Source organism: Telopea speciosissima, chromosome 9 (assembly GCF_018873765.1).
Source record: "Telopea speciosissima isolate NSW1024214 ecotype Mountain lineage chromosome 9, Tspe_v1, whole genome shotgun sequence".
Lineage (NCBI taxonomy): Eukaryota > Viridiplantae > Streptophyta > Magnoliopsida > Proteales > Proteaceae > Telopea > Telopea speciosissima.
In genome coordinates, this window is record NC_057924.1 from 10554760 (window position 1) to 10698938 (window position 144179).

Consider the following 144179-nt stretch of genomic DNA (forward strand, 5'->3'; position numbering starts at 1 on the left):
TGTCGGGCAAGATGTTCGGGCAGGGGTAAGGCGATCATTACAGCATGCCATGTTTGTGCACTACTCAGGTCGCTACGGGCAAGACACCGTAGAAGATCTGAATTGGTGAGATCCACCCTCACAAATTTCCCACATTTTTTTATCCTGCAAACAAACGGAGCCTCAGGGAGAGGAGAAAATTGTCCATTCTTAATTTTGGTTTTGATGTATAAATCCAAGTGGCAACCAATGATTTGCCGGCATTTAGATGAGTGGAATCAGGATTGTGGGACCATATCATCGGATCTTGTGACATTTTTATTATGCATTTACAAGAAACGCCGACTGGTCAACAAGATTCAGATTCCCAAAGTACAACATAATCATTGACAAATTCCACCGTGCCACGTGTTTCCTGAATAAGCTTCTCGATCGATACTGCTTAACAAACCAAACGAACCCTTCCCTAAACCTTTCTCTGTACAACTCAAAAGCGTAAAGCAAATCCTTTTACAGCAAATCTATCTGTTCTTACCTTTTCACTTTTTCAGGTTCCAAGTTTCAACAGTATAAAAACAAACCGGAACGCTTGGGCCCCTCCGCCCCTCAGTTCGTTCGTCTGTGTGTGTCCGTATGTGTGTGTGGGTGAGGGACAAAGAGTCAAAAATGGAGTTACGTGAGGGAGAAACCCTTACCATATTCGAGCAGGTGCGTGTCAACGGAAAGCTGACACCGGCGACGGAAAGCTTCGGTGGACGGAGAACATAGAACGCTGCTTGGACCTGGAGAAGGAGGTTTTAGGTTTTGTCACGCATGGTTCTAAGATCACAATCCGAGCTTCCATCGTGAATTGGCGTGAGCTTCATTGTGTCGGGACTGGTAGGGCGAGAGGTCATAGGAGGAAGGATATCGTTTTGGAGCCTTTGACGGAGGAGTCACGACGGTTTTGGTGCCAGAAGCTTCAGGAATTTTTTGATTCCCTCGGTTTGTTAATTCTCACTCTCTTTTATTGCATTTTACACGCATCTATGCTTGTTTTTTTTAGTTTCTTGAATTCTCTTCTCTGAAAATCTCTGGTGAATGAGATTGTTTTCTGCTCTAGAGCACTTGCATCTCTCTTTTCTTTCCCTCAAATAAATCGTTTTTAAATAATGGAAGTGGTCAGAAAAGCTGAAGAGATGGGAAAGGATCTTCTACCGCCATAACGGTCTTCCAGTTACTCTTAATCCTTCAAGAGTTACCGTGGAATTCGTCAGAGTTAGCAGCCCAAAAATAACAAGTCCCCTGCCCTACCAGCCCTTCCTTCTTCCTTTCTTTGCTTTAGCATTTGGGCTTAAACATCTCACTCTTCCAGTCCTCAACAGATCATAAACCCTTTAGGACTCAGAATACCTCCTTTTTAAGGATAGAAGACTAAACCTCATACGTGAATGGATGAGGTTTGAAGAAGATCAAACAGCTCTGGCTCATAGATGGCAGGCGGACTAGGACTATTGAAAGCAATTTCTTCTTCTTCTTCTTCTTTGATGTGTAACTAGAAGGCAACTGTTTCCAGACTTCTACTGTTCCTTAAATTTTAATATGTAATCTTACTTTAGACTTAATGAAATTTGCAATGGGTTGTGAAGTTTTATTTTTCATCTTTGCCTATGTGACAGACCGACCAAAGAGGTTATTCGTTATTGTGAACCCTTTCGGTGGAAAGAGATCTGCCACCAAAATTTTTCATGCTGAAGTTAAGCCACTTCTAGTTTCTGCGAATATTGAATATACAGTTCAAGGTCCATCTTCCTCAGACCTATTATTATTTTTTAAGGTGACTCATCTTCCTTTTGTGGGACTGATTCTAGTTTGTCCGTAATGTTTCAGAAACTCAACATCAGTTTCATGCAAAAGAAATGGCTCAAACATTGGATCTCTCCAAGTACGATGGGATTGTATGTGTGAGTGGAGATGGTGTATTAGTTGAGGTTTGTTGGCTATGCTTATTTGTTGAATAAATAACACTGTTTGTTCTTCGCTTCATCAACTATAGGATTAAAGTGCATCATTGAAAAATTGATCCCGGCATTCTTTGTCTATTACTTTGACAAGAGGGAGGCACATGCATATATCTTATGAACATGATACTTTAATCTATGATTAACAAGAATAAAAACTGAAATACTTGGTACAGAAAAGAATATCGAAATCAAAATGATGCAGACTGCCAAAAGGTGAATATTCTCTGCTTTCATCTGAGAGATCATAGCAGTGATTAGGAAACAATGTAAATGGTTGGGGTGTAAAGGAGGTAGATAGGGATGATGAGGGGGTTGGGAAATTGCATTTTTAAGGTCCAGAAAAGAAATAAAATATTGGCATTAAAGGAAAAACAAAGAAAAGATGAGTGTTCTTTCTAATTGACTAGCAGGTTAGAGGATAAAATAAATGAGTGCTTCATGAGGCTTTTCAAAAAATTTGAACATGGATGAGGTATATGGGTAATCTCTTAACAGTAGTTAAATTTTAGAGAAAGATTAAGAATTGAAATAGTTGAGAAGAGATAGATTTATGCAGAGTCACATTGAACCTTCATCTAATTCACACCTGTGGTTGGAGAGAGAAATGTCCTAGGGTTGGAGGGAAACATCTCAGTCCTGAACACAAATTCTTAGGAATTAAGCCAGTCATATCAAAAGTTGAAGTGAGGCAAGGCCTTAACCTGGGATGGCGTAGGCGCAACCTTCACAGACCAAACCAGGGGGGGGGGGTAAAAGGAAAGGGAAGAAAAAAGGGGGAAAAAAAGAAGAATTAAAAGAAAAGAGAGAGAAGGTCAAAAGGGGGAAGAAGAAGAAAACAGTCACATAAATAGAAGACATACCTGGAATCAGCATAGAATATGGGTAGTTAAGGCCTTGCCTTGGGGACTCTGGCTTCACCTAGGCCTTGAGGCTGCTAGTCACCACCTTGGCTAGACTTGATGCTCTGACTGCTATAGGGTATCGATACAGAGACTCTTGAACTCCTTACTCGAACATGAATATATTCATAAAATTTGCAAGTATAAATATGATCCTCAAAAGTACATTAAAGAAAAGAAAGAAAACTCTGAAGGGAATGGAGATCCCATAATAGACTTGTACCCTGCCATTATTTCTACCTACTTTCCCAAATCACATGGACTTGGGTTTTGCTATGACTTCTGAAAATCTCATTGAACTTGCTGAGTCTTGGGTTCATTGAGGTTAATGGAAAATCACTATAATGACACCGAAGGGAGGGGAACAAAAGAGGGAGAAAAACACCTTTTATTTTCTTATCAACCAGACCAGAAGAAATCTGTTAGAACATAAAGAGGAATACAAGAACAGGGACAGAAGAAAGAAGACAAGAAAAAGGAAACAACACCAAAAAATGGCAAATATGTCAAACTACCCACCCCCATCCTGACCAAACCAATACCACTACACTTCACTCCTCACAAAGACTGAACAAAATAACCCCATAAATCAGCCTCTTGAAAGGGGCAAGAACACCTTTAATCTTATGTTCCAAATCACAGAAAAACGCTTTTTAAAATCCTAGTTAATCTGTGTAAGTTGCAATAGATGTTAAACTCAGAAATATAAATAGAATGGAAAATTCCTCAACAGAATATGTTAAATCTAGAAAATAAGTTAATAAGTCAAACAGAATTCCTGGGAATGTGGCTATTTCAGGGTAACCTAATCTTATTAAGCATTTGAGTCGTTCAAGAGCTAACCTTTTGTATTTATCTACTTATATTTTTTCATCCCTAATTTAATTATTAAGGGTAGTTCATGGAAATTTGAGAAATGGATTTGACCTCTCCATGCATGGAATGGTAGGAAGGTAGGTTTTCTTATCTCAGATCATAAAAAGATCCTGCTAATGGCATATGGTTAATGTGAAACATATTCAGCATTGGCATGCTTGCCTCCTCCATCCAAGGGTTCCACTTCAGAGATCTCAAATTCCATAACTTGTCCAAGCTGGATGACCATACCATTTTTCTGAAATTTCATCATGGACTTGTCACCATTTATTATTCTCTACATTTAAAGGTTACGATAGATCAGATGGTCACATTCCCCAGATAAAATGACCTTTGGACTTTTGTATAGTAGATCTCTGTTTTTGTTATGTCTAGCCTGCCAATATCTCTACCTGTACTGCAATTTCGCGATTCTTATGCTAGAAGTTTGAACATATTTGTACAACACCTTAGCTTTTGTAATGATATTGGGTCTTCAGAACTTCTGCCATATGGGTATCTGAATCTTAATGGGAATCTAGACATAAATTTTGTGGTTTAACTTCTGGTTTCATATTTCCAAATTCCTAGTTTAATTTCTAGACTTTGGTAATTAGTTTTCTTCTCTTTCTGACAAACTGTTCACTGTATAGTAGGTAGTCAATGGGTTACTTCAACGAGGGGATTGGGAAGTTGCAATAAAAATGCCCCTTGGAATTATTCCAGCTGGTTAGTTCATTAAAAAAATTTAAGTATTCAAGTGTTTTGGTTGTCCTCCTTCCTTTCTTAATGTATGTTTGGCTGTGTGTGTGTTTGTGTGTGGTGTGTCTCTACCCAAAGAGGAGAAAAAAGTGCCTGAGTTTCAAGGCATATGTTATGTTCTTGTACTTGGAAGGGCCTCATGCCCAACATATGTTTGGCAAGCCAGGCCAAACCTGAGGAGCGATTCCTCAGTTATTCTATTGAATACCAGGCTTAATCCTATAACTTCTACGGTATACTCCTACTATCATCTGGAACAGAGTTTCGCTTTTAGATTTGATTTAAGTACATCTTTACTCATGTCTCATATTTATTTTTTTTTTCTTTTTGCCCTGAAGCAAAAATGATTTTTGGTACTTGGGAAGAAATTGGTTTTGAAATAGTTTCTGTTGGTGTATAAAAAGGTTCTTTTGGCTCAATGATATGGACTAGTGCGTTCTGATTTCTTCACAATAGTTTAACCATTGAATATTTTGTAGTAATTGTTGATGCTATTTTTTTCTGAATATCTTATGGAGCCCTTTCAGCCGTCTGGAGATCCTAGAGTCACCGATGTATTTCTTTTTCTTTATCTTTTTAGGTACTGCTGAACCTTTGGCTATGTGTTCACATTCTTTATCTCTAGTATGCTTTATTTTAAAAACTTCCTTTGGGCCTGGATGATGAGGGATGTTGTAACAAACATGGTCTAGGGTTGATAGCAATCAGAAATATGATGCAAAGAGAAAAGAAAAGAAACATCCAAACAGAGACACAAGCTATGTACGTGGCTTGGCTATAAGTGTACGTCCACAAGTGGTGAAGATGATCAGGGAGAGCTTCCACTTTGAAAGAGTTGAGAGTACAAAACAGAGTTTGCGAAAAGACGAGAAAATCCCAAAGTCTATTACCCCATAAGAATCTCTTTTATAGGATTCAAAACCCAAAAGGTTTAGAGTAAAAATTACATGATGAAAATACCCCTGTACCTATGCTTCAGGGGGCAGTATCCATGTTGGTCTCACACCACATAAACAGGATAGAATCTGGGACACAAACTCAACAAGCCAGATACAACTGCTAAAGACAAATGTGAGCTAGCTCCTCTGATTTCATCTTCCAGTCTAGGGGTTGGCACAAGGGAGAAGGGTATACGTTAGTTGGACTGAGTTATCTTCTGCTTACCCACTTTTTCATCGTCACTTTGGATTTACAAAAAAAATGATCTGCTGGAGATTCCACCGAATTGATGGTGGTTTAGTTGGTGCTTGGTATTGATATGGAGCCAGTGCCTTCTGATATGGAGAGTGTTACATTATGTCTTCGGGTGGTTGATAGAAGCCAGTCTTCAAGAGAGAAGGAAGAAGATGAAGAATGAAGAGGAGAAGAATCCTAGAACACGAAGGATTCAGTATCCCCTATCGTGGTCCTGCTATAGACTTTATATTAAACTTCAGCATTAGACCCCTAATATGAAACCCTACTAAGAGTCTAAATCAATTACTCAATTACAACTTAAATTCAAGAACTAAAGAAATAAACATAAACCAACCTACACTCCATTACTTGAACACACTCACACACACCACGATAGGAACACTCCCCCTATTGTGACTACACTTCAACACTCCCCCTCAAGCAGGAGTATATATATCCCCCATACCCAGCTTGGAACAACCGCAAGAAACACAGGACTAAACAACATCTTAGTGAACATACCGCCAAGTTATTCACTTGAGCTGACAAACGGAATAGAAATCAGTTTTTGCATAACAACATTTCTCAAAAAATGACAGTCGACCTCAATATGCTTAGTTCTCACAAAAGAAACATTTGGGTGTTTCTTTGCCCAGGTTTTTTAGTTCACTGGCCTGTTCAGTTTGGTATCACAATGAGCAGGGTTGACCATTGTGGCATTGCTCAACCAACCCAAGTTATATGCAAACTGACATATTGCCACCCCTTTCCATTGATAAGGATGATTGGGTTGATGACATGGGCTTGGAGTTGAAAGTAATGCAAGGATCAAGGTGGGAGAAGAGAAGAGGAGATAAAAAGAGAATGAGTGTGTACAATGTCTTTGGGAGAGAATCGATTTCTCTCCCCCTATATTCACTTACTTGATTATGTTATAGGAAATTACATACATACCCCCATGCTAACATAAGGTAGCCTAGGGAGGTAAAAGGGAAAAGATACAATACAAGATAATAACACAAAGTACCCTTATTACATAAATTTTAACACTCCCCCTCAAGCTGGATAACAAATGACATACATTCTTAGCTTGCACAGAAAGTACTGAACTGGTGAGAGATGAGCCCTTTGGTGAAGATATCAGTCAACTGTTCGCCTGCATCAATAAGGGACAGTCCACTGCCTTCTCCTAACTTGTGATTTTGCTTAATAGGAGAGTTTGCTGGTTTACAACCCTAGATTCCTTTTTCTTCTAACCAATTCAGCACAAACTTCCTTTGACAGATATTTATTCCCTTCTATGACCTTGACACTTCAATTTCCAAGAAATATTTTAAGGGTCCAAGGTCCTTGATCTCAAACCGTTAAGCTAAGTAAGACGTCAGTCTTTTTATCTCCTCCCTATCATTTCCCGTCACTACACTGTCATCCACAGAAAATTAAAGTTGTGATGGTAGTGTCATGGTTCTAAATCTTGGTTTCGCAGGAAACCAAGATGAAACCTTGAGTAGATACTAACTCGTACCAAGTTTCAACCATATTTCGCACATTTCGGTAGTTTTGACAAGTTTCAACCAGTTTTGACAACACATGAAATGTTGAGTTATGCCCAGAATAGGTTTCAGTTGAAACCTGGGAAATCTTGGTTTCGCCTAGGGTAGAAACTGACCTCGAAACCGAGATTTAGAACATTGGGTAGTATGGTACTATTAGCTCGCCGGGTAAATAGAGTATGATCAGCTTGACTCTGAGTATATCCATTCTTCAGAATAACCTGTCTAAACCTCTCAAACCAAGCCTTCGGGGATTGTTTGATGCCATATAGAGCTTTCTTAAGAAGAAACACTTTCCCTTCAGTTGAGTGGTGGAGTTTGCATATACACTTTCTCTTTCAAATCACTATTTAGGAATGCATTCTTCACATCCACCTGATACAGTGACCAGTCTCTATTGGCCGCCAATGATAAGAGAATTCTTATCAAATTGTGCTTAGCCACAAGAGCAAATGTCTCCTGATAGTCAATTCCATACACCTGACTGTATTCTTTGGCCATTGATCTGGCCTTATATCTCTCAATAGTGCCATCTGATCGGTACTTGATTGAGTAGACCCATCTACATCCAACCAGAACTCTTCCCTTGGGAAGATCAACCAGTTTCCATGTACAGTTCTTCTCTAGAGCCATCATTTCCTCACACATGGCTTCTTTTTTACTTTAGGTCAAATATGGCATCAGTGACATTCTTCGGAATAGGAGTAGAGGAAAGAACAACTGAGAAAGCAACACCTGTAGGAGAGATAGCATCATAGGCAACAAACTTGGCTATAGGATTAGTACAAGGTCTCGTTCCCTTTCGAATATCAATGGGAAGATCTAACTCAGAAGGAGGGGAAGGAGTATTATTTGACTCGGGAAGGTGGAGCTCAAGATGTAGATCCAAAGAGGAATCTTGGTAGGTCTTCTTTCTATTCTTTTGTAAACAAGTAACTCCTTCTCATTACCAGCTCCTCTTGAATGATCTAATACATCAACAACATCCACCTCCTTGTGTTCCCCAACATCAAGTAGAAATGGAGGGATAGGCAAAGTTGGAAGAAAGGGAGTGACAACAACAGCCTCTTTACTTCCACTATTCTCCCCTTGAAAAGTGTGCAGATAAGGACTAAAGAAAGGCACAGATTCAAAAAAGTTGACATCTTTGGAGAGAAGCCGCCTTCGGGAGAATGGATGGTAGCACTTATAGCCCTTAGCCAAGTCACCCACTCGGTCAAAAGTCTTAGAGATAGTACCCCAAATATCCTTGGCAGTCTCCTTTCTCATAAAACTCATACCAATCTCAGGTTTCAGAGAAAAAATCAACTAAGTCATAACGGTTAGGTTCTCGGTCTCCCACTTTTTATACATTGGATCACTTGAATTAGGAGCTTTAATGGTACTAGTGATGTACCCTAACTTCCCCCGACTTCTCAGGGACAAATTCATTGAGTGAGTCCAATTCAAATAGTTGATGTTGTCCAACTTTACAATGGATATCTGGGTGTTGAGGTTCTCAAAGGCAATCAAACTGGGGTTGGTACTACTCAAACCACCAGCCGAAGCTTCCATAGGTCCACTAACCTCCGACATGATGGATGAACATACTTAGAAAAGTTGGTTGGATACCCAAACCAAATGGGGAGTACACACTCTATCCAGAAACTCCTTCCTAGTACTCAAAAAAAAAAAAAAAACTTCAGCAAGAAGACAAACCATAAAACTTGAAGAAACTTGAATCAAATACACCTTTCAATGTGTGGCTTCATCCCATTACAACTCATAAGACCCAAATGAGGTAACTCATAAAAAAAACAGCAACCCATAGCATCACACATAGCATTTCAGATTAAAAAAAGGAATAAAAACACCAATTTGACGATACTTGTCAGTCCATGGGAAAATGAGTTGTGCTCCAACAACTCAAACCTTCAGAAACCAAGGCCATGGGGAGTTGAAAGGGGGCCCTTGGGCGATTCTAACAAGCCCAGTCCCAAGTTCAACCAATGCTTGATGAGAGAGAGAAAAAACCAAAAAGCTGGCGGTAACTCTGTTTTTCCTCCCTTGTTCTTCAATCAGTCTTCACAGCCTCCAATCTTCTCCATTAGGTCTTCTAGATGATGAGGGAACCCCTTAAGAAGGTCTTCTTACATGTTACAGCCTCTATTGAGAGGCACAATAAATGTGCAAGTTAATGGTCGACTCTCAAACAGGATCTGATACCAAGTTGAAAGTAATGCAAGGATCAAGGTGAGAGAAGAAAAAAGGAGATAAGAAGAGAAAGAGTGTGTACAATGTCTTGGGGAGAGAATCGATCTCTCTCCCCCTATATTCACTTACTTGCTTATGTTATAGGAAATTACATACTTTCCCCCATGCTAACATAAGGTTGCCTAAGGCGGTAAAAAGGAAAAGACACAATACAAGATAATAACACAAAGTACCCAAAATAGCCTAATTACATAAAGTTTTAACACTTGCAAGTACGTCTTAATCATGTTTTGTATCTCTCTAGTCTCTACTCTACTGGTTTTAAACACAATGCTTTTGGATGCAGGTAGTGGAAATGGAATGGTAAAATCAGTTCTGGATTCAGTTGGTGATCCCTGTTCAGTGACCAATGCTGTTCTTTCGGTCATTCGAGGTTATCTTCTGTTTGTACTTGGTTCCCTTTGTTACTTTCCATTTCATAATGGTGAACATATTGCATTGTTCCTTCCAATCTTCCCCTTTGCATCGTTGGCTGAAGAATGAATAATTGATAACTTCCCCCTCTTGCTCCCTTTTTCTCTCATTCTTCTTTACCTGGACAGTTGTTTGCCACTTGTGGTTTTAACATTTCTGATATATTAATATACAGGTCATAGGATTTCACTGGATGTTGCTACAATCATACAAGGGGAGACCAAATTTTTTAGTGTTCTTATGCTTGCATGGGGTATGCCCAAAAATACCTTTGTATAATTGAATTTGGTGTACTAGTTCAATTTAAGTAATGTTTATGGTGCAATTTTTTGGTGATGCTGTTTTAAGAGGTTCTGTATCTGTATTTTATTGGAATCAATTTACAAAAGATTTGTTTGGTTTTGGCTCTGCTAATTGTTATGTTCACTAACTTATTTTTTCCCCTTGTCTGGATATTGGGGCGGGGTTGATGGGGGCTGGCGGGCAATTTCAGGTCTGGTGGCAGATATTGATATAGAGTCTGAGAAATACAGATGGATGGGGAGTCCTCGTCTTGACTTATATGTACGTGTACAATTTCATGTTTATGTTGATAAGCATTTATACTTTTCAGTTTTGTTGCTAGTGTAGCATACCCTCTCCTTTTCTTTTGGTATATGCTCATGTCTTTTAAAGAAATCAATAGTAACAAGCAGTTGACCCTGTGTTTCGGACAATGCAATAACTTATAATCTAAATTAGCTTTCTGAAGAGGGGAGGGGATCCTTTATTCTTAGAACATTTTATTTGAATCTTTACTTATAAATTCTGTTATTTATGTTTCTGTGAATTCTCAATATGCATTATCAAAAAGCTATTGAGTGTTACTTGTAAATTCGGTTGTTTATGGTTTTGTGGAATTATCAAAATCCAATATCAAAGCTGACCTCACTTCTTAAAAATGAACTTGTAAAATATGTCGAGACAACGTTAAGCATTTGAAAACACATTTAAAGGCCGAAACATTTGTGTTAAGGTTATCAAGGTATGATGCTGTGATGTGTTAGTACCTTGCATACTTTACTTCAGCGTCACTGTCTTAATTCTTCTACATGTGAAACCAGATCGACAACCAACTTAAAATAATGCCTGTTAGTATTTTGGGGCGATAAATTTTCTTCTAAAGGTTTTCATTGCATTTTATTTTAGGCTCTTCTGCGAATATTGAGCTTGCGAAAATATAATGGACGTATTTCCTTTGTGCCAGCACCTGGGTTTGAAGGTTATGGGATGCCATGCAACCAAAGTAAATGCAACAAACTTGATTTGAGCACTCAGAGGAAAGAGGAGGTTAAGGTTCAGCAGCATGGTTATCAGGGACCTAAGATTTCTTTGGATGACTTAGAGTGGAAGGCTATCGATGGTCCCTTTGTTGCTGTTTGGCTTCATAATGTACCTTGGGGGAGTGAGGATACAATGGCAGCACCTGATGCCAAGGTTTGTTTTTGATGATTTCATGAGATTTCCATTTTTTGTTGTTACTACTACTTTTTGTAACATTTCAATCAAGAACTGTCAAGCGATTGATCTGTATAAATTGTTATGGACCTGTGCACCAGCCTCAGAGTGTGAGTTAGGCAGAACCCTTATTTTTTTTCCTCTAGGAAGTTTTTTGTCTTTTTTTCCCCTTCCCAGTTTGTAAGCCCTTCCCAAATGGATGACATAAATAGAATGCTAATGTAAGAAAGTAAGACAAAAGGAAATGTAATAAATACAAAATAAAGACTAATGCACATGTATGGTATAAATAAGTCTGTGTGCATAATTTCCCTGTGTCCGAATCCAAGGGCCTATGTTGCTCCCATGTTCTTACCATCCACCCCCCAAAACATTTTTTAATGGACCTGTTTATTTAAAGCATGCTCTTTCTGAGAATATTTTCGTCTTTGTTTCCTTCACATTTTTTAAGTGGATCATAAGGTCCAGAAAATTTGGCCTGTGTTTTTCTTTGGCTTGGTGATTGTAAAACATGGGAAATGGGTCTGGCCTAGTTTTATTTTACATTTCTAGTACTTTGATGCCATGAATTGCAATGGGTGGACTGTCTTGTCAAAGGGTGTGTCACCTTGATCCTGGGGTTGCAAGGACAGTTTGATTGATTGAAGCTCACCTTAGCAAGAAAAAGCCATACTAGCCTGATCATTAATCATTTGGCTTTGTGTCTATGCTAACCAAATAAAAAATGGGCCCAGTGTGCAGGTCAGATCAGGTTAGCACCTATATCTGATTCATTTTTGAGGAAAAATGCACCATCTGCAAAGTGCAGATGCAAATCACAATTCTGGGGATGAATTTTATGCAAAAAGAATAAAATAAAACCAAACAAGAAAAATAACATGCTTCACCTGGGCTATCATCTTTCTGACCAATCAGAACCTTCTTTCTAATTAGCTGATAAATTTTGATCTTGTAGTTTTAAACCACATCTCTTGCTTTCAGAGTTTGAAAATGCTCAACTCTATCGAGATCCAAAGATTCTCTTTGCAAAGAACATTGAGAGGCAAACCTCTTTATGGTGGTAACCTTTATGACTCCATGCTCTTTTTTCTGGTTCTGCAGTTTGCAGATGGTTACTTGGACTTGATCGTTATCAGGGATTGCCCAAAGGCTTCGTTGCTGTCATTGATGACAGAAGTGAACACTGGAAGCCATGTCAAATCGCCACATGTCTTGTACTTGAAAGTGAGTTAAACTATTCAAGAGGATAGTAAATTATTTTGATTTCGTTTACACGTACAAAATAGTTAGTATTTCCAAATCTGTTATCTGCGTATTCATTTGACTACATTGATTGAGCTGCTCTACTATCAAAGTAGTCTGGCAAAGGCATGGTTGAATAGACTGAATTCCCTACATTGGATTAGAAATCAATTCAAGCGTGGTTTATCATTATTGTTTTTGACAAATTGTCCTGCAGAAATTCATTGACATTAAGTTCTAGACAGAGCAGCCCTTCCATCATCACTGCTGCTTCTTTTAGCCTTGGGCAACATATTTGTACTTCATGATATATGTCGCCTTGATGTTCCATCTGAAACCACATCTCGCTTATGTGATAGGATCTTTGAAGTTCCTGCTTATGTCATTAGAAAATCTCTTCGGTGATTTGATAGTCTAATTCCTTCACAGATAATGCGGTGGCCTTGAGAACTTAAATTCTATACATATTTTTTGTGTTTACCTTTCTCACTCCGAGAACTTGAACCTTGTACTGTGTTGAATTTTTGAATAAAAAACTGCAGGTGAAAGCATTATTACTAGAACCAGGCCAGAGGTTAGATAAGCCAACCAAAGGTGGGATCATAGATTCGGATGGGGAAGTCCTGGCAAGAGGCAAAGGAACATACAAATATGAGCTAGGGGGCTTGATGGCCTATGCTCCAATGCAAATCACAGTTGATAAAGGTTTAGCTACTTTGTATACTCCTAGATGATACTTTGTATAGTGGACTGGTGGAATCGGATTTGTGATCTGTGGTTTACCCCTGTAGTTGGGGTAGAGCTTTCTTTAGTTAAGTTGTACTTGTCACAGGGACAAAGTAATTGACTATTGGATTACCATGAAGCTAGTGATAATGGATTTTCACCTTAAATCCTATTATCTATTTAATTAGAAATTATTATTAGTATTCATAGTATTATAATAATTATTATTGTTATAATTTTGAAATGAGGTGTATCCCTCTTACTTTGTAAATAAATTTCCTACCTTTTGAATATTTTTGTAGCTGTATCATGCTTTTTTCTTAAGCATACAACACATTTCAGAAAGGGGAAAAAAAAGAAAGAGAAAAACCAAAGACATGGGCTTGACTTCAAGAGCAGCCAATTTATAATACCAAAGGTGAGGACTTGCCTCCAATCCACACCTCTCTGGACTTTGAGAAGCAGGATGTAACTGATTATAGTCCCTTTAATACACATTCTCAATGTAAGAAGGAAGACCACATAACTATGATTTTTATTTTTTTTAATATGAATACCTTCTTCAATCATTTTTTAATCAATTTGATGCCTTAAAGGCTAACAACAGAAGGTGGCCATGTATGGACTTCGCAACCATTTTCTTGTTCCTTGTGAGCCAATACAGGAGTGGTAATGCATGAATAAATAAGGCCCAGATATGCATTTCCACATAAGTTGAAAAAGAAGAGGGCAAAGTACAAAGGAACCTGTATTTTTTTATTTTTTTTCAATATTTAGGATCAGTTTGGATCTTGATTAATTGAAGGAAAATGTTAATCATCACCATGTATAGGAAGCCTTTTCCTTCATGGGATACCTTGAATTTGCAACATGTCAATGGCTCGGGCTTCGTTTCAACCATAAGTTCTACCATGTATTGAAATTTTACCCTTGTACTTTCATTTGTTCTCAGTTGTTAATCCTTAGAATCTGAAATTTTCTTCACCCATTTTTCAAAGCTTTATGTTACATATTTGGAATGCATTTGTTCCAACCTAACAAGAGGTTTTGAGTTCAAGACCTCCTCTCCCTCATCTAGTCTAAGGATCCCCGCTCCCCGCTCACCACTACCACTCCAAAAAAAAAAAATAAGAGCTTTGTTGGGAGTGTGGCCCCTATGCCCAGACACAAGATGGGCCGAATGACAAAAAAATCCTGCCTCCATTGATGCTTCTGCCCATGCTCCCATTGGCTTCCATGTTAGCCCAGGGGTCATGGTTCTGGACAGAAAACTCTTCCAAAAGAAATGTTTTTTTTTTCTTCTTATTTTCTTACTTGATTTATCTTGAAACTTGATTGATAAATTTCCGACTGCACCAGCAGATGCCATAGGGTTATTATATCTTGGAGATTAACTAACAAATTCTTGAAATTGTCGACTATACCAAAAGAGACGTCTATCGTTTCAAGGATAGTGTCGATTGGCACAACTCAGCCATCATACGTCATTGGAACTATGTTTGTTTCCAAAAAAAAAAACAAAGATTCAAGGAGAAGATTCAATCAAACTTTTTTCTCTCTCTCTCTCTCTCTCTCTGCGCTTTCTTTGATAGTTGGGGTAACATGGGTCGACCTTGACTTGGCAAGGAATGCATCTGTGTCGTAGACTCCAACGACTCCTCCAAATTCAGTTTCCCTACGTAAGCCACAGTAGTAGGATTCATTCATTCATCATTGTTTCTTCTTATTTTTCTTTCCTGATCTCTTTTCCTATTGTTTTCTTTCCCACTTGGCCACTTCCGATATCGAGTTGCTAATAACGTATTTTCAAAGGCAGGTTTCCGTATCTGGTGTAGTTGCGACTTTCACACTGCTCAACTCTATTCTATATATAATTTATAAAAGTCTCTTTTATGAAAATAAACACACATCAGGATGATATCAACTTCTCACCAAAACGAGTGCTTAAAACAGTTCAAACCACACCCTCCTACACCCTAGTGGAAATTTAAATGGCTTCTGTTTGGTTGGTGCATGTGATGCACGTGATGAAAAGCAATCCCAAAAGGCCAAAACTACGCACGACAGGGAGCGTAGCATATCACCCAACGGTCCACAATGTTTGAGCACGCAACCTAACACACAGATCAGATGTGTTAGGTTGCGTGTCCAAGCATTGTGAGCCGTCGAATGATGCGCTACACTCTTTGTCCCGCTACAGAGGACCCAAATCCCAAAACTACACTAACTTAACAACCCTAATTATTCTCTGCAATTTATTGCTAATAAACCTTATAAAACTCTTTGTTTAAGTCTTAAGAGGGTTAATTCTGTTCTACTCTAATTGGTATTGCAGACCTGATATGCCTACAAAAAGGCGGCAGCACTAAAGATATGTTTTATGATCAATACATGTTTGTACAGATGAACATATTTTTTGCTTATCTTCATTCTTCCTTTTTTTCCTATCTAATCATGTATGTGTAAGTTTTTCTTCACCCATGGTTGTGTAGAGAGAATCTCTTCATCATTGGTGATGTGACATTATGATTGAACCCTTTGAATTCATTATTAACTAACTTCTTCCATTATGACCATAAGGCCCGATTTTTTTAGAGGGAAGGTGGGGGTGGGATTATTGGGAAGATGGGACCCACATGTTGGTGGGGTTTTGTAGAATAGAAATGTTGAGGAAAAGTTATTTTTCTTATTAATCGTTACCCTTGTTCCACCAAATTGGTGGATTTTAAATTGGATAGGGGTGCTATTTTGAAGTCCCATATTAGCAGACAAAGCATTTAATGATGTTTCCTAAGCTTTTGTAAATTCTCCACTCCTGGATAACTAAACAAGGTTGGAGTGAGATTTTGAAGTGCCACATCAGCATTTTCTCACATCAATTTTCCCACCCCACCTAAGTCCCCTCTAAACAAACGGGGCGTAAGAGGTTGAAAATATCCTTCCCCGGCCGGTCTAATCAAAAGGTCAGATCTTATGGTTGAAAAGATTCTCTCTTCATCGATGGTAAAGAGACTCAATCACACAACATAATAGAAAATATTGATAAAAAAACATTTCTTAGACATCCTGATTGGATGGCTTAAATATTTGTTGGACAAGATTGAAATTTCGTAGGAAGGTAGTTCCTAAGATCTCTTCATATGTTAAAATTTTAGTTCAAATACAATCGACCAAATGATAAAATAAAATATTAAAAATATAAGTTTATTTCTTGTCACTATTTAGTGAAATATAACGTTTCACTAGATACCACACTGTAGTTCATGGGTTAGTTTATGTAGTAGAGGACCAGGCAAGCATCTCACTGTTACAATTTCAGCTTCAAAAGAATAGAGGAAGTAGCTAAAACTACATAAGATGTCATTTTGTATTCTATATTCATCTTCATTTGATGGTGTTTGGGTAATTTTACTAAAACTTTGAATTAGACCTTGAACATCTTTCCTTACTTTAGACTAAAATTTGGTCATTAATGAGATATAAATGAGGTCCTCTACTAGGATCAAGATCGTCTCCAGGGAGGCGTACGCCCAGGGTGCTGTCAAGGGGCATCCAGCTGCTGAGCTGTGTGACACACATCTCGGTGCATGCCTAGGGATGTGTGTGGCACAGCTCAATGACTGGCAATACCTTGGGGGTGCTAGGCTTCCTGGAGACGAGCTAAATTCCCTCTACTATCACATGGACAAACCTATATAGTGCCAAACGGCAAATAGTGAAGTGTTATGTGGGCCCATGAGTTGGTGGGTCCATCAGTATTGAATTATATTATTAATTTGTTTGCTGTGGCCATTAGTAGTACTGCCCATGTGTGCACTTTACAACAAAATTCCTACCTGTCTTCTACTGTCACTATTTATCCAAAAAATAAATAATAATAAATAAATATATTTGTTCTTTCTCTCATATATTAATTGATATTTGGATCTTAAGATATTAATTGTATTAAGTTATTACCTCTTAATTAATCATCAGGTTTAGTGAAGGAGAGAACCAATCATTGAGGTTGGTGCACATGTTGCAACCATGCTACTTCATTTCTTTTTTCCCACATGTCCTCCACTCCACTCTACTCCATTCCATCCAAATATAAAAAAAAATTAAAAAAAAAAATACAACACAAAAATAGAAAAAGATAACACTTTAATCATCTCTCTCTCTCTTATATATATACACAAACAAGGGACCTGTTTGTCTTCTCTTTGATGGAAAAAATATCTAATCATATTAGTGGTTTTAAGATTATTTGGTGGGGCATGTTACAACTTAACCATTTCATAATGTGTTGATGATGATAGTTCTTCTCTAAAAAAAAATATGAAAAAATAATTCTTACAAAAGATAAAATAAAAAAATATATTTAGCTAAATAATTACGAGACGGATATGAGAATAAGTTTTTTTTGGATATGAGAATAAGTTAGTACGGCGTTCCTGATAACTATCAATGTAACCTCATCAAATCTTAGCCGTTGAACATTTTCCTTGAAACGGACTATGATGGTGATCTCTCACCCCTTCCCCTCCACTTCTGTGCACCTCCCTCCTACCCTGCCCCATGCGCGTCTCTCTCTCTCTCTCTCTCCTTGGTCTGTCTATGTGTCCCTTTCCCCAAGCCTCCTCTCTAGCAGAAATTTAAATCCTAGTATCAATAACAGCCACAAATCTATATCAGTATTAACTTCTAATGGTATCGATATGTATCGGCTGATATATTTCTCAATATCGTCTTTTAATACCCAAAAAGGACTAGTTACACTGAAATCCCATAAAGGAAAGGAACCAACTTCTGCATCTCTAATTTTTATTTTTTTTAAATGTTTTTATCACTTTATAGCCAAATAATTCTGTGTAAATTTAATAAATAATTTGACAATCTTAAATATGAGAAAGCGTTAGCAGTTCGTACGTATTGCCACCCACCTCCCACCCCCCACCCCCCACCCCAGACCCTGGAAAATTATCACCTCCAGTTTGCTGATTGGCCCAGTTCCCCAGTTCCTCTAATAGGGGGATGGTGGACCCCACCCGGGCAAGGTGTTTGGGCATGGGTAGAGAGGTCATTTCAACCTCCCTTTGTTAGAAGTTAGATAAAGATCCCCCACCCCCATAAAACCTTACGCTTGAGATATTTACTCGCAACAATATCGTAGTCTTCTTGAGGGCACCTTTTAGGATTTTATAATAGACCTCACCCAACCATTAAGTATGTGGTCTTTCCTGGAGATGATAAAAATAAAACATTAAACCCTTACACTAGATGGCCCCATATACATTATCTAACACTCACCACCTAATAAACAAAATAATATCAGATTTTATAAACCCACAATAATATAATATCTTATATTACATCTCTAAGATTAGACTTAAAATATCAAAATATCAATAAAGTAGTCTCTAAACGATAAAATATCAATATAATAGTCTATTACATCTCATCAAACATAAAAAAGTAAGACATAATGTATTCTGGAACCATGAAAACCCCATAAAATAGTCTCTAATAGGAACAAGTCCCATAAAATAGTCTCTAACAATAACAAATCCTTCATGTCATAAAGAAGGAAACCAGCAATCATTGATATCTAATGGTTCTTGTGTCTCGAAGTTGAACCATGTGTGAAAGGAGTCTGTGAGAGATTGCGCAGCTGACTTAGAGTGCCACCATATGTTGGGGTTTGAATACTATTTGCATATTCTCCAATCCCAAGTTCTCTCAACTGCATCATCTTCCATTCTTTCATACGAAATAGAGAAAGGGATACTAACCACAGGAAGAAGTTCTTCCAAGAACAACAGTGGAAGAAGAAATAACCTTTCCCCGTGTGTCATGTGCGCGCATTACGGCCCCCCTTCCGCGACATATTGAGAGATGGAGGGGGCGAGTCCCTCTAGGTTGACTTGGAAAAAATCACAAAAGAAGGAAAGTGAAATGTGAAAATTCTTTAACGTTAGAAAATCTCATATCGTCAAAATAAATGGGTGCGCATTAACCTTTTTAACGTTAGAAAATCTCATAAAATTTTCCTGATTTTTAATTAATTCTTGTTAAGTAGGACCCACACTTAGAATGATATGGACCCCATGATACGGTGGGATTACGTTTCTCTGGCTTTACGACGCGCGCGTGGTGGGTTGTGATGTTTTGTGTAATAATTCGTTCATCGTATGAGGACAATTCTTTTTTCTTTTTCTTTTTTTTTTTTTTTTTGGCTTCTGCACCAAGATGATTACTTGCTGGATTCTTGGATTCTTCGATTGGGTGGTTAGTGGGTCCCACAATAACAACGTCAGAAGGATGCCGGCCAGTTTCGTTAATAATCCAACTAGTGATCGAAAATCTGACGTCATCCAGTATTGCACCCTTATACCTACCCACCAACATAAAAAATAAATAAATAAATAAAATTATCTACACCCAACTTTTTTCTAAAATAAATAAATAAACTTAGATATTTGATTTTTTGTTTTAAACCACAGCTACTCAAGGGTGGGGGAGAGAAGGGTGTCTTAATGGGTGATCATTTTGGATGTTCGTAAATAATTGAAAAAATATATAATAAGACAAAAAATTCGTAATGACTAATTTATATATCCTATCTCATTTCTCAAATTAAATTTTTTTTTAATTTGTTTTCTTTTCTTAACATCCAAACATAGCATCAAGATGGATGTACTCTCTTGGTAAAGCACCAACCAACTATGTTAGTAATTGTCTTTAATATTAAAAGTGGGCCAAATATTTTCGATCTGTTATGGGGAACGCAAAATGACCACTCACCCACCTAAATGGCAGGCCCATGCGTTTGGGCACAAACTACGCTGCGACATAGAAAACATCTATCCTTAAAGGTCATGTACGTGGTGTATAGACATTAATGTACAATAAATTTTCTTCAATATAGATTGGGCCTTGATTGTTTGGGCTAATTAGATGGTTGTCGGACGATCCAACCACCTAGCAAGCTAGCATTCCAATTAAAGTATTATTTAATTACAAAAAAAAAAAGTATTATCTCTAGTCTAACACTAAATTTGGCCACATGAAAGGTGATGTGGTGATTTTGATAATATAAATATGAGAAAAATAACATTGTATTGTTGTGTGGCTCTTGCGCTTAGGTACAAGAGCATGTGAACTTACTGTCTAGCCCTTCCTGAAATTAAAATTTTCATCTGTGTTGATGTCCCTGCACGCACTCTCAGTGGCCCCATGTTGGTGCAAGGGCTACACCACAATCTCTTGCCCTATAAATATATAAGAAATAGTTTGGATTGGATATATGTCAAATTTTATATTTAAATTCGATTATATATTTTATATATATTAATATATTCCCTTGTATTTATAGTTCATATTCTTTTATAGGTTTTGTTTTCCAAAAAAAAAAATATCCTTTAACATTAAATTTGAAACGTGAGTATGGGATCTTGGGGCTACTTGTCTATAAAATTAATCGTTCTATCCAATTTTCCATATGGAAAATATATGTGCTGATGTAGAGTGTCTCCGTTACACATACAATCAGCACTCAACATTAGTCCCTTTTGCTTCTAGAAATACCACTTTGTGTATGTGTGTTCTAAATGGCAATGGGTGGGATAGATGTTGAAAATTATACTTACACGCAACACTTCCCACTTATATTGACATCTTACATAGGGGTGTAAATGAATAGTCGAAATCCGTTTCTGTATCCGTATCCGTTTAGCACTATCCGAATCCGTCCGAAAGCTAAACGGATGCGGCTATGGATAGGCTATAACTATCCGAAAAGCTATATTTACATGTAAACGGATAAAATATCCGATCCGTATCCGTGTCCGTATCCGTTTAGCACTATCCGAATCCGTCTGATAGCTAATCAGATGCGGATGCAGATATAACACTATCCAAGCCGAATCCGATCTGTTTACAGCCCTAATCTTACATACTAAACTATTAATAGTAAATAACAAAATGATATATTTAATAAGAAGAGAAAAAAACCATATATAGAAGAAAGAGAAAAAATAGAAAAGATGGTAAAGAAAGTATAAATTGACTCCTATGAACCTTGATATGCATTATTTGATACATAAAATGTTTCAAACACGAGATCGGAGATGAAATCGGTCCCTACCAAGACCGGATTGGATTGGAATCAACCAGAATCAATCTCAAGAACCATACAATTGGCACTCATATTAAAAAACATAAGGATTCTAAGGTTTTTTTTGGCGTGAATTGATGCACCGGATCGGTTGATTCCAATCCAAGTTCACTTATTGGTTTCCCGTTTTCTTGACACCATGGATCAAGGATTGAGAAATCAGTATCAGTATTGGTCTTTGTCGATATCGATCCCAATTCAGATCGGTTGGTATCGGCTTTGATCGATCAATTTTACCACTACTTTTAAATTTCGAATTTGTTGGTAATTTTACCCTTAAATCGATACCAATTTTTTATCTAAGATTGGCCAGATTTCGATATCGACCTTAACTGATACCGTTACCGATACCGATACCTCAATCCATGCCATGGATACATGAGAAGGAATTACAGCCGTGTGTCTCCTCCCGAGAGAAACGGCGAGACAAAACAGAAAAGAGCACACAATCCTCCGGTAGGGCCCACATCCTACCCTTTTCCCTCCTCTCCGGTCACTGGAGAGAATCCTGATCCACTAACCAATAAAAACGAAAACGACAGGTAGAAATAAATATATCTGCCAATTCTCACGCCCCCCTTAAATATTACGTAATCAAGGAAATATTATATTACAAAAGTGGGCTCCACGCATAATTATATTACTGGAAAAGCGTAGTCTACACGGCGCGTGGAACATACTCTCCACGTAAAGATAACGGAGGGGGGTGTGTGGAAATATCAAATCCTTTTCGCCGCTTCTGTTGCCTTATAAGTTAAAATAACATTTTAAAATCAATCTTTAACAATCTATCCTTTGATCTTTAAAGATGTTCTGTGGGTCCCATATCGCCTTATCCGTAGGTTTGTACATGGTCCCACCAATAATGAAACAGCGAAGGCCCAAATGACGATTCAGTCCTTCTAGAGTCGAGGTATCCGAAACTGGATCAGGATCAGTCTTGGTCGATATCGATCTGATACCGATTCAGATGGCTTGAATCTGTCTTCCATCGGATGGAATTGCCCTTGTTTTGTCAATATAAATCGATTTTTGTTATTTTTTTAATCTTTGGATTGCACCAGTGGATCGATATTGGATCGATCAATATTTGGGATTGATCCGATTCGGACGAATCAGCCGATCCTTTCCCTAGAATATGATCCCATGGGTCAAGGCAAGGGAAATTCGTGTTATTTTCATAGGCAGTGGCACGAAGTATGCCAATTAAGTCCAAAAGTCAACGTACTTTATCCTTTAGGTGATTGGATTATTTTAAAAGTGTTCATGCCTAATGAAGTATAATGTTTTACTATTTATTAATAGTAAAAATATCAATTGCAAATCAAATAAAATCGAGAAATCATCAAAATTGGATCTAATAAATAATTTACAAATCAGTTTGATTTTTTGTCTTAAAAAATAAAATTATTTATTAAATGATTTGATTGGATTTGATTTGATTTGATATCAGTACATGAATTAAATCATGGGGAAAATAATCCTCTTCAATTCCCTGCGTGTGTGCACGGTGTCAGTTTGGGCTAGAGATGCTAACACCGGCAGTTTGGACATCCAATGGTGCCAGGCTCGAGAAGAAATAAGAAAAAAATATAAAAATCGAAGTCTTTGAGCTCAGACTGTTCGATGTCTGAGCTGCAAAGTGTCAATATCACCACCTTGAACTATTGCACTGCATATTTTAGGGAATTGGAGAGGATTAAAATCCCTGTTATGGACAGAGTGTTTTCCCTTGTCTAATTATCTTGGATTAAAATCCTCTCAAATTCCTTGATTGCAGAGTGTGGTGGATCATTATCACCTCCAGTTCCCTGTCCGGTCCAGTTCAGTTCCCCAATTCTTCTAACAAGGGGAGCTGGAATGACCACCCTACCCCTACCCAAACACTATGCCCAGGTGGGATCCATCACTCCCTATTAGAGGAATTGGGAAACTGGTTCAGGTAGGGAACTAAATGAGATAATTTTTCGAGTGTGGTGCAGTTCCGGTTGAGAGGTTGAGACACCTGGTAGACGTGACACACAATGATCCAACATTGATCTAGTTAGTTTATTTTTCTTTCTTCTCAAACTCGACACCGTTAGATGTCGCATCTGCCAAGTGTTGAGCTTTCAGCCCCAAAGTGCAGTTTTAGGGAATTAGAGAGAATTTTTTTCTTCCAATTATCTCCTTCTTCAACGGCTAGTGGAGGTCAATGCTTGTTACAATTTATACCTCACCACGTGTTGAGCAAATAAAAAGCACCATAAATATTAGGATCTGCGTGTGTTGTGGACGGTAATAATGGTTCCCACATTAACCACCGTGGTGATTGCGCGTGGTGATATTAGCGGACTAAAGAATCACGTGGCTTTCGGGATCGCACAACAAAACGGTTACATATTCCATTTCCTCTTTTGCCGTCCATTAAAAAGAAAGGAAACAAATGTGAGCAAAGAAGCCCCTTTTTATCTTCTATTGCTGCCCTAAAGTTGTCTATGGCTCCATAAATGCTTCTTAACATGGAGAATCTAAGTCTCGCATGGAAAAATGTCCATAAAAAAACTATAATCAAACTAGTCCACATTACACAAAAGTGCACATCTTGATCCATGCATGCCGGCCAAGACCTTTCTATTACATTACATCACATCATACTACATATATACATATATACATAGACTTCGTTATTTCTGTGTGATACACGACGATCATATAAAAAAAAAGGGGAGAAAGTTCTCTGTCCGGGAGTGTGGCCTATGCCAGCATTTCCATGAGTCTATCTCTCTCCTCCCCATTTGAAAAGATACCTCTGTCCCCTTGTTTTGAAGAGGAGAGAGTAGGCTACACTCCCGACAAAAAACTTCTTCCCAAAAAAAAAAATTACCAACATGGAATCAAAGTTGATTTTTTTTTTTTTTTTAGTTTGATTAATCCAACAAGTAGGATGATTAGGACAAGGAGTACGTAGTAAGGTGTGGGGGGAGAGGGAAATTTTTTTTTTTTTTGGGTAAGAGATCGTGGATGGAATCTTACATAACAAGTCAATGGAAGCATGGGAAGAGGCGTATTTGCATCCAGTTAGAAACCCACATGTCAGAGAGAGAGAGAGAGAGAGAGAGTATGAGAAGGCACATGATATCAACAGTGTGACCATCATTTTCCTATAATTTGTTGGGGGAAAGGCTCTCTAAGCCTAAGACGTACACTGCGTCTCCTCACATGAATTATTATTTTGTTTTTTAAGAAAAATAAAAAATAATTAAAATAATCAATGTGAGAAGGTGTAGAGTATCTTGCTTGCTTAGAGAACCTTCTCTCAATTTTTTTTTTCTTTTTTTCGAGCACATATATGGGTTTTATTACTAGTCTCAGCCGTTTCATAGTCCAAGTATTTTGTACATTCTTAATAGATGCAATTAAAAATGTTATTGTTTAACTAATATCTTTATTTTACCTATAGAATGATGCTTTCAAGTCTTCCCACAAGTTTTCTTATACTCCTCTTGAAGTACTTCGGATTTTTTAAAAATATTTTGGGGAAGTGTTCAAGGACTATATAAGAGTTTGCAAATTGGACCATTTTTGTTTGTTTTTGGCATTTCAATTTATGTTATTTCTAGTTATTAATGTATTTAAAAGGATCTATTTAGAAGAAAAAAAACTGTGATATTGTTTTCCACATAGCTAAAAATTTCTTTATTTAGATTCAAAAAAAAAATGAGATGCATAAACCAAAAGGCTTAGAAATGAAATAAATTTTTAAAAGAAAAATGGGGAAGAAAAGTTGACAATAATAGAGGGATAATGATCAAGAAAAAAAATAAAAAAAGAAAGAGAAACATATATAGGGCCACATATGTTTATCATTTTTTTCTTCGTCCACTATTTTTATTTTTTTTTTGAATTTTTTGTTAATATTCCCACATAAATCTTCTAATTGGTTTTAAATTTAGGGCAAAACAGAAGAAGTGAAAACTTGGAACCCTCTCCATGTAGATTAATTAATTGGCAAGCTAGTTGTAGCAAATCCACTAGCTTGCCAAATTTGATAGTCTATCTCAATCGTATGACTTATCATGTATAGATTGTTACTCTTGTTTTTTTTTTTTCAAAGTTTTTTATAAATTGCACTTCATAGACTTTGTGAAAATTTTAAGTATATGGCGACAAAAAAAAGAGGGTATTTGATTGATATGATTTTTTCATAATGGATAAATGATGATGCAGATAATATATCAACCAAATTATGGCCTCCACACCCATATTGCAAATTTTAAAAAGACGCGATTGAATCATGTCGGAAGCAAAATCCCATGAATTTAATAACTCGTTGTAAGAAGTGAGGTCAACCTACCCAGTTTTTTACTATCAAAGAAAGGGATGGAAATATAGCAAAAGCAATTGGATCATAGTTTAACTCTCCGTCAACATTCCAACTGAATGGTTTGTTTTCCCATTTGAACTGTTTATATGATTATTCTAATTGTTGGATAGATGAAGAAGTGATTTGCATATGCCACATGTCAAATTTGGAAGCCTGTCTCAATCATGTGGTTAATATGTATAATTTTTTTTATTTAATAATTTTAGTTTTTCTTCTAACTTTGAAAAGAAAACAACTTCTCTAAAACATTAAAACAATATGTAATAGCCTTCCAATTAGTCTACTAAATTTAGGACCCATCATTATTGCTATTTGGCTAAAATTTCCAATTATGGATCAATTTTTTTATGGAAAAAATACTTCAATTACAGAAGATCAAAAGGAGTACTTTGGTTCATGCACAAAGGCCCCAGCTAATCCATATGTGTTATCGTTCTAGCTAATTGGTTAGCCAACACAATATTAGTTCTATTGATATATGATAACTTACACCTGTTAAAACTTGTATACAAACAAGCGGAAAACAACTACTTGGACAGTTGGTTGGGGACCTAGATCCTCTCCAGTGCGCATCCAATAGTTGGAGGCACCTAGGCACACATATCGAGTTCCTCCAACCGTTGGATGTGTGTTGGAGAGGATCTCTTTCTATTGGTTGGAGCCTTACCAATAGAGCGAAGGCTCCCAAGAGATCACAGGTTCGACTTTCTTGTTTTGATTGTGATACTCCTTTTGAAAAAATGGAGCCTTAAAAAATTTAGACCAATCAAGTCTTGCATGTACATGTTGCACTCAACACATGTCTCACTCATTGCCATTTAAAAATATATATAAAGATATTTCTTAAAACAAAAGTGACACATGTCCTATTTATTGCCGATTAAAGTATATAGAAAAATATTTTTGAAAGCAAAAGAGACAGGTTTTGTACGCTAACAATACACTGTTAGCTACACGTACATGTAATGGACCCAAGCTTTAAAACATACATGGTGTATCTTACCAGCTGCTTTTGTATTTGATTGGCGAAGCTGAAAACTCTACTTTGACTACTCCCTTAATTAACCCAAGTTATCCAAACAAGTGAACCATTGACTGGAGAAAGAACTTTGTCCGGCTACGTAGTGAATAGTAACTCCTCCGTGTGTCTCTCACTTTCCTACTTCCTATGAAATGATGCCCACCTCCTCTTGTAATAGGAGAGAGAGAAAGACACGCACGGAGATGCTAACGTACATTACATAGCTGAAACAAGAAAATCACTCCCCCCATATGTAGGAAAAATCTTTTAATCACCAAGGTTGATTACGACAAGATTATAACATTGGATGATCCAACCATCTGAGGCTGATGATTCTATAAAAATTGTGGAACTACCCATGGGACCCACCAGTCTTAGTTTAGAGTATCAAACGTATCATATTCCAATGGTTATTATTTCTTGTCTCCAACCAGCCCAACAGTGTGGGCGCGTCTAGTTTTGTCTTTCTACCCCCAAAAATAAAAAAAAGAGTCTAGTTTTGTCTCCAGTTCAAACCATACTTTCAAGTCACTGGAGAGGATTATTGCAAAGCGAGTAAACGGCGAAAAGCGTGTGCTTCTATGTATGAATTTTACGACTTTTACGTGCCGGCATGATCGCTCGCGAGTCATGCATGGTTTTAGCATTAATTATTTTATATTATATATTTATTTATTATTAATATTAATATTGCCGTTTCATATTAATTAATAAATCGTAAGAAAAGATAGTGGGAAAGCGAGCGATAAAAACGGAATTTCATACATTTTTGATGAAAACGACGATGACGACGTGAGCGCTAGTGAAGAGAGAGAACGACAAAAAGCGAAGGATAGAAGTTCGAGAAACGAGAGCGAAAACCAAAGCAAAAAGCAATTTAACCAGAGAAAGTGAAAGAGAGAGACGACGAACGCCTAAAATAAGGCACGCCTCGTCATCGTGTGTCTTAAAAGACTTTTCCTTTTTTTTGATTTCTCATTTCCCCTCTCTCTCTCTCTCTCTCTCTCTTTACAAAACGGCAAAACCCTCTCTGTCCCCCTCTCTCTCGTTTTGCTCTCTCTGTGTTTGTGTCGAAACTCTAATCTCACTATGATTACTGATCACGGCACAACTATCTTCTCATCCCCTTCTTTTCAAGTACTTCTCTAGGGTTTTTGTTCTTCGCATTGTTCCTTTTTGTTCGCTTTTCTTTCTTGGTTCTTGTTAAAAAAGGTTTTTTTGTTAGCTTCGATGTCGTCTTCGTCTTCTGTGAATAGCGGTTGCTTTAATCCGGACTGTAAAGAAGTTAAACCAGAGAGGTTACGGAAAGGATGGCGTCTTCGAAATGGAGAGGTTGCTGAACTCTGCGATCGATGCGGGTAAGTAATATATATTGTTTTTATGTAGTTTTTACTCTCTCCTTGTTGGATGTTATGGAACAAGTTCTCATATTTTCTTCCGTTTCCGTTGTTGTACTTCTGTTCTGTTCTAATTTTCAGTGACTTGGAGTTGGTGGATCGGTTTCCATTGGTTTTTAATATGTTCGAGGTTTAATTTATGTGATTAGGAGGTTTCGTTGTTGTGCTAAGCTTCTGCTTTTGGTTGATTGAATTTTTTGGACGATAAAGCTTTGGTTTCTCTCTCTCTCTCTCTCCCTTAAGTTTCATTGAAAGACTACGAGCTTCGTTCTTGAATGGACTGGCTTCAAGTCTTTGTTTTATGTTCTGGTGGTTTCTAAGTTTTACACGAAGTTGACGTGTAGTACATCAACCCCCCCCCCAACCCCCTCCTTGAGGTGGGCCGCCCTGACGGGGGGAGGGAAGGGGAGGTGCTTGAATTTCGGGTGTTTGTTTTGATCTACAATGGTTATTTTCTGACTGTTGCATCCACTACAGGAACTTTTTTCACCTATTTTGTTTCTGTTACTTCCCTTGAGAAAGGATTGCTCTTTAGAACTATGCGACCAATCGTTCGATTACTCTGTTTGACCGCTAGACCCTTCTAAGATTAATGTTTGGCATAGATGGGTTTTGTTTTCTCTTGTGGTTTAGGTTCCCAAGGACTAAAACTATTTGAGGTTCTGGTTTATCTAGTGCGGCGGTTGTTTCTGGGATTGTATCCTTATATGCTTCTCCTTTACGTGTAGCTGAGCCTTTTAAAGCGTGTCTAACTTATCCAAATTGTGATCATCGATTTTATCAACTCCTTATGATTCATTTAATACTTTAACTGTCGATTTTTCCTGGTTCTCTATCTCTCACCTGGGTTTATCCAGTAATGAGAAACATTAGGTAATTATTTAGTCTGTATTCTTTTTTGCATTCTCTCATCTAAATCAGAACTGCCTCTTTATGCATATATGGCATTGATCACAGTCTTATTCTGAACAGGTTTCTAATTTGGTACAATATAATGTTTTGATCAAGCTTACTTCGGAGTTACTCTTAGGATTTTCTAGCCATCTCCTCTAGAAATGTTAATTCTTTTGCAATTGCTAGTCACCTATTCACAGAATTTCCTTGTAAATATTCCTTGTCAAAAAATGGAAGTATGTGTAGAAAAGCTGTTCTCTTTGGGTGAGGAGGTTTATTCTGTTGTTCTTGTTGCTAATCTGGACTTGACTTGGATCAATATGTAATCTGTGCTTTAATAGATGTAGATCTGTGTTACCCGTACAGCAAGAATGAGGCATGCATAGGGAATTTATTTGTTGAAATATCTCACATGGATACAAAACCAACTTTGAAGTGTCTTCGTAACTTAGATTTGCATCCATTATCCATCTTCTAGTGTGGTTCTGCAGTTCAGAAGGTTCAAGTTTTCTATCTTAAAGCATAGTTGAGACTGCATTTGTACCTCTCTCTCTCTCTCTCTCTCTCTCCCCCCCTCCCACAAAAAGAGAGAGAGAGAGAGAGAGAGAGAGAGAGAGAGAGAGAGATCTTACTTGTTGCCACTGTACATGTTGTGATGCTTAATTGATGGTGTCGGGAAAAACTATATACGTTGATTCTTTTTTATGTAAATTCTTCATATGTGATGTTAGTATTATGTGACTCTAGCTCTGCATATGAGGAGGGGAGATATTGTGAAACTTTTCACTCAGATGCTGCTGGTTGGAGGAACTGTGAATCTTGTGGGAAGGTGAGTTGAAAATTCAACATCTGGTTTTCACATTTTTCTGTCAGGCTTTTGGTATATGCATATGATTACTTTCAAAGATTAACACTAAATGCTTAGCACATCTCCCAACTTACATTATTTCCTTTCTTGAGGATATCATGATTATTTATGCTCTGAATCTTCTAATGGGAATGCTCTCCTGCAGCGGGTGCACTGTGGATGTATTGTTTCATTCCATGCAGTTGCACTATTGGATGCTGGAGGAGTTGAGTGCATGGCATGTGCTAATAAAAATTTCATTATGGTGAGAACTCTCTTTTTGTTTGTGTGTGTGTGTGTGTGACACCCCATGTTGTGAGAATTCATTATTTTGTTCCCCCCCCCCCCCCCCTGTTATATGTTATCCTCCTAGTAAATTTTAATTCAGTTACTATGAGAAGGTAGATTTGTTTCTTACTCTGCTTGATCGTTTAATATTTAATTTTTAATGATATTTTCATACAGAAGTATCATTATTAATGCATGGGCCGTTGCTTCCATTTTAGTGTTTTTGTGTGAAACTTATTACCATAAGAGCTTTTGCCTTGCAAATTCTAATTGCTCTCCTTGCTTTGGGGTTATAAATGATTGTTCCAAATTGAGTCTAGGAATATCTGGATCCACCTAAACTGGGCCCCTCAAATTCCAATTTTTGTATGCATGTTGTTGATGCAGGAGCAATTCCTTGGACTGCCGAACCCAGTTGGGAATCCAGATGGAGATGAAACGAGTCCAATTTGGGTCTTTGGTCTAGTAGGATATTTTAGGATTTTATTTATTTATATTTTGGGATTAACATGTAATCTTTTATTTGGGTAGGTTAAGTAGGAGACAGCGACTATGATTTAGTTTCCAAACTAGAAATAGGTTTATTTTCATGTTGGGTTTCTTCTTTTATTGCTATACATGTACCGTGCTATTAGAATTCAGATTTTGAGAATGAATTATAAGTTGAGTTTGTGAGGTGTGAAACCTGTGTGGCTTGTGTGATCCTTCCCTCTTCCCCCCTTGCTTCCCTGCGATTTGGTTTCGCTTCTCATTCTTTGTCCTTGTTCGTGCGATTAACAGATCAATATCCCTCACGAAGTTGATTTAGTTTCCAAACTAGAAATAGGTTTTTCTGTTGATTTGGTGGGCCCATAAATGATCCGAGCCAGGGTTTTCAAACCCATCCTGGAATGCATCGTTGGGTTTCATCTATATTCTATTTTATGATTTCCTAGATTCATACATAATCAGAAAGCCCATTATTACTCCAATACTCGACTGGAAAACTAGGGGCATCTGCGCTTTATTTTATGAAATATAGAAAATCTCCTATAACAGGTTAATTCTTATTCTATTGATTTCTGTGGATCTTAGAATTTTAAGTGTGGTTCCAGCAATTAATTTGCTTCAAGAATCCCTACTAGAATTTTGAGCCACATCACTATTTCTTTCTTATATGCAATATTGGAATTTTTTTTCCTTCATGAGGTGCTACATCCCCCCCACCCCAAAAAGAAAGACCGAAAAAGAAGAAGAAAAGAAAGCCTTCAGTGCCTTCAGTCTTGTAGATTTTGAAACAAAGAGGTTGAGAGGGAGTTGGCATTTGGATTGGTTGTGTTAACCTGGCATTTCATTCTCTTGTATAGAACTTGCCGGCTTGAATATAGCTTTACAAAACATAGCATTTGCTTTGAAATTTCACTGTTATGAGATTATCTTGTTAACAAAACAGACTTTGCCTCTTTTTCTTTGGTTGACTGATCAGGCACTTAGGCTTGCTGTTCTGTCTAATATTGAAGTCACTTTCATGTGATTGACAGGGATATGATGCCCTAGCACAATATACCCTTTCTAAGTGTTTGATGACAAATAGGAACTAGGTCATCATTGAACAGGTCTGATGTAAAAGTGAAAAGTTTTATATACAGTTTCTTACTATGTTTCCTTACCTTTTTGTAACTATGCCTTTGCTGAGAGCAGAATGGTATACCGGTTTCTTTTTACCATGCATCCTGCTTTCCCATAACCAGATACTGTTTTCATTTTTTAGGCTTTATAATTTTTACAATGTTAGTTTTCAGTATGTAATGCATTTTCTTTTGTATCAAAATTCTGTATGTGATCTAAGGTCCTCCACAATTACTAATATTTACTAATTTTGGATCATGCTTATTCTTTAATTAATCACCTGTTTTTATGTGTAATCAATCATCTATTGGCATGGTAGATCTCATAGCGAACATACACATCCGTTTCGATTCTTTGTTACTGTAAAATCATCCTTGAAAAGTGGTAGTTCTTTCATGTTGCTTCCGCTAGATGCTGAAATTCTTCAACCATCCCTTTCTTCATAAAAAGAACCCATTTTATGTTATAACGTTTGTTTATCCCTTTCTCAGGCACCAAACCCTGTATGGCCCTCGCCGTTATTTCTGCATCTACCTCTACCTGATAGACTTAAAGATCTCTCTGTTAAAAACTGGAATCCATTTGCTGGTCCAAGTGCAGTTGCTACTCAATGGCGTCAAGCACCCAATCTATGGAATGCTGCTACGGTTCAGACTGAATTACATCCAAGAATGCCTTACGAGATTGACAGATTAAATGGAATTGATAAATTGATTTCTGGTGAGCGTCCACCTGCCCCAGGCATGGAGAAGATGAAAAGTGTAGATCAATCTGAAAGAGTAACATCTAGCAACCACAAAACTTTGCCGCCAGAAAGATTTGCAAATGGGAATGCTGGTATCGACACTGCACCTGCATCAAATGCATTTCATAGGGAAGAAATGGCCGTGGATGGTTTGCAACACTCACGCCGCTTTGCAGGAGATAAAGAATCAATAGAGCCGAAAAAGGGAGTGATTGCTGAACCTGGCAGGAATACTCCTGCGGCAGGAATAAACTATGAGGCACATCCAAATGTGAATATGTCAGTGCAATCTATTCCAAAGGATGATAAATCTTCTTCACATGTCGGTTTTGGTTTACCTTATGCTTCACCTAATGAGACAAATGGTCCTACCAAGGTTTTTGGACCTCAAGCACAACGACAAACGCCTCCATCTGCTATTACAAAGCCATTCTTGGCTGGTCCACATAATGGAGTGGAATCAACTGCTGAAACTCTAGTACGCAATGGAAGACCTCGTGGGGATACTCGAGGAAGGCATCATTTGCTTCCACGATACTGGCCAAGGATAACTGATCAAGAGTTGCAACAAATCTCAGGAGAGTATCCTCTATTTTTATGTGGTCTTTTGACGTAAAAGGATTTCTGGGCTGACTTATATATATATATATTTATAATCATAATGATGAAATCGTTTCTGATTTTGATTTCAGATTCGCTATAGTGTCTGGTAGTGTTATGTTTTCGATTTGTGAGCTAAAAAGTAATTGCTTTATAGTGCCTTGGTATGATATCTCATCCCTACCTTTTGGGGTTGTGTGAAAATTCAGCTTATTTTACGCCTTGACCATATTGAAGCTCAAACTCTGTCATCACTCCTTTGTTTGAGAAGATGTTAAGTGCCAGTGATGCAGGGCGAATAGGGCGTTTGGTGCTCCCAAAAAAATGTGCAGAGGTGAGCATGTAGTTTTTTCAATTTGACTTTTAAATGTATTCAATTATATGTAAAAATAGAAGTGTGTTCAATATTGTGCTCTTTAAGTTCACCACATAAATTAAGAATGCAGCTTCTTCTGTAGTTTGGAACACATGCCACAACAAATGTTAAAATCAGTATTTGAAATGTGAATGGTTTCATCTCAACAATTCCCTGGACTCTTGTTTTGGAAATATTTAACTGGTTTTCTGATGCTCGGAAAAGAAGCTTGTTTGTTTGATTTTTTTTTGTTGTTGTTGCTATCTATCAAATGTATCCTGCTTTTACATTCATTGTGAATCTTGTACATTTGTGCAAGCTGTCAATGTGAATTGTCAAATTTTCTATTGCACCCATCAGCTCTGGTACTGATGTTGCAGTCCGTGCAATTTTTAGTTTTTTGCATTTCTTGTGAGCTCAGAGTTCCCCCCCCCCCCTTCTGAATACTTTATTTTGTCCAATGAGCTCCGTGGAATATCACGTGGATCGAAGATCAGGTCAGTTGTATGCTGGTAGTAGTCATGTCTGATTCTGGAAAAATATCCATTTTCCAGAAGGGAAGAGTTTATTTTGTTGTATGTGATCCTTGAACATGTAGCATTTATAAGAAACAAAGATGAAGAAATGAAAAGGACCGAAAAGGCAACGGTGAGGTTGCTCCATTGTGACCAAGTGGTCATGGGTTTGAGTCTGGAAACAGCCTCTCTGTGAAAGCAGGAGTAAGGTTGCGTACATTATGAACCTCCCCAGACCCCGCAGTAGCGAGAAGCCTCGTGCACTGGGTACACCCTTTTTTTATATCATATGAATTATGTATTACGTTTCTTTAGGATCTGGATCCAACAGCATTTATTGATAAGCAATTTCTATGGAACAGGCATACTTTCCTTCAATTTCACAACCAGAAGGGTTACCTTTAAAAGTCCAGGATGCAAGAGGCAAGGAATGGGTATTCCAGTTCCGTTTCTGGCCCAATAATAACAGCAGGATGTATGTTTTGGAAGGGGTTACACCATGTATTCAGTCAATGCAATTGCAAGCAGGTGACACAGGTATCTGCCAAATTCAATTGGAATTAGGCATAATTCTTGTTTCCTGTTTTATTTATTTTTTGTTGGGAAATGAGATTCATCTATCTTCAACCGGTATACTACTGGCGTTTTTTCAAGAGGCATGTGAGGGTGACACCTTAGAGGGCGGGCTTTGGTGCAAAGGTAAGGTTGCTCCATTGTGACCAAGTGGTCACGGGTTCGAGTCTGGAAACAACCTCTTTGTGAAAGCAGGGGTAAGGCTGTGTACATTATGACCCTCCCCAGACCCCACAGTGGCGGGAGCCTTGTGCACTGGGTAAGCCCTTTTTTTTTATGTGAGAGTGACACCTTGAGGACTTGAGACTAAAGGAGCTGCCTTAGGTATCACATTTCAGAGGATGAGGTGCACACCTTATTATTGGAGTGGCTGCCTCATTCATCAATCGAAAATAGGGTCCTCTTCACTATACTAAGGCTGAAAACGTAATCACTTTCCAATGTCCTTTTAGTTTCTTAAACAAATGCCTCATTTATTATTCATAATGGCATTCAACTTCCTTTGAGGTTTCAACAAAAAGATACTTCTAGATTATATTTCTTGTTTAATGGAGTCTCTGATAGTGCTGAGCTACCAGCTGACAGTGTGATGATTTCTTAAGTTCCTTGTTATCATATGTTTTTGTTAGAAGCTGTGATTCTATTACTGATGTAAACAGATGACTGAAAATGCTTTATATTTTCTCAATCTACAGGTTGTCATGCAATCTTACTAGAGGCTTTTTTCTTGTTTCATTTTAATCCCCCCCCCTTTCTATAGTTGAATCATTTTTATACTTTCCGCTTTCTCTTCTCTATAAATTTTTTTCTTCTAAAGAGATGAGGAATGTTAGGATTTAGCCTCGCATTTTGAGGTGTATGCCTTATGCATCTTTTGGTTCAACATTTCTTCACATCTTGGCCTTTGAAATATTGACGTATGGTCTACATTCATTGCTTCTGTTATTTGTAAGCGATAATGTTTGTTGTAGTCATGCAAAACTGTGGCTTCAAAGTTATTACCTGTTTAAACACCTCAGCTATTTTCTTCTATTTCGTTCTTATTTTATCTTCCGATTATTTGTGTGCATGAATCTGGTGCTACCGAGATTCAATCCATCTATTTTTTTCCCCTTTTCTTTTCAACTTTAAATTCCAAGTTTATTTCATGTATTTGTATAGCCATATTGAGCCTTGCTGTATGTGAGCATCGTGCTTGCTAATGATAATATTGGATCTGATAGCTGGCTCTGTTCTTCAGTAACGTTCAGTCGGATTGATCCAGAAGGAAAGCTGGTTATGGGATTCAGAAAGGCTTCAAATGCTCCACCATCTGACCAGGTCTGGCTCATAAGAGGGACATTCCGTCATTTTTTTTGACGACATAATAGTAGGAAGAGCGTAACTGATAGTTCACGTGTATCTTTTCTTTTTTTGGCAGGATGGTTTTACATGCTGCTAAGTAATATCTGTAGTTGTTACAATGTTGCTTATATTTCTCCTTATATTTAATTGAGTCAAGTTTACATCACTGGTGGCTCACGCTGATTTTTCATTGTAGCATTTTCTTTGATGGTTATAAATGCTTGGTAGTATCTGCAGTTAACAATGTTGTGGTTACTTATGTTACTTTTTAGTCAACAAAACCATGTCAGAACGGTCATATGTTCCAAAAGCAAAAGGATTGGTTAGAAGGGTTCTCACATGAGAAAGCAAATGATGCACTTTCTTCTTCGTTTTTACTACATAGTCTATTTCTTTGTTGTATGCAAATTTCCATTTCAGCAGCAGGTTTAGGTGACCATAATCAGATGAAGCATGAGTTTATCTTATTGCTATTGGATAAAATTTGAGACAATATCATGAATTTAATTGTACAGAAATTTTCATTCCACATGCGATTGGAGCCTAGGAGATTGCAGGGGGTGCTTTGCAAATATTAATGCTCCTAGCTTGGGATTGGTATCTTAATTGTAACTTTTGTGTCGCTTCATGCAATGTTCTTGACCAACCAGTCAATTTTGCAATTCTGTTGCAACAATTCTTTTCAGGAGTGCAAAATCATTTTTACCAAGAAAGGAAAATATTATATGATGCTCAAGTTTAGTGACTCATATCAATGTTTTGGGTGCCTTGTCTTTATGATGACACCCAGAAAAGAAAACTCTGTATTGTGTATGGAAAGACTATGTTTTGATTGGCATAAGATTGTCTGTTCAGTGTTCACCACGAGGGGTGGTGGCCTTTTTGTCAAAACTAGGTGGTACGTAAATCACTGATTTATACACACCAGATGTTACGGTTTTTGTATTTAGTTACCCTACTATTGGACTCTTATTTGAACCTATGGTTGTAACTTGGTGCAATAAAATTTCAGTTATATGCACTAAATAACTGTTGATTACAATATTTATTTTTTATTGACAGGAAATGCAAACACCCAAGTCTGGAAACGGCGTCCCAAAAAATGGAGAGGTTAATATTGAAAAACTCAGCCTACTAGAGTTCTATTGACTCAATCCTTTTTTTTCCCTCTAGAGGTAATGCTTTATAAACTAGTTACTCATTGTTCAACCAGGTTAATTCGGCTGATCCAAGTGTCTGGTCCAAAGTTGACAAGTCAGGATACATAGCAAAAGAAGTATCTGGAGCCAAGGCTTCCCTTCCCACTAAGAGGAAAAGCAGCACCCTAGGCTCAAAGAGTAAACGACTACGCATTGAAAATGAGGACTTAATAGAGCTCAAGATAACATGGGAAGAAGCTCAGGGCCTGCTTCGCCCACCTCCCAATCATTTTCCTAATATTGTGATGATTGAAGGCCATGAGTTTGAGGAGTATGGGGTATGCATTTTGAGTGGCTTATTTATGTACTAATTTTTCTCTCTGTTGTTTCTGTCTGCATAGTATGTTAGTCTTTCGATATTTATGGACCTGTAACTAATTAATGCCCAGGAAGTGAAAGGGGACAAATAAGAATTAATGAAGGTTTTTTCTCCTATAAAGATGAACCCAAGTAGTTAGGCTCTGCTTGGTGCTTAAATGATTTAAGGAGGAATTTGATGAAGAAATCATAGGTGGATCAAGATCTGAAAAATAAAGAAGCCATATTCATTACAAGACTAGAGTAGAAGGGGAAAGATGAAGGAAAAAATAGTAGGATCAGAAGACCTTCTACTTGGGAGTTTCATTGTGAAATACAACCTACACTGCAAATCAAGAGTTGTTTGGATGCTAAATTTATCCCCGTGTGATGGATTTTCATTTACTATTCAACGAATTTATTTTTTTTTGGGGGGGGGGTCATTGCATAAATAACTTTATTGATGTATGAGGAACCTGCACACTGGGCAGGAGAGTATACAAACAAAAGTATAGGCATGCCCTGGATGTGCAAAGAATTTGCACACCTTGTAAGATATTTCTGTCCTGCCCTGCACACCTCCTCCGCTGGGATTAGATTTTCCTGGATGCACAAAGGAATTGAAGTGCAATAACAACTGGTTAATTTTCGTATATAATATGTTTTATGTGGTTTTGTGTGTCATTTTATTGCTTATAACCTGTAATTTTCTGTTAGTAATACCAGTTGTAATCTTTACAATGAACTGGTACTCTCTTGATGCTAATCCTATTTTTCCATGTTAATAAGTGAAAGTATTGAACTGTGAAGGCTGCCTCTAATGAGGATGTCTGACTTATTGTCTCTAACAGGAAGCACCAGTACTTGGGAAGCCTACATTTTGTCCAACCAATCAAGTGGGGTAAATCTCATCTTCGCTTTCATAGATCTTGTTTATGAAATCCTTATTTATATCAATCCTCTTCAAGTTATGACTTGACATGTGCCAGACTTTCTTTACTTCCTCCTACTATATAACTACATGCCTACATCCTTTGTATTGTCTTTTCCAAATGTTCCATAACTTAAACACAATGGACATGTCCTATACTCTGCCATAAATGTTGTTCTACAATTGGATATCATTTGTATGAGAAATATTTCATCCTTTGTTTTATGTTAAGACTGCTGCTGCTGCTGATTGAACTTGCATTGGTATTGTAAAGCCTTGTGTTTATGTTATTTCTTAACTTTAAACACATATATAACTGGGGCTTTTGGAAGGAGAGGATATCTGGTTCTAGTTGATCCTGGCACAAATTGATAGTGTATAATACTGGATTCTAGATGGGACACTATTTGCCTTAATTTACATGGCTATATTTGGAAGATTCTTGAACATTTCATAAATCCGGGCATTTTGCATTCGCAGCTTCTTTTGATCAGTAACATAATACTTAGAGAAAGAGAAAGTACAAAAGAAAGGCTGAAACCCTTCCCTGACAAGGATGTCCATCTCATATAGCTGGCCTCAGGACAATGTAGTCTCTAAGGCCTTTGTTCAACTTTAATTGTTAAATGGTTCCTTTTCCTTTCACTTTTTTCTCTTCACAGAAAATTGGTGGTTATGTTTATATCTCCTCACCAAGTGATGCTAATGTTATATTTCATCTGTGACAGTGAAAAGTTTAAATGGGTTCAGTGTGAAGACTGTTCTAAGTGGCGCAAACTGCCATTTGATGAGCTGCTTCCGTCTAGGTGGACCTGTTCTAATAATTCATGGGATCCCAAAAGGTATACCATATTCGGCTTTTGGGACATGGCCATTTGCGCCTTCTACAATGTTGTATACGCTTCTTGGCTTCTGTTCGACAATTGCTTCAGCAGTGAAATTGCCCTTGTTTTTGGTATTTTTTTTTTAATCAATAACAATTTTATAGAGAAGAAAGGAACTGTCTTCCCCATATATTAACTTGGACGAACTACTCCCTGCCTTGCTAAGTTGGCAACATTGTTGGTAATGATTCACAACGATTTGCTCCCATTGGAATGAGGTAGTCATTTGGGAAGGTGGTGAATGTGTCCAATGAGGTTTTTTTATCAGTGCAGTTGATGAATCCTTACCAAACCCAGGAGACAAAAACTTAATATTGTTTAATGCCAAAAGCTTTTTTCCAGTGTACGCCATCTAGAAGGGGGGGGGTAATCTATTGTCTGCACTCTTAGTTGTGCCATGTGAAAGGGTGTTGTTGCAATTGTAACTGTTTGATGTCTAGGAAATGGTTTGGATTGGCAACATGTGAACTTTCAGACTCAAACTCCGAGTACTGGGTATTTCAACCTTTTGTTTTGCCACTTGGTAAACTTCTTTTGGGCTGAAACTTTACATGAGGGCAGGGGACCTTTGGGTCTACATGTCCACAAAATTTCAGCCCCGTCTGACCTGTTATGCTGTCAGAGTGTCAGTATTTATGTGCCAACCCTGAGACACCATCTAGACTGTGCAGACCAGAGAAACTGTTGCTTCGAAAGTTAAACAGACTATGTAGAGGTTATATTTCTTGTTGATTTCAGAGATATTTTTGTTAACAGTTCTAAGATGGTTGATAGTCTTACTAACAGCATTTGTTTCCCTCCCCCCCCCCCCCACCTCTTTTTTCCCCAAAGCGATGGATCTTTTGACAGTTTAATCTGGTTGATCTGTCTTATTGACTTCAATTATCAGTGTCCTAAACATGATTTGCAGAGCATTCTGTTAACATTTCTGTATCTCTTCATGTAAGCAGGTCTACATGTTCAGCAGCACAAGAATTAACTACAGAACAGCTTGAAGATCTTTTGTCCTCTAAGAGCACTGGTATGAATAACTTACAGTATAATTATGATGACATTCTTAAAATATGGCTATCATGGAGCATGGATGCTCTTTGTGGTACCCTTTAGGGTTTTTATTGTAGTTGTTGTATTATTGCTGTACTATTTGTAGTAGTGGTGTTGTGTTGAACTGTATGGTTCTCAAATTCCCAAAGTAACAGAGAATGGAATGTGAAAATTTCTTGTGGTTGTGACTGGGCAGCTGCTCCCAAGAAAACCAAGGCTGCCAAACAGGTGACCGAGACTGTTGAAGCTTCTGAGGGGCTCGACACGCTTGCAAACCTTGCCATTCTGGGAGAGGGGGAGGCCCTCCCTTCATCATCCCAAGCCACCACAAAGCACCCTCGCCATCGGCCTGGGTGCTCATGCATTGTCTGCATCCAGCCTCCAAGTGGGAAGGGCCCGAAGCACAAGCCGACATGCACATGCAATGTCTGCCTCACTGTGAAGAGGCGATTCCGCACACTCATGCTGAGGCGCGAGAAACGACAATCAGAGAAGGAAGCAGAAACTGCACGCAAGAAACAGCAGGTGCTCTCGCAGCCTCCGGAGCCAGAGCAAGAGGACGATCCACCACTGAGTAGTAACACAAGTAACAGCAGTTCAAACCCAAAACACCCACTGGTGACTGAGACTGTTGATGAGGACCCCTACAGGAAAAGACCCTTCTCTTCACCTCTTAAAGGCCAGATTGACCTGAACATCCAGCCTGAGAGGGAAGATGAGACGTCACCAGCATCAGATTCTTGTAGCATCATGAGGTTGTTCCATGATGCCACTGAGAGATATCTCAGGGAGCAGAGACTGTCAAGTTCGGCCAGTGACAGAGATCCAATCATTGATCAAATAGCACCAGGTGGAGGTGGAGGAGAAGCGATGGGGGAGGAGCTTGATGGTGTTCCTTGTGGCAGTGGTCATCTTGATGGTGACATGGACCATCCTGTGACTTTATCTATGTCCATGTCAGCATCAACATCAGCGACATGCTAGATCCTCAGACACCAACAAACTTTGCCCCCACCACAAAATTACACGGCAGTACCTTGTACATAAAAGGATAGAGGTAGGAGTTAGCTAACATGGTTAAGAATGTTGAATTGACTTGGTTTGAAATTCTTATCCTTCTCAACAGCAACAGAGTGGGCAGTTGGAGTAGGAGCTCTCTCTGTATGTTTTTTTTTGGGGTTGCTCTTCTCACTGCGCCCAGGAGAACTTACAGGTTCTCTGAATACCTACTTTTGTTTCAGTTATTTATTAGTAAAGGAAAAATGACTTGAAAGGTTTTAGATACATTGGTGGTGTGTACTCTGCTTGTGGTTGTGTATGATTCTGTTGCATTGTTAAACTTGATTGCAGTTTATCTTCTTGCATGGTTGTGAGAGAGTAATTGAAGGAAATTCGGTTTCCATTTCCTTGCCACTGGTTCTCACCGGCAGATTTTCTTGTATCTGAGAAAAGCAAATTTTACTGCTTTGCCAATGCATAGGATTATTCAAGTATTTATATATATATATATAAAACCGAATATAGGCCGGTCATCGAGAGGGCGGGCCTGGGTGCAACGCCGCAGGGGTAAACCATTCTTTGAACAAAATTAAGCATGTATATCTTATCCATGCTTTTACCAACTTGAGTCCCAGACGACTACCTGCTTCAAGCACCGGAAGGTTGTCTGTCGACAGGAACAAACTTGCTTGGGATCTATCTCAACAAAAAAAAGAAACAGACTCTTTTGCAAAACATTCTTAGACTTGGAATCGGGCTGGTTATGATTTCTTCTCCCCTCCAGGTTTTCGTCTCTTTTACTATCCAGATGAACTCGTTGTCTATCTCTGCAAGCTCTCAAAATATTTCAACAAACCAGGCTATTTGAACACCGGCAATTTCTCTGATGAAAAGCTACCCATTTTGTTTATCCTATTTTTGGTCATATGACCGAAACACTATTAATGTCCAACTTCGATCAACAGAGTGGAACCAAAAAATAATCAACCCATCAATCTACACCCAAAGGTGGTTATAACCGATGAAGAAGATAGGATCATGGGAAGTTACATAATCACCTAGTAACTACTAAGATTACCAGCAACAACCTATAAAAATAAAGCTGGCGATGAAGAACAGAACCTTGAATCAACACAACAAATTTATTTTTTATTTTTTTCTTTTTATTTTAAGAGTAGCAATAATGTAGACTTTCATCGAGCAATATGTCTTTTGGCTTGCTTCAAAAGACATCCATTATCATCTAGTTTTAAGCTTCAACGTTCGTGGCTAGTAAAGTTATGAAGACTGAAAACTTCAACAAATTCGTTTATAGGATGTAAGCAATTTGGTCATAAAGTAGTTGTGGTGTTAGTGTAATTTAAATACCAAGTTGTAAGCATCATCGGTTCGGATTTGGCGAGTTGTAAAAACTTCAACAGATGCGTTTCTGCAAGTAAGCAATTTGATTTCAAAGTCCTTATTGACATTGCAATTTTTACATTTAAAAGTCCTTGAAGCGATCGAGCCACTGGAAAGATCCTACTCTTTCGAGGTTAGAAGTCAATGCCGAAAAATAATGACAACAAATTTTAAAAAATAACTAAACTCGCCAAGTTTATCTCGACTCAAGTAAAAAAGGTGGACACGGTGTTGTTTTCATATATACTATAAAGATTCCCAACATTGCATGGTAGAGAAAGGGCTAAGTTCCATAGAAGCACTGTGCTTGTAGTGCTTGAGATAACTACTCTCCCCTTCCAGTGGTTAGAAATTATTCTTGTGAAGATTGATTCTAGGTCTAATGAGATTAGAGAACAAAATTAAATTTTCTGTTACGTTTCCCAATGAATCCTTTCAAGTTCTTTCATTCTTGCAATTCTAAATAATTTTTTCTTACATGATATCATCATGTGAGTTACTCTCCTCCCTAAAATCAAAATCCATTACATGATAGGATTTTCTTATGGATGTGAGTTCTATGCACTGAAACGTGCGCAAGTGGTAGAGGAGCTTTGCCAGTGTGGCCATTGGAACAGGGACAGACGTGGGTAACAACTAATGGATGCTTCTTAACAGTTTGATGCATGAGAGGATTCAGACTGGCAATATGAAAAGAAAGATACATGTTGTGAGGCTTCGAGAGTTTGGATCTAATCTGAGAGTTTATAATAATAATCCACCAACCTGGGCAGATTCTGTTAACCACTTTTTGTTTCAAATCTGGGGTTCATCTGGGTTTAATAACCCGGATTTGGGATCCGGATCGGTTCCAGCCTAGAAAACCCTAGAATCAACTTGTCGATGTTTGGGATTATCGATTCAATCGGGATCGATCTGATCCGAACCGAATCAATCAGAATTGGGAACAGCTTCAGCCAATTCCGATTTAGATCAGACCAAATCGACTGATCCAATCCAAAATTTTAATTCTTTGGGTCCATTACCATCCATAAGTCCATAACTCCAAACTTGGAGTAGTAAATAGGAGGAGAGGGTGGGCACGTTATGATCCTTCGCAGAACCCCGCAGTGGCGGGAGCCTTGTGCACAGGGTGCACCCTGTGTTTTTAAAGGGTGGGCACACCACCATGGTGTCCATCCTATGTTTCTCTCTCCCACCTATCATTGAAAGGACTACCCTACCCCTCCCACCCTGCCTAGTGCCTACTCAAAGCTGCCACATAACTGTAAAGAACCCCAAATCTTGCATCCCCATCTTCAAACTATACAATTTATAACAAAATTCTTTGAAGGTTTTTGTTTATATAGAGGTGTTGAAAATGAGACCGCGGTATCGATTGAACCAATGAAATTGATCAAACTGAACCCTTATTGATTCTGAATTGGTTTAGGTTCTTAGAACCTGGAAAAAGATTGAAACCAACCGGATTGACCGGAGCATTTGGAATGAAACCATAAAAACAAAAAAAAGGCGAAAAAAACCATTAGCAAGGCAAAACCAATTGGCCAAACCGATTGGGTTTTTTGCAAACCAAAACTCTTTATCAACCCGAAACCAAACCGAACTGAAATAAAATTAGACCAAACCAATCCATTGTTAAAAAATTACAGCAAATACCCCTGGTATCAAGTAAAGTAAAGTGGATGGTAGGGTAGGTATAAATCCGTTGACTAGGTCAGCCCAAATTTCTGGGAATTTGCTTTTCCTGAACAATGTTAGTTAAGGTGAGTGTTGGGTTGTGGTTGTTCCTTAGATCGTAATGTCATGTTGACCACAATCTGTCTTTCCTCCCTTAAACTCCAAATCAAGTCTTCACCAAAAAAAAACCTCCAAATCAAGTCCATTTCCACCTCAACAATAACGTGAACATACCCATTTAATTTTCTGCCTTTTAACTTTCTTTAACCTCCATTTTTATTGTTCATAGAAAGTTTAGAAACTCTCTCTTTCTTTCTCTCTCTCTCTCTCTTCTTCATTTTTTCCTCTTCTCTCATTTTCATCTTCATCCTCCTCCTCCAATACCCATTTCGCCGAGGAGGATGAAAACCTCATGAAAACCCCAGAAGACACAAGAAAGAAAAAAAAGAAAAGGAAATCACACAAAGTGTTTGTAAAAAAGATGAAATGAAAGATCCATTTCCATTTCAATTTCCAAGGAGAATGGATTAATCCAAATAGTTCTTCTCCTTCTCTATCTCTACTCCATATATGATCTATATATACAGGGGAAGTCAAAAAGAGAAAACCCAATTCAAATTGAAGAAGAAAAAGAGGATTTATCAAGATGAACGATCTGTTCTCAAGCTCCTTCAAGAAGTACACAGACCTGAAGCGTCAGGCCTACCTGGACGACATGGAATCAGGTGGAGAAGCTGGAAAGGAAAGCGTGAACCTTGACAGGTTCTTCGAAGATGTGGAGAAAGTTAAGACCGAGATGAGGGATGTGGAGAAACTTTACAAAAAGCTTCAAGATTCCAATGAAGATAGCAAAACTGTTCACAATGCTAAAACCATGAAAGAGGTCCGAGCCCGTATGGATTCTGATGTCCAACTAGTTTTGAAACGCGTCAAGATCATAAAGACCAATCTTGAAGCCCTGGAACGCTCCAATGCCGCTCATCGAAATCTCCCTGGCTGTGGCCCTGGCTCCTCTGCAGATCGTACTCGAACCTCTGTCGTTGCTGGGTTGGGGAAAAAACTCAAAGACATGATGGACGATTTTCAAGGGCTGAGAGCAAAGATGAATATCGAGTATAAGGAGACCGTGGAGCGCAGATATTTCACCATTACAGGTCAGAAAGCTGATGAAGAAACAATTGAGAACCTGATTTCAAGTGGGGAAAGCGAGAATTTCTTACAAAAAGCGATTCAAGAACAGGGTAGGGGCCAGATTTTGGATACTATTTCTGAAATTCAAGAACGACATGATGCTGTGAAGGAAATTGAGAAGAATTTGATTGAACTTCATCAGGTATTCTTAGATATGGCTGCTCTGGTTGAAGCACAGGGGCAACAACTTAACGATATCGAAAGCCATGTAATGCATGCCAATTCATTTGTACGGCGAGGAACAGAGCAGCTTCAAGTTGCGAAGGAGCAGCAAAAGAGTTCCAGGAAATGGACATGTATCGCTATTATTCTTGGTGTCGTTCTCATCATTATTGTCTTGTTACCAGTGTTCACGAACATGATTATGCTTTCTAAAGCCTAGGTGTAGATGAAGAAAGAAAAGGAAAAGTAGCAGAGAAAAACCAAAATATTGGAATTTATGAAGAAACAGAGGATTCATTCTTGAGCTTTGGGAGAGCTATATCAGAGTTTTCAGATCATGTTATTTCTTAGGAGTTGAGCAACATTTGTGTATTTTTTTTTCCTTTTTTTTTTTTTTTTTTTTTTTTTTTTTTTTTGTTTCTTTCGTTGATAATACGAAGAGTGACATGAAATGTATATTACTGGATCAAGTGAATGGGAATTTGAGTTATTCCTTCGATAGAAGAATCTGAATTTGAGAGGTTACAAGAACATGAAATTCATAAATTCACATAGAGAATATTGTGGAGACCAACTTATCAAACAGGCTACTTTAAATTGCCCATGTTGAAGAACTGATCGTAAAGCGCCTTTACGCATTCCCTGTGGTTGAGCTGATCGTATCATTGCGCGTATGTAATTGTAGACCACTCTGACTGTCTTTTCTTGTTGCGTCCCTAACAAAGTCAAGGCAATGGTGATCTACGATCAGCTAGCTCAACCGTTGTTTGGTTGCATGAATGATCACAAAACATCTTTTGTGTTGTAGTAGTAGTGACATTGCTTATTTAGGATTGAAGTGCATTAGTGCAGTAGTTTGATTGTTGCTCCTATGCCCAATCGTCTAAAGGGGTGAAGAACTTGTTTGAAACCGGTTTAATGTGTCCATTATTTTACATGAGTGTCCCAATTTCAAAATGATTTTGGTAACTTGTTTTGGCCAAAATGGTTTCCTAATTTCATGCCATTGCGAAGTGCTTGAAATAAGCTTTCCAACAATGCTTGAATACCGAAAGTCTGATAGCAAGGTGAAAGGATATGTGCATTTGGAAGAAAAACCCTGAAAATGGAGACCCAAATCCAACCTAGTCCAAAAGCAACCCGGATGACGCGGGGAAAGGAGTCAGCAACATTGCCAACGTGTCTTCCGATGTGGCGGTGACATCACCAAAACCTCATTCCACGTGGACTTCTGGAGTTGAATAGATTGCCAATTTTCTATCTTTTTTTTTTATTATTTCCAAGCCCTTAAATCAAATCCAAATTGGGTGACTCCAAACATGAGGAATTCTTCCTTAAATCTCTTGAGGAATGAAACTAACAAAAAAAATTGTCCAAAAAATAGCTGCAAACTCATTTTACATTGAATCAAAATCATTAGACATGTTTCTGAATATTGATTTTGTGTAGACCAAAACTTCCTGAAAATCCAACTGATTTGAGTTAGGTTTGTTTTGATACGTCTCTAAAGGGATCTTTATCCCCTGAGGTTCGCTGACCGGTATGATTGTGCGGTTTCTCTCATAGGGGGCTGAAATGACCATTCCACCGCTTGACCAAACACACTGCCTAGGTGGGGTCCACCCCCTTTTATTAGAGGCACTAGAGAACCGTACTAGGCAGAGGAACCGCAGGTGATAAAAATCCGTCTCTAAAGGGACCTATGAATTCCTGTGACTGTTGCCGATATAGTGAGAGTTTGCAGACTCTGAGGTTGTAATTCCCTGAGCTAAGACTCCTTTCCAAATCAGATTCTTGAGGGTTTTTAAAGATAGGTGAGTATACTTTCATTTTCATTTATTTCAATTGATTTGGTTTAATACTCAAGGAGTAATTTCTCAAAGGTTTTTCTTATTTTCGGTTTAATTTGGACTTGTTTTGGTTCCCACCCACCCCCCCCCCCTCCTAGTTACATAATTTATATAATGTCATGTCATCAATAATTTTCTTGCAATTATTATTTTATTTTAACTATTTATTTTAAAATTTTCCTTTTCGAGATGTGTTCGAGACCATTATTCACTTTCTAAATTTATTATTTTATGTAGGATTTATGGAATCTTTTTTTTTTAGGTTCATTGTGTGTTGTAATATAGTATTTATTTTATATATTTGTATTCATTTTAGCATTTTATTAGTATTATTTCAAGCATGCATATATTTTCATCATTGAATACAAGAACTCAAAAATATTTGATTCCGTTTTTCATGTTTTAGTTGCATAATCATGCCATCAGCATTCATATGAATTTTAGGATGTTTATTAAATGATATTTATATGTTTAGACCCCAATAGGGGCATTTTCGTCATATCGTATGATTTCCATACAAATTTTCTAAATATTATTTTTATTTTGTTTTCACGGTTTTAGGATTGAATCATACATTTATAGGGTCTTCACTCATTTGGTTAATTTTGTTGCCATTCATATCACATTATAAGTTTATTCCATAATTTCATGCATCTGGGCATAATGGCATTCATGTGATTATGTTGTGTACTAACCTAGGCATGTAAACAGGTACCTGAAAATCCAAATTTAATTCGCATCCATATTTGTTTAGGGGTATCCGAATTTTTGTTCGAATAATCCGAACAAAAATTATCCGATCTAAATAGATATCCAATTAATAATATATAGGGTTTTTTTAAGATTCAACAAGTTCTAAAGAATGAGAAAATTAGAATTATGAGACTAAAACATGGATTGAGTGTGAGTCATATGCGTTCGGCAGAGGACGGTATGGGTTACACAAGTCAGAGATGTAAACAGATGGTTAGAAATCTGAATTTGATTGGCATCGGTATCTGTTTAGGGATATCCGTATCCAGGCAGAGAATATCCGGATCCAATCACATCCGATCTGTATCCAATCCTAGGTATGAAAAACTGGGCAAATGACCTTTTGTTTGGCCTCTTCAGATCTCCTTATAATAATTTCTCATCAGGTGTAGAGTGTGAATGGTTCTTTAGTCTCTCTCTCTCTCTCTCTCTCTCTCTCTCACACACACACACACACATTACTCTTTATTTAATTTGTGATCACTGTACTCAAGTAGCTTTCCAAAAACTTCTATCTAATCCCTTGATTGTGAAGTCCTTGGTTGTTCTTCACAATGTGGCTAAATGAATTACTGCTCTTCATCTGTTTGATTTGGTAACCCTCGTTCTTCAGATGTTCTTGTCTCTAGCCCTACCATAGAGGTTAATCAAGAGCCACTACTGTCGACTTTTCTCACCAATAAACCTGATGAGGATCATGTAGTGTTAATAATTAACGGGGGCAGACACATGGGAGCCTGTGCAGGGGGGCAGGGTGGTCATTGCGCCCACCCCAAGTGCCTGGGCGCAGGCTGCGCTGCGGCACAGAGAACAACGCCCCAGATATAAAATAGAAAACTAGGAATTTGAAAATCCGAAACAAGGAGAAAATGCCTTTATGAAAAGCTTTTTACACAGTAGCCTCTTCACACATCTACCAGTTGTTACCAAAAAAACAATACATGTATCACAATTCTAACAGAGACTACAGAGATCCACAGAGGGCAGTCAAAAGATACCAACAACGGATTGTTTTTCATTAAACGTCGAACAAACCAAATAATAATAACTACAATGGATTACATGATTACACCTGCAAGATCGTCAACCATGGCTTGAGACTGCCCTCTGAATGTGCATATCCAACTCTAAGTTTTCCAACTTCAGTAGTGTATCTACAAATAGCCAATCTGCAACCATGATACCTGCCAATCAATGTAAAATATCTTGTAAGTTACTTTCAAATAGAGAAAGAAGATTTTTGAAGATGGTGGAAAATGTCCAAGTTTAAGAAGTTGAATCAAATAGAGAAAGAAGATTTTTGAAGATGGTGGAAAATGTCCAAGTTTAAGAAGTTGAATCTTATTTAAGTTTTCTTAGAACTTGAGCTCCTAATTCAACCAACAGTGTAAAAGCCCCACTTGTCTGGTAATCACTTTGTGCAAAATCAGAGTAGCAAAAGAAAATTTCTAACTTCTAACTTCTACCATTGGCTTTGAAGAATGGCAACTAAACAGCCGGAACCATCACACCCTGTACATAAGGTCCTGGCTTGGATTAAGCTGTATTCCATACTTACCCAAAACATTATCTTACTAGTCAATAAGTTACTCTGTTGCAAGTTGTACGAGGTACACATATATCAAATGAGAAACATCTCATTCTTTTGGAGGCCCCAAACAGCTAATGCTTCAGTGTATCAGACTGCGAAAGAAAAGTGACTGGGCTGTAGATTAAGACTTATGCAGTAGGGTGAGGTCTACTCCAATGGTGAGGGGTCTTGGTTTTGTAGGTTCCATCCTGTCGTTGTATTCTATCTGGATCCTGCTGGAAGCTACCTGCCTTTCTGATATCCTAAAAAATTCCAGACCATTTCAAAAGAAAGAGAGAGAGAGAGAATACAAAGGAAGACCAACCATACAAGAATTATGCAGCTCGAGTCCCGATCTTCTAGATGTACATCCAGAGGAGTTACCCTGGACTTAACGGTTAAAGAGTGACACGTGTTTCACTCAAAACCTACTTTGAACAGAGAAAGAGTAACAACGTTATCTCCACTTTTCAATTGTTTATTTTTTATTTTTTGTTTAAGTCAAATTAAAAACCGCTCCACTGTAGCTTTTCTTCCTCCTCAGTCTCTGTTTTCTAGAGCTTCTCTCTCACTCTGGCTTCTTCTTCCTCCATTGTGTGTTGATCGTTGCCGCCATTAACCAGGTCATTAACAAAGGCACCGCTCTACTCGTCTCCTCTCAACCCCAAACCCATCTCAGTTGCTATTGCAGAAATTTACAAGGATATACGCCCTCTTAGGCCTTAGCTCTTACTAGTGAACAAAGCAATCGACAACTCATAAGAAACAATGGCAAAGAAGATGCAGAAGAATACCCAAAACTATCGTTCACAATAAGCTACAGTAATAGGCTACAACTAAAATCAAATGTAAATAAAAGACTATAGAGAGAAGAATTAAGGTTCAACACGTACATCTTGAACGAAACAACGACGACAACAATGATGGATTCAAAAGAAAAGAAAATAGAAAACGGTAACTGATACTAAAACCCAAGTATCGAAACTACAACTACACATAGGGAGGAAGTGAATGTAATGTAGTCCTAGGTAGGGGTAATCCCACTAGGAGCCAACGTAATGGGGGTCACACACAAGGGCTGGCCGATTGGGTTAGGGTTCAGAAATCTAGGTCAAAACTAGGGTTAGGGTTGGACAATGGCAATGGGGCTTATGGGGTTTTAATGTGCAGGTCTAGGGTGCTTTTATGGCATATAAATAATAGGATTTGGGAAGGTTTTAAAATTCTGCAATTTTGGGCAAAATTGTTTTGCAGGCTTTGGGTTTTCATGGAGGTTAGGGTTTGATGGATGGAGGGGGGTTTGGATTAGGTCTAATGAAGGGGAATGGCTGGACAGATTAGAAGAAGGTTTGAAATCAAATCTCAGATTCAAACTTACTGGATTGTAGAGAACAATGGCAGCAACTTGATAACTTGAAGAAACCTCCCGATCTTCACGATGCAAGGAGTCGCAGGAGTCCACCCACCCTGTACCACCTTGAGATCCACAAGGATGCAAGCTCAAAGAGCAATCGGCTATGGCAGCAGCAAGCTAGAAGCAAAAATTATTTAATTGAACTGTGGGGGAGCCTCCCACAAATTGCTTTATTTATAATGGGGGTTGATCCATCAATCAGCCAATCAGTCCTATTCAGAGTAGGAATTGTAGTCCTAGCTCTGAATCCTAATTACAATATGATCAGATCTTATAATCTGATTTTTTTTTTTAAAAAACAAATCCTCCTTTAGAAATCGTGGAGGGGGAGAAATAAAACAATAGCTAATTAAAAAGGTCAAATGACCATTATACCCTTAACTAAAGTACTGAAGGAAAAAAAACTAAGTATGGAAGCTCCAACGAAAAAGTAAAAACAGCAACAAATCAACAGCCCTTTCAAGGCCTCTTATTCCTCTTCCTAGTGCTTGAACCTGCATCAGAATGTGACAATTTCCCGGCAATAGTACTGTCTCTTTATTTGTTTTACTTTACTTTTCCCCATTTTTCTTTGTATAGAGGAGGGGATAGGAGAGACGAGGATGACAATTGAGAATTGAGAGAGATCCCATCCCAAATTCACACCTTTATTACCAACTTCTTTAGTCTTACACACATCTGCAGCTTGAGGCCTCATACTTGACCAGTAATGGACGATTGAACCCAACCTGGGACGGCAAATTCCCAACAGCAGAAATGTCCACAGACAAAATACCCCCTGGAATCCCGCATTTGCAGTGGCCTCATACTTGTATCCGCCTCTTCATCCATGATCGAGGCCATCACCGTCGAATACCCCTTTTCCAGAAGTTGATACAACAACAATGCTGACATCTTTGCCTGGTGATTCACAGAATCAACGTCACGATCACCCACAAATTCGCGTCAATCAATAAAACCAATGGCCCTATCTGGCCCATGCTTCAAGGTAAGCAACAAATGGCTCTCTCCCATTCCGTATGCGAGCAGCCCGTCTCAATCCGATCAATGAATAGTAATCAACATTGCCCGTCTCCCTGTGTACGACTCTTTGGTTATTGATTAGACTACTGTGTGCAGCTCTCTCGTCACCTGAGATGGGGGTGGCTGATTTGAAGAGTCACCTGAAGCACACAAGCACCTCCACTGATTATAAGAGAACATCTTGAAGGAGATTGAGACTGATATGGACTTGGGGTTGAGAGGAGGCAGACGCAGTTACAATAGCAAACCGAATCACAGACGAGCACCTCCACTTTGATGACCTAGTTAATAGTGGAGACAAGCAACGGACAACGGAGGAAGAGGCCAGAGTGAGAAAGCCAAAGACGAAACTGTTTTCTTTGTTTCAGTAAATAGAGGACTGAGGAGATAGTAGAGCGGAAATTACGACGACTTAACAAAAAATAATAATAATAAATAAATAAATAAAAAGTAATAGCAAAGTGGAGATAACGTTGCTAAGTTTTCTTCCGTCAAAGTAAGTTTTGAGTGAAACATGTGTCATTCTTTAACCGTAAAGTCCCCTGGACGTACGTCTCTCTCTCTCTCTCTCTCTCTCTCTCTCTCTCTCTCATAACTTGAAGGTTGGGATGTGGTAAGATTCATCTATAATGGGAAGAATCAAGTGGCAAGAAAGAGAAAGCAGGATGCTTAGAAAGATTGGCTCAGAGGTCATATTCAAAAAAGTTTAATGGAAGAATCTCATCCAACAAAACAATGGCACATGAGAAAGCCACTGCAACTAATGGTTGCCCAGGTTAAAAAAAAAAATTCCCTTGAGTGTCTAGTGTATCCGTTGTACTTTTGTAGGATTCAAATATCAATGAAATTGAACACAGATCCTTGTGTAACTGAAGTCAAAGTGTATTCTATGAACTTATCAAATTCACATGGTGAGCCAAGTGGTACATGTTATTGCACAAACAGAGGAAAAGCGGGGCGATAGCATGATTTAAACATTCTGCTAAACCATAAGATTAATGATTCTGTAGCTGCACATAGAGCTAAGAATGATGTCTTTTAGACTGACAATTTCATTAACAAATATTTTTTTTTAAATATTTAGGAATTTATCCATCTAGGATATATTTCTTGTTATTTAAATAGACAACGCAAACACAAGATAAATCAACAAAAAATACAAGAAATGAGCATACACAATAGAAAACCTACATGCTTTGGGGAGAGACATAAGAATCAGATAATATATAAAATCTGGAGTGTCACTGATAAAATGCAAAGCTAAACTTTTATAGTCTGAGTTCCAAACTACAGTTTCAAACGTCCACAGCTCAGCACTCATAAAATAGAACAGTTTTCAGCATTACATATGGTCCTATCTTGCATCAAACATAATATAGCAGAATATAATACAACCCTTAAAACTGAAATACCAAATGGAAGTGGCGCTCAATACTTACAAGCTTATGCGAAAGTCAGGTGCCAGCATTAGGCAAGGCAGCCATGAACGAGTTATAAGACGACTCTAGGTCAAAGTGCAATTGTCTCGACTGCTGCTCTGTCAGTTCATCAGCAGCCCCCATCTTTGAGAGCCTCGAAATCCACTCTTTCATCTTGACCCTCCCCTCAAAATCAGGGGGCAAGATACTGAGCTTGTTAAGAGAGGCAGAAAGATCAGAAAGCAAGGGGTAAACCTGGTCAACTGCAACCATGTTAAGCTTCAATGAGTCCATTGCGGTGATAAAATTCTGCACACACTCAGCAACGACGGATGCCGATGTTGTAGAAGAAGCAGCAGCAGCAGCTCTGTGTTCAATCGTGGCAGGGACTCCGGAGACTAGGAGGCGGTTAAGGGCAGCAGGGCAATCCATCTTGTAGGTGTCCACGAAGCGCTCAACGCTGGGAACCGTGTCCTTGAGTGTGGAAGTCAAGGTCTTGAATTGGGCAATAAGCTTGAGGCACTCGGGCTCATATGCCGCTGAGGAAATGATGTCTCGAACGTAGGCCTTTTCGAGCTTCTCAGTGACCTTGATGATGGCATAGAGGTCTGCGAAGTTGTCGTACATCTCCCGCTCACGCTTGTCGTTCCACAGATTCACCTCCATTGGGATTGGAGGCAGCAACTTTTAGGGTTTTTTTTTTTTAACCCTTGATTTGTTTTTATTCTTTCAAAGTGTTTAACTTTCGCCTTTCTGCTTGAAACCGGATGGAGAAGAGCACGGGACACGCGCACAGCGGATCTTATTCACTGAAGAAAAATCATCATAAATGAAAGATAAGCGAAAATAGTAACAAAATTAAGAAAAACTTGAAAAGGAAAACAAGATAATAAAGGACTGCAACCAGAACGACCAAATGGAAAAGAAATATGAAAATATCTTCGATAAACAGATCCACGAGAAAAAAAACCATTGCAAAGATCGCATCAATCAGATGACAAAAGAATAAATATTTAACGAATGGAGGTGAACCAGAGAGATCAGAGACTCATTCTAAAAACCTATCATAGCGTTACCTATATCAGCTGTAAGAGATCGAAAACGGTATTTCCATGAGGAACAAGCCAAATCGAAAACCAATTTCTGAAAACTCTAATAAAACCCTAAAAACGCTGAAAATAAAATTTACAGTAACGCAATCTATGCAATTTAGAAATACAGTAACTTTAATGGCTTTTTAAAAGGAAAAAAAATCGTCCAAATTAGAGACGATCAAGCAGAAAGCAGGGAGAGGAAGAGAGCTGCGACTCTGTGAGAGAGAGAGAGAGAGAACTTACAGACTGCTACAGCTACTGAAACGTCAAAATTGGGGTTTATTTTCTGCGATTGGATTATGAAGGAGGAGTGATGTGAAAGGGGAAGAAGGTGCTGGTTGCGTGTAGAAAGTGACGATGATGGTAACGTGTACGGGACGCACAGTGCGAAAGAAACCCATAAAATATACTGCCCTTTCGGTTCGAGCCGCCGGTTTCTATGTTTGAATCAGAATCGAACCAAATTCGGTCTTGCATAAAACCAAATTGATTCTCCATAATGTGGATTCCTACTCTCGCTGCTCTAAAATGTATTCTTAATTGAGAATGAGAACATTATTTATATATATGTTATGCTAAAATGCATTTTTAATTTTAGTGTGCACATATTCCTTGTCAATATTTCATTAAACTTATGAGCATTATAACAATTAGAGGTATCAATCGGTCGGACTCAGTCGGGCCTCACACTGCATCGTGACCGTCTGTTTAAGTATTTAGTTCTGGCCTAGTCGGGCTCGGTTGGGCTTCGGACTATAGTTGAGTAATATAATCGGGCCTTAAACAATGCATAACTATTTTTTTTCCCATTAAAATTGAATATTCCAACCATTGAACATGACCGATTCATTAGTGATCTAAATTTATGCTAAAAAAATGTCACAAAAATGAACCCAATACATCAGGCCCAACCCAACGGAAAGTTAATGTCATAGATAGATTTGGATTAATAAATCAAACATGACCTAAGCCCATTGCAAAGTTTATAAGTTAAAGGATCGGACTGTAACCTGTCAGGCCTGGAATCGGTTGGGCGCCCGACAGTCTAGGACCCTACATTGGGACCGCTTGATTAGTAAACATGTCGGGCCGGGCCGAGCTTTAGTCGGACGGGCTTGGTCTGATCTGTCGGGCCAAGCCTGCACTTGACATCCATAAAACAATCATTACTATGGCAAACATGCAAGGAACAACTTGATGCTCGATCTCAACATGCTAGTTATCATCAGTCCACAATTACCCAAGCCAAAACCAAACATGAGAGCCACTGAAACCGATTATGCGCTTTACAGCCCCGAACATCTTTCTTTGGTTTAGTTCAAAATAGCCCTGATTATAAAATGAACAAGAAGCTCCTCTAACCAATTCAATGACATTGAGTTGTTGAAAACGAATTCTAACACGATACAGAAAATAATGGAAATCATAAACAATAATCACACAATGAACACAAGGATTTACATCATTTGTAATCAACCTAAAAATCAAGCAACGAAATACAAGACATCGTATCCCCAACACGAGTTTATGCAAGAAACACAAAGAAGCAGTTTATATACAAAAGCCACGATCTATCCCTTTTATGATTAGATGAAATTCAATTTAGATGCTCGCAAGAGCTCAACATGAACAAAATAGGACAAAAAGGAGTAAATTACGCGGACCTTCCCTGTACTATACCGTAAATACAACCTAAGTACCCTACGATGTTTAAAACTACATCCGTCTCCCCTCTGGCTGACAGAGTTAACTGTTTAACCTGAGATATGAAAAAGGCTATTTTACCCCCACCCCCACCCCCACTTTGAAACACCGCAACTCACCCAACCCATTTTGAAATCCTTACCCGCGACCGGAGACCTGCAACTCTCTAGCGAGTTGAGGACCCTGCACCTCTCCGGCAATAGAAAGACCTGCAACTCTTTTCAGAAAAGGTAAATGAACCCCGTCTCTGCCTCGAGCTTGTCACTCAAGGTATATCACCTTCTCCCTTTCTAAGGAGATCTATCGTTTTCTTTGATCTTCTTTACTGGGTTCTTAATTTAACAACTTATAGATGATGATTTTAAGATGGTTTTGGGTTTAGATGTCTCGTTTTCAATTATCTCTCGTTTTCTTTGATTTTCTATTGCAGGCAGATGGTTTCTATTTTTCACATTAATTGGAGCTGTTATCAGTGGGGCTTCCTTGCTTGAAGCACAGACTGTTACAAGTCTGCTGAGTATTTAAATGGGAAATCCCATTTACAATGGTACTGGTAATCATTTATCTCTGGTAGTTCACTTCAGACTTGCAAAATACAATGGTACTTGTCTCTGAGTAAGGTTTTGCTAAATTTTGACTTAGAGCTCATGCTTCAGGATTTGTTGGACATGATCTAGGTTTTGTTTTGTATGGTTTCTCATGCCTTATGGAATATCCTCGTCAGTTGACCCTTCTCATGTTAAGGGATGAACTTAAGAGCTTTTCAAATTTGATTTTAATGGGTGACTGGGTACATCTGGTGGAAGTTTTCAGTGGCACTTTTGAAAGCTCGGTGTTCTAAGTATGTGGCCTTTGTAAAACACATGAAGAGTATTAACAAAGCAATTGTGTAATTTTCAGACGTCAAGGGGTATAAAAGGCTTTATTTTGGGGTTTGACTTGGAGACTCATCAGAGTTGTTAATACTCTGGTTTTGACTTGAGTGGTCGATAACTTGAGACTTAGTAGTAATTGTTAATACAAAGCAATAATTTCAATTCTTAGGATAAGCTCAAGCAAATTGACATAAAAGTCTATTATGGTCTCCCCAACCTACACCCCCCCCCCCCCCAACAAAAAAATAAAAAAAAATGGAAAAAGGAACAAAACAAAAAGAGAAAAGAAAAGGCTAGGGGCTTGGAACAATATCTTGGCGTTGCATGAGTTTTTTTTTATAATGATGGACGGAATGGACTATACTAAGTGCAAGGCCAATCTGGATACCTTACTAATATTGTTATCCCTCTTTGACAATGTTTGCAGCAGATAGATTTACAACAGAAACTGCAAAAAGTTTAGTCAGCAGGCTACATAGCATTTTCTCAGAGGACCTTCCCTTGGCAGCGCCAGCTGCCAATTTAAAGGCCAATGAGCTTGATCTGGTATACTAGTATCTTGATTGATGTAACTAATGCTATTTTTGGATCTAGATGTGTAAAATGTAAATACTGCCTGGTCCTACTTATGCTCATCTTAATCATGCTTTATCATTTTTATATAGGTTAGGGGTGTCTTACAAATGCTACAAGGATTCTCCAGTTCAGTGTTTTTCTGGGATGATGGAGTGCAAAGTTTCTGTGTCAAAAATGAGATTTATGTGACTCACCTTTCGCAGACAAGTCTCAGGGTCATTCTCAACCAGTTTATCTATGGTGCAACGTGCTTCCAGCTGGTTGAAATTTTCGTCAGAAAGGTGGAGAGATCTTCTGTGGGATCACCTCCTACCTTGAAGGCATTTGCAAGTTCTGTGTCTTCATGGCTTAAGGTATCTATGTCTCCAATTTTGTACCTGTCCATTTTGTGTTTTTCGTTTTCATAATGTAGCGAAGACTGACTTATCATGTTGTGGAACAGAGCTTGCGGGATGTTGCTTTAAGGGAGGAAATGAAAATATCTGAGTCTGATGCTAAAACCACTCCAACCCTCCTGGGATTAGTAAATTCCTTATCAAGGTGCTGCATTTGACTTTGACCATGTAAGCTGAAAATTGCTATGATTAAAACCAAGGAATTTGAGGGATAAAAGTAGTATCAGCTTTATGTTAGGGACTACAATCAGTCACACCTTTGGATTTTCTGTATAGAGCACCTCTTGCTCTCATGGCCTGAATCTAATTTTCGTAAAGCTGCAGCACTTCGATTCCATTTAGCATTGGGTATCAAACTGAATTGTGCATGATCCACTCCCTCATCATACATGTGCCATACGCTGTATTTGCTACTAAGCTTATGATGTCTATTTCACAGCCTTTGTTCAAGTTCTGAATACCTACTGCAAGTAGTGCATGGAGCGATACCCAATGTTTACCTTGAGGCTGGATTTTCTTTTCCAGCTGGTGAATTAGCAGTTCATATCCTTGACCACCTTTACAAGAAGTTAAATGAAGTTTGTCTCGTGCAAGGTGGCGAGGTTGTGGAATTTTTCAACCGTGCTTTATGCTCTAAATTCCTTCTGTTTGTGATTATCTTATTCTATATGATTCTCATGGAAATCATTTTTCCTGATTTCAGGAAGAATCATACCAGATGCTCTTGTATATATTTGTGGGGAGTTTATTGCCATACATTGAGGGGGTTGATTCCTGGCTTTATGATGGAACTCTTGATGATCCATTTGAGGAGGTAATTACATTTAGGTGTTTTATATGTTGTCCTAAAGTTGAAGTTTACCATTTATTGGGCTAGTCATGTTAAATGGTGGAGATAATGGGTTGTTGTCATACCTCTCCCGGGATGCAACTTCGGTAGGTGAGGGCTCCACTTAAGGTTAATGCTGAGACTTAAACAGTTAAAATTGTAACCTAAACCCGCACTATGCTGAGGTGCTTGACTAAACCCCACTCAAGTCTAATATGCATACAATAACTAAACATGGGTTGTGTTGGGTTATGAGTTGGGTATAATATCATTTATGTGGAGCAAGAACCAAAAGGGAAGTTCATCTCTATGGAATGGGGTTAATTTTTATATTGTTAACTATCTTTGGTCTAATCAGCCAAGCCTTGACGACAAGCATAATAGAATAGGAGCTGGGGACAGCTGTATTATTTCTACCTATTTCAGTTACTTAAAATCTCTACAATCAAGTTAGTAGGCATACTTCGGCATTGTTTGTTTTTTTCCGAGATCTTGCAAATTCAATGTATCTATTTTGAAGATGGGTTCCAAGCCCGTCTCTTTTTCTTTGTTCCAGAGGTCAGGTGGAATTGACTGGCTCGTGATTTATAAATATATACAATTATATGTATTCATTATCAATTGATTTAACAACTTCTACCATAGAAGTTAATGTTTTATCATGCATGTATATCGAAAATGTTCCTAGCAAGTTTCGAACGATGAAAAAGAAACTGTAGTGCCAATCCTGGAGTTTGGATAAGACCTAGTTTAGTTGATTATTTTGATCATGTTCGGTATATATGGTTTTGTGTTAAATATGACGTCATCTGCACATGTCTAAATGTTTTACCTTCTAATGAAGTTTTAAATGCAATCAGGTCTATGCAAGTGTAGTATGTATCATAGTTGTCAAGGCGTCGCCTAGGCTAGGCAATGCCTAGGCATCTAGGTGCCTTGGTCACCTAGGTGGGGGGCCAATGCCTTGGGTCGCCTAGATGCCTTGACAACTATGGTATGTATATAATTTGGAAGAATAGTGTGTGCAATTCAAAACTTCGGTAAAAAAGAATGGAAACAGACCAAGAATCGGACAACTGCACAGGAAGAGGCTGATATGAGTTGGACTTCTAGACACTTACACATGGAAGTTCATGTATCACTGACATTTTAAAATAAAGTCTCCTAGTTAATTGGACATAGACTGCTTGTTAGGATGTATTAGTAAACAATTTTTCAAGTCATGCACAATATGATGCTATTCATGAAAAAGTCGTCCCTAACTCTTTTTTAACCTTAACAATGTTTTCCATTGATTAATGTTGTATCTTTTCCCTGGACTCTTGTAGACAGATGGGAAATTGCTGTTCTTCCTTGATTCTTTTCTAAGGTAGTGCTTCCAAAGCATAGGTTGTAGTTCTATGTTTAGTTCCACCAGGTGCGGTAGCGGAAATAAGCATAAGATTAGGTAGATCTGAATCCCTCCGCATCCAATTCTGATTGATGAAGTTGTTTCCCCACTAGATCATGGTAGATCTGAGACCTTTCCCAAACAAAGGAGTTTTGGCAGATGGAGTTCCTCCATTGACATATGCTAGATGCTATCAATCATTGGATCTAGTGCAACACTTTCCTTTCTCCTCCACACCTTCTGGGTAAACAGGGGAAATTCTTACTTTCCTTGCAACAAAGAAATTAACATTCTCAATTAGATTATGAGATTTATCATTTCTTACATAAAATTTCTAAATGGTAAACTAGTATTGCTACATGTATTTATGCCTTTGTTCAGGAGCATATGGTAGAGAGGAATGCTAAATAGCAATAGTCAGTTGGACCAGTGGCTGTGCAGCTACATTGGAAAAAAAATTGTCGGATGACTGGCTCATTCAGATATCATCATCACTTGAAAAGGATTATTTGAATCCATTGTTTTGTTTGTTATTGTACACAAATATATCTTTTTCTGCTATGTTTGGATCTATTGCAAAGCTGTAATCCTACTGTTAGAATTTGCCAAAATTGACATTCAATATTCCTATACTTTAACCCATAACCTTAACTTTCCTTCTATTGTTTTACTGTTTCACATGTTATTGTAGTTGTTTTTTTATGCCAATAATACAATATCAATTGATGAGTCTGCATTCTGGGAAAAGAGCTATCTATTGAGACCATTACAACACCAAAAGTTAGATCCTGGGCTCTCTTCTGTTACTTATGCCAGCGATGGTGAATCAGTGCATGGTGACAAGAAGGAAATGGCTGACCGAGAATCCATCTTGCTGTCCAGCACAGTAAAAGGGACTGATCAGAGTGGAGTAGTCCTTGAAGTCTGTCCTCTATTCATTAGGGACATAGCCAAAGCTATTGTGTCTGCAGGAAAATCACTACAGTTAATCCGGCATGTTCCTGGGGAATATAAAACGATATCTGATTGTGTTGATGGTTATGGAAGACATGTGGGTGGCAATGACTTGAGCGGGATACTTTGTCGGAAGAGCATTGGGGGGTTAACCTTGTCAGAAGTCTTCAGCCTATCCTTGGTGGGTCTCATAGGTGATCATGATCACATCTCTATGTACTTAAAGCAGGATAGTCCTTGGAACCCCTCATTTATCCGTTTGCTTGAGTCTTGTACAAGGAAACAGAAGCTGACAGAAGAAAATGACGCAACTTCCCTAGCTTCTGGTTGGTCGGAGAAGATATGGTTCAAGTTCTTAGATGATAGAGTGTTACAGAAAAAGGAGAGCTGTTCAAAATCTGCAGTCAAGGGTGCAAAAAGTTCTCATGAAGTGAAGGATAAAGATATAGCTCATAATTTTTTGAATGAATCACCTTTTCTTCTGTCATTCTGTCCTGAAAATCCTGTTATCACTGTATGCCAAACACCACTGCTTGAAAACAGTGAAAAGTGGAATATGTTGAACTTAAGTAGAAATTTCCACCTCCCTCCTTTAAATGATGAGAATTTACGAGAAGCTATTTTTGGTGTTAAAGATGGAACACCCTATGCAGTCAGAGGGACAGACTTTACTTCGGGTTTTCAATTTGGGGAGTCTGAATATAATCGTTCAGAGGATGACATGAAGACATTAGGAGAATTGTACTTCTTCCCAACCATTCTACCTTCTTTTCAGGTACTATCAGCTAGCTGATTATCAATAACCGGAACAGTTTTGCTGTTATACATTTTCCGAGAAAATAATTCATTATTCTGTAACAGGAAGACCTCTGTATTTCAGAGTTCTTACCTTTCCAGAGAAACAGCACCTTGGTCTCAAGAGTTCTTAACTGGATTGGAAGTTTTGAACCAAAGGCTACTCCACTTCCTCTTGTTATTATGCAGGAATGCCTCATTATCTACATCAAGAAACAGGTTGACAGCTCAAGCTGGTTTCTGCAAAATTCCTAATATGATGTTGAAGCTTTCTATCCACTCAAAGTTTCTACATTCATTATTGTGCCAGGTGGATTACATCGGCAGGCATATCTTGTTAAAGTTGATGAATGGTTGGAGACTGATGGATGAGCTTGGAGTATTGCGTGCTATTTACTTGTTGGGTTCAGGTACTGTTTAGTTATTTTGACTCATATAGAGATTGGTCTACCTGGTTTGTTGATATGCAAAAGGTTATTTACATGGCAAAAATTTAGGGTACTTGTTGGGTGTCCCTATACAGCACACCTAGTTCTACACTGCTGAAGGATGAGTTGGTAATTTCAACTGTTCAATAGATACATAGGGCACGGTTTGGATTGGCGAAGTGTATTAAAGTTAAATTCAACCTGTCAACCACCCCCCAAAAAAAAGAAAGATAAATTCAACTGTATGACCCCATGTATCAGCATCTTCCCTTTATTTTTTTCATCTGTTGATTTGTTTTCAACCATTTTTCACAAAATTGAATCTTTAATGTATTTTTAAATATTAGGGCTATACAGGAAGTCCTTCCTACATGGGTCATACAGGAAGCATACCATTTGTTAATATGATGCTAATTTCATTTTTTTTTGTTTGTGTGCCGCCGTCATATGTCAGGTGACCTGCTGCAGCAGTTTCTCGCTGTTCTTTTTGAAAAGTTAGACAAGGGAGAATCCTGGGATGACGATTTTGAGTTGAATACGATACTCCAGGTGCAGCAAATCATGTTTCAGTAAAAATGATATAATTAGTTATATATACGTGTCAAGCAGACCTAGTGGGCAACGTACTGGTGTAGCATGCATGCAGGGTAGTAGAACCCGCTATTGGATCTGTTTCCTACCATGGAAATAAACAGCAAAAGCTGACTGGCTGAGTGGTTTTGTGCTTTTCTGTGACATTCATTTTTTGACTGATTGATAAATTCTTTGTAACTATCCAATGAATGTGAAGAGCCATGAACATCCTATGAGTTTCAGCCAGCGAAATATTCTAGCTGGTGTTATCGAATGCTGGGCTCCAGGAGCCCTGCATCGGCATCGCATCTGCCAGTACTCTGGAATACTTGATGTCTACTTACAATATCTGTAGTTCTGTACAAGGATTTTTTTGAAGGCAAAAGTTTTTGTGCACGACCGGCATTAAATGCAGTTAGATTAGCATAAATGCCACTCTGAAATGACATAAACACCCTTCCCCCCCCCCCCCCCTCTTCTATTTGATGAAGTCGATGGGAGAATCTTCCGTATACCTTCCCCTTTTTTTAATTCCAAGGTTGCTGTTAATGGGAGACTGCTTGTTGACTGCAGGAATCTATTAGAAACTCTGCTGATAGAATGCTTCTAAGTGCACCGGATTCATTGGTTGTGTCAATCACAAAACAGCATGTTTCCAGTGGTGATGCTCAACATAATGCAGCTAACCTTGTCTCGACTCCTCATAAAGGTCGCAACCACTTGTTTGGGGTTGATGCCCTTGATTTACTGAAATTCACATACAAGGTAGTTCTTCTGGTATAAGGAGGTTGGTCCTTTCTTTTTAACTGTTTAATTTTATAAATTGGCGCCTGGTTTCATCACTGACAGTGCCGGAATGGCTACCAGCACAGTGACAATGACTGCTGCATGGCAGCTCAAGCTAGCGTGTTTAAGTGGACATGTCATTCATGTGATCATATACTCATGGGTTAATTTTTAGCCCAAGTAGGCATCAGCATATGTTAATATAATGCTTTGAAAACTTTTAAAAACTGTTTGAAATTCAATTATATAGTTCTATCTGAAGAACAAGTAACTCTTGAAAAAGTGCGATACGCTGTGGGCTATGCGGTTGAGATAGGTTACTAAATATGACATGTAGCCTATCCATGGAATTCCCATCTGTCCAATACTTAGAATGACAAATCAACAGTCCACGGGGCAAAAATAGGTGATTCCGGCACTGTTGGTCCTGGACACCTGTTTCTCTCTTTATTTATATTTATCTTATATTTTAATTTTATCATTAGTTGTTGTTGCATGTGATAGGTCTCTTGGCCCCTTGAACTTATTGCTAACACTGAGGCAATTAAAAAATATAACCAGGTATAGCTTTTGCATTAGGTTTTCACGTGAATGTAATGGATAATCATCTACTACTGTCTTGATTTATTATTTGTTCTGACCATGTTGGTTGTTAGGTTATGGGTTTCTTATTGAAAGTGAAGCGTGCAAAATTTGTTCTTGACAAAGCTCGAAGGTGGATGTGGAAGGTTGGTTGTTCTGGAAGTCTTTCGCACTGTTCTTCTATCTTTCATTGTAGTATGAGAGCTAAAAAATGGATGAACTCGCATATCAATTACCAGAGTCATTTAATAGGAGCTAGAGGCATTTAATTTTCCCTCCCCATTTCTTGTAGGATGATCATTTTTGTGGTATCTGTTAATTGCTTCCATCAGGGTAGAAGCACTGCAACAGTCAATCATAAGCATCACTGGTTAGTGGAGCAGAAGCTCCTTCATTTCGTGGATGCTTTTCACCAATATGTCATGGACAGGGTACAATCTTGACATATCGTGTAGTTTTTTATGACAGAATTTTGAACTCTTTTAACTCTGGCAAGGATTTGGTAAGCAGGTTTTTCATGGTGCATGGCATGAACTCTGTGAAGGTATGGCATCAGCTGGTTCTCTTGATGAAGTAATTGATGTACACGAGGCCTACCTCTTATCCATCCAGCGCCAGTGCTTTGTGGTTCCAGATAAGCTGGTAGGGTCACTGTCTCAAGTTTCTGCTGGGGTTTGTCCGTCTGGTATTTATTTACATGCTCTAGTCTCTGTGGAACTAGGAATTCACTATGAAATAAATGAGGTATACTGTTGTCTGATAATCTGTTATGGAACTCACAGTGGGCATTGATTGCAAGCCGAATCAAGAACATTCTTGGGTTAGCTCTAGACTTCTATTCCGTTCAGCAGACTTTAAGTAGTGGTGGAGGTGCCCTTGCAATCAAGGCAAGATGTGAAATGGAAGTAGACCGGATTGAGAAACAGTTTGATGACTGCATTGCTTTTCTTCTGAGAGTAATCTTCTATCCATCCCAGTTATTTTGTTTGCTTACGTCTTTTTGTGACTCAAGCGACACAACCTCCACATATGCTGTTTTACATATAATATGTCTTCCACAGTTCCACTTGCATGAATATAGTAGTTCCACCTGTATTTGCAGTAGCAGACATACCATCCATGCATGCATACATACATACATAGCTGATTCTTGCCCCATATATGTATAGGTCTTGTCATTCAAGCTCAATGTGGGGCACTTTCCTCATTTGGCAGATTTGGTTACAAGAATCAACTATAACTACTACTACATGTCTGATAGTGGTAACTTGCTAACTGTCCCTGGTGCTGAAAGTGCTGTTTCTAAGCTGGGTAAAGGGCTTTCTGTTCAGGCCTGATGGATAATGGTATGATCAGGAGAACTCTCCCCACCAGGTCAATTAGGGCTACTCCTCTTGCTTCTGGAAAGAATGGCAAGTCTGTCAATTATGGTTTGTAAAGGCTTATTTATTTCATATTTCTGCTTATTTGAATTGTACATAATTTAGAAATGGCTTTTCCTTTTAGTGTTTTTATTGTGGCAACAATGAGAACCAGAACAAGCTGTGTGTTTATCATGTACTGCAAATTTTCAGGTTGGTTGCAATCTGGACTTCTCTAGACTGTTGGGATCTGGCAAATTCAATCCGAATTTTCAAAACCCTGACCTGAACCCAACTGAAACCATGAGCTGATCAATATATGGATATGTGATTTGAAACTCCTAGTCCTCCCTAACAAGACTGGGAATGGGCTTCTTCATCAACCTTTGATAATATGGCCCTTTAGTATTTACTATGGATTTCTAAGTTTTATATGAATAATTATCACCTCCAATTCGTGGGCACCGTCAATTCCTCCAATTCCTCTAATAGGGGGGAGTGGACCCCAGTTTGGGCAGTGTTTTCGGGCTAGGGGTAAGGTGGTCATTTCTGCCCCCATGTGAGGAATTGGAGGGGGCAGCGAATTGGAGGGGATAACGATTCGTTTTATATATGTTCCGAGATATACTGCTAGTATGGCCGCTTAATGGGTAGGGATACTATAGGAAATGAGTAGGCATAGGGCAGCGGTGCCAATTCCTACACACAGGAAGGGTGAAATGATCGCCCCACCCCCATGAAATGAAAAATCTCACCCTTGTTGGATGCCTTCTGTACGTAAGGGTGTCAATTGGTTCAGTTTCGGTTCAAGCTATAAAATGCATAAACTAAAATTGAACCAAACTGATTCGGTTTGGTTTTTATACGGTTCTATATTTGCTTCAATATTCGGTTTAGATAATATTTTAGGTGTTTGTGCTAATTTTTAGAAGGAAAAAAACTTTGTTTATTAGAGTCACAATCTACCAAAAAAAAATTCTAACTTTAAAAAGGAATAGGATTTAGCATCCACATTAATTGAAATATTAAAAAACAATATAATTTTACCTGGTTCTTTATTCGGTTCAGTTCAACTATTTTAATCATGAAATTGAATTGAACCAAAAAAAATTCCAGTTTTCTAAACCAAAAGCAAATCGATTTACTTTGGTTCGGTTCAATTTTAAACAACCAATTTCGGTTCAGTCTTAACCTGCACGTGCTCTCATTAAAAGCTGTTTTAGTAGCCTATCAAAAAACCTGGATCTTTTGGGTGTGGAATCGATCGAATCGGACCGATGCAACCCGTTTCCAAACCGATCGGGATCGAAATCATTTGGACTTAATTCAGGGTCACGATTCCGAATTTCAAAACATAGGCAAAGGAGGTGTTCGGTTTCGATTTGGTGGTAACTGATGTTCGGTTTCGTGGCCCATCCCATTTTAGGCCCAACTGTGGAGACCTGCTAGCCACGAGTCAATATGTGATTGGCTTATATAAGTACACGTAATACAAAACTCCGTGGTGGCGGAAAAGCAAAGCAAGAACCAGTCCTGCTGATCTCTAATTCCAACATTGCACTCCCCAACACTACCAAGAACTTAAATGCGGAATGACAAAAATGCCCTGGTAGAAACCCGATTTTATCTCTCTCTCTCTCTCCAAGTTGATTCCGAATTTCTTATAATTCTTGTTGTGCTGGTTCGTCTCTAGGGAGACCAGTGCCCAGGGAGTGCCCAAGGGGCATCCAAGGGCTGGGCTGGGCTGGGCCGTACACATCCTGGTGCTTGCCTAGTAAACCATCGGGATGTGTGCGGCACAGCCCAACAGCTGGATGCCCCCTGGGCGCTAGGCTCTCTAGAGAGGAGCTCAATCCATCATTTGATACTCAATTAGGTTAAGTCTAGATAAAGTTGACAACACTGCGCAAGCTCTCCATAAGAAGTGTCGAACCTTTGGGAGGGTACGACTCTTCCAAGTTGAATCGGACTACAAAACTCTCATTTTACGGTTGACATCTCCATTAAGACTCCCCGCCCATTCCGCTATCTCTCTCATTATTGCAGATATTCATTGGTTGTCTTCTCTATTCAAGGATTCTCAATTTATCCACATCTCTAGGGAGCTAAATAGTGTATCTGACTCTCTAGCCATGAAGACTCTATCTCTAGTAAGCAAGACAGATTGGCTTCTATCCACTCCTTGGCTTCAAGAATTATGTAATCCGGCTCCCTCGGTTTTGCCGCTTTCTTCTCTTTAGTAAAATTTCTCATTGCCAAAAAAACATAACCCTTTGATGTAATGTACGGATTATGCATCATGTTGTTCTATTCGGAAATACCCTGGTTCTTGTCTTGTAATCAGATCAGGGTAGAATGGACTGAGCCCAGAAAATACAAAATAACGTGAAGAACAAAGACTACGTACGGTTCGGGCCCACAATCGACGTTTAATGAGCCCAGATGTCGCATGGGCTTGGGCCAACGTCAAGTGGTCGTCAATCGAATTTTACCATAAAATAAAAATTCATAACTTTCAAACAGTATGTCCAAATTGAATTAGAAATATAATTATGAATACTATCCAATGATATAAAAATCAAAATCCATTTTAACAAAATATTTGAAAAAATTCATTAAAAAGTGGATCCTTCGAGGTTACAAATAGAATCCTTCATAAAATGATGGGCAAATAAAGTTGTTTTCAAATTACTTTCAAATAAGAGATTTTAATGATCACTTAATCAAGAAAAATTGACCCATTGTCATTTTGAGATGGTTCAAAACATTAGCTAGGAGTTGCACAACTCCTCTAAGATTATACAATATACTCTATGCACTATCCAAAGGCATCCGATCAACATCGTCATGCACGTCTCCAAAATAACAAAATGAGGTGTCTACAAGGGTCACAAGAAGAACTGACGAAACATACATGTGCATCTTTTTTTCTCTTACATTGATGGACCCCTTGTTTTGACATTCTTCTTTATCAGAGTTGCCAAAAAATGAAACCTCAAATCTAAAATCTAAACTCCATAAAATTTGAAACCTAATCCTTGAATTTCATGAAATTGAAATTTAGCAAAAATTATATTGTGAAACTCCACACAAAATACACAGAGAGAGATGAGAAGGCTATAGAATGAGGGAAAATGGCACTAAGGTTAATAAACAAAGGGAGAATGTCTGTGTCGGGGGCACAGGTTGCGCCTAGACACATGGGGGTAGGCACAATGATCACCCTACCCCCTGAGTGATAGGCCCATGTGTCTGGGCATAGCCTGTGCTGCAGCACAGAGAACATGAGTCCATAAACAAATTACAAACGAGTTTTAAAAATGAAAGAAATCATTTTAAATTAGGGTTTTCGTATGAGAGAGAGAGAGGCAAGAGATTTTAGTGTCATGGAGACCATAGAAAAGTTGAGATACGAGTAGAGAGAGAGGGAGAGAGATTTTAGTGTCGTGGAGAACCAAATTGTGGTCTCCATGCATAGAAAGGTTGTGATACGAGTCTCATTGAAACGGTTATCTTATAATGAAAAAGTCAGAAATTACTTTTGGAGTTTCAAAACCCTATTTTTCTAACTGAGTTTGTTGACATGTTCATACTTATCAAGAGTCAAGACGACATCATTTTTTCATTTGTAGGCTGGCCTAGTTCTACTGTTGACTTCTATAAGCGTCTACATGATTCCGAGTACCTTCGCTAAAAAAAAAAAAACTTTGATTTTTTATAATTAATATATTTAATGAAAAATAGGTTTTATGTTCAGAGTATGATCTCCATCAATACTCTCATGTGTCTATCTCTTTTTTCTTAAAATAAAAAGATAAAAATGTCTTTTTATATAAAGAAGACGAGAAACAACAACTCATAAGAATACTGATGACTGGCGTAGACTTCGCTCTCGGTCAAAGTTCTTCCTTCCATATTTTATTCAACTAAGAAGCAATAAAGTCAAGGGCTTACTTTTCCAATTTCAAAAACCCTAATTTTCCGGCTTGAGTTTCTTGACAGGTTGATATTTGTCAAGCCTACATCATTTTTTGCACCTGTCGGCTGGCCTAGTTGTACTAGAGACCTTTTTGATAGTCTACTCCACTCCTAGTACCCTGTACTTTTCTTTGTTTTTGTAAGAAAAGAAAAGAAAAAGAGTTTGACCTTTATCACAAACAAATTAGTGCAAAAAAAAAAATAAAAAATTAATTGGTTATTCAAAAATTATACTATAAAAGGAGCTCATTTTTTAAAGAGCTTCCTAAACTATCTACCATTTTGATCCATTTAGAGGGATGATTTGGAAATTATCGTCATTAGATAAATAACACATGTATTGGATTAATCACGTGTCAAATTTCACAGTTTAATTCAATCAAATGACCTCCCATGATTGCCATGAATTGCAATATATGTTTGTGCACCCCTATAGTATATATCTTGGCGACTATCATGCAGTCTCCTATCATCTTGGATCTTCAAAGCTCTATAGGGTAAAAATTGATATATAAACAGAGGGCCTATGGCTCTTCCCGTACACAAAATGTTTGTCCCATTTGATTTGCAATGTGGTAAATTTTTAGGGCTGTTTACTTAAGGCTTCCCAAGTGGACTGTGTAGGAAACCTTTTACCCTTATAATAATTGTTGTATTTCTATAAAAAAAAAAAAAAAAATTGTATAAAACCTCATTTCATAATTTTTTTTTCCTAAATCAATGAATTTCTTTATTGTACGTACATACATTTGGAAAACACATTCCTCCATAAACTAATTTTGATGATAACAAACATTAAGATTAATACTAATATTCCAATCTTTAAGCAAGCTTCATAGTCGAGCGTTGGAAGCATCAAGCATCCAGGAAAGACTTGATCAACGGAGCTCACAATAGAAGAGTTAAGGAAAAGAAGAAATTTGAAGATTGAGGAACATCTTCTAAAGGAAGCCAAGAATTAACAAGACAAAGACTCTAGAAGATTCAAGTGCAATAGAACACATTTCACTACATGTGCATATCACATTGCACACACATTGCATTCACATGTAAGAGACCCTAGGAGGAACTCATTCCCATGCCCTAGACTCAAGAAACATGGCCATTAAAGTGTTAGACAAAAACCTATGAAGTCCCCAAGCAAGTGGACCAAAAATCCCCTTGCAGACAATCAAAAAAATAGGATAATGCGTCGTGCGATTGTATTTACTTATTTATGCCTTCTATAAGTCACTTAAGAGATTGAAAGGATATTTTCTAAGATTAAGGATCCTCTTACACCTAATAAGTTATGGGAGTTACCAACACCTTCTATAAGTCACATATTTTTACACCTAATAAGTTATGGAGAAGTTTTCCTTCACCACACGCTGAGGTGAAGGGGTGAAGGCCATCCTAGGGTTATTATAGTATTATACTCTCTCCCAATTGACGAAGTTGATAATACCCCCACCCCCATGAGTTCAAAGAGGGGAAGAGAGAGATAGACACATTTGGTGCTAGCTTATGGTATATCGTTAACATGCCCATCCTTCTCCCTTCTTTTAATTATCTCTTTTTTTTTCAAACATTATTCAATGTAGTATTTAATGCATGGGTAAAATAGGTCTTCAAAAAGTTGATTAGTTGAAATCTATTTTAATGTAATTGTTTATGTAAAATGATGAGAACTTTTTTTTTTTGATGAATAAAATGATGAGATTTAACCTCATTGAAAAATATGTTATATTAAAATAGCAAAAAAAAAAGTAGAGTTACAATGTTGTTGTACAGATTTTCACCTTTAGTTAGGGATAAAAGAACAATTTTAAAAATAATATGAAAGTGATTTACCATTTTGTCATTATTAAAAATCGCATTTTTCTATTGATACCCCTTATTTTTTTGCCCACTGGTTATTTTCAATAATTATTTAATGTAGGGGTAAATAAGATATTTAAAAAAAAATGAAAGTCATTTAATGCAACATTTAATGTAATTCTTATATGAAACGGTAGATTTACCCTCATCAATAAAATTTACAAAAAAAATAAAATTTTGCTTTAAATAATTTCAAGAATAAGACAAGGGCATTAAACGAAGGTGCTAAGTTCTAATCACACCTATGGAGGTGATAGACACTCTTATTATAAAATATCATTATTTTGTACATTTTTTGAGTTACATATGAGATGACCTCAAATAGAGCTGATTGGAAGGTAATGAATCATGCAGCTGACCCCATTTAGTTGGGAATTAAAAAGGTTGAATTGTTGTAGTTGTATAAAAAATAAAGGGAAAGGATTTGCTGTCCAATTGAATGACCCTACACCAGCACGAGGCCAATGAGCGAGCGCAAGGGCATCCAATAGGAGGGACGTGGCGATCATTTTGCCCCCCTTTATGTGTGAGTGCAGGGACACGTGACCAAACAACATTCAAGATAGGAATGTGTACGCTAGCACTACTTCTTGAGTCTCTCTCTCTCTCTCATCCTATAATAGGGGTAGATATGTCATTTGATTAGAGGAGGAGAGAGACATACCTAGGCCGGTGTTAGCATATGCTATGCTCGTAGATAGAGTTCATTTTCCCAAATAATATATGGAAAAAGTTCTTTGTGGGGGATGCAGAGGCCACACCCAGACATAGTGGAGGATAAAATGACCGCCTTGCCCCAATGAAAGGTTGAAACCCTGGAGTCCGGATCGTGTCCTTGCACAAATACTGTCCAAGGCCCTCCAAGGCCACTCACATGGAATCCACTGTGGGACCCACATGAGGAGTGGATTCCATGTGAGTGGCCTTGGAGGGCCTTGGACGGTACTTGTACAAGGACAGGATCCGACCTCGAAATCCTGTCCTGAGATGCCAGCGCGCGTTCTCCGTGGCTGCTGCGTGTATGTGGCCCTGTTTGCTAGCGCACCCCGGCGGTGTGCCAATCACTCTCCCGTAGGATTATAAATTGTTCGACACGGATGTCAAATTGTCAATAGAAATTCCTTTTTTTTTTTGGGTAGAAATAGAAAATCCCATTAATGCTAATCATTTCTTATAGGCTCAAAATCAAAATTCACAAAAAAAAAAATTTTGGGAAAAATTTATAGCTGCATTTTGTCGTGTAATCGAGTGTTTGACTTCTGACGTTGATGGTGGTGATAATTGAGAGTGGCAAGGTGACCTTGGGAGTTGAGACAAAGTTCTTCTTCTCTCTGGTTGACAAAAGTTTGTAAACCGCGTACCGGGGAGAAGACCTCGATCGTCCATGACTGATCCTTGAGGAATAGGTCAATAGGGTTTCCCTGAATATGGATTTCTCTAGTTAGGGTTTTGCTTCCACAATGATGGTGCTCTGCATCTGCAACCCTCTAGAATTGGTGTTCTTTGGATTCCAATTTCGGTATCGGTTCGTCTTCATCCGTTCTTCCTAAAAAGCTCAGAGCTTGTGTACCATGTTTCCCGATCCCCAGATATGTATTGGTGGCAGAACGCCCTTTTTTCTCCTTCGTCTTCATCTTCTAAAGACCCTGATAAATCCAAATCTTTAGCAACTTCTCATAAAAAACGAAATGTGAGGGACATCAATTTCTTCAGGAACCGTCGAGGATCGAACGGGCAGCCACGACTCACTCGACTGCGGAAGCTTCGTCATCTCACCGACGATGATGTTGAGGGCTTACCCTTGAGAAATCTTAGTCCTCTCTCTCAGCCCAATTCGACATCAGTGTCTCGCTTGCCGAGCAACCCTGACCCGGCCTCGGCAACTGCTGGGCCATCATCGTTGTCACCGGCGGTGCCGCAGCCATTGCCGCGACCGGAATTGTATGTGCTTCTTCAGCGAGAACCCCTGTTCTCCTCCACGCATTCAGGGGATTGGCCTCTGCCTTCCCCCAGGGAGGTGCTGAGCAGACGGGATGGAGAGGGTGATAGAGCAGACTACTCGATCGGTGATGGGACGGAAGATGGGTTCCCTGGACGCTCCTCCGCTTCCAGGTAATCTCCTTTTATCTCTTTCAGATAAATCAATGAATTTATTTTAATTATCAAATGAGGAACCTTTATTCGTTTATTTCTACCATTACATCGCTACACCGGGAACAATCATTTAATTTATGGATGGGAATATACCGTCTAAACACTCGTAAAATTTATTTTCCTGGTTTTATGTCTTGCTTTCTACGGTTGACGAATTGGTTCGACCTTGCATTTCATTTTGCTTCCGAAGGAAAATGATTGTGATTGCGGTTGAGGCCTTAAGGTAAGGCCTATGGTTCTAGCCCATTTACCAGTAATGAACGCCCAACTTGAAGGACTGAACACTATCTCTATTCTACTACCAGGGAAACCTTCGGATATTGTACAACATTAAAGGGGAAAAATAAAAGGAATGATAGTAAAAATAGGTTGAACGATCATACATTTGAACCAAGCTATTCATATGTTAATCAATAAGAGGGCTAAATCCATCCACTGTGTTAACAGATAAAGCATTCTATTTTAGTAAGTTCAAGAGATGTGGGTATTACTCTTACTCGCAAATTCTTTACAAGTTTAACAAACCCATAACTGTTACTATACTGTGGCTTTTCTGTCACACCCTGGTCCTGTTATGAATCTACATATTCAAACTTGAACCGTTATGGTTCTATTTTGCAACCTGTTGATAAATCAAGGGAAATATTGAGATCAAATCGCCTCTCCAAGTTCCTCTATTCTGAAGGTTTTCATCTACAATGTGTTCTTCCCCTCCGCCTTGGCTCTCTTAGGATTAGAGTATCCCACTCTAATAGCTCTTTTAGTATTAGCGTATTCCACTCTAATATATTTCAGTGAAAGGGATGATTAGATAGTATGATATATCAACGGGATAAGAGAATTAGGAAAGAGAATTGGTGCTTTGGGGTAAATTTAGCAGTTCTAATGGCATGGCGACTACTATAAATTGGGTTTTCAGGTTCATATATTGATTTGAATGGATGGAAAGTTAGATTGAAACTGGGTGGCTGGTTTGAAGAGATTGGATTTCTATTAATGAGCAGCTGGTAGGAATGAATTTGGCCTGAGAAGGCAGATATGGTTTAAGCAGCTCCAGAAGCAAGTTTTGTAGATTTTAGAGATCAATAGCATGGATGATTAATGAGAAACAGAGGAATGCTGACTAGTGATGACACGATCTGGTTGAAACAATAAAGATTTAATGGCATATAAAGCTGATCTATAGAGTTTTATAAATGTAGGCCTGTTTAACAGCAGGAAAAGGAATGGACAAGAAAGCAAGTACTCCTTGGTGCAGGGAGAAATCCAACCCTCATAGTTAATTCACATTACACTCAAGCATGTAGCTTAAACAAAATACATCAAACCATAAACCATTTAAGCATTAGGCATCATATTTATATTTTACAATCATACATAGTGATGGTTCAACAGTTAATAATTGTTAGAAACTTGGAAAGAGACATAGATTAAACAACTACAAGTACAAGTCCTACCATTTGAGAGTAGCCTAGTACTGAAACAAGTGTCTGGTCAGATCATCAAAATGACCTTCTTGTTGTTGTTGAATCAAGCTCTGCTCTGATTGAATCACAAAGGCTGACCATGATATATTATGCTGGAAGAAACACTCAAAGTTGTCCACAACAGCCCTAGAGATCGAATCATCAGCGTACTGAAGGAACCCTAACCTAGGGTATATATCTCTGAAACGTAAGGAACTCGATCGAGAGCCACCGCTACTAGATGGTGCCCGTGGAACCCGAACCGGCACTAACATGTATGGCTGGGTGGCCGGGACCCCAAAGATGCTTTCCGCAAAACCTGACTCAGTGTGTGACTAACCCTCATTCTCCTCATAATCAAGTCCATATTGTTGAGTGAACCTCCTCATAGACAAAGGGTAATGATGATGAAGGGCCGGCCTGCCCAAAGGCCCCAAATTGACCATACCCAGTATAGTGACTATACTCGGAACCAGTGCTCCTTGTAACATATATGGATGATGGTGCACGCCACTGCTCCCCAAGATGAATATCACTCGCCATACTCATGCTTTCAATACTGTTAGTCAAGCTCTTGATCATTTCATCCATGCTATCTTGCTGTTCCCCAGCTGATGGTGCAAATCGGCGACGTGAGCCTCTCATGTAGGCAACTCCACCATGGTCCTCATCCTATGTGGCATGAGTATACTGGGTCTCTCCTGTGAAGTGCACTAGCTCAGGCTCCGACTCAGGCTCTTGGTGGTGATACCTCTCGCGCATACCCCAATTATACCCATCACCATCATCATTATTATCACAATCAACATGATCACGATCACCATTACCACCATCATCATCATCACTGCCAGTGCCCAAACCTGACAACTCAGGGTTCTCCTTATCAACCCCACCAGCCCGAGACTCGAAAGGTCGGGGTGTCTGTGAATGCACATAGCCCTCGCGAGACGACATATACTCGTCCATGTCAGTACCCATTTGAGTAGCTATCTCTGGGTCGAGCCTACCCCCAGCTTGATCCATAACTGGTTCACCTTAATCCCTCACCCACTGGTATAGAAGATCCTTCTCCTCATATGAGTTGATTTGGAAAATGTTGGCAAGCTCGATTGTCACGTTGTCACCCTCCATTGCTTGGCGTATGTGTTGCCTCTTCAATCTCATGTTGTAACGCACAAACACCATCTACTCCAATTGTTTGTGACCTAGTCGGTTACGCCTTTTGTTGTGGATGAGTGAGAATGTACTCTTGGATCATCCCTCCCAGCATTGTCATTCATATCCTAGTAATATGTCCTTTGAGCAGCGTTAGCTGGGGTGCTATGATTGAAGAAGAACTTGGACATTGCATCACCAACTTTCGCTTTCCAACCGCCCCATGTTTGTTTTATAGTTCTTTGCTTGGTGTCCTGCTGACTGTATATAAGGGGATCCTTGGAAAGAATCTCAATAGGATCATTAGGATTGAAGGGTAGAGGTGGGGATGAGGGTGCAACTTCCCTCACTAATGTAGAAGGGGTTCAACTGTGAATCACTCTACAAAATGATTGATGACGGGTTGTTGCAGCAGCAAAGGACCTCCAATAACCCTAGCTGATGGCACAGACTATTGGCTCTGTATGATGAACAGTGATGCAAGAGCAATTTCTTGGACTGGGCTAAACCCGTTGGGGGACCCATTTGAAGACGAACCAGGTCCAAGTTGATTTTAGGTTCAGTAGGATATTTAGGAATTATTTTATTTGGGAAATATATGTAATCTATTATTTTGGGTAGCAATTAGGGAATTACCAATTTGAGTTTTATCAACTTTCTATTTTAGTTAGTCTACGTTTTGGATGTAATTAGGAAGTTGATTTTAATTCTATTTCTTTTTTAGACTTCAATTAGGAAGCTTAATTTCTTTTTATATAAATATGCTTGTAACCCTATTCGTTGGGTAGATTTGAGAATGAGAATTTAGTGGAGTTGTTTATGGTGCCGGTTGGTACATAGCAATGGTCGTGTGACCTCCATTTCTTCTTCTTCCATTATATTTTCTTTTGAGTCCCTGAAACTCCCCATACGCTGTTCTGTTCCAGCATAACTGGGTTCAGATTTAGAGAGTCGATCTCCCTCTTTTCCTTCCTCCTTTTCTCCCCACTTTACTGGCGTAGGATCTCTCCTCTGGGTGACCAAACCCCTTGAATTTCAGTCCCTAATCCCTGCCTGACATTGATAACCAGACCTGCAACTAGGTGGGTCATGAACCTGTCCTTCAACAGCAACTTAGCCCTTACAATCTCAGTAATATGATGGTTGATAGGGATTCTGAAGGTGTGTAATCCAGAGGCTTATCCATCATCTACCTTCCCGTAAAATCCTAGGTCAAACCTAGAAGCATTGAAGGAGTGCTATCTTTCGAAAACCTGCTGGTTTTTCCGCCTGTTGCTTTGGCTGGAGGTTGAAGACAAACCCCCACGATTTGTTATTGCTCATTTTAATAGTTTATTTTTCTTCAATAGTCTCCTTTTCTCTCTTTAACTCTATTTTGTCTTATCCTCTTTTCCCTCTTAGAAGATAAGATAACTCCCTTCCCCATGATTCCTTTTGTTGCTTTATCTATTTCTCCACTTTCCATAATTACCCCTCCTATCTTCCTTTATTCCCCTAAGAAGAGATACGGAGGATAGATGGATAGAGGGATAGAGATTTGGCTCTCTCAGCCAGGCTCTCATCAGGACAATGTTGCATAAAGCAATCTTAAATCATCTTCATTAATCATCTGATTGGCTTCTAAAAGCCTTACATATAAATAGACAGCGATATCTTGCTCCTTAGGTTACGAAAATTAGAAACTTAAATTGACAATGTTCTAAAATTAGAAACTAAGAAATAGAAACTAGGATTCATAAAATTAGAAAGTGTCTGGAATAGAAATTCTAACTCGATTAGGATTCTAAAATAGAAACTATAAAATTAGAACCAGGTCCTATAGAAAATAGAAACTAATTGGAGTCCCGAATCTCTTAGAAGTCTTTAAAGATGCTGCAGCTGATACCTTGTGGACCTCAAGGTGAATGCCGCAGCCGATTCACAAAAGATGGAAAATTGATTGGAAACGGTTTCCTTAAACCATGGAAGTGGTAGAATGGGCTGTCGGTTTGGGTTAAAGAGAATATTAGCATACATAAGGAATAGTAATAGGGTTCTAGTATTCACCAAAAAAAAAAAAAAAGGGTTCTAGAGAGTAAAAGGACATAAGAAAAATTTGATGGGTACGTATTAGTAGGGATTGGAACAGGTATAGGGAATTGGAAAAAGTTGATTGGAAGGTTAATAGTGTTTAGGCTGAGATATTATGGTGGTCTTGAGGAATTTATCAATGGGTGAACTGGTTGTTCCTATGGTGGTGGGTGTGATATAATTATCAGAAGCTTACAGTGATTAGTAGAATTCTAGTAACTGGTATCTTGAAAGCATTAGAACCTTAAAGAGAATAAGGAGTACATAAATTATCGTCGTTACTTTGCAACACTCTCTTAACATGTCATGGGGATGCAGTGATATGTGACATTCTTATTGTAACTTGTGAGTTCTTTTCATTCTTGGTAAATTTTATCCTTCACTGTCAGAATGAGTTGACTAATACGTCTACATACATTTTCTTATTGCAGAACTGCTTATCAAACAATCCGCAAAAGTACTGAGCATATTGATGGACTTTCAGCCAAATCTCCAACTGATCGTGGTAGGATGGTTCTTCATGATCCAAATGGTGTTGAAAATGTTCGAAGCAATTACATGCTTAATGTTCCTGTTAACAGTGCTCCAACTAGTGGGTTTTCAAGTCCTGCACGTAGCCCTCGAAGATTTAGTACTGGCGATTTTCTTTCTTCTCCCTTCATGGTCTCTCAAGGTTTTCAGGTTTGGTCTGCGCCAGAGTTCCCATCCTTAGATATGCCAACAGGGTTGTCTCCCCGAGCTTCACCAGAGAAACTTATATCTAGTACTGACTGCTCGCCACTTTATAGTCCAACAATAACGGGTCCTGGCCTAAACGCTAGAAGTCCAAGTGGAGCCGCATCTCCAATTCTTCACAAGCAGTCTGCGGAGAGCTCTTCTGCATGGCATGAAAGCAATGGTCATGTCACAGTCCACCCATTACCCCTTCCTCCTGGAGCTACAATAACTCCACAGCAAGCTTTTGTTCATCAAGCTACATCTAAACCAGAGACATCATCAATGACAAGTCAGTGGCAAAAAGGAAAGCTTATTGGACGTGGTACATTTGGAAGCGTTTATGTTGCCACCAACCGGTGAGGCTGTAATCCATGTTTTGTTATGTTGGGTTTTTTCGTTCCCCTACATTTAACATTAATACATCCATTTATCCAACAGAGAAACTGGAGCTCTTTGTGCTATGAAAGAAGTTGATCTGATCCCGGATGACCCTAAATCTGCGGAATGCATAAAGCAGCTAGAGCAGGTTAATCCTCTACAATCCTCTACATTCTTTAAGGGAATTTCATATTAAATTTATAGCCTATTGGGGATCTATATGGAGTGAAGGGAGTCTTCTAATAAGGTTTATAACCAAAAACTAGAGCTAACATCATGATGTGAGCATTTTTAAAGTCCATGTGGGGGGGGGGGGGGGGTTCGTACCCTGTCTTTATTTGCTGAGAACTTACCCACTAACTTCCTGATGCAGAAGCTGAAACCATGATTGATTTGGCTGTTCTTTGATTTTTCGTTGGAGCCTTTTTATTTGTTTGTTCTTTTAGCTTAGGGTTAAAACAGTCTTTTTCATGGTTTATTTTCTTATTTCCCCTCCACGATTTTAGAGGGATTAGTATTTTATTTTATTTGTTTTAGTTGTTTACACTTATACTCCTATTTAGAGTATAAGTCTATTTTATGTTTTATAATTAGGATTCAGATTAGGAATCCCAACTCCTAATCTGATTAGGATTGCTTTAGATTGATTATTTGTAAGGCCTTTTGGCCCCCCTTTATTATTATAAATAGTAGAATCGTGGGAGGCTCCCCCACCTATTATGTTTTGAAATTTTGTTTCTTCTTGTTGCTGCCGCCATGACTGCTGCTGCTTCTCTGTCTTGTGTGTCATATCAAGACCCCTTGTGAGTAATATCAAGGGCTAGGGCTGGAGTAATCCGGCGACTCCTTGCATCTTGCAGATCGGGAGGTTCGTCTTCTTCTTCCTTCAAGTCCTTCAAGGTTGCTGCTGCTGAAATTCTGCAATTCCAGTAAGAGTTACAATTTCCTGCAACTTTATCATCTCTTCTTCTTACTTCCATCTAACCTAATCGACTTCCCCAAACCCTAGCTTCATCTACATTCATCACAGCCCTATTCCCTCATCAGATTACACTCAAAACCTAACCACAGGTCCATCACAGAAACCCTCCCACTCGATCTCAGTTGCAGCCTCACCTATCCACTACAAACCCTAAATCCCTCCCTCAACATAAAAACCCAGAAACCCTAAAATCTGCCTAGACCTAACCAGCCATCAAAACCCCACCAAAGTCCAGCCGAACCACCCCCTCCCTGCTAGGAAAACTCGACCTAAGCCCAGCACCTAAATCTGCTCCTAAACCCTAGTTTCAGCTTAGATCCTAAATCTGAAAACCCAAAACCCTAACCCTAATATTTCTGAATTTCTGTTTCTTATTCAAACCTCATTAAAACCTATTCTAATAGACTCCTAAAAATCTGCAGACCATTACCCAATAAAACTCTAACTCAATCTCCCATTCCTAACCCTAATTTTGCCCTAGTTACCCTAAACTGCCCATTCGGCCAACCCTAAAACAGAACCTGGTCCTAAGTGAGATTTATTTCACCTAGGCTACATCACTTCCCTTGCCACTATATGTTTCGTAGCTGCATTCCAAGCATGCTAGGCTAGTCATACTTTAGTAGGAGCAAAATTAACTTATTTTTCCTCAATAATGTGAGCACAAGCATTTATATTGCTTTCTGCTAGTATAAAATTTGCAAAAAACCTTTTATTGTTTGCCAGGTTCTGTCTGTCTCTGGTATTTCCAATACATATATATCTATTAAATTGTTGGTGAATAGAATGTTGCCAATGGAGTACCCATCCTTCTGTCTTAGACTCTTCTACTTTTTAATACAATAGCTTGCTGCTGACTTAAATTTGTCAAAATGAGCTGTCCTGCTGACCCTTTTAATTTTGAATGAATTCTTTTTCCTATTTAAAATAAACAAGGCTGAGAAAAATAGCTCTCTTTTGGCCATCTGGCATTGGACTCATGGCCTGAAATTTACAATATAGGTAGAGAGTAAATTGTTTCCATTTCCTTGTTTGATGGTTGACCACTTCTTGTTATTGATAAACATCACGCTCGGAATATAACCAGCCTTTGCTTTCCCTTCCACCCAAGATTCCACTGATTTAGTATCCTATTCAAGTTTCTGTTGTCAAGTTTGTGTAATGCTTTCTTCAATGGATCTCCTTTATGGGTGAGTTACCATATAAATTCCATCTATGTTAGTGGGCGGCTTGATAATCTATGAAGTCTGAATGTTAGTATGATTAAAAAGTTTGATGTCACATGTGCAATGTAGATGGGAAAGTTACAATGTTGATAAGGATTGTGATGGACCATCAATTATTCCTTATCTTTATTATTAGGTACTGGAGAACATAGGTATGGAAAAATTAAGGTTCAGATAGGGATCCAAATGGGAGAATCTAAAGAAAAGAGATCCAGGTTTGTTTGAATTTGATGAAATTTCTAATGAAGGCTTAGAAGGGAGAATTATATGATGCAATTAAGAGGGAGATGGGTTTCTCTTGGCATCCAAGAGGTGCAACTGGCTAGATAACTGGAAATCTTAAAAAAAAAAATAAAAAAAAATGAACACTTTCCAAGAAACCCGTTGTCCAGATGGTAAAGTATGAAGCAGCAATTTGTTGGAGTAAAACATATGAAGCTTTGACAAAAGAGTTTGACATTGATTTGTCCAGTTAGTAAAACATGAAGCGGCAATCTGTTGGAGTAAATCTTATGAAGCTTTGACAAAAGAGTTAAGTACTATTTTTGCAATATCATTAGTTGAAATCATGAACACAGTCAGATTGTTCTTCTTTATTCAAGCATTAGGTTGCCCCTATCCTACTTCTAACCCCAACCTTAGTTTATTTTCTCCCCCCAAGGCCTAGGCCTCTCTCAACATCTCTGAATTGTAGTCCTAAAACTACATACCCGGAACTTTCCTATATCATTCTGATAATGTTATTGCATGATGCAAGGAAAGTCCTCAAGTGTCCTCTGAGATTTTCATATCTTATTAAATGTGTGGGACATTGAGCTTCCATGTTGAGTATATCTTGGTCCAGTGGAAAGCTGAGGTCCTGTAATGATTTGGCAGATGATCTAGCCTGAGAAGGAGTGCTCAGGCCTAGGGTTTATTGTGGGTTCACATTCATTTGCGCACCCACTGAGGCTGGTTTTCATTTGACTTTGATTTTCTCTTTCTATTCAGGATGCCCATGAAAGGGTGGCACATTTTTGAAATTTTCTGCCTATTCTTTTCTCTAATAAATTGCAGCTGTTTGTAAGATGTAAAATAAAAAGATTCTGGAAAAGATGAAATTAGAAAAACAAAAAGTGATCAGCTACAAAAATCCCGTTTTGCCATTCCATGCTCTCTGGCAACTATTAATGTCCTTGTTCACCACTTCGAGCCAGATCTCCTTGTGCACATGTCTGAGCGGTCTCAAAGAATGGTCTCATCTTGTCAGCTGTTGGGGAAAAATGGAATTGTTTCTTTAACACTGTTCTCCTAGTGCTAGAACTGTCTTAACATATTTCAATTGATGGATTAGATATACCAGTGATGCAGATTTATCACTAAACTGGGCTTCTTTGCTTAGGAATAAGTTTAGGGTTGGATTATATTCATGTAGGGCCTTTGATCCCATGGGTTTCTAATGTAAGAGGTCACTTTTATGGACCTAAAGTATGGGTAATAGGGTTGCATACGGGATTAGCTGTTTAATTCCTTAGTTTTATTTATGTAATTAGTGGTCATGTGATCATGTGACTTGTTTAAGTGGTCATTTGACTATTTAATTGTTATGTAGGTTGGGCTGGATTAGGACTCTATAAGTCCAGCCATGTTTTGAGTCTATTTCCTTCAGTATTTCAGTTCCTAGTTAGTTTAGGTTAGCTAATAAGTTAAGGATTGGGTTAGGCCTTTCCTTTTTAGTGTAGGAGTCTATTTTTGAGTCTTTTATTTAAGGTTGTAAGGGGGACAAGTATTGAACACGAATTTTGATATTAATGAAAAGCTTTTGTTGCTCTTCTTCTCCATTGGAGATTTTTGTCTTGTGTTTGATCAAGGCTGGTGGGATTGGTGTTTGATCCAATCGACACCTTACAGTGTGAAGCCCGGGTGGTTCTTTTGAAGTTCTACTTTCAAGTTTTGCAATCAAACAAGCTGCTGCCAAAGAAATTCTGCAACAATAGTAAGTTCGAATCATCCCCAACCCCTACCATTCTTCTTCTAGCCTTCTATACACCCAAACCCTCTCCTCAACCCCTACCATTCTTCTTCTAACCTTCTATACACCCAAACCCTAGAGTTTCCCCTTTTGTTTTCAATTTTCCCAATACCTAAATTCTGCTCAGACCAAACCAGCCAACCAAATCACACCAAACTTTGATCGAATTCTCCTCTCACACTAAGGAAAACTCAATCCAAGTTGCTCCCTGATGTAGATAAGTCACTTAGGGCTTATTTTAGTAGGTATAAGCTTTGGGTTGGGTTATATATGTGTTGGATTTTTTATTCCATGGGTTTATTTTGTAATTGTCCAATTTAATGAGCCTAAAATAGGGGTAGAAAGTAGGAAAACGGGATTTGCTTCATTAGTTTAGTTAGAGTCCTATTTTGAGTTTGTTTTCTTTATTATTTCACTTTCTTAGTCAATTTAGGTTACCTTATTAGTTAATTATAGGGTTAGGCTTTTCCTTTTTAGTGTCTAAGTCTATTTTTCAGTCTTCTATATAAGTTTGTAAGGGAGGCCAGCATTGTACATGAATTTGATTAATGAAATATTGGCTTTAGCCTTTGTGAAAATTCTGAGATAGGTTAGGAGTCATCATTTTTGGGTGGGGTCAGGCGCAGGTTAGCAGCGAATAGCTCTGGAGGCACAGGTTAGCTGAAACTTTTCGTGGAGTTCTAGGTATGGCGACTACTCCTTCTCGGGAGGATCGCCCACCCGATCCAAGCTTGGATCTGCTACTACTGGGGCTTTGCCAGCGTCGTTTGCTGCTGTGGTCTCTCGATCTCTCGCCACACCACCTGTTGAGGTGGAGTTAAAGAAATCGTCTTCCTTTTTTGGTGAACCTGCTGTCTTTTTCTCCAAGGAGGAGGTACAGCTCTCTGAACAAGGTTTCCAACTGCAGTTTTGGTAGGCCATCTCTGTTTGTGATTAAGGATTCTTGCAGAAGACCCTTTTTCTTCAAGGGGACGTCATAGTTTCAACGCTCGACCCGAGGCATGTGCTCCTTAGGTTTGCTCTCCAGGCGGATTTTGTTAAGGTTTGGCTGAAGGAACTTCTTCATGTCCAGGGGTTTCCTTTGCGTTTCATGAAGTGAACCTCTGATTTTATTTCGGGTTGGGAATCACCCCTTGCGCTAGTTTGGGTTTCCTTGCTAGGTCTGCCGGTTAACTTCTACCAAGGGAATTGTTTGATTTTGATTGCCGGTGCGATTGGAAGAGTTTTGAAGGTATATAGTGCTACTGCCAATTGTATGAGCACTGTGGCTGCGCGGGTGTGTGTTGAAGTTGATCTTCGGGCGACGCTTCCCTCGAAGGTTTGGATTGGGTGTGGTGGAGATGGATTTCACCAGAAGGTGGTGTTCAAGAGATTGCCTATTTACTGTGATCCATGCTCGAAGCTTGGGCACTCCAAGGATGTCCGTAATAAAAATCTTAAGAAGAGAGGAGGATGGTTGCTTTTTGGTTTAGGCGGTAATGACGCTGCAGTTGGGGTTGAGAAAGCCACTATTGTGGCTGTTGGTGAGGCGGTGGTAATTGGAATGCTGATGGAGTTTTTATTCCGACGGGGGAGGGCTCGTTGCGAGTTGCTGCTGAAGTGCTTGGGGGGAGTTGCGCTCAGGCAGGGGAAGTCTTCGGTTGGGCAGGGCTGGGCGTGGTGGTCGTTGGCGACCTGCTGTTCAGGGGGGGCGTCTAGGCCTTGGTCGTCTTTAGCGGCTGGCTCTAAAGGAGGTGGTGCCCCTGGTGATCGTGGTGGTGGTGCCGTGGTGGTTGCTGGAGGTGACATCAATTGAGCTGTTGCCGTGGCAGGATAGGTTTTGGATGTGGAGGCATTGGAGGAGGGTGAGATTCCTGGCAAGGAAGGTGCTGCCGTGGAACCTCAAGGGGTAAATGTATCTTTTGATGCTGAGGTGGTAGGTGACGATGGTATAAGGGTGGCAGTGATTGATGCGCTAGGGCAGGCGGGCCTGAAGGGGATCAGTGAGGCGGCGCTTGAAGATGTTGATGATCTCGTCTTGACAAAGGGATCGCAGTTTGTGGGTGGCTCTTCAACGCCGTTTTTTGTTGACAAGGCTGGTTTCCCCTGTGTTCAAGATGATTCTCATGTAGCAGAGTTGAGTTTGGCCTATTTGGATCGTAGTGCTTTGCTGGAAAGTTTCAAAGCTTTTAGAGCTACTCTTGAGGAGAGGCTCCGAAGAACCTTTGACAGGTTGGGTGTGGAGGGTAGGCTGGTTGGGTCAGCTAACTTCCCAAGGTTAAGCGTGTAGCGGCTCGGTCTGTAGCCTTTAGTGTTGCCAAGGTGTATAAGAGAAAGGTTTTGAAGAGGCGTCGTCCTCCGAAGGGGGGTCATGAGAGACGAATTACTAGGTCAATGGGACCGGTGGATGTTGTTGTTCCCAGTACCAAATGAATTTATTATTTTGGAATGCTGGGGGAATTGGGAATAAGCCTACTTCTAGGCGGCTGGAGGCATTGGTTAAATTACATAACTTTGGCATTGTGGCTATTGCAGAGCCAAAAGCGCTGCCCGATAAGGCGCCTGTGGTGATGAAAAGGGTTGGTTTAGATAAGGTGCATACTGCGGAGAGGCTTTGGATTTTTTGGCGGGATACGTTGCAGGTTACAATGGTGGAGGAGCACTACCAGTTTGTTACTCTGGAGTGTCTTACTAATAATGGGGTTAATTTCCTTATCACCTTTGTCCATGGATTATGCTGGGTGATGGAGAGGAGGGATTTGTGGGATGCTCTAACTCGCTTCTCGGGTTCTTCAACACTTCCCTGGTTAGTAGGGGTGATTTTAATGCAGTTTTGACCCCCATAGAGAAAATTGATGGCAGGCCGGCTTGTTCGTTGGCTTTGGATGATTTTGGAAATTTTGTGAACAGTGCTGCCCTCATTGATGTGGGATGTGTAGGTAATCTTTGCACCTGGTCTAATAATCAGAGTGGTGTAAGGAAGGTCATGGCTAGGTTGGATCGGTTTCTGGTGAACTCGGCCTGGGTAGCTTCTTTTCCCAGGTGCGAGGTAGTTCATTTAAATAGAACTTGCTCTGACCATGTGCCAGTCTCGCTCTCTGTTTCAGACTCGGGTAGCAAACCTGTCTCAGCTTCTAAATTTCATCAGATGTGGTTGCTACATCCAAATTTTCAGGCTTTTATTAAGAACCAGTGGGAGACACCTGTCTTTGGTTTGCCTCTCTTTGTGTTGTTCATGAAGCTTAAACGCCTTCGGAGTGCTCTCCAAACGTGGAACAGGGAGGTTTTTGGCAATATACACCAGAATGTCAGGGATGCTGAGGGCTCAGTTAGGAGGGTGGAGGCAGCCTGTGATTAGGTTGGGAGCGCTGAGTCTGTCTTGACACTTGTGGAGGCAAGGAAGGCATTACAGGGAGTGCTGCTCTAGGAGGAAATTTTTTGGAAGCAAAAATCCAGAATTACCTTAGCTTAAAGAGGGAGATCGGAATACTAAATTTTTTCACTCCATGGTTAACGTTAGAAGAAGGTAGAGTGGTATTCACAGAATCATGTCTTGGAGGATGGTGAGTGGATTACAGATTAGGAGGGGGTACAGGCGGCGGTGGTGAGACATTTCTCAGACATTTTTGCCTCTTAAGGGTGTGTAGTTGAAGAGGAATTGCTTGCCTAGATTCCCAGGATTGTGACGGAGGAGGATAATGTTACGCTCTTGGCTTCCCCTTCTTTAGAGGAGGTTAAAGAGGCAGTTTTTTCCTTGTCATGTGATAATGCTCCAGACCTTGATGGTTTCTCAGTATATTTTTTCACGGCTTGCTGGGAGGTTGTTGCAAGTGATGTCTGGGCAGCAGTGAAAGATTTTTTTGAAGGGGGCGTTCTTCCAAGAAGCTTCACTTCTGCAAACCTAATGCTGATTCCTAAAAAGGACAACCCTGAGGTAATGTCTGATTTTTGACCCATTAGCCTCTGTAACTTTTTCTATAAAATTATTGCCAAAATTATTGTTTCTAGGTTGGCGGGGGCTACTCCCTGCCTTGATTGCCGAAGAGCAGGGTGCTTTTGTTCAGGGCAGGTATATCCATGACAATATTCCTATTGTCCAAGAGGTCACCCATGATTTAAACATGAAGGCTAGGGGAGGCAATGTGATCCTAAAATTGGATATGGCTAAGGCTTATGACCGTTTGAAGTGGGGGTTCCTTTATTTGGTCCTGTCAAGGTTTGGGTTTACTGAAGTTTGGATCAATTTAGTTTGGAAGACAACGGAGAATTGTTGGTTCTCCATAGTAATGGGTGGCAGTTCTTTGGGATATTTCAAGTCTACCAGGGGCCTGAGACAGGGGGATCCTTTGTCTCCTGCTCTGTTTATTTTGGAGGAAGAGGTTCTGAGCAGGGGGTTGAAAAATCTTTTTGTGGAAGGGCGTGCATGTTATTTTCGACTTCCCAGGGGTTGTCTTGGTATCTCCCACTGTTTGTTTGCAGATGACACCGTTATTTTTACAAGGGGGTTGAAGAGCTCGTTGAAACAAATTTTGGGATTCTTAAGTAGGTATGAAGGCTTCTCGGAGCAAATGGTTAACAAACATAAATGTTGCTTTCTGTTGGGTGTCAAGGTCTCTCCAGCTGGAGCTCGAATGGTGGGATCGGTTACAGGATTTGCTATAAAGCCGCTCCTGATCACTTACCTTGGGGCCCCTCTCCATTCTGGAAGACTTAAAATTTGTTTCTTTGATGAGTTAGTTGGAAAAATAAGGAACAAGGTGGCAGATTGGAAAGGGAAACTCTTGTCTTCTGGGGGACGTGTTACACTATTGAAACATGTACTAGCATCCATCCCCATCCATGTGCTTGCAACTCTGGACCCGCCTAAGGCAGTTTTGGGTAGGATCTATGGAATCTTCGCTGATTTTCTTTGGGGAAGCTCGAAGTGGGGCAAGCGTAGGCACTGAGTGAACTGGCAGAAGGTTTGTAGGCCACTAAAAGAAGGGGGGCTGGGTGTCAGACTTTTGGAGGATTTCGGTCTCGCATTAAGACTTAAAGGATTATGGAGAATCCTTGCTGACCAATCGCTGTGGAGTGAGTTTTTCGGGGCTAAGTGCACGTAAGGATTTCATCCTGCCCAGGTCAAGATGGTTGATTGGCTTGGGTAATATATGGTTCTGGCTGGATAATTGGTTAGGGGTTGGGCCATTGATTGATTATGTGGACAATGCCCTTAAGGTTGACGTGTCTCTGCGAGTCAAGGATGCTTTAGAGGAGAATGGCTCGTGGAAGCAAACTTTGTTGGATCAGATTGACTCTGATGTGGTAAGACAAAGTATCATTTCGAGAAGGTTGCGGTGGGTTTAGAGAAGGATGTTCTGGTTTGGACTCCTACTAGTGATGGTCAGTTCACAACTAAATCTACCTGGAATGAGGTGCGGTGCAGGTCGCCTGAGGTCTCCTATGCCAGATGGATCTGGAACCAATCCCTGCCCCCGAAGATAGGTTTTTTTACTTGGCAGCTCCTCAATGGAATACCCACAGATGAATCTTTGATGACTGTTGGTATTCCCCTTGCTTCTAGGTGTAACTGTTGTGGGAGGCCTAGGAGAGAGACAACATCCCACTATCTTGTATCTGGAGGTACTGCAACTAAGGTCTGGAATTTCTTTTCACGTCTTTTCGATATTAATGTGATTTCTACTCAGGATACCAGGAGCCGAATTTTGTTTTGGCATGAGGCAGCAAGTTGTAAAAGCCTCTGTGCCTATATTGCTGGGCTGTTCCCTTCCCTGGTAGTTTGGGAGCTTTGGAAGGAAAGGAACAACAGAAGGCTCGGAGAACGTAGGCGAATGGCGAGTTCAATTATTGAGACCATAAAAACTTGGGTGAAAGACATCCCGTATCCTCCCAGGTTTGGCTCCTCTGGTTTGTCTAGGGAAGTGTTAATTCTACAGTTTTTGGCTTATCGGCTCTGCCTTCCAGACTGAAGCGCCCGATCCCTGTTTATTGGTGTCCGCCTTTCACCTCTGTGAAGCTTAATGTTGATGGTGCTTGTAGAGGTAATCCTGGTATAGGAGGAGGTGGAGGGATCATCAGAGATAAGGAAAGGGTCGTCTTAGCAGCCTTTTCGAATTGTTATGGTGAGTGCACAAATTCAGTTGCTGAATTAAGGGCTTTGACAGATGGCTTGAAGCCGTGCCATGGGCTAGGCCTGACTGATTTTGTGGTGAACTCAGATTCCTCCACTACGATCGGGATGTTACAACATAAGAGGTATAGCTTGTGGAGGGGATGGTACTGGTTCCAGGAGTCCTTGGCCCTCCTTCGATCTTCTCGGCCTCTTTTATCCTTCGCTTACAGAGAAAGTAACAGGGCTGCAGATTGGTTTGCCAATCTAGCTTGTGATACGGGTGCCTCCATTGTTTTCCACTTTGGCAGTCAGCCTCCGGGGGACCTGCAGTGTATTCTTCAGGAAGACAGGGCTGGTTTACCAGTCCTCAGAGAGTAATGTAGAGCTTTTATGTTCTTCTTTGGTTTGGGTTGGGATCGAATTTTGTTGAGAGTTTTGCTCCTTGGGTTGGGGTAAGGCGGGATGTCCCCCCCTTGTATTCTTTTTCAATGTTTTGACATTAATAAAATTCCAGGGGCTGGCCCGGGTCCCAGGTAATATTCGGGTTAAAGAAAAATAAAAAATCCTGAGATAGGTTGCGTGAGATGCCCAGGGTGAGATAGCCATTCCCTTCCCCCATCCTCTTCCATCGGTTCTTGATTCCAAACCCTAATTTCTGTTAAATTGAGTTCAAGAATGCTACAAGCTTCTGGGAGTTTCTTTTCATCTACAATATCATTCAATTGCAGCTCCAATGGCTTCAACAGGTTATTAATTTTGTGGGATTCTTTCTTTTAGTTATCTTTTGAGATCCCATTGCTCTCTTTCTTGTTCTTTGGAATTTTTTTTTATCATTTGAGTTCCCATTGTTCTTTTGGTTCCCTCATATAATTTTAGTTCCCATTGTTCTCTTGGTTTCCTCATATAATTCCTTCGGTTTTCAAGAGAGAAGTTAAGATTTCTTTTTAGATCTCGTAATTCACTTTGGTTTTTTTTTTGGTTTTCTATTTGATACTGTCTGGGATTTGACATATTCAGGTTCTAGTCTTACATTGCTCCTCATCTGACCTTCCTAAAACCTAGAAACCCATCTTTTCTTTTTCCAAAAACCCAAAACCTTAACCTCTACAGTGCTGCTGATTCTGGTTAGCATACCTAGAACCATTGAACTTTAACAGGACTTTCACTGGAAGACTCCCCAACATCGATTGACCCTAACTACCATCAAACACTAGATTCCATTAAACCCTAACCCTAATTTAACCAAAACATCTGTTTTGACCTATTCGAACTGCCCTATTCATAGCAGATCCTGGTTATTGGCTTCAAGTTGGATTCCTACCAATCTAGAACTATATTAACCAGTGGGTTGATTTTCGGTCTACGGAGTCTTTTAAGATGACTCCATTTCATTAACGAGCTTGCTTGATAAGAATGTCCTTTTTTTTGTAGCATAAACATATAATATCTTGGTCAGCCTACCAGGACTATCCAATCTGTTCTCTTTACTAGTTCTTTATCTGGATCAGAAGCATGGAGAGATATGTTTGATTTCACAAATATTGACTTCTCACATGTTACATATCGAAATATCTGTTTTTAATTGAAAATGAATTCTGATTTTAACATGAACCATTTTTGTTGTTGTTGCAGGAGATCAAAGTTCTTAGCCAATTAAAGCATCCAAATATCGTGCAGTATTATGGTAGTGAAATTGTAAGGATTCCCTATTTTCATGTTATGTCTGCTTGTGCGTGCTTAGGTATGAATGCCTATGGACTGCCATGCAAATTCAATCAATTTAGTGACAATAATTCATGTTTGCAGGTTGAGGATCAGTTTTATATATATTTGGAGTTTGTACATCCAGGATCCATTAGTAAATACGTTCGTGAACATTGTGGAGCTATTACAGAATCTGTTGTGCGCCATTTCACTTATCATATTCTCCATGGATTGGCTTACTTGCATAGCACAAAGACAATCCACAGGTAATGGGGGCCTACACTTGAGCCTTGAGTTGATGTTATGAAACTATGCTGTAGCCTGCATTTATTTTAAACAAATGACAAGATACAATACGGACAGATATGAACATTTTTTACGTGGAAGAAGCTTCATATTTTTTGATAAATGGAGAAAAATTTGGTGTAAAAGAATTGTTGTTGTTTTCCACCTTTATAAATTGAAAGAATCCTTTTGTGTGGCATTGATCTGCAGAAAAATTTAAAGCACGCAGAATATGGTAGCATAGTGTTTATGGTTATGTTATGATTCAGTTATGTTGTCATCCATTTAGAGATTAATGTTGATATGCCAAATTTGATCATTGCGTATTATAGGGACATCAAAGGAGCCAATTTGCTTGTTGATGCATCTGGTGTTGTTAAGCTTGCAGACTTCGGAATGGCAAAGCATGTGAGTTAAATTTCATTAACACCTAATGATTCATATATTTTATAAGCACAATACACTTACTGGTTTATGTATGAAGTAGTTTCTTGCTGTTAATTTTTATTGACCAACTCGATAAATGCTCAGGGAATATTGTTTTTCCGAAATGTGGCTCATGACCTTTACCAATTTGTGCCATATATATATATATATTCTTTTCAAATATTGAAAAGGAATAGTTGTGGTGATCTGCAATGAGATACCTGTGGGAATTGTATGTTGCAAAAACCATTGTCTCCCATCATAGCTTATCATTATCAGCAATTGAAAAAAATATGTTTTTAGTATTCTTAGAAAAAAAAAAGATGGAAAGATCCCTTTCCCACCTGCGGCCTTAAGGAGAGATCGTGTATAATGTTGTAAAAGGTTGTCTTTCCCTTCAACTGCCACCATACAATAGGGTCTTGCTTGTGGGTTGTGTTATGCTTTTCTGTATTCTTTTTGTAGCTTAACTTTTACTTTTTCTTTGTCTTGTTTTCTTTAACCCCCTGAGGAAGGGGGGGGGGGACGCAGTCACAGGCCAATAATAGGCCCTATTTTTGGTATTATATGATTATGTGCCTCTGTTTTTAATGTTTTTGGTTGTAATGTGCTTAATTATAATGCCCAAAAATTTAATACAAGGGAGTGCACGAATTTTAAGTCTTTTCCTAGTAACAATAGAAGTTTGAGAGTCTAATAGTTTGTTTTGTCCTAGTTTCATTAGGATTTCTGAACTTGTAGTTACTTGTAGTTAGTCTTTAATTTCTAGTCAGTTTAGGAGTCCAACTTTGCTACTTTTAGTCTATATTATTGGTCAAATTAGTGAAATAAGTAGTGCTTTGAGTATATTAGAATTTGGCAAGTTCTTGTCCTAATAAATGTCAGATTTTGAGAGTTAAATATAAGCATATGCACCCTGCCCTCTGTCCATACGAGATTGAAGGAGTTCTCTAAATCAGATTTCTCTACTTTTCAGGTCTGTTATTCTTCTTGTTCTCTCTTCTTCTTCCCTTCAATCCTCTCGTACATTGTTTTCCCATTCTTATATGCTCTATTTCCTATTACTATTGTCCATCTGAAAATATCAGTTTGCTTCAAGTTCAGACCTGATTTCTTCTTGTTATTATTATCGGTTGCTGTTCATGGATACTCTTTATAGTCCCATAACAGTTACCTGTTTGATGCAGTATCGCTTCTCTGGACTGGGTCGAACGTGATTAGAAGCCCAGATTGGCAGATTGAGAACTGACCAAAGTTGGGTTTTTGGTCTAGTAGGATATGTAGGATTTATTTCTATATTAGGATAATTATGTAATTTTTTATTTTATTTGGGCAGATTAAGTAGGAAATTTTGTTCGAGTTGATTTCAGTTTCCTAGTTTAAGAGTAAATATTTTTTAGGAGTTCTATTTTCCTATTAATATGGATGTAACCCTACATTGGAAATTAGATTCAATAATGAAATATTGAGTTCTGCTCTAGTGTGCCTGTGTGTCTTGACAGGCAGTGGCTGTGAAATATCCCCCCTCTTTTCTTCTCTTTTCTCTCCCATATCCTGTTTTCTTCTTTCATCTTCTTGTACACCTCCTTCCTATGTCTCAGTTTCTGGTTCACCTCTGTTTTAGCAATGCCAACAGTCCCCCATCTCACTTTTCGATCTCTCCCATCCCCTTTCTTTTATTCCTTAGAGTTGGGCAGGAATTACCTCTGGTATAGGCGACCCTATCCTCCAAGTTCCAGCCAAGGATCGAGATCTCAGTGTCAGACCTGGTTTCGATTAGGCCTGATATCGATATGTGTCGGATCTCGTTTTGAGGTTTTGACACTGGGCCGAAACTTGGGTTTCACCATGGATTTCGTTTTGGTCAGTCTCGAAACTGAGACAACTCGGAGATTTCGGTCCGTTTTGACCGAGATTTAGTTCCATGGTTCCAGCTCCTAAGCCCTCTTCTATCCTGAGATTGCAACCTAGTTTCAGTTCTGAAACTACAGGTACCACTAGGTTCTGTTTCAGGCTCTCCCACTATCTTTCCAGCCTGCAGTTTCGAGTGGTTATCTATTGGATTTGATAGAGCATTTATCTGCGAATCTTCACCTGAAGTTTCAGGCCAAGCAGAGACCTGTAGTGGGAGTTCTTTCGATTTGAGTTTCTCCTCCTGCCACTGGATGTTCACATTCGAAGGTTGAAGACAACGTTGTGGTCATTGGTTATTTCCAACCCTTATATTATTTCTTGTTTCCAAAACTACCTCTCTCTTCTTTTTATTTCTATTTTTTCCTTATTTTATAATCCCTTCCAAGTTTGCCCTGTTAAATAGTTACAAATCCCTGTTGTGACTTTTATTCTATTTATCTACCAAGGGATCCCTTGAAAGTTCTGGTTAATTACAAGATTGCCACTACCATTGTTTATCGTTTGGGTGGGCCTATAAACAATCCCAAAGCAGGGTTTCGAACCTGGGATTGCGCCAAATTGGTATCAGAGCTGATGTAGGACAACACATGAAGAAGAACTGGCCAAAATACTGTTCACGTGAAAAGTGTCACAGCTCATATTTGCCTTGTGTGGGGATGCTGTTTGGCAGATCTTGTGGTCCCATCAAGTGGAGAAAGATTCTATCCTAATGCTGCCATAGTTTAGGTTCTATTTTCAGTTTTAGAAAGTATATTAGGTAGTTTCTAAGTTTAGTTTGTTTCTCTTTTTGTTTCCTTGCTTGTTTAGAAGGCTGGATCTATAAAGCCTTCGTAGTTTCTATTTTTCATTAGTTACTATTTTCCTACCTTCTATTTTGGTTTTAGGAAGTTTCTATTTTCTACCTTCTATTTTGTAAGTTTGCCTAAGCTATTAATAGGCCCTCTATTGTAAGGAAGGGACAGATTTGGAGAAAAGAATTTTCAGGCCTTGTTGCCGTCGGTTATGGTAGAAATTCTATGTTTCAACAGCTGGGATAGCTGTGGGTGAGAGACTCAGGCTGAGAGAGCCATTCCCCTACCCCCCCCCTTCTCTTCTATCTTCTCTTCTTTATCTTTTTCTCTTTCCTCTTATCCTTTATGTTCTCCATTCATATGTAATAGAAAACAACAATAAAAAAAAAAGAGTTTTAGTGATTTAATTTGTTCCTTATCATGTTGATCCTGGCTGCAATCAATCTCCCACTGGTTTTTCTGGTTTGAGGTCGACTCTTGCATTAAGAGTAAACCTGGACATGACACCTTATATTATCAAGATGACAAGATCAAAGTTCGCTTGTCCAACGAGAAAATTGCTATTTTCTTTGTGGATGAAGGAAAAAGCAACAATTTCGTCTGCAGTCTGTGGTAGAGATGTCATCAAAGACCAACGAGATCATCATGGAGTCTGAGGATTATGCCTTTATCAACTTCTCCACTTCTCAATATTGTGATGATGCTTATGTGTTGTGTTTGATTCTTCCAAGCACATCATTAAAGTTGGTCAAAAATGGTTGGAAGTGAGAAAGTGTGTAGTTGATCATGATAGCAATATGTGCATCGTAAAGCTTTTTGTCTATGACAAATATTTATTTTAAAGGGACTGGTTGTTGACATATGCTCGGAGCCAAAAGTGGCAGCACCAACAATGCCACCACAACAGGAGCCGAAAGGGTCAACACAAGAGGAAGACCGCTCTGATGTGGGGCAACAAGTAATGGTCAAGGGAGTCAAGATGTTTATTATGGGTGAGGCAATAACAACCTCTACTGCAGCAACAGGTGTTCATGTTGAGTTTGTTATTTCCCACATATTTCAAGACACAGATGCAACATTGAAAGCTTCATATTTTGGATTTTGTTCAAGTTGCAGACAAGGAGCAGCAAAACCCCCTTAGAGTGTTTTTATCTCTGCCCTTCTACAAAACTCGAGGGTGAGTTTCTATCAACACTTGGGTAATTGATGCAGTATCATTTTTGTGGACCGGGTCAAACCCGATTGGAGGTGCAGACCGAGAACTGTGTCCAAATTTGGGTTTTGGGTCTAGTAGGATATTTAAGATTTAATTCTATTTTGGAATAATTATGTAATCATTTATTTTATTTGGGTAGATTAAGTGGGAGATTTGTTTGAGTTGATTTCAGTTTCCTAGTTTAAGAGTTAATATTTTTAGGAGTTCTATTTTCCTATTAATATACATGTAACACTACATTGATATTAGATTGGATAATGGAATATTGAGTTTTGCTCTAGTGTGCTTGTCTGGCTTGGCAGTCGTTGGCTGTGACTCCTCTCTCCCATATTCTGTTGTCTTCTTTCTTCTTCTACATCTCTTTCCTATGTCTCAGTTTCTGGTTCACCTCTGTTTTAGCAACACCGAGAGTCCCCCATCTCAAGTTTCAATCGCTTCCAAGTCCCATCCCCTTCTTTTATCCCTTTTTTCTTTGTATGTTGTGGAAGTTGGACATTCATGAATCATTGAGTTTATCAGGCATTGGTTTTTTGAGCTAATATTTTACCTGGGTAGATTTTGAGTCTAAGCATGAAACCCTTTTTGGTTGTTTATTAGCTAAGTTGAAGATTATTGGAGAATGAAGATCTCTGGTTTTTGGCTATCCTTGTGAACAACTCATTCCAGTGTGTTGAGATTGAGGAATGGGCTGGCATCTTTTCTTGCAATAGTGGGTAGTTTGGTACTTCTTGTACTAAAGCTTAAAGTCATCCAACATCTTACGAGAATATATTAAAAGGTACTAAAGCACCTAGCTCCCAGGCAGGTCAGCGGGTGCCTTGTTGCCTAAGCGCTTAGCTGGCCCTCAAATGCCTGGGATTATTGCCTAGCACTTTGACAACTATGGTCAAGCTGCAGCTTGGCTGCATGCCTGCATGTGCGTGCCGACTGTGGCTTGCAGAGTGTACATGGAAAAACAGTGCGTGGGCACAAGCACAAAAAGCCTAAATGGTATGCCTGATTTTTATTTTGAAAACCTTTCCATGAAAATCCTAATTTTAATCGTGAGGATTCATGCATGATTAATGCATACAAGAATTAAATATAAATTATAACAAGAAACACTAGTTTAAACTTGAAACCCTAATTTGCATTAGGGAAGCTCTGATACCAATGTTGGGGCATACTGGGTGCCAAGTTAAACTTTTTAATCAATGAATCTTACCTCATGCAAATTTAGGAAAGCAATCCATGAATTAACTAATATGTCAAAAACGTATATAAAAGACTGATAGTAAAATGGTAGAACTTTTTGAACCTTGAGTATTTGATTCAGAAATCCAACCATGATTAATGAATTGGAAAGACTTGGAATTTCCAAGCTGGAATTGGTTGCAAGGTTCAAGAACTCAGTTTCCGCTCTACCACAAAACCGAGTTGGGCTGAGATCTCGGCGAGTTGGTGTAATTTTTTTTTTTGAACTCAAAGGCTGTTTTCGGTGGATTTTAGACCTAATTTGGGCCTGAAACTTGGTACTCAGCCTATATTAGTCCATTTAAACATTATGGCACTATCCGATTTGCAAAAACAAAGTCCAAATAGGAGTTTCACTTTGGACCCTAGGTTGGTAGGCGACGACATACTAATAGGTTCTATTCTACGCATGATTTAGTAATTGAAAGCAATCAAATCATACAATTAATATAAAACAACTTAAATAAACATTACAAATGTAAAAGTGTACAATACATTAATCTTAACATTTTACATATATCTCTATCATAAACTATTGTCGAAAATCCTCAAAAATCAGGTCAAATGCACACTTCTTTGTCGAGTTCACCGAGACAGTCGAGTTCTGGAGAGATCTCGACTGTCTCGGTCGAGATATGTACATTATAAAGGTGATTTTAGTCCAAATCTCGGTCGAACCGAAATCTCAAACGGAGATCTCGACCGAGTTGGGGTAATATTTCATTTTGCCTCAAGTCTCGTCTTGCTTTTTTCGAAAAGAGAGATATTACCAAGATCTCGGCAAGTTCTTGAATTATGATTGGTAGAAACTTCTAAAAAGGAAGTCCAACCAATTGAATTTCAAGCTTCAGGATCAAATCTCTACTTCAGGGATTAATGTCTTCCATGTAATAGTTTTGAGTACCAAAGAGGTAAAGGGAAAACTTCTAAAAACTATTCAAGTTCCCATTTTATCTGGAACAAGTTATTCTTCAGAACAAAACTGATGAACAAAAATCAATAGCTTTTTCTCAAACATTTATTTATTCTGATGAAATAATCTTTTCTAGTCATACAAGTAAGAAAAGGTATACATATGTTCTTGGACACTTATTTTATTAGATTAAGCCATATCAGCTAGATGCCTTAATTGACATAGGCGCACACAGTTAGAGGAGGGAGTTAGGGTTACCTGTTGTACCACCAGCGCAGTATGTCGTAAGGAAATCAACACATGATCAAGCTAGTGACCACAGGTTGATCAGTAGTCCCTTTTTTTTTTATGGATTAAAAAAAATTCATTACCAAAAAGAGAAAAGGGGAGGGGGGAATACACAGGGAAAGAGAAGGGGGAGGGGAGCTATACAAAGAGACAAGCCCTAAGGAGCCAGGCCAACAGAACAAAGAAGGGAGACATCAAAACCCCAGGACACAACAATATGCCTGTTCCTTGGGGTATCAGCAAGAGGCTTGATGGGGAGCATGTGGAGCTTAGAGCTGGCATCCAAGAATATGGCTTTTCAAATCGTGTCAATAGAGCAAGAGTTGGAGGTCCATCTTCTAAGATTCCGCTCCATCCAAATATGGGAAATAGCAGCCCCAAACACTAGCTTGCGTGAGCCGCACCACGAATGCCATATATATATATATGTTAAACTCGAGTTTTATGAGCAAAGGTTCATTGATGCACAACATTGATGAATTAATGTTGGATGATAATTGCACTTCTACTAATGTTTTGTTTTTGGGTGTGGTAACATTTTAGCAGCTGCCAAATATTTGTGGGCTAATGTTTTTAGAGCCTGGGAGGATTGACTGATCTGACTGCTTGATTAGGGACTATGGTCTGGTTTGGCCTTAGATGTGGATTTGCAAAAATTGAGATTGAAACATCAGCAGCTTGTTGCTTTAGATGAACCGTTTTGCCATGTAGCCCACTCTGTTGGATATGTCTTAGGACTGAATGATCAGATTTCTGGGTTAGGTCCTAACAGTTTTGTTAGACCTTAGTGTGGATCTTCATAAATCTAGATTGACAATCAACAGCTTGTTGGTTGACTGAGTCAACTGATCTGATCAGTTTGGACCTTACTGGGTCCCTTGCAAGTTCAACCTATGATTTTTGTCACTGTAACTTTTGCTTTGATTGTGAACAGTAATACTGTATTGATAACAAAGGGGAAAGAAGTGGGAGGACGTGATTGAGTAGTTCATGTGTACCGTGACCAAAATCCTATGGTTCTCATCTTCGAGATACAATAGTGAACCAAAGTTCTATACTTAGTATTACTAGAGCCTCTGAAGGTGTTGTTGGATTAGAATCTTTTGTCTATTCATAATCTCAAGAATGAAAGACTTGCAACAAAATGGTTTCACACTGCTTTCGGTCTATTCCATCACGACCAATTGTATAATTCACTGTTGGCTTTGTGGAAGTTAAAGCTTTTAAACTTGTAGTTGTTGGTCAGCAGTGCTGCATATATATCACAGGTATACTGAGTTGTTCAAATAATTGCTGAATATAATTAGATAGGAATATCTTGAGCTATGATAACCAATCTCTATGTAAAGATTTCACCTTTGTTGTTATTTCTAAATTAGTTTTGTCTGAGTGGATGTCATCCTCTTTTAGTTTTTAACTTTGGGTTTTGTATTGTTGCTCAGCTTAGTGGCCAAGTGGCTGAACTTTCTTTGAAGGGTAGTCCATACTGGATGGCACCGGAGGTACTTATTTGTTGCAGTTACTAAAGTCTCGGATATCTTATAACTCCCATGCTCTGACATGGATTTCTTTATAACAGGTCATGCAGGCTGTGATGCAGAAGGATCTTAACTGTGAACTCGCTCTTGCAGTTGACATCTGGAGTTTGGGCTGCACAATTGTTGAGATGCTGACTGGGAAACCTCCTTGGAGTGAGTTTGAAGGGGTAAGCATTTTATTACAGGTTTTTGATGGTTATGCATTATTTATCATGCCTCAGACTCGTAACAACCTGTTACCATGTGAAACTGTCATGTTTTAATATAATTCAATTTTCTTATGGTGTACTGTGGACTTCTGAAATAGTAGAGACCTGTCCAAAGATTTAGGTTGCAATTTCATGTTTTCATTATCTATCTTTTTTCTGTTGCATAATTCTGCATTCGTCTCTCCAGCATGATAGATACCATAAGAAAGCAACATCCCTTGTGACAGCAAGTTTGGCTTCTCATATATGGTTTTTATTCTGCCATCAATTCTGAAAGATATTATGGCATGAAAAACATTTTGTCACGGCGTCTAGGCGATCCTAGGCATTGGAGGAGGGAAAAAATCAAGGCGAGACCAAGGCGCCACCTAGGCGAAGCCTGCACGACCAAGGCACCCTTTCATGGATGCTTTCTTTAAACAAAAGTTACACTGTTTTTCAGACAGATCCCAAAACTATCTTCTTTCTCTAACGTTTGCAAATTCAAGATTTCTTTGGTGATAATTAAAGATTCCATATCGGCACATTCTCCACAATCGTAGCTTCATTTCTAGGGCAACTTCAGATGTGCACTGATCAGCCCTTACACTCTTTATAATACTAATATCGTATTTTGACAATAACTAGAATCTGAAAACACTAAAACAAGATGTTAGTAGCAGAAAAGAATAGAAGAAGAAGAGGAGAAGAGTAGAAAGCAAGCTGGACTCTCGTTAATGAGAGAGCCCAGAAAAGTAACTCATATATTGGATAAGCTGTACAGGGGCAAAAGAGGAAAACAGAAAAGAAAAGGCAAAAAAGGAGAGAAGAGAGGGATCCCTTCTTGGTATTAGCACCAGATTGCCTGACGCTAATTCCGAGAAGGGCATTGCCCTTTCTACTCTTCTAGCTAACCTTCTAACACAGGAAAAAAGACTGTAAGTTGCAAGCTTGAGTGATAGGAAAACCAAATCTCTCAAACCTAACAGCGGAACTCAGGAGAATGGCAAGTGCCGCTTCCCACTATGTATGGTAGTCCTTTGCTTGGTCGCTTGACTCGGTCTTTTAGCTAGGAATCCTTTCGTCTAGCCTCCTCGTCCCGAACAGCTGAGTGAAGGATTTATCCATTAGGCCTGCCTGATCTGCTGGTGTGTTCGCTACCATTTCACCTAAAAGCTCGAACTGTTAGGGAAGGGCAGCATAAATGTGTACATCAACACTCCCCCGCACGTGCAGGCCAAGATCCCATGGTCCTTGCATGTGGAACTCACGGGGCATTTCCTTCGTGCAGCACCGAGGGAGAAGAAATGTCGGGAAAACTCTTTTGATGCATTTCCCAGGAGTTGAACACTTGACCTCCTTGCTCTGATACCATGTTCGCTACCGTTTCACCTAAAATCTCAAATTGTTAGGGAAGGGCAGCTAAATGTATACATCAACATGGTGGATCTCTAAAATGGAGGTATAAAATAGGACACAGAGAGAAACTACCACAACAAAGTAGGAGACTATGAACTATAACCGGAAAAGTCAGATTTGAGAAGCTATGGAAGAAGGCATTCGATTAATGAGGTAACACGCAATAAGAACAACATCCCCCCAAAATATCTTAGGAACATTCATGTGAAATAATAATGATCTAGCAATTTCTAAAAATACCGATCTTGTCTCTCTGCAACCCCCACTCTGTTGAGGGGAATATGCATAACTTGTTTGATGAATAATACCACACTCCGAACAAAATAAAGAAATCTCATTCAATGAGCATTATCAGAACGAAAGACTTTTAAATAGACACCAAACTGAGTTGTTAATTCATTATAAAGTTGCTTAAAGATTTACAAAAATTCAGGTCAATCCTTAAATAAATACAACCAAGTCAAGCGAGAGTGATCATCCACAAAAATAGAAAAATGACAAAAATCAGACCGGCTTTGAACTTGACAGAGACTCCAAATATTAGAATGAAGTGATGAACTAAAGACAATTAGGACGGACTCCTAGAAACATCACAACAAGGAAAAGAAGAACGATGATGCTTGCCAAGTTCACTTGCTTCGCTTTTAATATTCGAAACCGTAGTTGTCAAGGCAATGCCTAGGCGTCCAAGCAGCTTGCCCGCCTTGGACACCTTGGTCTTGCATTGTGTCTAGGCCCCCTCCAATGCCTTGGGTCGTCTAGATGCCATGATAATTATGTGCGAAACAGATTTGTAATTGGGAACCATTTGCTGAAGCTTGGAGTAAGATAAGTGACCCAACCAAAAATTCCATCGAAGAGGAGAACTACCGGAAGCAATATATAGTTGAAGAAATGGAAGCACAATCAAGATAGAATAAGCCATCTTCCTCACAGTCTCCACCAATAGTCCTTGTCTGGAGATCCAGAAAAACACAATAAGAGGGATAAAAGGTAACAGAACAGTTTAGTGATTTGGTTAGTTGATTAACAAATAGAAGATTGAATAGTAATTGTGGTACATGAAGTACAGAAGAAATGGGAGAGACTACACCACGTCAAGAAATTTGAGTAGAAGAGCCATCAGAAATAAATACTTTAGATGGATGACTAGTCTTTTAAAAATAAGTGAACATGTCTGACTTACCTACCAATCATATAGAGGATGCACCAGAATCAAAACCCAAGGGAATGGAGATGAAGAGGCTAGGAGCGCATCTTTACTTGTATGGGCTATAGTAGCAGTGGATGAGGATGCGGAAGATTGAGTCTCAAGTTGTTGTACTCGTTTCAACAGTTTGTGATAATCATCATGAGATACATTAACTGATATGCTTGAACCTGACTCAGAAATAAGATTTGTATCATTAGATGTCACTAGTTCAAAATTACCATCAACCATGGATGTATTGGCCTATTGAGTCGCCCATTGTGGCTTAACGTACTCTTCCCAGCACTTGCCAATTGTATGATTATTTTTACCACAGTGGGTACACTGATAGAAAACCTGCTATAATTTTTGTCCCCCACAACCACCATTACTACGTCCTTGACCTCCCTCTGAACCACAAACCCTTCCAAGGAATCCAATACCATGACCTCAACTGCCATTTCCAGCCACTAAGGCATTGCTTTCCTTGGAAGAAAGGTGTAATTCAGATTTAGTGAGGGAGGGTGACCACAGTTATCAAGACGTCGCCAAGGTGACGCCATGGCGTCCAGGCACCTTGGTCGCCTTGGACGCCTAGACGGGTACCTTGACACCATTGCGGTGTCGCCTTGCTTTTTTGCCCTCTAAAACGCCATGGTCGCCTTCCCGCCTTGATAATTATGAGGGTGACACAACATGCTAAATACGGAAATACCAATAAGGCACCTTTTCTCCAGCAAGTATCTGAGTTTGACATGCTGCAAGTCAAAATTTAAACCAGATAAAAACTTGCACATTTAAAATTCAGCCCGTTGAGTTTTAACTGATCCAAACTAGTAGTGATAGGTTAATAAATATTCAGTTCTTCCTGTCACACCCGGCCCGGTTAATAAGGGCATGGTGTGACTAGATGTCAACTGACTCCCAACCAACCTCTAGGATCACAAGTACAGTACTCCCATTCATAGTTTATCATAACACAGAAATCAAACGCAGCAGAAGAGAAACAGATAGTAATAATAATAACAATAATAAGGAGAATTCTAAATGATAAACATGTTATATTGTTAGAATTTGTGATTACAACATACACCAAAAGTAATTTCAAGGCTAAAGTACTACCAAAGCTACTACATGCTTATTTATAACAAAAATAGTATATAAACACAAAGAGAGACAAAGACTAGCCCATCAGGCCACATCATAGGAATGCGTACTGGTCGCACACGCATGAAGCATCATGCACTTCAAACTCTTGCACCCTATAGTCACCATCAATATTGAAGTCCAATGCCGCAACAGCTCCAGATACTGGTTCCTCACAACTAGCCATACCATCTGAAAATGGGGATATCCATGGGGATGAGCTCCACTGAGCCCAGCAAGGGAAAACATGCAAGCAGATGCAAATAGTCCATGATGCGTGTCTTAAAGCTAAACATGCAACTAGCAACCGAACTAGGTTTCTTGAGGTTTAAGTGCTATTGTAGTAGGTATGATATTCTCAGTCCCGGAAACGCAAACCATGCATCGGTCACCCGAGAATACCACTCTACTATGGTGAAGACCCGCCAGTTCCGGAATGTACACATTAGACCCTAGTGGACCCTCAATGTTAATCCTACTGTTTGTTCCCATTCTGGTAGTACTCTTTAGACTTGGGACAGTGAATGGCATTCTGGAATTACCCTTCAGACGTACCTCGGGTTATCCAACACCTCACCCTTGTTGGCAAGGGTCGTAGCACTGGGTTTATGATAGCCTAATCATATGCATTTCTAACATGGATGACATATGAGGCAGTAGATAGTATAATAAGCAGTTCTAGCATCATTTGTCAAATACATCAATATAGATCACAGTAAAAATATGCAAATGTAATATGAAATGACAACCTATAACATGCATTCATCTAATGCAAAAGAAAAGCTACAAAACTACATGATTAATACTTCTATAATGATGTATGTCAATGGCAGCCACAACACAAACAGAAATTAAAGAAAGCAAACACTCTCAAAATAAGTCAAAATCCCTTACCTTGAGTTGGATGTTAATACAACAAGTAGATGCTCCGACTCCCAATTGACCTCATCAAAAGGAAACTTACAGTCCTAAACAAGCAATAGGTAGCATGTATTAGACACTAGGTAAGCCTAGGATAAAGCCTAAACCAATTAGGACCAAAGTTGAGATAGTAGGGATGAACCAGATTCAGACCAGACCTGAATCCGGTTGGCCGTAGGGGTCATAGGCCTGAATCCGGTGGGTGTTGCAGAGCCTGGATTTGAGACCCCAATTCATGGATCTTGCCATGCATGGTTCAAAAATAAAAAATTAGTCAAGGGAGATGAAGAGTGCACCATTTGGGTTGAACCAACCCAAATGCATGTAGGATCTAAGGCTTTTAAAACCATTTTGCCTAATTTTCTAGGCAAGGGCTGAGATGAGTTATAAACTCAGCTGAAACCAAAGAAGGAAGAGGAATTTGGGCAGATTAGGATGGATTAGACAGCCTACCAGAGATACGCAAAGGAAAAGATGGTAGCAACCCAACCAACCGGCCCTTTCCCAGAGCTTCTCTCTCCAAATAACCGAGTTCTCCTCTTTTCTCTTCCTTTTTCCAGAGCAAAACCAGATTCTGATTTGAGTTAGAAATGAACTCTAAGGCTAAGTCTTACTTATATTGCTAAGGCTACTGAGGTCTGTTTGGTTTGGGCCATATCAGAATTAGTTTGGAAATTAATTCTCTAAACTAATTAAATGCCTTAAATGTTAACTAACTAAAGAAAGACTTATAGTTAAGTCCCAAGAATGGTATCCCAGGATGTATGTGAGAGCCCGGCCGTGATGGTATACGGCCAGCTCAACCCAGATGAGGTATGTGGGTCCCACAGGGGAAATTTACGTTTCAACCCATGTTTCACAAATAAGACATTAGTGTTAAAATTATTTATCCACCTGTGTCCCCCTTTGGATAGTCCGCCGTGTTAGAGCTCCTGTATGATATACATATTGTTTCCTCCCTTTCCTACAAGGTCGGCCTTTTAGAGGAAGCGATTCAACATGGTATTAGAGTAGGCAGGGGTCACGGTATCAAGTCCCTTTAGGAGCGGGCAGGTGTTAAAATTATTTATCCACCCGTGTACCCCTTTGGATAGTCCGCCGTGTTAGAGTTCCTGTATGATATACATATTGTTTCCTCCCTTTCCTACTAGGTCAGCCTTTTAGAGGAAGCGGTTCAACAATTAGTTTTACATAGAGCATTACTAATGGGTTATTACCTATGATCTGGCCTAAGAAATTGACAGGTTTTGCATATGCTCAGCCCAACATGTATTGCATTCAAAACTTATATGTGAGGTCCCATCCGGTTCCTCAAGTTCCTAATTAGCTACATCAGCTGATTCTTTGAAATGCATCATTGGGGTACTGGGAGATTGGCTCGAATCCTCAGCCGATAAGGCCCACAACATCAAGGCATACATGGTTACCAAACCAGAACCTGAAATCATACAATTTCTTTTAGACCCAGTTTATGGTCAGGTCTCACACTTCCCACGTGCCTCTGAGTGCACTGTAGTAATCACTCACAGACTTGTCAACTTGCTTAAAATTAAAAATCTTCTCATACAAATCATATACTCATGACGTGTTTTTATCATGAGAAAAGCTTTCCTTTACATCATCTCAAACTCCTTTCGTTGTAGCATGAAACATAACATTGACAGCAATAGAGGGTTCCATACTACATAACCAAACTAGTAGTGTATCATTTTCACGCATTCAATCATCATGGTCTTTGAAATCTATAGGTGGAGGTGCTGAAGTTAAATACTTAAGTTTCCCTTTTGCATTAATGTAAACTTTCACAGCTTGTGCCTAGAGTAAGTAATTAGAGGCACCACTGAGTTTTATAGAAACAGAGAACTCACAACAGAATAGAGGCAGACCATAACCAAATATATGAATTAGCAACTAAACCAAATCAGATCAGAACTGTATATATACACAGAATCCTCACAATATCAAATCTGATCGCATGCAGCAAAAAATAGAAAGACCGATGGGAGAATATTCATATTGCAGCAGCAGGATAACAGAATCCGCAAGGAGAAATAAAAAAGGTTACAAGAGAAATCTGATAGAATAAAATATTCAGTCAGATTTTGAAGAAACCTGGGTCAAAGGCTCACTTTAGGACAGGGAATAACCTGCCAAAAATTCACATCAATCCAATGTCTGGATAACAGGATACATGAGTTGCCTACTGAGGATAGAAAAATACAAAAATAGAACCATAGATGGGAGATTTCTTGGGAAAGCAGCAGAAATGACCAATAACCATAACAGAGAATAAAAAGTCAAGGCAGATGAGAAACCAAAAATCAGTACTTGCTGAAGTCGTAGGGATAAGATGATTTAATGATAACCACAGCATCAGCCAGAAGAACAAATCCCCGAACCGAGAACTGATTGCGGCAGAACAACTCTGATAATAGGATTCAATGATAACCAGTAACCACAGCATCAGCCAGAAAAGGGGGGGGGGAATTGCAGAACCCAGAACTGATTGCAGCAGAACGACTCTGATCTCCCTTTCAAGAATCAATTGGATTTCAAGTGGACATCTCATCTATCAGATCCGAAAACTCTCCCAAATACGATTAGGTCGCTGAACCATATCAATCCCTGTTTTTTATTTCACATATCGAGGGATCATGTCATGAAACCAAGCAGCACAGTTGCTGCACACCCCATTCTTCTGCCTCGAAGGCACTCAAACCAGATTTGATGAATAAATATATAAGATGGTTATGATTGCTCTGCTACTATGTGAGGGAACCAAAAATTAGATAACCAGCTCTCAGGAAACTCAGATGAAGGGAACCTTGCAATGATAATAATCTGTTTAATTACAAAAGGGACCCTTGCTTATGTATTTACACATAAGCCCTTGTAATAAGACAAACATGACACAAACACCCCTTGTGGTTCTACTTCTCTTGAGGATTTAATTCTTAACAGGAATTATATGAGTAGAATAAGTGAGAAGATAGAAAGAGGAGAAAATTGACCCCGTATTGGGATGTGTGTGGTTATATAAGCATTTACTTTTCAAAGTCAAACAAAGACTCAGCTAACTTTCGACTTTATTATGAGCCACACTTGTTGATAAAAGAAAATTACAAATATAACCTAATTAATTCTCCCAATGGCCGAAAATAAATAAAAAGGCAAAAACCTTAACACTTTAGGACTATCATTTGACTTAATAAACTTGGTTGTTGGGTTCCAAATTGGATCATTCTTTTCCAACCCTTGAAGAGTTATTTCTGAATTTATTTCAAACGGATTGGGTGTTTCCCAAGGTTATGGAAGAGATGGTTTGCATATGGCACCATAGGCGTCAAGGCGTCAGGCGTCCAGGCGCCTTGGTTGTCTAGTTGGTGTCGCCTTTATTTTGGACCCTCTCCAACGCCTTGGGTCGCCTAGATGCCATACAACTACGTATGGCATAATGCCCTATTTGGTTGTACAGGGAAGGATTGTGGAGAGTAGTTTTATTAGTAGCTTTTGATGCATATAGGAGTAGAATGGTAAACTTTCTTGTAATGAGTACACTGTATTCCAGGTGGTGATTGATTGTATTGTTACCTAGGTTTCTCACAGGGCTGTGGTGAGGGAGTGCTTCAGAGGCATTCTTGTAGGTGTTTTGTTTAGAGATTGTGTGAACCATTGATGTTTTCAAGGGTGGGGGTTGTAGTACTGAAGTTATATATTGATGGTTGTTCCCTTAGAAATATGGGACCCTCTAGGTCTAGGGTGTATGGATCTATTAGACTATTACAATGTCCTGTCGTTTGGTGGTTAGTGCCTATTGTGGTTTAATTTTTTGGGAAAGTGGATTCTACTCGTGCACAGCTTCTACTGTTGAAAATTAGATTGGGTCTTTTTCTTCAAAAGAGGTGCTGATAGAAGATAGAGGAGAGATTTTTATTGTCCAAACGTTCTCACTTGGGTGTCTTATTCTTTGAGGAGCCTTGGAGGTCATTCATTTGGCACCTTGAATCTAGACTCCATTGCTAAATGCAATGGAATCTAGGGGTGATTAATGAGCTAGCCCATTATTTTGAATAAGCAGGGACTTGTGCGTTCTAGGGTGTATTATTGGATTAGTATTCCATTTTGAAGGGTAGTCCTTTGTTAGTCCCCCCACCCCCTCCTTTTCTTCTTGTTATTATTGTCGTATATTAGTTGTTGCGTTGCTTCTTCAGGAGGTCTGTTGGAATTTATTTTTTTTTGGGGGGGGGGGGTGTTTGGTTGGTGGTGATAGTGTATTGTCTCTTGCTTTTCTTAATCTTTGAAGGATTGTTACATATTAAAAAGAATTGAATTATTTGATAAAAAAATTGTGTGTTCAGGAGTCTGTATTAACCTAGTTATTCACTTTGACTTCAGATCTGAATTCAGTATAATGATTGTGACAAGACATGCAGACATCAAACTCATCCCCCTATCGTCTCTCTTGGTTTATCATTACATTTTTCAATTAAGCTGAATTCTATGTTTTCTCCCAATGCAGGCTGCAGCTATGTTTAAGGTTTTGAGAGAATCCCCTCCAATACCAGAAACATTATCACCTGAGGGCAAGGATTTCCTTGAGTGTTGCTTTCGAAGAAATCCTGCTGACAGGCCGTCAGCGAGCATGTTGTTAGAACATTGTTTTCTGAGGACTCTGCACCATCCAGATGTTCCTAATTGTACCCAATTGTTCTCTAGAATGAAGTTGGTGGTAAGTCTGAACATCGAGAAAACAGTTTTAATCATAAGCATTCTCTGGAATGAAGTTGGCTGCAAGTCTGAACATGAAGAAATTTTAATCGTTAGTAGTATAACTGCTTTAATGATATTGTACCAATACTCATATTACAGGACAAGGCTTACAGTCCAAAAGAGTGGACTAAGAATAAAACTGATATGTTGCCTCTCTCACCAAACAAGCAGACTAAAAAAGGAAAACAGGTGTCCACTGGGTAGGTCTCTCTACAAAACCTCTCCCGTACCAGTCTGCACACAAATTACCACTTATAAGTTAGTAATTACTTCTGCATGTATCTTCTTTTCTCCAGTGCTTCTGCTCAACAATCTCATCTTGAAACTTGCGACCCCGCAGTGGTCCCTCGCCATTCTCCTCGATCTACTCTTGAGGCCCTTCCAAGTTTATCTCCTCCACATTCAAACTGCCTGGCACAGAGCCCCAGCTCTTCTCCGAAGGTTCTCAAAGGTATACACGTGACTGCTGGAAGCAACCATTTCTCTGCTCTCCCGAAGACTCATGGAAGGGAAGTCACTCACCTTTTCTAAAGTTGGTGGGTGGTATTATACCATGGTCCTTTCTTAGAATGGTCCAGTGCCTTCATGTGAACATGGATGAGTGATTTAAAGCAGTTCCATTTGTGAATCTGAATCAGAACTGTGGTAAAGAGTGATCATATGTGCATCTGCTGCTTCTGTTCATCAGCTCCTAGTTCACATCAATCTCCATGCCGAGAGTCCTGTAAAAGGTTCATAGAAATGATTTGGTTTTGTTGTTTTTGTTTTATTGCTTTTAGGTTTTTTAGCTTGAAAATCCAACTCTAGGTTGGATTGCGAAGTAGGTTCATGACAAACATTAGTTTAGGGCCTCAACAACAAAACTTTTTAGTTTTATGCTTACCCTGAAGTTTTCTTCTTATAACTGTACACCAAAATTCAGCCAAAGTTAATTTGTAGATATTAGGTTCAGTAGTTTGCCTGGTCATCACATAACCTTTGTTGTATCTTTTTCATGTATTAAAAGGAACTCCGAGGATGTGATGTAATTTGGTGCTTACAGTAGTCATTACTGACTTGATGGGAATGGTTGGTTGCGCTTCGACCCTACACTTCTGGGTAGTTGGTCTTATATTTGTTAAATATATGTAATAATATACGAATAAGAAATAGCACAATGCAGAGATTCAAACTTTGTTGCGTCTTTGCACGACATGTTTGTTACCAAATTCCTCTAGTCTGTTCTTTTATTGGGATGATGGTCAGTTTATAAAGCCTCGCTCGAAGGTGGTGGTGAATATTTAGATCTGTTTAGTATTATTGTTAATGCTTTAAAAGTGGATGTAGTGAGTTCTGCCAGTTGGAATTGGATGAATCTGAGCTGTTTTGTGCCATAGATCATAAGCTAGGGGACGAAGGGCCCAATCAGGGGATCAGTGCCCTTAGTTTTTGTTCAGTTGTGACCAAACCTGCCAGGGAAAATTACCCAATTTCACCAATATAGCTCCTATAATCTATCTATTAAATCTGCATCCAGGATGTTAATCTCATCATGAGATGGTACACATCCCACCTTTCCATGGAGGGTTCTATAAAGTTGAGCCTAATAGTTTTAAGTTTTTTTCTATTGAAGTGTTCACATGATGCAGTCCCTACCAAAGACAATCTAGTTCTAATGAAGGGTTTTCTTCTGGAATTTCAGTGGTTATCATCCTCTATACCCTGCGGGGTGTGGATGTATTGCATGGGTGTTCACATCGATTGGTTCTGTGTTTCTCTTGGGCCGATCGGCTCTCAATCATAAAAATTTTAAAAAAAAAGTTATTTTTATATGTTAGCTTATGATTATAGATTTGATGGCCATTATACTTGGGCTATGTTCGGTATGCATTCTTGGAATGCATTTCGGTCGATTTTGCTTTGATAAAAACAACTACTTCTATCATCTAGGAATGCGAAATTGACTTAAAATGCATTCCAATAATGCATACCAAAATGTTGCCTAAAATTGCTCAAAGGGTTTGATGGTGGGTGAAAATGGTCCTCCTGTTTGTTCCTACATCTGTTTTTCTCCATTTTCATACATTTCTTTCTCTATTTTTTGTAATAATATCTGTCCTCATTTCCCCCTATTTTCTTTCACTTATAGCAGCAGACTTTAGTATATTGTCACTGACGACAAAGAAGGCCCTGATTGCGGTTAGTATACATTATATTTGCTGCTGATAATGATTCTGAACAATTTTCATGCATTGTTAGGGCATGTAATTTTTCTTTATCGTGTAGGTGACATTTTATGTAATTTTTTGTAAACAAGAGAAATGATTCTGTGAAGTGCGACCCATATAGGTATCTATTTTTTTCTTAGTTATTGAAACATTTTATTTTCAGTATTACCATACAGTAATTTAAGGACTCAGAATCTGTTTTTTAGAATTGAAACATTGCCATACACATCCTTAGATTCCAATAATGTTCCCCACTTTTTTGTTCATTTCCAATTAACACTCAGAGGAATTATAGTATTGATGAAAACAACAAATGCACACCACAAGTAAGACACTTAATTTAGAGTGTTCAAATCCTCTTGATCTTTTTATTTTTATTTTTTGGTAAACATATCCTCTTGATCTACGTTCACTACCAAGCGCACTTCTGTTCTTGGATTTTCCACTAATTGTATTAAAACCTTACACGGAGTTGTTTTCACGGGTTCACAACTCTTCAACTCAATCCTTTCTCAGAGGATCAATCCCTCGCACTTTCAGTACGTGAGTGATTTGAGTTTTTCAACTCACAAATACAATAATTCTATGAAAGTAGTAGATATTCAAATGAAGCACAAACAACACCCTTTAAAACTAAGGATAGATATGCAAGTGAATAGCACTTGATCCTACGACGATGGCCTTTAGACACTCAGATAAGCTCGTCAATAGCCTATTTCATGTAGGCTCTGCTTGGTTGCAAGTGGAATTAAAAGGAAAGGAAGGGAAATTTTTCGAACCTAAAAAAGAAATTTTTATAATCATTACCCCATGTGATTGTATATATTACTTAAAAATCTTGCTATATTTAATAATGATACATTTTACATGTAATTTTTATTTACATTTTAAACCAAATGGAATTGGATGCAAACTAAAGTGGAATTTAATAACCAAATATAGAACGATTTGGAGTTAGTGATATTGTCACATGGGGTGGATTATAAAAGTTTTGTTTTTTAAGTATGAAAATTTCACTTCCCTTCCCTTTCCTTTTACTTCCCTTGCACCCAAACGGAGCTGTAAGAAATCTTCTTTCAAAAAATCATTTTTTAATTTCTCTGAAAGACTCTAGTTAAAATTCGAGAAGGTGACACTATAGATGAAAAAAACGAAGTCGAAATAATGAAGATACACATCTTAGTTAAATTCTCTTTGTACCCTACAATGTTTTAAGACCCAGATTGGCCTCGTTGTTAGAATTGATTGATTGACTATGGTTTATAATCTTGGATTGGATTGGTCGATATTGGCCGGATCAATCCATTAAGACCAATCCCGAGATCGATCCAATACACCTACACAGACAAGGGTAAAAAGGTAAAACAAAATAGGAGCAAAAAGTGGCTGGAAACAGCCTCTTTGGTAAGGCTGCGTACATTATGATCCTCCCTAGACTCTGCAATGGTGGGAGCCTCGTGCACTGGGTATGCCTTTTATATGATTGAATCTGGATGTTTTGTTAGCTGCAGAGTTTGGATGAAAGGACAGAATGCCAATGTAATTCCTGCTTGTTTTTAACTATATACCTGCAACTCTTTGCTGCCATGATCTTCATCACTGTGGTGGGATTCAGCATCTTTGGATAAGCTCTTCCTCTTCCTTTTCATAATTAAGAAGAACTAATATGAGTGGAAATGAGTTCATTCATCCCCTTTAAATGCTACAGATTCAAAATGAAATGATTTCAGCTCTATCATACTAGTACCTTCATAATGGGCCTCAGTTGCATATGTGGGCTTTGTTCCAACCCCACCTTACAAGTGTAGAGTGGCCCATTACACTCCTATCTCCCTCAAATGGATCAAGAAAGAGAACAATCATAAATGGCTTACTGATGCATTTACATGTGGTGCAAGTCTCATTAGCCATGTATCCACAAAGACAACTAGGTCAGGACAACCCATCACTCTATTAAATGTGGCCATTAAAGGGTAGATGGATATACAGAGATGAGACATTTATCTAAATAATACAATACAATACAAGGTATCTTCCTCTTAGGTTTAGTATTCATTTCAATCATACATTAATGTTTGGGAAGGATTTAATGTTCTTAACTTGAATGGGATAACTTTTCTTTTAGTACAAGGTCCAAGGATAAAGAGTATTAGGGCATTACCCAATGCCCAATCCAACTGAGGTTGCAATCTTGTCATTGTTAATACCTGTTTAGGATGAAGAATGTTAACCGGTCGCGCAACGCGGGGTGTACCTACACCCAGACACAGCCGCACACAAAATGATTGACACACCCCTAGAAAGGTAGAAAAGATCAGGGGTACGCCGATCATTTTGTGTGCGGCTATGTCTCGGTGCAGGTACATCCCGCACTGCACCACTGGTTAGCGTTCCTTTTCCCTACATATTTTTATGTATAAATGTTACTATAGTTGGAACATCGGTTAACCTTTGTCTTTGAGGGGATTTCTTCTCACGCTATAACATATTCTCTCCTCATACACCATGCGCCCTTAGGGGTGTCAAAAGTTGGCCTTCAACGGTAGGCCCGACTTGAACCGATCGATTGAAACTCAAGATTTACCTTATCGATTACTACACATATTGGGTTCAAGCACCGATCGATTAATAATCAGGGATTCCTAGTGCTAGGTATGAGGTCCAACGGTCAACCGATCAAGAGCAGCTGTTAATAGCTCATTTAAGCCATATTTAGCCCCATTGTATTCTCCGATAATAGTCCAATTAGTTAATTAACTAGTTTAAAACCCGATTAACCTGATTATGGGCAGGTAATCGATCGACCAAATAGAAATATCTCCATACCCTACCCCATAGGACCCAATTACCTAATCAGAAGAAAACTGTACATGACCCTAAATTGGTGGGGACCAATTAAGCCCAACCCAATCCAATTAATCGGCTGACAACCCTAGGGCCGGCCTCCTACACAACGAAACCAATTCTTGTTCCATGATTGATGATTTGGTGTGAGAGATCCACCTTATTCAGTTTTTTTTCCAGTTATTTTTCAAATGATATCTCAATGGCATGTACTATATGGCACTTCTAATGCAGCACTTCTGGTGGTACAAGCTCAAACCATACAAATCCATAGCTATGTGAACCCCATCGAAGATATCTCCAGACATAATGATTGAACTCTTTTTTTTTTTTTTTTTTTTTGGGGGGGGGTGGGTGGGGGGGGTGACGGTGGGTGGGAGAAGAGGTAGATAAGCATGCATTAACTAAAAAGGAAAATCAAGTAACCAACTACATAGATCTTTTTTTTTTGTAAGAAAAGATTTTATTAAGGATAACTTGAGAGGTCATGGCTCAAGATTACGATGATCAGAAATAGGCCAAACCATAGTACATGTCATCAATAGGGCTTTTTCAGGGAGTCATCTCCTTGGCAAGGGAATCAGTCACGCTATTAATCTCCTTTAGAATGTAATTAAAAGAGCAAGAAATAGAATAACTTGAGAAGTGTATAACGGATTTGGATCCTTTGTAACATGATAGGGTTTGTAGCGCACCATCCGAAGACCCGCAGTGCTCGAGCACACAGTACAACACATAGGTTGCATGCCCAACCACTGCGAGCTTTCACCTGTGTGTTGGGCTGCATGCCCGAACACTACGGGCCTTCGAATGGTGCGCTACAAACCCCATCGTGTGACAAAAGAGCCCAACACCTGTGTAACTACATAGAGCTACTTAAGCAGTAGAGATGCGTAGGGCAGTGATTAAAACATTTCTCAAAAACATTGATTATTTTAGGATATGGGTGGACTTAGAACTTAAGGCCTAATTTGGTATGATTTCTATTTCAATTTTAGATTGATTTCTTGAAATAGTCAACAAATAGATTTTTTGTTAAAAAATTGAAATTGTTTTGATTGTATCAATATGAAATATTTCAAGAATAAAAAAAATCCTTTTGATAGTTCAAATTTTGAGAATAGATTCTCTATATTTCTTTGGGAAAGATGGTGGTGGTGGTGGTGGTGGTTGTGGAAGTAGTGGCGGTGGTTGTGGTTGTGGTTGTGGTTGTGGTGGTTATAGAAGTAGTGGTGGTGGTGGCGGTACTGGTGGCAACGACAGTGGTGGCGGTGGTAGTGATGGCAAGGTAGTGGTGGTAGCGGAGTAGTAGTGGTGGTGGTGGTGATGGTAGCGGGGTAATAGTGGTGATAGTGGTGGTGGTAACAGGATACTAGTGGTGGTGGTGGCGGTGACAATGGTGGGAGTGGGGTGGTGGTGGTGCGACCATTAGTAGAAGAAGGGTGGTGTTTTATTTTTAACATAAAATTACTATTTTGCCCATGAAATTAACCATTTGCTCATTCAAGAGCAAGAGTGCTACATCAAATGAAAGAGAAATTCTGAAACAGCTCCTCAGAAATTGAAATAGAAATCATACCAAAAACAATTAATGCAGTTTTTCTTTATTTTTTTCAATTAGACCGGCAATGAAACTCGATGAAACGCTACTCTCTCTTCTCTCACAACAAAAAATCCACAACTTTCCAAGTTTCCAAACAAACCCAAAAAAAATTTACACCATCCACTCCACTACCAATGAAACAATTTTCCTATTCATTGTTTCAGAAAACAAACAGCCAAATTAAAGAACACTGAATTCTCTCTTCCTTTCTCCTGCAGTAGCTAGTATTTTCTTTACAGGGATATCACTATCAAAAAAACAAAAAAAACAAAAAGAGTAAAATCCCATCTGTATGTAGATGTTCTACAGGGAAAAAAAGGGGATTAAAATTAATAGATGAACAAAAAAGGCTGAAAAGTCAAGCAGACTTACCGAAACCTTTAATGTCCCCTTTCAAGATTGTAAATACTTAGTTTTTGCCTTTTCTAATTGTCTTACTCGGAACCAGTTAAGGTCCTGCACCACGGTTGATCATTTCATTGTATTGATTCAAAGACTCTTGTCTCTGCAATCTCATCTCCTCGTTAAACTTCTTGATGAAAGCCTCAACCCGTCTGTTCAATTCGTCCTGACTCAGTGAAGGTTCCTTGCGCAGCTTCCCTGAACCAGGAGATGGTGACAGAGACGAAGTGTTGCTGCTACGGTCATTGAACGTTTCATGTTTCTTCATCTTCACAGGGGATGCTTCTGGTGGGTCAGAGTTGGAATCGTTGCTGTGGCTGTGTCGACCCACCGTCTCCCAAGTGTCTGACTTCTTGAGGTGGCGAGCCAGTGGGATCGGTCGGCCGTCCGTTATCGTCTTCCATGTGCTCTCCAGCGTGTCGTTTCTCTTCGGCTTCGCTACTCCCAATGCCCTGCCACCTGAACACATCACACCACAGACATGGGTAAAGATGTCAGAAACCCACATTCAATTTACTATAATACCCTCGGTTCTCATTCTCCACTACCGAAGCTTACTGCTAACGTGCACCATGAAGCACACGCGCACGTTAGAGTTTTCGGTGAAGAATTCTTACCGTTGTGAGAGGGAGAGGGAGAGGGAGAGAGAGAGAGAGACGTACCTTCAGGACTAGATCTGACGTTTTTCCGGTGACCGAACCGAACCGAAGCAGGCGGTTTCTCCTTCTGGAACGAGTAATACGCCGGAATCTCCGTCGACTCCCTCGCCCGTGGAGTCCAAGTAGACCTTGATATCACGAATCCATCATCTTCTTCCACTTCTGAAGCGCTCACGGCAGGATTTCTCACATCCGTCACACTAACCTCACTCTGTCCGTACACAACCGGCGGCTCCGAACCTCTATAAACAGTAAGAGTCGACTCCACAGGAATCTTCGACGCGGCGACAACATCGTAATCGAACTGTTGTGGAATGTTCACCGGATTCTTCAACACCACGGAATCGTACTCCGCAGAGACGGAGAAATCAGGTCTTACTTCGGCTTTCACCGGAACGGGAACCACCAGTTCAGATTGCTCCTCTACCTTATGTTGAAACCTCGAAGACGCAGCTATGGTTATGATGATCCCATTGATGACGACGTAAAGGTATGGAGGAGTAAACCATGAGCGTAGAGAGATCCAGAGAAGAGGAAGTTGGGAAATTAGGAAGTCTGATAACACCGGAAGAGAGAGCTTTAAAACCACACCCGTTAAACAGACACCAGCAGAGATTAGTAGAACCTTAAGAGGGAAAATCCAGTTGCTTGAGCTTCTCCGATAGACGACCGCCATTTTCTCCTGCGATGGATACGAGCTCCGACAAAGTTGTTGTGAATCTTACCAGTCAGACTTACCTAGAGAGAGCGTGGAGCGACGGAATGAGCGAAAGAGAGGTAGAATAAGGAGAAGACAAATGATTTGAGAAGGGGGAAATGGTATATAAATAAAGAGAGAGAAGGTTCATGAAATGTTTGTGATGTAAAATCAACCGTCCGATCTGGTGAGAGGTGTTCGACTGTTAAGGAAGAGAAGAGGGATTGAGTGAGGAGAATAACTTCACCAGGTGAGAGGTCAGAAGTGTGGTGCTTCCTTGTGTCCAAAGCAACGCGAGCTTCCTCACCCGCTTGAAGCGTATCTGGTCGGTCTCAAGTTACTGTTTCATAGCGAGCTAATAAGCATTTTTACTATACGTGGATAATGACTGGGTTCTCTTGGAATGACTATAATACCCTCATAAATAACCTCAATTGCCATTTTGCCGGAGGAAATAAGGTAATAAAAAGTTGTTAGTTACTATTTGAAATGTAATTTTGAGAATTGAACCCTTACAAAAATTTGAAAATTTATGATAGAAAATGGAAAATACTATCAAGGGTATTTTGGACTTTGTACAATTGGGATTGAAGGTATAATGATACTCCAATGCAGGGTTTGAGGTAATGGGTATCGGTCGGATTGGGATCGATATCGATATCAGATTTGATTCGATTGGGATCGACATCAGTAGTAGATTTGATCGAGTTTGGATTGGCATTGGATCGATCATATAAGACAGTTTTGCCAATGGTTAGGTTGCTCTATTCCAACCTAATGATCGCGAGTTCGAATAGGGAAACAACCTTTTTCGTGAAATGAAAGTAAGATTGCGTACATGGTCCTTCTCTGTGCATACTATTGGGTACACCTTTTTTCTTTTTTTTTTAAAATAACGATTTTGCCCTCAAATGGATATATCAATTTTATAGAGTATTTTTACAAATATATCCTATGTCGTATCGTGCACCGATCAGATATCAATATCGATATCGGCCGATACTGATATGGATCGACCTATACCATCCCAATATCTTTTTTTTTTATTAGTAACCAGACCAATATCTCAAACCATGCTTATGGAGTAATCGAGAAGCTAGTGATGAAAGCATGAGAGTGGGGAGAGGGGTTTAATTAAAATAATAATTCTATAGAGAGAGAGAATCTGAAACACAAGTAATTATTGTCTCTGAGCCTAACAGTAGTACTTGTTTAATGGGAATCCAAAGTACAGGTTTTTTAAATTTAAAAAGAAGAGAGAGAGTGAAGAGAGTGTTAACGGTCATAAAATAGACCGTTGGTTACGGAGGATCTAGGAGGATGGACCCTGAAGTGGTGGTCCCACATCCAATGGGTGCGGCCACTTGGCGTGGGCGTCTTCGCTATGTGCGCAACCGCAGGTAAGTTCGTGGTGGTACCCCTAACCGACCACGCTTTCTCCTTCGTATCCTTTTCTAAGAAAGAAAGGAGTGGGGAATGGGGATTGCAATGAATTAAAAGGAGCAGAAAAGTTGGATTAGGATCGTCTACGGTTCAGTTGTCCGTTCCCGTGTCTGCGCAGCACAAACAGGATGGACAGTCCATCGTAAACGATCTGGATCTAAAAAAGTTTCACGGATTACGTGTCAAAGGGTCCACCAAGAAAAAGCCCAAAAGAGATGGGGGAAAGGATCTCATACCTTGGGGGCCCATCTCACCCTTCATCATCATACATTGGGTGATTGGGTCTGCAAGTTTTGGTTTTATCGTCAAAAGCCATATGAAAATATGAAAGAGACGAGCCTGACTCTGACCGACTGACTACACCACAGCAGTAGCCCATCATAACCTGGCCCGGCCGGGCCCCATCCAATGACGTATATTCCATATTCCATATCCCAATTCCTAACTGTTAATGAAGGAAGCATGGCATATTAACACTTTACGGGGGAGGCTACGTAGTTTATCTTATTCGCATTGATTTCAACTGCACTGGAGACAGTTTTTTTGTTGGTAATGACTGCACTGGAGACAGTTGTGGGGCTTTAATGGTGAGATAGCGTCAGGCTAGCGTGCGGCTCCTCTGTAACACGATACAGTGTGTAGTGTATCTTTTGACAGCTTGCAATGTTTGGGCACGCAATCCAACACATCGGTTATGTGTTGGGCATTGCAGCTTGTTGAATGTGCATTATATTCTATGCCGCGCTACAAAGGACCCAAGTCCTATTGAGATAGGTTAACCCACATGCTTATCAGGACTGTGTAGGTTAGAACCACATGAGAGTGGGGATAGATCACACTTCTCCATGGGGTGTGGATCCTTTACGTCATAGGTGGAGACCAAGGTTTAAAGAATCGAAAATTGAATCAGTGGATCGGGTGATTTGGATCGAAATCAACTATGATATAAAAACAATAAATGAATTTTTTTTTCCATTGATGATGTGAGCCCATGATTAGAGTCTTGTATCATCATTATACTCCCAACCCGATTTTTTATTATCCTTCAATAATGCAAGTTGATGGTACCGATAGCCATGGTAAAAGCAAACTTCATCCTGATCGATTTATTTTAGGTTTTGGTTGCCTACCCCTAGCTAGCTTTCAATGACCGTTTGTGACCATTTCATGGGAAATACATAAAGGAGAATTGCAGCAAAATGGTTGTGTATAGGAGGCAGCAAGAGAGAGAGGTGCTAGTATATCCTCCCACACCCTTTTATTATACATGGGAAGATACAAAATTTGGTCCTCTCACTTGTCATGGTATTCCTAGCTACATCTTACTTACCAAGCTAGCTCTCGCTCTCAATAATAGCCCATACATTGATAAATTGCAGTTTGGCATATGTCGCTCTCATGAGTCTCTTATAACTCTCAAGAAATAGAGAGAGAGAGAGAAACCATAACCCATAAATATGTGGCCAGGTTTCGTTGTGGTAAGATTCTAGCCAGCAAGGCAAATCCACGGTCCGGTCCATTCCTTACCTATGGCCGTATGGGTTAGGAGTACTGGAGTTGACTTTCAACTTTTCCAAACGTGGCAAAATCTTAAGGTTACCACGTACGATGGATAGTCAAAAGGTCAAGGATACGCAACCTTTTTCTCTTAGTACTGTTCCGTTTCTAACATTTCTTATTAAAATTCACACTTAGTCGGCAAAATCCCCTCTTAAACTTAAATTAAAAATTTTATTTAAAAAAAAAAAAAAAAAACTTAGACTGTATTTGGCATAAATTCTAAGATGATTTTGGGTTCTCAAATAGTTGCTCTTATCGTCAAAGAATGCGAAATCGACTTAAAATATATTCCAAGAATTCATGTCAAACACAATTTTAAATTAAAAAACTTCAAACATCGTGTGAATGCTCTCAAAGTGGATTATAAGGTCAAAATCGGACAAAATCTTCAGACGGTTCAATTGTTACTTTAATAAAACTGGTTCGATTTGATTCAATTTAATTAGGACGGGAAACCGAACCAGTTGATACCCTTAATATTACCCAATAGAATTTAGTTTAGTTTTGGTGTATTGGGGTTACAAATTACGTAACCCAAGGAAATAAGCTGTGAATGTTTTCACGCTCCTTGGGCGGTGGCATGTCTTGACTGAAAAGGCTAAAACTAAGAAGAGCGTACTTCTTTTGGGTTGGATTGGGATGTACTTTACTTAATCAAGCAAGTTATGCTTAATGTTTGCTTATACTAATACTAGTCCTTAAGGACCCACCATATATTAAAATGAAAAAAAATAACCTAATGAAGAAGTAATCTTGCTTTGAACTCGTGAGGTGTGAAATATGTGATTGCGACTAGGGCTGCTAAATGGTCGGGTCTTTTTAAAACCCAGCCCAACCCTGAGTCCCCTTAGCTGGACCGAGGCCTGATCCGGTGTTGACTTAGGTGGAATCGTGGAAAGAAGATGCATGGGCTGGCCAAGCTTGGAAAGGGAGATGAGATGGCCAGGTTGAGAAAGGGAGAAACATGGGCTAGCCAACCCGAGAGGAAAAAGAAGAAGACATGGTTGGGTTGGGCTAGGCCGGGCTCAGCCTGAGGTCTCAACCCTGACCTGGCCTGGCCCTGACTCAAGGCCGGAAATTCCCAACCTTAGCCCGCCCTCAGGGTCAAGTTATCTCAACTCAGACATTGTTGGGGCTTAGGGCGGGCTTGGACTGTCAGGGCCAAAACTTGCACCCCAAATTGCAAGAGAGAGAGAGGGAGCGTAACATTTTTTGTTTTTTTTTTTTAAAAAAAAAGAGTCTGTTTGGGAGCATGGCTCTTCCACTCAGACGCTCACACACAAGTCCCGACAAAATGACATGACCACACCAACGAAAGGTGGAAATCTCGTCGATATAAATGCTTCTGCATGTGCTTCCATTGGCTCTCACGTTAGTGCAAAGGCAACGCTCCCAAACTGAAAACTTCTCTCACCCCACCCCACCCAACCCAACCCAACCCAACCCAACCCAAAAAAGCAAAAGAAAAAAAAAGATCTTAAAGAAAAGATGGATGAGGCCATGTCTATGCACGTGTTGCCTTTAAATACTCGCCCATACTTTGTTTAAACGAGGTAGGAAGTTGAGATGGGAGATAATAGGATAGGATATACAAGTTCTACAACCAGGACACATTGAGGTTTTAGTTAAACTCCAAATTAAATAAAGGGCAGAAGATCACTGCCAAGTTGTGTGGCACTTGCACAAGTGTGGGCTAATGAGAGGGCATTCATGGGTATCAATTAAGCGAAAATTCTTTTATTTTAGGGGTGGGATGGTCATTTCGTGCAATTTTGTGTCTAGGCGTAAATTGCACACAACCTGACAGATTTTTTCCCTTAAATAACTAACTATAGATAAAAAAAAATTGAATAAAAGAAAGGGATGGGCACATAGATCATGTGCAAAGGCATCATCTTATACGTCGAAGAGGGGGAGAAGATGTTTTGGTGGGTTATGAACTAATTATATTGGATGGAGAGAGAGAGAGAGAGAGAGAGAACATGTATTAGGCGGTACCTGTCCGATTTTATCCCAAAATTAAATAACTAAGTAATGAAGAAGTTGAAACTATTGACCATTGTTTGAAGGACCGAGTGAATGGGATTTTATTCACCATCAGACAAGAGAAAGCAGGAATGGGTATCAAGAAGGTATTTTGGATTATACTAAAATCCTAGGAGGGGTTTGTGAACCCTAGAATAATGGGTGAACCGTCTTCTATAGATGGAGGAAAACTTTGTCCTTATTTAAATGTCCAATGGGAGAAAAAACAAGCAATTCTCATTCGCTTCATTGTAATTGATTCTCTCTATCCACCATCGGAAGTTTTGGTCATCTTGCATGGCATCAAATGTATTTAATGAATGTACTAAGAATGTGATTTTTTCTATATTAGTCGAGCTGAAAACTTTCATGTTCATGAGATTGCAAAATAGGATTTGTCCTTTCTTAGTTATGGGTTTTGGGAATCCTCTTTTCCGAAGGAATCTCTTCCATTTGTACAAATTTTTCTCCAATGCCAAGCCAATGAATATCCGAGAGGGAATGTGATTCAAAAGACAGAAAACCCACGTGATCAGTGAGGAGAGCGAATGTCGAAGACTCTCAGATGGTGTTAAGACATAGGATCAGGATCGTTTTCAGGGAGCCCAACGCCCAGGGTGCTGCCAGGGGCATCCAACGATTGAGCTGTGCTGCACACATCTCGACGCACGCCTAGAGATGTATGCAGCACAACCCAACAGCTAATAGTACCCTGGGCATACTGGGTTTCCTGGAGACGAGTTAAATTCTGTGACACGTGTTTCTTTGACAAAGAAAGATGAGAGACACATGTCATCATATCATGATGCAGCAGATCAGCCTTGAAACTTGAAAGCTGATCCTAACACCAGCATTTATAACATTTGACTAAAATGATTAAGGAGGAGGAGGAGTTTGTATACTATTCCAACATTAAATTATAGCTACGGAATTTTAGGGATGGTAGACGTGGGTGGGCATGTGGGTATTAAGATACGGGTTTTGGTATAAATGTCAAACCCGAAATATTAGGCGCCAGGAACGCAATCAATTTAGTAATAGAGCTTCAGAGTTCGGAATAAATACCATAAAATAAAGGGCCCTCACTCAGCCTTGGTTGTGAATGCTTATTCCACCACCGACGGTGGAGAAGACGATCCTATATAAAACACATGGGGCACTCACTAAGAAGAAGAAGCTGAAGCAATGAATCTTTATTATTATTATATTTTTTTAATATTTTCACTGAACCCTCCGAATGGAGGATTAAATTTATCTACAGTGCTTAATCTTGCGGTGTCTTTGCAGTTCGGGTCTGTAAGCTCAACACGTGAAGATGCTTCATCCAATGGTGTGAGCTTAAACGGAATGAAAAAAAAAAAATAACAATTGGGTCTATTGGAGCTCACACAGTTGTGGCATTTCCACTATTCATGGGGGCGGGGAGTCATTTTGACTCCAATATTTGGGCATATCGTGCACACTCCTGGAGAGAGTTCTGTTTCCCTAAAAAACTTATTAGGGGAGACTACGTAGTTTATCTTCTTGCAATTGATTTCCATTGCACAAAACACAGTTGTGAGGCTTTAATGGTGAAAAATGCTAACCCGCACACCTATCAGTATTGTGCACACTATGGCCACGTGTCTGTTGACATCTATACTCGATCCACCATAGGGCCAGTCCTACGATGGACCATAGGATGGACTATGGAGAGACTGGGCTTTCTCTCTTTATCCTAAATGACACCAAGTCGAACATATTTGGTCTCTAATACGTACGTGTAGAGGATCCATACTCACTTATTACAACCTAAGCCGAAAATAAACATTTTAATCCTTCCCTCCATTAATGACAATTAACAGTAAAGACATAATCTCTTCATCCAAGATGATTAATATAATGATTTCATCTTTCTCCCACCCCCTTATCGTGATTAAAGAGACCTCTTTTCACCGGAGTGAAGGAAAACTTGATCCAACCATCAATATGACGACTTTGTGATTTGGATCAAGTTTTCCTTCTCCCCTAGAGTAGAAAAAAACCGCTAATGATGTGACCCCACAATTAGAGTCCCATGTCATTGTGACACTTCCACAATGACATGGCACAATTTTGTAAATGGGAGGATGCAAAATTTGATCCTCCCACATGTCATGGTAGTAGTTTGACATTTGTGACTCTCAGTCTCTTTAACGCTCAAGTGAGTCATCCATAACTCATAAATTTATGGTCAGGTTTAGTTGAAGTGTTACTAACTAAAATAGATTATTCAAACTAAATTTACGTGTGATGTGAGTTGTGTATATTCGTTATTCTGCGATTTCAAAAATAGTTTTTTCAAAGTAAATTTATGTGTGATGTGGGTTTGTGTATATCCATCATTTCCCAATCTCAAAAGTTGATCAACCTTTTGAAATTGACGTGTAATTTGTATGATTACCAAAAAACCAAATAAGTTTACGTGGGCATTAGCAGAGCTTTAAAGGTGCACCATGGAAGAAAGGGTCAAAAGGGAAGTTGGTAAACTTCGTTTAGGATACTTTGGTATGAAAAGGTGAAGCATACGCAACCATCTTCTCGATCAGTTCTCATATAGTTCCGTTTCCAACATTTCTTTTCTTATTTTATTATTATAATCCATGTACAGTTAGTCGGCAAAACCCTTGTCTTAACTTAATTAACAAAAGACCAAGTCTTCAGATCTTAATCGGAGAACTCACAAAGAGATGAGATTAGCCAAGAAAAAGGAGAGGTGTTTCACACTAATTGGGCGGTGGCATAGCTTAAAAGGTTAAAAACTAAGAAGAGCGTACTTTTTTAGTTTGGAATGTACTTTACTTAATCAAGCAAGTTATATTTAATTTACTTATAATAGTACTTAAGGACCCACATTAAAAAGAAAAACAACCAAATTAAGTCTTTTTCTGATATGGAGAGGTGTGAATGTGTGATTGTCACAGATAAGAAAACCAAAATAAAATATGAGAATAAGAAAAGGATGAACCCATGTCTATGCATGTGTTGCCTTTAAATGCATGTTTGTCCTCAACAATCTCTTGCCTTAAAATATAGGGGTGCTGTTCTCTGTGCTGGAACGCAAGCTGTGCCCAGACACATGGGGGTGGATACAATGACCATCCTATCCCCCCTGAGTGGCAGGTCTATGTGCCTAGGTGCAACTTGCACTACGGCACAGAGAACATTCTCCCTATAGGAGAAATTAGATGTACATAAAGAATATACAATTGGAGAGTAGAGGGAACCATGGTTTTAGGTATCGATATCAGATTGATTATAGTTATCAATCAAAAAGTGTTTTTCCTATTATATGGTATCGGATCCATATCAATATCGATGAGTAACATTGATACCATGCAATAAAACTATAGTGTGTTTCTTGGATAACTATCCATATCTTCAAACAAGGGGCAAATCATACATGGAGTGCAAGACCCATTTCAACATACAGGATTCATATCTTATGGACGGTGTAAATAAGATGAAGATGATCATCGTGTGCAGAAAAGATTTGGATTCTTCCAACAAACCCTTTGATAGATCCGTTTTAAGTTTTGATATAACTGAGTAGACACACCACACACTACCACAGCCACCAAGTTTTAATGAGTAAATTGTGAGAAAAATTGGGCACTTGTTAAGAATTGGTGGGTGAGAGTGAGAGAATATCTTCCCTACTTGTGAAGGTTAGTTGACCAAAAGTGAAACACAACACAAACCCTCCACTCCTTATTAACTACTCCTCATGGTCCCGATGGGTATTGGAGATGGGGATGGGGATGACCACTAACAACTTACCACTTGTTAGATTTTGGGTTATCTGAAACCTCTGGAACGCCTCCGTTGACAAAGGAAGCTGTCGAGTGAGTGTCACACACAGAGAGAGAGAGAGAGAGAGAGAGAGAGAGAGAGAGAGAGAGAGAGTAAAAAACAAAACCGAATACGACAGAGACCATTTGGTGTAATCCCTTCAATTATTGGTTTTGAGGAACAGAGTTTTACACCGTCCATTACTGGGATCATTTCCAGGTGTCTCTCTCCTATTATGGAAGGTGGTGGTGGATCTTTCTTTTGTCGTGTCCGGACTATTCTCTTTTTTTTTTCTTTTTTTTTAAAGAAAAAATTTTGCAGCTACACTTGTTGCAGCAATGTTCCTCCTACCCTGCTCGCAGTCAAGGGAATAGAATAATTCACTGATTCATAAATTCTCTCTTAGGTTTTTGTATTTTTTAAAATACCTTTTAAGATTTCATTTCCTTGGTTGCCAGCAGGATAGTAGGAACATTCTTGCTACAAATATATCAACAAAATTTTTTTCGGTTAATTTGAGAGATTATTGATTACAATGATAATACTTTTTGGTAAGACGATTAACACGTTTTGTTTCAATGAGGGTAATAGTGTCTTTTCACATTAATAATAAATAAATATGTATGACAATAACACGTTTTGGTAATGACATAATGATGAGTCAATTTCAATTTATTTTTAAAAATTCATTCAAAACCCAGACAAGGAACAATAAAAAAAAGATGTCATGTTCTAAATACACCTATAGAGGTATCATTCAGGCACTTCGTATATTTAAATGGGACATCCTCCATTACTTATAAAATCTATAAATAGACCACTTATAGTTGTGCCCCATGGAAGGTTGATAATTAAGGTAGTTAGATTGTGAGATATGTAGATAGAGAATGGTTGGGGGTTGGCACTTGGCATTGGCCATATGTTAGATTTTAAATTAGATTTCATATATGCCTTCACAAGACAATCTATTTTTGTATGGAGAAAGTTTTCATTTACCTTGAAACTTGAGTGAAGGAAATCAATAGTCATCAATTATCATAAATGTTTGTCCCCTACTTCGAATGTTTGATAATATCCCCACTATTGCATAATATCTTATGGACACCATCCGAACCCCTAGTTCTTCCCCTATGTCTATCTCTTCTACCTTTATGAAGTGACACATCTACCCCCTATTGTAGGAGGAGAGATAAACACAGGGAGGCAATTCGATTGTTTTTTTTTTTCAAATATTTTTAAACAGCTCCTCTTGATAGCAGAAAAATCATCTCCAATTCCCTAAAAGTGCAGTGCTACAATTCGAGGCTGAAAGCTCGACACATAGAAGATGTTAAATCCAACAGTGCCTAACTCGAGAAGAAAGAAAGAAAAAAATGGATCAATTGAGCTGGGCACTGTTGGATTTAGCATTTTGAATGTGTCGAGCTCTCAGTTTTGAACTGCACCACACTACACTTTTAGGGAATTGGAGACAATTTTAATCATACCTCAGTTGAACTGTTTGAAAAGGTGATTTGGCAACTTCAAATGTCATGTATATCAAAGGAATATTTTGGACTTTGGATTAACGTGTCAAATTCAATCACATACCCTCCCCATGTATGTCCATGCACCCTTGTATTCAGTTGTAGCGGAACATTGGAACCAGATCCTTTCTAGCATGCCAGTGCATCCAGCATGCATCCGACGGCTGGACAGCTCACTGGGATGTGTCCTAATTCCTGACTCCTGATCTGCCCAGCCATCGGAGGCGTTGAATGCACTGAGCTGTAGCGGAAACTTGACACTCTAAATAGGGAACATTGGAACCAAATCCTCTCTAGCCCACCAATGCGTCCAGCATACATCCGACGGCTGGGCAGTGCGCTGGGAGCCTGGGATGCATGCCAGACTGCCCAGCTGTTAGATTTACTTTGAACGCACATCAAAAGATTCACTATCCGAACTGTACCTTACGTACAGTTGGTTTAGCAGTCTTGACGGGCATGGTCAGGACATCCTTTTACTAGTACTATTTATTTACTAGCTTAGTGAGAGTGGTATTTTTACTATTTTTAACCATCTACCCAATATCTGAGACTGTTCTGTCTGCCGTATATAATTGTAAATTAAAAAAAGAAACAACCAAAAAAATCTAGTCTATTAGAGTAAACTCATCTTCTGAATCTGAATAATAACAAACAAGTTGTCTTCTTTGATGAGTTTGTTTGAGGTGAAAGATATACAGAGGAACCACCGCCCGATAAAAAGCCGGTCCAAGTTGGCTAATTTATTCTAAACACCATATGAACCAACTATTTTCTGATGAAACAACCAAAATCTTAGGTATCCAGATTGAAGTTTGAAATTTGAAAAATGATTTTTGAATGGAAAATGCAACAAATTAGAAACATTCCAACCTCCATCCTATACAAGCCGTGCTCACAATCACAAGAAACGATCCAAACAATTTTTAACCCATCTTTATTGTTCCGAATACATTACCGTACAAATGAAGCCACCTCCGAAATTAAGGGGAAAAGAGATAATATAAGAAAAATAAAAACTGAAACTGTGTCTATAAAAAGCTTGACCCCACTACAGCAAATTCTCTCCCCCCCACCCCACCTCTCCCCCCACCGAAGGGGGCTATATTCTTGTTAATTTTGTAACCTGGTGTTGTATGACAAAACATATCTTTTTCATCACCACTCACTGACTGCCTATGGTTTTGGTAACATTCCCTGCATTAACGATGAGAAATCGTAATCATTCGCTGATCGGGTAGGATTGACAGACGAGACGGAAGATGTGGAGGAAGGCCTATTGACTGCACTACTGGTAGCTACTCCATTGGTTGGGCCAACTGACCCTATATTATACATGCTGCAATAGAGGAAGAAGATCAAGAAATGTGCCTCATAAATTTATGCTATCCAAAAAATATCATTATTTTCTGATACTAATTTCTTTCAAACTATGCATAAACAAAAGCATTGGCCCAAATGAGATGAAATGGAATTCAAAGGGTGGGAGCTTACTTGTAAGACGGAAAGGGAGACGAGTTCACAGCTGTATTTGTAGGTCTCATGTTTCCCACCTATTACAAGGGCAAAGAAGCAAACTAAGTTCCAGATTCATTTGACACAGCACGGTTCAACAGTTCAAGTAGGCTTTTTAAACAGACTTACCCGCATATAGTTCTGGAACTCATTGTGTCCAACTCCTGGGAGTGTCATTCCAGGTACTTGATAGACAACATTTGACCAGTTTTGAGTAGGCAAGCTGCCACCAAGCGTATGAGTGCCATTAGAGCCAGATTGCTGATTATTGCCAGGAAATGTTGGGGCCCCAACATTGGATTTAGCTGTGGCAGCCATGAGAAGGGACTGATGCTGTGCCAGCATTGCAAGTTGTTGTTGATGGGTAGAAAATGGTGATACCATCTTGGACTGCATAACATTGGAGAGTAAAGGGTAAGGCCATATCTTTGTTCCCCCCCCCCCCCCCCAAAAAAAAAAAATAAATTCAAAGGTTAAAAGTAGTCTTCATTATTAATAATAATAATCAGTCTTTTCACAAATAATATGCAACTGAAACGAAGATAGTTAAGGGCTCAACTTTACACTTGGAATTAAGCCTTTCTCCCAAGTTTCTCTAGCTGGCTTCCCAGCAAGAGTGTCATCCATAAGAACCATAGTTGTCAGCTGTCACGGCATCTAGGCAACACCTTGACAACTATGATAAGAACAACAAAAATAGTTGTCAAAAACCATTTTGACAATGCTACAGTACGTACCTTTTCGAAGAGGCTCATAATGTCATTCTTTACATCAACTGGAGTGGATGCAACTGATGGAGTATCTTTAAATAAATCCTCAATTCCAGAGGTGGATGAGGCCTTATTTTCAACTTGCTTTGTAGAACTGACTGTCTCTGTTGTGGATGATGCTTCTGCAGCTGCAAGTTTTAATGTCTGAAGTCAGTTCAAAGAAGTTGATAAACTTACCACTATAACACCAACTTTAGACATGAAGAACTGATCTTTCAAGAAAAAAGAAGGGGGTGGGGGTTGCAAGAAGTAGCATTAATTGCTATGTATTATTGCATACAAACACATACACTGGAATCCAGCCCATGCATTATCATCAACTGAAGAAGAGCCAGTGCCATTATCATTTGGACTATCCATTGAGAGCATGTTAAAAAGATCAGTCGCATAATCAACTTTTGGAGGTGAGACAACTGCTGTAGCATTAGCAACCTGTGTTGTTGATTCAGCCTGCGAGACAACTGGTTCTTCTTTCTGCACAACAGGTTCCAGTCTTGGATCATGGGACACCTACTCACCATATCACATGAGTCAGGGATGGATCTCATAATCTCATTGTCAAATTTCACAGTTCTATTCAGGGATTATAAGAACAGGTAACATAATAAGGAATTCAATCTCATACAGCAAATCAACCATCCAATAATGTTTTGTAGAACAACCAAATGTTCCAATAAGTACGAGATGAATCTAAAGAATTAAAATAGAGCATCAATAAGTTTGAATCTATTCACTAATAATAATTGTTGTGGACCTGCTGTTCCCTCCTAGATTCCGATTAATTTGATACTCTGGTACCTAGATATTTCAAGATGCCTAGCCCACCTGCATCAACTAGGTAACGTATCAACAACTAACAGTGCAACCAGATGCTATGGTTTTCTCATTTCCTATTGTACTCATTCTCATTCATGCAGCTTGGAACTCGGCCAGGTCAACATAGAGTCTATAGACTACAGCAACAACTCAGCCTTATCCCAACTAAATGGGGTCGGCTACATGAATCCTTTAAAAACAACGTAGGGAAAACTGAGGTCCTCACAAAGAAAAGGAAAGTAAGATTAATGCCGAATAAAAAAGAAGAAATTAGATAAAAAAAAATGGCGAGAAATGGAAAATGAAAAATGAAAGTAAGAGGAAAGAGGATAGCCCATAAAATCAAGAAATATCCCAGCTACATGGTGTCAACAACGTGGATCCTTGCCCTCCACTAGGCTCTATCTGAGGTCATACTTGGCACAAGACCCAGACTATGCATGTCATTCTTCACAACCTCACTTATGGTCATTTTAGGCCTGCCCCTAGCTCTTTTAGCTCCTTCAATCAGAATCTGATCACTCCTCCTTACTGGGGGCGTCCCCAGGCCTCTGTTGCACATGGTCAAACCACCTCAGACGACATTATCGAAGCTTGTCTGATCGGGGCAACTCTCACATCAGCTCTAATATGTTTGTTCCTCACTTTATCCTTCCTAGTTTTGAGGCACATCCATCTTAACATCCTCATCTCCGCAACACATAGCTTCGTTATATGAAACTTCTTAACAACATTCCGCCCCATACATCATAACAGGTCGGACAACAGCCAAATTGATCTAGAGTCATGTTTCAACTTTGTAAATAAATAACTACAAATATAATTTCTCATAGTTCCCAACATTGTACAAGCTTTTAGTTATAATTACAGCTGCAATTTCTAATTTATTGATTCTCTGGTTGACTCAAGAGTCTCAATACAATTGCTTAAATGGAGTCCAACTCAAGTTTTCTTAAGGAAGCCTTTTTCAGTTTTTTTTTCCCCACTAGGGGGTGTGGAGAGAAGGGGAGAGTTGGGTTTTCCAGCTTGCCAGGTGAACCTGGGAAACATGATTCCATTTCTCTCACGTGAATCTCATGAAACCTCATAACTTCATAAGTAAATCACATACTCAACCTGGACAAGTTGAACTCCATGCATCTCGAGTCCCCCCATCACCTCCCCCTCCCAAAAACAAAAAACAAAAAAGAAAAGAAAAGATCTTAGAAAGAAGGGCACCCAAGCACTAAACCATGAACCACTGCATCACAACTTGTTTAATCCATCTGGAATCCAGACACAAAAATGGGTCAAAGCCAGAATGTGAAGTCTGAAAACCAAGGTCCTGTCCCCCCCAACACCAATAATGAAAAAGAAAAGGAAAAAACCACTAAATGATTAGATGTCAAGAAAAGAAAAGAAAAAATTCAAAAAATTTTGAATTTGAGGAGAGAGATAGACACAAAACAATCATTGCATCATCATGATTTTTGTCTCATTATGTTTTTTCTTTTCTTGACATCCAAACGTAGCCTAAAGTTTTTTTGAGTTAATAATTCTCCCCATTGGCAATCAATATCAATAACAAAAATAAAAAGCTTAAACATGCACACCAAGTCCACCTGATCAGATGCTTTAGGAGGTGCAGGAATACTATTCCTTATAGCAGAAAGATTGCTTCTAGTAGCTGGTGGTGGAGTGTTCTTTATAGCAGAGATATTGCTTCTAGTAGCTGGTGGTGGAGTGTTCTTCCTCTCCTCGTATGAATGATCTACATCATTGGTGTATCCATGACTGCCTCTGTCCCCAGGTCTCTGCCTATTCACAGAAGTCCTCTCTTCCTGCACAACAGATTTTTGCTTCCCATCCCTTGGAATCCATCTTTTCTCTTCATACCTGACAGATTTTATTACTAAGTAGAAGATGAGTACCATTAAGCCTGTAAACAAGCACAGGATTTGTATTAAGCAGAGGTAGAGCACTTGATAGTGATCATTCAAGAAACATACTTTGCACGAATGAAGTTCTCTATCCCAACTCTGTCGTAATTTGGGGGTAGCTCTGCTTCCCAATAGCTATTTGCCTTTTCATTTCCCATTGCTGAAGAAAAAGCGATGCTAAAATGAATTAGATTGTTCTCAATCCTACAACAGATTGGATATATGGTATTTGTAAATGAACAGTAATATGAATCCTCACATTGAATGAAAGCAACCTGCTCTGGAAGCCATGTATCCAGTGTTGCAGACCGAACCTGCAGCACATATCACAGTAAGAATCTGAAGAGAATATTGCTACTTCAAACTGCCAGTCAAGGTAACTTCTAATTTACGACTTGAACATAACAGAAGTTCAGAGTGTAAGGGATGTATTAAATATTAATAGAATAATTCGCCACATTCCATGCCCTCCACATTAAGATAGGTGCAAACTGGCACAAAATTCACCTCAAAAATGATTTTGCAAGTGAGAAATGTAGCAAAGAAGAGCAAAAAAGTATTTATTAAAGAAGAAAATAATATACACATAAAAGGGAAAACGTCCTTTCGACTCAGTGAAGGAATGCTTGCCTTAATGGTCCATGTCATTTAACCCATGAGGATAACTGATATGGTCAATCCACTGTTAGAGAGGATATCTCTGAATCGCGGCAATCGCCCAAATGGCCCACCATTTTTTAGAGCTTTCCTCTTGTATTTTAAGCCATTAAAACCAATACATTGAAAGATTGAATTTAAAAAAAAAATTATTTTTTTTTGCAAACTTTGTACAGCCAAATGGTGAGATGCCTTTGGATTGAAGCCATGTGACTAGACGTTGATGTGGGTATGTCTGCAAATTTTGCAGACTAACTACATGAAAGATGTCACATCTGTCCAAATCAGCTCAGATTATAGACCAACCAGGACAAACACACCCTACATAAAATAGGGTGGACAAAAGAGAATATAATGAGTATAAAAGGACAAATAATCATATAATGCATTCGTTGTCCTGAAAATGAATAACTCTCTCTCTCTATTTCAAAAAGTTTTGGAGTGCAGATCTATTAATTTTATCAGCTGCTCTCTCTCAAGGCATGTGAGAATATCAGAACACCAATGAGTGCAAAGAGGTGCTATCTATAGTCAAGCATTACGAGCTACCTAATGTTCAGATAGCAAATCTTAAAGCATTTGTTCATAAAACTGCATATTCTAATCCATTATTCCCTAATCCCTAGCATCATTGTAAAAGGGCGTGCAGAGAGATGTGGCAAGCATTCCTTCTAGATATTTCATCAAAGAAAATGTTATTTTCATCAGAATTTACTGCATATTCTACCACCTATTTATTTGCAAACAGGCAAAAAATATTTTAAACTAGAAAAAAAAAACCCAATCTTTGTTACAATGCTCCATCATATTATTGTAATGGGAGAGGGTTCTCTGAGCAAGCAGGGTAGCTTATGCCCCCTCCCACAAATTTGTCTACGCATTTTTTTCTCTCTCCTCAAAAGAATTAATAAAGCAAAAAAAAGGCATGTGAGTAGGCGTAGGATATGCTGCTTGCTAAGAGAGACTTTTCCCTATTGTAACATACACAAAGTAGGCAGCTAAAGAAACAAAATACCACCTTTGATATGTGTACCCCAAGACTTCTGTGGATTCCAGAACATTGCATGCATATAAAGATTCCAAGATTCACACTTGCCCATCTGGGACCTCTGCATAGGAAAAAATCAATCATTCATAATGATCAACCCCTACACATAGACCAATAAGAAACTTAAGGAGATTTTGAGATTTCAAAATACTCAAAGGATTTTACATTGTTGCGTCCGTGGGAAATAATTTAGATATTATTCACCCAAAAAAAAAAATACCAGAACCACAATTCATATGTTCTCTTCATTGCTCCTAAAATACCTACTTGGATTTACAGTCAGCACATTCTTTATTCTCTGAAAATTTAAGAAGCCCCTCCAATATCTGCAAATGAAAACACAAGACTAAATAATTATAAAAAAAAAAACGCAAATTAATATTATCACAAAGGTCTGGTTTTTCCAAACGTCACAAAGAATATATTCTGCCACGTGGAGAGATGATACGTACATTCAGACCATTGGATAGAGAAGACATGGTCTAGATTAGTCACGTGTTAAATTTTGGAGTCTCATTCAATCAAATACCCTCTTTTATATTGGCAAACATCCCATGTATGTCCATTCATGTGTACCAGTACTCTAGACATACTGTGCACTCTCCTAACTCTGAATGGGAACAGATGGTTTAGATTAAAAAAAGGTAAATATGGATGGCTCAGATTTGTCATGTGATTTTGGGAAACATCACTTTCCATTGTTACATGGATAAGTACCCAAAAAATATTAACAAAAGAAAGCTATCCAAACACAGCTAGCTTTTCTTTTTTCAAATAGTCATAAAGAGAAGCTGGATCACACACACACGCAGACACATAGTCAAAGACATTTGAATGGACCATAAATACGAGTTCCTTTGCTCAGCCCCTCAACCAGATCCCTAGTGCATGAATCAGAGTCTAGGAGATCAGGGACATGAGGCAACTGCTCAATTGCATTATCATGGTTGAAAGAATAATATTAAAAAAATTAGCATCAGCATTTACTAACTTTATATTAAATTTCTTAATGAAGAAGAGTACAAAAGGAGAGTGGATTTTTTAAGGAAAAATATAATATTGATAATATTAGCGTATGCGCTATCTGGTATATTTTTTCTTGAATGCTCATCTTTGTATCTGATATGCATTTAGCATAGGGGATTTTTTCTTTAATTCTGTAAATTTGGTACGTATTTTTCACTTTTTTTAATGGAGATGTATTTTTCTCCTCCCATCAATTAATCCTCCAAAGTGGTTAGAAATTTATACAGTTCCTTTTTATTTTAGTCACAGAGAAACTAAAATCATGTCTCTGTTCTCAAGATACTAAGGTTAACTAATTGGAGTATTCAAAATTTTTTATTTTGATGGCTTCAGCTTTGCCCATGTGATGCTTTACCAAGAAGTTTCAATCTCCTAAGCATCAACTGAATTCCCTGGCTACAAATAGCATGGATATGGGCACTGATGCAACTCCTTGAAACCTCAGAAAATTGTCTCCTATTTCAGTCAAGCTTTAATATGCAATTTAATTACATTCCTGCTACATCTTCGCCTTAACAGTTCATGAGAGAATAGCTAGATGGTCCTTCCGTAAGCAACTCTTCAATTCCTAATACAAATTAGACTGAGTTGTATCAGTTCTTACATTAACTAAGTTTCCCATAGATACCAAATTCAGTTCTTTTCTCATTAGTATCTCCCAGGTTTACAAGTTGCCACAAGTGGAGGAGCAAGGCTTAGTGACAATCCGGGGGAGGGTAATTCTACCCAGGGACAAGGAAAAAAAAGATAAGTAGGTTGGCAAGTTTTTAACTCTTGAAATTAAAGAAATAGGATTCTATTCACATATCCAGAATTAGATATTTTTGTAGGTTTTTTCTCTTTCCTCTTACAGCCACAAAGCTTAACAGGTAAAAAAATACATGCTTTGTATATGTTTGGTGTGCCTGAGATATATCGCCTCTACTGTCCTACATTCAAAACCTATGTCAGTAAGATTACTTCAGTTTCATCTTCCAATCTGTAGGGTCTCAATCTTTTCTCTGTAACTAAAGTTTAGACATGTAAAAAGGACGTAGGTATGATTTGGAAACATAAAAACAGTTCATATACAGATAGACATTAAAAGTTAGTAAAATTATCCAAGAAAACACCATACAAGAGCATCTAAGAAGTCAACTAAAAAGATGAGTTGGTGACTCATGCATCATGCATGTCATATCTGAGGTGAAATAATGAGATTCATTGATGATGATTGACACCACCAGGTCCATCACATTAGTTTCTGTACTTGGTTCCGTAGTTGTCAAGGGCCTGGATTCCAAGTCACCTTGTGTCCAGGCCCCCTTCCGTGACAACTATGCTTGGTTCTTCCTTATTGTGTAATCCCAAACAGTTTCTTACCGATTATGACTGGATGTAGAGGTATTGGTGCATCTAAGCTCCATCTTTTTTGCAGATTAGTTAGTGGTAAGAAACAAGTGAGCATTAAGAATATTAAAACAACAACAGAATTGTCAAGCAACTTTGGAAACTCTGATCGACACAAGGAAATCCAGTTGGCTTAACAGTGTAATACTGGAGAATTCCAGAAACCCAAAAAGGGTCATTCTCTTGTCCGTATTACCCACTTTCCCCAATAGAATCCATTCAAGGTTTGAGAAACAGTTCATTTAAGAACCGTGCAATCAAGCTTTTCTCAAATCAAGTTTTCTTTTGGAAAAGAAATAAGGCAAAGGAACAAACTAAGCTCCACTTCAAACCAAAAACTGGTAAGCGAGCTAGTTTAATTATATACCGATTCATAATCAGAATCATCCATAATCGATCCAAATAAAAGAAAAAGATTCATCCTTTCGGCAATAAACTAATGAACCAATGAAAAAGAAACCCTTCAGGTTTCATAGAAACCATTAATTCACAATCAGGATGACTCAGAATCAAACTACTTCGAAAATTTATGCTGCCAAACCAGATAAAGAGGGGGATAACACGAAAATTTGATGCCGGATCCGATCCCTCTGTGTGTAAATAGGATTTCCCCAGGCAACAACCCTAGAGAATGATATTTAAATTCTTTGCAGATCTAAATAATGGTAAATAATCAGAATATCAAAAGAATGAAATGATAAACGAAGGTGTACAGGAACTGCTAGAATTTAGGTTTCTAAAGGTCCGATCAGAGCCATGGGAATTCAAATGAATGAAAACGAATCGAGAACAAGGCACGTAATGCTAAATTCATGGGGAAAAACCAAATGAACGGGAAACTTGGATTTAAAGTTAAATTAGAAAAGAAAGATAGGTAAGAGGGAGTGAAGGAAGGACCTTCTTGTGCTTAGCATTGAGCTCCTTGGAGACGTTGGCCTTCTCGTTCATGCTGTTCTTCGTTGCTGCCCGCGTTTCCTTCAATTCAAACGGATTTCAGCAGTTGACGAGAGAAAGAGAAAGAGAACGGCAACGGACCCAAACCAAGAAGCCTTTCTCTCTCTCTCCGTCTGTCTTCTCGGAAAGATTAAAACAAAATTCCAAAAAGCAAGAGTTTCCCAGTTCCCACTCTCCCTTGACTTTTTTATTTTTTCCCCTTCGGATATTTCAGATATGTTTCGTCAAAGCTCAAACGTGTGAAAGTAGGATATTTTTATCCTCTCCTGTTGTAGCACGGTGTTGTACTGCAGCGTGAGGCGGCTGCAGAGGCCATGTGCATCATGTGGGGTCCATGGTGCACATGGCCTTTGCAGCCGTCGCACGATGCAGTACAGCACCATACTGTAACAGGAGAGGATAAAAATTCATCTACAGCCGTCGCATGATGCAGTACAACACCATGCTGTAACAGGAGAGGATAACGATTCGTGAAAGTAGGGTATTCCACGTATGAAAACTTTTGCCAAGATTTTATAATTACACGTATCAAATGTTCAATCTCTTCTCTTTTCTATTCTTTTCTTGGCATCCAAACATAGGCTAAGAGACCCCAAATTACACAATAATTGAAATGGGGTTGAGGGTTAGGCATGTCGCCAGTTTTCGTAAGCTAGTATAATACACCAATTACAAGGTTGGAGACAGGAGGGCAAGTGGTTCTTTTCCAAATAAGGGGAGAGAGAATGGCACATGTTGGGGGCATGTTGTCATGTCTTTTCCATAATAGAGTGTCAATTTTCAGCCCCAATCGGTCAAACCTGATCAGTTCAGCCCGAATCGAATTCTTATTTATTTAATTTGGTTTGATTTTGGTTTTATGAAATCAGGAGAAATTGAACCCAAATCAAACTGATTCAATGAATCGACTAAAATCGAAATTGATAAGAATAAAAAATTTCGACACCCACCCACTTACTAATGGGAAATTGCATTCTAAGGAAAAAAGTAATCTACATTAATGTGAATATGCAGATTTCTTTACATACCCTCTCATATTCAACCAATGAACCCCCACACTCTGCTCTCCATAATCAATGCTCTCTATTGGATGATTTGTCACCTACAACTTATTAATAAAAAATTGCATTCTGACATCGTAGAGATTTACTGATGATGCACAGATATACGATCCTATTAATATTATATATACAATTTGACATGTTAACTGAAATAGTAGCATTGGTATTGGTTGGTGGGTCTCAAATTTAATGGTGGGCATCCCTCATTACCTAAGTGTGGATAAAATCTGATTATATTGCATGTATAAGGAGACTAAAAAAGGCAAGAAGAAATTGCTAAAGATCATTAATTTCTAAACAATTTAGACCATTAAAAATATCTATAAAAAAAAAATGCAATATATTATAGACCATAGAAAGAAGAATTAAAATATATCATGATCTCTTTATTGCAAATAATGATCCAAAAAAGCCCACTCATATCATGTGGCAAAAAAATGGGCCATGGTAATTGCCTTCCATATTTTTATTGAAAATGATAGACTTGATTCCTTTTTGCCTTTCTCTAACCAGCAAAATGGAAAGGGACTGGTTTTACTTCATTGGTAGTTTGCTTGGCGATCAAACTTTGTGGTCCTTAAAATTATCATCTTTTTAATATGTTGAGTTTAAAGTCAATTGATCCACAATATGTCAGGGTAATTCTTTATAGTTGACATAATGTACTTTGATAAAAGCAAGGGTCACTAAATTTGACTTTACCTCCAATTGAGAAGATTTTTATCCAATAGTATCAAGGTTTCGAAAAATGAACTCTGGTACCGAGTTGGTTTGCATCGATTTTGATCTAAATCGATTGGAATCGACTAGCATCAACTGGAATGGGGTAGAATCTATAGAAATCAACTGTGGTCGATTGAATCGATTTTGATCCAAATCGATTGATTCAACAATACAATTCACGATTCTTATAACTATGAATAGTATATCAAAATAACTTTACATGTGGGGAGGGAAGGCAAAAGTTTCCTATCACTATGATAAAGGGAATCTTGCCACTGAGATGTCATAATGACCTGTCCTTAGTATATGAATGTCTAAACTATCCGTCCTACTATTTTAAGAGTTTCATCGAAATACAAAAACCCATGAATGTAGGGATTCTCTCTCCATCGTAGTGACAGAAAACTCAATCTAAAAAACGAAAAAATTGGTGCAACTTGTTGTCACCAAAGTAGTGGATTAAGAAGTTGCATCTTTCTTTTAATTGTCCCTTGTTTTATTTTCAAAAGTTATTTAATATAATATTTAATACATGGATAAAAAATGATTTTAAAAAAATTGAAAACTATTTAATGTAGTATTTATGTAAAATGACAAGATTTACCCTCGTTGAAAAAAAAAATACTACCTTAAAAGGGTAAAAAAATAAAGTTACATCTTTTTAGTTAATCACTTTAGTTACAATAAGATTTTTTATGACAAAAAAAAGAAAAAGAAAAAAGGCATATTATTTTTTTCTTTTTTTTTATAAAAGTGTAATCATACAAACCACACACCAATCCCAAAAAGGCATATTATTTCTTGAGTCTAAAGACAATAGCCACTAGTTAAGGACATCTTCCTACACCTAATTACATAAATAATCAAAACATACATGATGGTGGAGTTGACATGGAATAGTGGCACTATGCACAGAGCTAACCAAAGCCCAAAGGTCGCACACGGATCTTCTACGGAGCGCTGCCCTATCCTGCCTGTGCTGCATAGACACAGGGCAGCGCACAATGACTGCTTTACCTCCGCTCGGGCAGAGGTAAGGTGGTCAATGCTCACCGCCTTTGTGTCTGCACAGCACGGTAGGACGAACAGCCTGTGCCATAGACGATCTGGATCCCCAGAGGTCCCCTCTCTAATGGCTAAATATTTCAGATTAGCAAACACGGAATAGTGGAGTTGATGTCATTTATGAGATAGAGAGAGAGTTAAACAAAAGATTAGGTAAAAAGGCTTTCTAGGTGGACCACTAACCATTACTTTGATGAGTAATTCTTATGAAGCAACATGGAGGGACAACGTAAGGAAATTTTAATAGTTCATGAGATACAAGAGCCCTTGGATTGGCTATGATGCTATGTACAGTAAACCCTCTTTTAACTATTAATCATTGGGTAAGAAAAAAATTTCAACTTTATTTAACATTGAATAAAAAATCAGACCCACACTTTTGCTTAGGTCATAAGGCCAGCCAGGGCGTCTAGGGCAATGCCTAGGCGACCAAGGGTACGCTTTTCGTGTATACAGAAAAGCGACGACACTCCTAGGGTAGCCGAAGGTGCCTTGTCAATCTCGGCAACGCTTTGACAACTATGACAACAAGTATAATTGAAATTCTGAATATAAATTGAAACGGTTGTTTCAGTAATATAACGTCACTCGTCAAGTAAATAACCTTTTATTTTTTTGGTTTTTTCGATCACCTTCAATTATAGGGTTAGGAAAAAATTGAAGGTTTTAAATAAAAGAGAGAATGTTTTCTATCTGTGAGCATAGCCTTACACTAGTGCTCCCATGTGTCTATCTGAATAATTATCACCTCTAATTCGCTGTTCTTCAATTCCTCTAATAGGGGCGAGTGGACCCTAGCTATCTTGGGCAGCCTTGGGCAGTGTGTTTGGGCAGGGGGTAGGATGGTTATTTCCATCCTCCTATGTGAGGAATTGGAAGAATTAGAGCGGACAGTGAATAGGAGGGGATAATGATTCGTGTCTATCTCTCTCCTTCCTCCCCTAAAATAACCTCTTTTCTCCCTTGAAATGATTCCTTTTCGGATTCACTCATTGGATGTTTCCTATTGGTGTAGGCTACGTTTCCGGATAGAAAACACTCCACCCTTAATAAAATTAATGGTTTTACCAAAAAATATTAAGGTTGAACATTTATGATGAGTTTGGTATGCAATCTTGGAATAGCTTTCTAGGCTAGAATGCATTTTGAAACCAAATTCATCTATATTTTTTTTTACTTGCTTCAGAATGCATTCTAGACCTAAAATTCATTTCAAGAATGCATACCAAATACTACTATAAATTATGAAAGTGAAAAAATCAAAATATGGTGGGCCATATTAAAACCATGAATGTAATTCAAAACAACTAATAAAACTAAGCAAAAGTTTTCCTACAACCAAGACGATGTGGGAGAAAAAGGACCATCAGTAGCTACAACAATAAACATTTTGGCAAACTATGGATTAGAATCATGGTTTCTTGAAGGATTTCCAAAAGGAAAAAAAAAAGGGAAAAGGCTGGGTATGCTAGCGATATACCGTATGTATCTATCTCTCTCTTCCTCCCTTTGAGGAGGTAAAGGAGTCGTTTCAAAGGGTGGAAAACAGAGATAGATACATATGGTGCTAGCATATCTATCCCTCTCCCCAAAAATAAAATACTCGTACTTCCCACTTTTTCAGCCCTACTTGTATGGTTTCAATGTTCACATGGAGGGAAAAGATAGGGTTCATGATAAATGCTTAATAGGCCGTGTTTTATAAATATGCCCAACTCAGTTAAAAAAAAAAAAAATTGTCCATCAACTAAAGAAGAAACACATGCTTAGTTACAAAAAACATGTTTACTCTATAAGAAAAGGGAGAGATTCCCTATGACGCCAATGTAGGGAGGAATCTGCACAACACATTAATGGTGGTGCTGAGAATGATATCATCCACGTGGACTCACATGAAACACGCGAGAGAAATAATCAAGAATCCTATATGAGAGGGAAAATAATACTATTGCGTCGTTGCAATTCTTTTCCTACAAGAAAATCTCCATTCCACACATAAAAAAAAGCTATTACTAAGTGTTGGTCCCACCTATGTAGGGTCTTGGGGAAGACAAAATTTGGAGTAGGTTATAACCTTCGACATTTTTTGTGCATAGTGACCGCCCTCAAGACTCAAACCCAGACATTTGCCCTGGCATCTTAAGAAAAAGACTGATTAATGGTTTTAGAGAATGAAATGGAAGTGGTTAGTTGACCATCAAGAGGA

At 38.9% G+C, this 144179-nt stretch overlaps 8 protein-coding genes across 13 annotated transcripts; 5 read left to right on the forward strand and 3 right to left on the reverse strand.

Moving 5' to 3' along the window:
* Window positions 1-620: 620 nt before the first annotated feature.
* LOC122639415 (sphingosine kinase 1-like) lies at window positions 621-13379 on the forward strand. The gene is given in 11 exon segments (XM_043832270.1): window positions 621-712; window positions 715-963; window positions 1638-1760; window positions 1849-1949; window positions 4393-4465; window positions 9767-9853; window positions 10070-10147; window positions 10388-10458; window positions 11083-11370; window positions 12493-12615; window positions 13176-13379. Coding segments are annotated over 11 exon segments (1452 nt in total). The 5' UTR covers window positions 621-645; the 3' UTR covers window positions 13368-13379.
* Window positions 13380-27933: 14554 nt separating this feature from the next.
* LOC122640020 (B3 domain-containing protein Os07g0563300-like) lies at window positions 27934-41420 on the forward strand. Its single transcript, XM_043833111.1, has 13 exons — window positions 27934-28259; window positions 29940-30021; window positions 30206-30304; window positions 32427-33262; window positions 33518-33614; window positions 34513-34687; window positions 35964-36043; window positions 37130-37177; window positions 37281-37544; window positions 38415-38464; window positions 39223-39336; window positions 40329-40399; window positions 40619-41420. The coding sequence occupies exons 1-13, from the start codon at window positions 28132-28134 to the stop codon at window positions 41404-41406; spliced, it is 2832 nt and encodes a 943-aa protein (XP_043689046.1). The 5' UTR covers window positions 27934-28131; the 3' UTR covers window positions 41407-41420.
* On the forward strand, window positions 31542-46086 carry LOC122640021 (syntaxin-124-like). The gene is made up of 2 exons (XM_043833112.1): window positions 31542-31577; window positions 45136-46086. The coding sequence occupies exon 2, from the start codon at window positions 45149-45151 to the stop codon at window positions 46073-46075; it is 927 nt and encodes a 308-aa protein (XP_043689047.1). The 5' UTR covers window positions 31542-31577; window positions 45136-45148; the 3' UTR covers window positions 46076-46086.
* Window positions 46087-49313: 3227 nt separating this feature from the next.
* LOC122640951 (vacuolar protein sorting-associated protein 28 homolog 2) lies at window positions 49314-54959 on the reverse strand. 2 transcript variants are annotated; one of them, XM_043834249.1, is made up of 2 exons: window positions 53901-54959; window positions 49314-49627 (listed from the first exon to the last, which is right to left on the reverse strand). In XM_043834249.1, the coding sequence occupies exon 1, from the start codon at window positions 54547-54549 to the stop codon at window positions 53920-53922; it is 630 nt and encodes a 209-aa protein (XP_043690184.1). In that variant the 5' UTR covers window positions 54550-54959; the 3' UTR covers window positions 49314-49627; window positions 53901-53919. The 2 variants fall into 2 exon arrangements, with proteins under 2 accessions (XP_043690184.1, XP_043690183.1); XM_043834248.1 differs by having other exon boundaries at window positions 49314-49642; window positions 53901-54958.
* Window positions 54960-57114: 2155 nt separating this feature from the next.
* LOC122640745 (gamma-tubulin complex component 5-like) lies at window positions 57115-66383 on the forward strand. 2 transcript variants are annotated; one of them, XM_043833989.1, is made up of 17 exons: window positions 57115-57228; window positions 57987-58102; window positions 58222-58485; window positions 58575-58672; window positions 58967-59129; window positions 59231-59341; window positions 61438-62475; window positions 62562-62714; window positions 62806-62905; window positions 63378-63472; window positions 64070-64261; window positions 64787-64843; window positions 64939-65010; window positions 65197-65295; window positions 65375-65506; window positions 65647-65820; window positions 66034-66383. In XM_043833989.1, the coding sequence occupies exons 1-17, from the start codon at window positions 57207-57209 to the stop codon at window positions 66199-66201; spliced, it is 3054 nt and encodes a 1017-aa protein (XP_043689924.1). In that variant the 5' UTR covers window positions 57115-57206; the 3' UTR covers window positions 66202-66383. The 2 variants fall into 2 exon arrangements, with proteins under 2 accessions (XP_043689924.1, XP_043689923.1); XM_043833988.1 differs by having other exon boundaries at window positions 57192-57228; window positions 57984-58102.
* A 6946-nt stretch (window positions 66384-73329) lies between these two features.
* Window positions 73330-111324, forward strand: LOC122640438 (mitogen-activated protein kinase kinase kinase 5-like). 3 transcript variants are annotated; one of them, XM_043833636.1, is made up of 12 exons: window positions 73330-74178; window positions 79343-79981; window positions 80064-80151; window positions 91946-92008; window positions 92120-92283; window positions 92635-92710; window positions 100526-100585; window positions 100663-100788; window positions 110004-110213; window positions 110354-110454; window positions 110551-110797; window positions 110893-111324. In XM_043833636.1, exons 1-11 carry the CDS (start codon window positions 73655-73657, stop codon window positions 110783-110785), a joined length of 2286 nt encoding a protein of 761 aa, XP_043689571.1. In that variant the 5' UTR covers window positions 73330-73654; the 3' UTR covers window positions 110786-110797; window positions 110893-111324. The 3 variants fall into 3 exon arrangements, with proteins under 3 accessions (XP_043689571.1, XP_043689570.1, XP_043689572.1); XM_043833635.1 differs by having other exon boundaries at window positions 73353-74178; window positions 110551-111324; XM_043833637.1 differs by lacking the exon at window positions 110893-111324 and having other exon boundaries at window positions 73353-74178; window positions 110595-110760.
* Window positions 111325-117020: 5696 nt separating this feature from the next.
* LOC122638578 lies at window positions 117021-118713 on the reverse strand. Its single transcript, XM_043831443.1, has 2 exons — window positions 117973-118713; window positions 117021-117769 (listed from the first exon to the last, which is right to left on the reverse strand). Exons 1-2 carry the CDS (start codon window positions 118643-118645, stop codon window positions 117357-117359), a joined length of 1086 nt encoding a protein of 361 aa, XP_043687378.1. The 5' UTR covers window positions 118646-118713; the 3' UTR covers window positions 117021-117356.
* An 11409-nt stretch (window positions 118714-130122) lies between these two features.
* LOC122640638 (ADP-ribosylation factor GTPase-activating protein AGD5-like) lies at window positions 130123-139276 on the reverse strand. Of its 2 annotated transcripts, XM_043833853.1 has the most exons (12): window positions 139068-139276; window positions 136023-136081; window positions 135726-135816; window positions 134310-134364; window positions 134120-134210; window positions 133815-134006; window positions 133733-133769; window positions 131606-131825; window positions 131283-131443; window positions 130675-130935; window positions 130525-130583; window positions 130123-130369 (listed from the first exon to the last, which is right to left on the reverse strand). In XM_043833853.1, exons 1-12 carry the CDS (start codon window positions 139116-139118, stop codon window positions 130207-130209), a joined length of 1440 nt encoding a protein of 479 aa, XP_043689788.1. In that variant the 5' UTR covers window positions 139119-139276; the 3' UTR covers window positions 130123-130206. The 2 variants fall into 2 exon arrangements, with proteins under 2 accessions (XP_043689788.1, XP_043689787.1); XM_043833852.1 differs by having other exon boundaries at window positions 133733-134006.
* Window positions 139277-144179: the final 4903 nt, after the last annotated feature.

Bases quoted from the DNA above. Each gene is read 5' to 3' on its own strand.
- LOC122640020 (XM_043833111.1), top strand. From the start codon at position 28,132: ATGTCGTCTTCGTCTTCTGTGAATAGCGGTTGCTTTAATCCGGACTGT. The intron at 28,260-29,939 runs GTAAGTAATATA...ATGTGACTCTAG, and splicing joins GAACTCTGCGATCGATGCGG to CTCTGCATATGAGGAGGGGA. The intron at 33,615-34,512 runs GTGAGCATGTAG...TCTATGGAACAG, and splicing joins TCCCAAAAAAATGTGCAGAG to GCATACTTTCCTTCAATTTC.
- LOC122640021 (XM_043833112.1), top strand. From the start codon at position 45,149: ATGAACGATCTGTTCTCAAGCTCCTTCAAGAAGTACACAGACCTGAAG.
- LOC122640951 (XM_043834249.1), bottom strand. From the start codon at position 54,549: ATGGAGGTGAATCTGTGGAACGACAAGCGTGAGCGGGAGATGTACGAC.
- LOC122640745 (XM_043833988.1), top strand. From the start codon at position 57,207: ATGGGAAATCCCATTTACAATG. The intron at 58,486-58,574 runs GTATCTATGTCT...GTTGTGGAACAG, and splicing joins CTGTGTCTTCATGGCTTAAG to AGCTTGCGGGATGTTGCTTT. The intron at 59,342-61,437 runs GTAATTACATTT...ATGTTATTGTAG, and splicing joins TTGATGATCCATTTGAGGAG to TTGTTTTTTTATGCCAATAA.
- LOC122640438 (XM_043833636.1), top strand. From the start codon at position 73,655: ATGTATTGGTGGCAGAACGCCCTTTTTTCTCCTTCGTCTTCATCTTCT. The intron at 74,179-79,342 runs ATCTCCTTTTAT...TTATTGCAGAAC, and splicing joins CGCTCCTCCGCTTCCAGGTA to TGCTTATCAAACAATCCGCA. The intron at 92,711-100,525 runs GTGAGTTAAATT...ATTGTTGCTCAG, and splicing joins ACTTCGGAATGGCAAAGCAT to CTTAGTGGCCAAGTGGCTGA.
- LOC122638578 (XM_043831443.1), bottom strand. From the start codon at position 118,645: ATGGCGGTCGTCTATCGGAGAAGCTCAAGCAACTGGATTTTCCCTCTT. The intron at 117,770-117,972 runs GTACGTCTCTCT...TGATGTGTTCAG, and splicing joins CGTCAGATCTAGTCCTGAAG to GTGGCAGGGCATTGGGAGTA.
- LOC122640638 (XM_043833852.1), bottom strand. From the start codon at position 139,118: ATGAACGAGAAGGCCAACGTCTCCAAGGAGCTCAATGCTAAGCACAAG. The intron at 131,444-131,605 runs GTATGTGTTTGT...TAAAACTTGCAG, and splicing joins TGCATGGGCTGGATTCCAGT to CTGCAGAAGCATCATCCACA. The intron at 130,584-130,674 runs GTAAGTCTGTTT...CCCTTGTAATAG, and splicing joins AGTTCCAGAACTATATGCGG to GTGGGAAACATGAGACCTAC.